The 129541-nt window shown below is 34.2% G+C and overlaps 8 protein-coding genes and 1 non-coding gene across 16 annotated transcripts; 5 read left to right on the top strand and 4 right to left on the bottom strand.

The window, feature by feature from the left end:
* Nucleotides 1–22716: 22716 nt before the first annotated feature.
* Nucleotides 22717–28206, bottom strand: LOC138311039 (uncharacterized). Its single transcript, XM_069252464.1, has 5 exons — nt 28052–28206; nt 26511–26634; nt 25548–25661; nt 24668–24746; nt 22717–22886 (listed from the first exon to the last, which is right to left on the bottom strand). The coding sequence occupies exons 1-5, from the start codon at nt 28147–28149 to the stop codon at nt 22795–22797; spliced, it is 507 nt and encodes a 168-aa protein (XP_069108565.1). The 5' UTR covers nt 28150–28206; the 3' UTR covers nt 22717–22794.
* A 3586-nt stretch (nt 28207–31792) lies between these two features.
* On the bottom strand, nt 31793–35378 carry LOC138310702 (uncharacterized). Its single transcript, XM_069252034.1, has 5 exons — nt 35176–35378; nt 34529–34643; nt 33703–33819; nt 33219–33297; nt 31793–31908 (listed from the first exon to the last, which is right to left on the bottom strand). Exons 1-5 carry the CDS (start codon nt 35274–35276, stop codon nt 31817–31819), a joined length of 504 nt encoding a protein of 167 aa, XP_069108135.1. The 5' UTR covers nt 35277–35378; the 3' UTR covers nt 31793–31816.
* Nucleotides 35267–47619, bottom strand: LOC138310700 (sulfotransferase 1B1-like). Of its 2 annotated transcripts, none has more exons than XM_069252033.1 (6): nt 47500–47619; nt 46118–46347; nt 45102–45425; nt 44513–44616; nt 43175–43349; nt 35267–35395 (listed from the first exon to the last, which is right to left on the bottom strand). In XM_069252033.1, the coding sequence occupies exons 2-6, from the start codon at nt 46287–46289 to the stop codon at nt 35316–35318; spliced, it is 855 nt and encodes a 284-aa protein (XP_069108134.1). In that variant the 5' UTR covers nt 46290–46347; nt 47500–47619; the 3' UTR covers nt 35267–35315. The 2 variants fall into 2 exon arrangements, with proteins under 2 accessions (XP_069108134.1, XP_069108133.1); XM_069252032.1 differs by lacking the exon at nt 35267–35395 and adding an exon at nt 40812–41274.
* Nucleotides 37221–37302, top strand: Trnas-aga (transfer RNA serine (anticodon AGA)). Its single transcript has one exon. It is a non-coding gene; the product is annotated as a tRNA-Ser (tRNA).
* Nucleotides 47620–54381: 6762 nt separating the features above from the next.
* On the top strand, nt 54382–60022 carry LOC138311212 (sulfotransferase 1C4-like). 4 transcript variants are annotated; one of them, XM_069252704.1, is made up of 6 exons: nt 54382–54453; nt 56434–56625; nt 57426–57749; nt 58113–58216; nt 58696–58870; nt 59602–60022. In XM_069252704.1, the coding sequence occupies exons 1-6, from the start codon at nt 54402–54404 to the stop codon at nt 59712–59714; spliced, it is 960 nt and encodes a 319-aa protein (XP_069108805.1). In that variant the 5' UTR covers nt 54382–54401; the 3' UTR covers nt 59715–60022. The 4 variants fall into 4 exon arrangements, with proteins under 4 accessions (XP_069108805.1, XP_069108804.1, XP_069108807.1 ...); XM_069252703.1 differs by having other exon boundaries at nt 56434–56673; XM_069252706.1 differs by lacking the exon at nt 54382–54453 and adding an exon at nt 54809–54966 and having other exon boundaries at nt 56434–56673.
* A 375-nt stretch (nt 60023–60397) lies between these two features.
* On the bottom strand, nt 60398–72893 carry LOC138311210 (tubulin delta chain-like). 4 transcript variants are annotated; one of them, XM_069252700.1, is made up of 13 exons: nt 72811–72893; nt 72464–72566; nt 70393–70488; nt 69632–69684; nt 69010–69082; nt 68443–68501; nt 67620–67761; nt 66974–67129; nt 65750–65845; nt 65158–65230; nt 64738–64879; nt 63938–64098; nt 60398–60798 (listed from the first exon to the last, which is right to left on the bottom strand). In XM_069252700.1, exons 2-13 carry the CDS (start codon nt 72556–72558, stop codon nt 60700–60702), a joined length of 1245 nt encoding a protein of 414 aa, XP_069108801.1. In that variant the 5' UTR covers nt 72559–72566; nt 72811–72893; the 3' UTR covers nt 60398–60699. The 4 variants fall into 4 exon arrangements, with proteins under 4 accessions (XP_069108801.1, XP_069108802.1, XP_069108800.1 ...); XM_069252701.1 differs by lacking the exon at nt 72811–72893 and adding an exon at nt 63396–63503 and having other exon boundaries at nt 72464–72672; XM_069252699.1 differs by lacking the exon at nt 72811–72893 and having other exon boundaries at nt 72464–72673.
* Nucleotides 72894–73005: 112 nt separating this feature from the next.
* LOC138311216 (mitochondrial inner membrane protease ATP23 homolog) lies at nt 73006–77143 on the top strand. Its single transcript, XM_069252708.1, has 6 exons — nt 73006–73339; nt 74568–74613; nt 74930–75005; nt 75441–75572; nt 76240–76326; nt 76878–77143. Exons 1-6 carry the CDS (start codon nt 73162–73164, stop codon nt 77067–77069), a joined length of 711 nt encoding a protein of 236 aa, XP_069108809.1. The 5' UTR covers nt 73006–73161; the 3' UTR covers nt 77070–77143.
* A 4792-nt stretch (nt 77144–81935) lies between these two features.
* On the top strand, nt 81936–90920 carry LOC138310713 (mitochondrial inner membrane protease ATP23 homolog). The gene is made up of 7 exons (XM_069252052.1): nt 81936–82333; nt 83191–83236; nt 83867–83945; nt 84813–84950; nt 86253–86339; nt 88111–88146; nt 90491–90920. The coding sequence occupies exons 1-7, from the start codon at nt 82261–82263 to the stop codon at nt 90650–90652; spliced, it is 621 nt and encodes a 206-aa protein (XP_069108153.1). The 5' UTR covers nt 81936–82260; the 3' UTR covers nt 90653–90920.
* A 20379-nt stretch (nt 90921–111299) lies between these two features.
* LOC138310122 (T-box transcription factor TBX5-A-like) lies at nt 111300–117315 on the top strand. The gene is made up of 3 exons (XM_069251255.1): nt 111300–111869; nt 112680–112941; nt 117118–117315. Exons 1-3 carry the CDS (start codon nt 111511–111513, stop codon nt 117313–117315), a joined length of 819 nt encoding a protein of 272 aa, XP_069107356.1. The 5' UTR covers nt 111300–111510.
* The last annotated feature ends 12226 nt before the right edge of the window (nt 117316–129541 follow it).

The following is a 129541-nucleotide window of genomic DNA, read 5'->3' as shown; positions in this document are numbered from 1 at the left end:
TTCAGAAACCAACAAAGTTTTTAATTGATTTTTTTTATATTAAAAATTTATTCTAAAAAATGTTCTATATAGACTAGTAGATCTAATAGTAATTTGTCTAGTTTGTTTGAGTACCAAACTTTCTCAGTTGTGTGGTCAATTCCGGAACAAACAATATTTTACTAAACTAATAACTTTTGGGAATAGATCTAAAAAATCATATATCTCTCTCATTATACAGTTACATTTTAAAACTTTAAGTCATTTCTGTTAAGGTATTGTACCACTATTTGACACTTTTTTCATCTGTAACGAATACCACTTGGACAGCTACTGTAGTTATTTTGAAAACTAGTTATCTTCATCAATATCAAATATGTTGGCTTTAAATATATTCATACATGTAAAGGCTAAATAATAACAATAATAATGATAAAAAAACCCAAAAGTACATCAAAATAGGTATTTTCTGTTTCTTATGAACCAAGAATTTTGTTAATTGATTTTCATATATCCTATTTCCCAAGCTGTATAAGGGAATCCAAGGATTTACAATAATATCAATTATGTATTTCGAATTGGATGTACATTAGAGTTCCTACAGAAAAAACACTAACCAACAGTCAGCGCTTGGAAATGGTCTTGTAAATGTCATGTCCGAGAGGAGAAAACAAACTTATACAACTTATACAAATCGCTTTGGATGGCATCTGACTTTCAAAGGGTTTGCTTTCAATTAAATACTTCATTTTTTACATGTCACATAAAAAGTTTTCACTGGGATTGAATAAAGGGAGGTAATTTGCCTATTTGTTCATCTTTTAGCATAATGCTAGATACAATTAAAAGAATTTAGCCAAATTATTGGAATGTCTCTAATTGTAACAGATTTCTTGTTTAGCCAGGCCGATATTGTCTATTATTACCATTTTCTTATTTATATTGGAAAAAAAGTTTCTTTTGATAAAATAGGAACAGCGGAAACTTTTACATGAGCTCGAGTATTAGTTTAAAGTCCTATTAACAGCCAGGGTCGTGTCAGGATGTGAGGTTTGTTGGTGGAGGAAAGCTGGAATACTCGGAGAAAAACCAACAACCAGCGGTCAGTACCTGGTTACTGCCGGAAATGGGGTTCAAACTCATGACCCGGAGGTGGAGCTAGGCTTGTAGACATCTTAACCACTTGGCCACTGCGGCCCTGACTTTTACATGATAATTATACCAAGGCATTTCAAAATAGTTGATGTCATGCCATTATTTAAATTAAATATCAGAATCAGTGTTTATTACAGGGTCATTTTGGAGATGTCTAGACTCTAGAGGAAAGCCTGAGTACCCGAAGAAAAACCACTGACTAGCAGTCAGTACCTGGAATCTACGCCACATGGGATTCAAATTTGTAACCAAAAGGTATAGGACTTGTGGTAAATATGTCGAGGCATCTTAACCACTCTGCAACCACAGCCCAAAACAAGTTGCTCCATCTTTTTCACCTTCTAAATAACCAGTGCGTCCTAATGATCAATACTGGTGAAATTTAAGGACAGAAAACAAAATTAATCATAAACTTGAAATTAAAGTGATTATGAAGTCATTTTGCAGGGACAAATATTATGCAAACATTTTGTGTTTGGCTTAAAATTGCAAATAGAAAAAAGGATTTTAACCTGGGATGTGAAAGGGGAGGTAATTAGCTTATTTGCTCACTTTCACGGCTAGAATTCATTTCAAAACTACCTCATAATAACTTGTTGGGTGTCATACAATCCATATTACATTAATTCTGGTTATTTAAAGTCGGGATTTAGATCTCAGACTCCAGTTCTGGCCATTATTTTAGAGTGAAATCCCCCGACCGACCGACCCTATTTTTTTTGGCCAATGTAACCCTAAACAGACACATTTTTTTGGCGTTATTACCAATTTCTTACTTATATGAGATAAAACAATTTCTTTTCGATAAAATGGTTGTAGCGGAGTCTTTTACCTGATTATTCATAAACATGCATATTTCCAGGGCACATGTAAAAATGTGCCTGTGATTAGTTTAAATATATCACGTGGCTAAGAACATTCAGGCGGGGGGTGAAACATCATATTTCACTGAGACGCATGTCCCATTGGTAACCGCTCATCTTTCACAGAGTTATCTCCCCTTATGATTGTACAACAATGATGGACGAAGCGTATATACTTTAACACGGAAATCCTTAACATGCCCCCACCCCCACTGGTACTCATCATGGATTTAAGTAATATTATTAATAAATAGAATAGCAGATTTTCTGTATAATAAACGCTATTGTTATAGTAATTTGAGTAGTTCTGGACATTTCATCACTGATGTGGTTGGGTTCAGGTTCGGCCTACCAATTATAATGCTGGAGAGCAAGCTATTCTTTGTATTACAATGTACATTGTACTACATATGTAGTCCATATCTGTAAGCAGGTCACAGTGATACCAATTACTACTTTACTTTCATATATAAGAACCGTTTTCTTCCAATATAAATTATAACTTTTAATGCATATTGCATATTCAGAATTATCACTTTTGAGTGAAGTCAATAATATGTCCAGATCAAATTGAAATATTATGTAATCATGACATTGGGATTTTTTGCTTCATTTCATTGGAGAAGCTTATTACTATACATTTTCTATTTAAAATCTTTGAACCTATTTTGTTCACCATAAAGGTGTGTTAATGTGTACATTCAGGAGAATTTTTTGGAGAATTACCACGAATTATCATGGTCCTTTTACGTCTCTCATTTTATCCGCAACACCCCTTAAGGTGTTGCCCCACTGGTACCATAAAAGAAAATGGAAGAATAAACATATGTCCGTGTGCTCGTTTTATAGCTTTTGTCACTCAAAGATATCTAGTTAACAAAATATTGGATTTTATGGGAATTTTGCCGCTTTGACCATATAAGATAGAAATTAAAGCCATAATTTCCTAATGAGGTGTTTGATATGTATGAATGCTTGTAGAATTCATTTTCTAGTAGTCTTCTTCAAAAATATACCAGTTTTGATCAATTAGACTGATATTTTTTCTCAGAATAACAATATATGCTACCCCTACTCCTTAATTTTGAGTTACAAAATGCACCATTTTCAGCCATTTTTGCCAAATTTAACCCTTTATAGAAAAAGTTTTGGTATTAAACTTTTCTTAATATTTTGCATATCAATAGGGAAACGGTTGTTCTTTCTAAATCAGGAAGAAAAATTGGAAGGCCGTGTGCTTACTTTTTTGCCCCATTTGAATTTTTGTTATTTTTCAGTATTTTAGAGTAAAAACTAAAAGTGCCCAAATTACCATTAAATGTAAAAATAAAGTCACAAAAGTGTATCGTTTCACATATTAATGCTCAATATTTCAATTACTACGAACCTAGTAACGATTTGCAGCAAAAATGAGCTAAATACAGCTAAAAATGCTGGCGCAGTGATGATTTAAGTAAAACTGTGGCTCTACTTGAAGCGAAAAAAGACACAATTTCAAAATGGCCGCCAAATGGGCCATTTCTTAAAATCCCCGTATTTAAAAATCTACTAAAAATAGAAATGTAATTTTTTGACAAAATTTGCATCTGGCAACTTGCTACAGATATTGATAAATTATATTTGAAAATCTCATAACTTCTTTGATCTATGTTGAAACGAGACTTCAACGGGACTGAAACCTCAGATGAATACAACCTTAAGGCGAAAATGATTTCCACGTTCCATTGGAAGTGACCAACACAAACATGTTATCACGAGGTAAATACTGGCCACACTTAACGAATCTTCAAACTAAAAATTAAAGAAAAAATAAAAAAAAACTGACCATGAAGAAATTTTCTAGTTATATTTCTTTCTCTTAAATAAGGAATAACATGTATTCCATACGAAAAAAGTTTCTTTTCATTAGTGCTATTTTTGGAGGAAATGGAGTGAGTCAGGGTGAACAAGAACAGCAGAAAACGAATGGAATAAATGGATGACTCGGGCATCCAATACAACAATTTGAAGTATCAAAATATAATTCATAATACGAAAAAAAAGTGTATGGAGATCATGTTCACATTAATACTTCCAAAATAGAAAAGTAATAATCAAATACAGAATATGAAGATCTAGAGCGTATTATTACAATATAGTTGTGTAATGTCGATGTAAGAAGATTTCGAGATCAGTTCCTAAATAATCATCAGCAGGGAGAAAATCTCACACATGGTGATTTCGAACAGTTTAATGCTATACAGGGTAGCCTACTTGCCATCCTTAGTATTCCGTCTTTGCATATTATAGAGTTAGCTCTCTTGCGGGTAGGTATCGATTGTTACGTCATTATTTTGTGAGTGCAATTCACGTCTTTTCTCCGAAACGCATGACGTTACGCTCGCAAACTCATGACGTCACAATCAATTCCTACCCGCAAGTGCAGATAACTCTGTAATATGCGAATTCGGTATAATGTTCGCGAGTACACATAAGTGGCCAGAAATTGATTTGACCATGAACAGAGCAAAATTCAAATATCTTAATGAATACGATTTATTAGATTTGTCTGCAGTTCTATTATTTAGTTTAAACATATCTTATTGTCAATACAAAAGACAAAATGATAAGGCAAACGTTATTGCAACTTAAAAGGCCTCCTCCTAATATACAATGATGACACCAAAGACGATAGACACAATCATTATAACTTTTAATACATCAATTGATATGCATATAGCTCACTGCCACACAGTAAAACATTTTAATTTACATCAGCATTCAAGTGTTTTTTAAGATGCTCCACCGCTGCCGAATGGTATTCTAATTTGCTGTTAAAACACACTTATTAGTACCGGAGAAAGGATTGAATGGAGATAGTTTGGTGTTCAATTATTCCTGGTTTTTGGTAGTTTTCTTCTTATGCGTCTCTCAGAAAGTGCCTCTTATACAAACGTAAAACATGTAATGTAGACAAATGAATTCGTCCAAATCTATATAATTTCTCGAATACTATTGTATAAAATGTATCATGCACTAGACGTGAGAAACGAGTAATTCGATAAGGGATAATTTGTTACTATTTTTCATTTCCATTTTTTGACCGGATACTGGCGACAAAACTAGTCAAACTGTGGGATTAAAAGGACACCTATAAGTAAGGGATATCAGCCTTAAATTGTCTATTATGGGAAATATTCGACTGTTTGATGCGCGTCATTGCTGAAGATAGTTCAATATTTCACTTAATACATAGTTTGAGGCTTTTATCCTACTTAAAACACATCCCGCTTTTGTGTAAATATTGGACAGTAACATTGTCCATTCAGTATGTGCAATCGACTATTAAGTCTATTGATGAGACAGAGGAAGGTTTTAAATGTAAGTCACCTTGCATGCTTATTTCGTGTTTGTATGTGCTAGAGATGTGTGAAATCATGGGCGAGGTTATTTTAGTTTCATTTGTCAAAACGTTATCGGAGGGTTAGGATGGATTTCAGAAAAGTGCATAGTAGAAATGTACTATATCCACATCAAAATGGATTAAATTGAGTGTGATTAATATATATGAAATACGAACTTTACTTCTGTAAGTAAATCATAAATCTTAAGTAGTGGATTGTTTGTTTGTTTGTTTGTTTGATAAATTAACGTCCTATTAACAGCGATGGTCATGTAAGTACGTATACAATGATGTGCAATATGCGGGAAGGATTGATATTTTCAATATTTCTGTGATTACACACAAAACGTCTAAGGAATCGCAAAGCTCTTCAAATGCATAAATGATGTCTTTCAAGAAGAAATATGGCCAAAATTATATAGATCTAATATATTTCTTTCTGGAATGTGTTTATCATAGTATAGTGCTTGGATATATCCTTTGAATCTCCCATCATTTTAGGTTTTTACCTGTATGCGGAGAATACGGTCATTGTACTTTACATGTAAATATCCGTTTGTTGCAATGAATTTGTGAAAAAATATGGATTTTGAATTCCTGTATTCATTATCCATTGTTTAATTAGATCACTTGTCTACTAAAAAACCTTCACCTTGTGCTGTCCAAGATGTAATCTTCAGCTGTCCACATTTACCTGTACCTGTACAATAAGTTCAAACTTTTTTGTATTACACAGCTACAGGTAAATAATCGACTTCTTAGACATATTAGACAGCATCAGGTGAGGTATGTGGTTTCCGTTGGATATTGTTTTAGAAAAATAATAGATGACATGACAACTTTGTTTTAATGTAAATGTTTTGACATATTATCACAAGTACCAAGACATTTGTAGCTGGCGGCTAACTATTTCAAATGTATAGGTTGTCCGTCGAATAGACTTGATTAGACACAAATTTGTCGACACAGATCAGTACCAGTTATTTGATATATGTGATAAAAAGTTAGCATAACGTAAACATCCAAGAAAAAATTAGCGAGTGTGGAAACCCATCTTTAAAGTTCTTTAACTGAAATACGAATAGGTAATGTAAAAGGAATATGTATTCAAATCCTTAGAAAAATATAATGAAAATTCAACAAGTTAGAGCTCAGAGTGTCAATATTTATTTGAGCGCGTTTACAATGAATCTGTTTGTATGAAGAGTCATGTGAGGGCACTTCTCTTAATATCGCGTACAGTTAGCAGATGAATACAGAGTACATATATCGTCAGATGTAGTTTCCTTGAATCCACCCACAGTACTCAAGCCAGAACCTGAAACAAACAAAAAGCCAATTTAAAAAATATATATATGTCATGAACTATTGTGTAAAATATCAAATGACAAAAATCGCATTCTCATATTTTTTTCAGATCCATGACTGTTAAACATAAAGCACCAACATCAACTTTCAACAAGGACATAGTCATTCAGATCCCCCGCCAATGGAGATATCAAAGCTGAAGTAAGTTTGATTGTGGAGACTTATGTGTATGAAAAAAAACAGGAAAAAGGAAGTTGAGCTAAAGAAAGATGGAGTATAATTCAAGTAGAGCGGGGCTTCAATTGTTGAATCAGGTATACAGCCTTGACATTTATATTAGACTATATACACAAAGATGGGTGGAGTTTTGCAAAGTAACATTTACCATTTACCATGATATTTTCAGCAATGTTTCCATGGTAACGGAAAAAGTGCAAAAAATGAAAACCTAAAAATAGCAAAAGGTACTACTAGACCATAAAAAGAATGTGTCTATGAAGTTTCGTGGATATATCTATGCTGGTTTTAGAGTTATGACCCGGAAATGGACCTGCTACAAAAATATGATATCAGCAATGTTTCTATGGTTACAGAAAAAAGCACAAAAAGTGAAAACCTAAAAATAACAAAAGGCACTACTAGACCATAAGATCAATGTGTCTATGAAATTTCATGGAAATATCTCTGCTGGTTTTAGAGTTGTGCTCCGGAAACGATTCTTACACACAAATCTGCCATTTCAGCAATGTTTCCATGGTTACAGAAAAAAGTACAAAAAGTGAAAACCTTAAAATAACAAAAGGCACTACTAGACCATAAGACTAATGTGCCTATGGAGTTCCGTGCATATATCTCAACCGGTTTTCCAGTTATGCTGCGGAAACGAACCTGGTACAAAAATATGATATTTTCAGCAATGTTTCCATGGTTACAGAAAAAAGTACAAAAAGTGAAAACCTTAAAATAGCAAAAGGCACTACTAGACAATAAGACCAATGTGTCTATGAAGTTTCATGGAAATATCTCTGCTGGTTTTAGAGTTGTGCTCCGGAAACGATTCTTACACAAAAATCTGCAATTTTCAGCAATGTTTCCATGGTTACAGAAAAAAGTACAAAAAGTGAAAACCTTAAAATAGTAAAAGGCACTACTAGACCATTAAGTTTCGTGGAAATATCTCTTCTGGTTTTAGAGTTATGCTGCGGAAACGAACCTGGTACAAAAATCTGCAATTTTCAGCAATGTTTCCATGGTTACGGAAAATATGCAAAAAATGAAAACCTAAAAATAGCAAAAGGCACTAATAGACCATAAGACCAATGTGTGTATGAAGTTTCGTGGAATATCTCTACTGGTTTTAGAGTTATGCTCCGGAAACCATTCGCACGGACAGACAGACGGACTGACGGACGGACGGACGGAACCTATTTGTATATCCCCCGCCAACTTCGTTGGGCGGGGGATAAAAAATGGACAATGGAGAGGGTGACTAGGATTTTCGTCGCTCGCATTTTCGAGCACTTCCAGATGGTTCACTTAAGTAAACAAAGAGTTACAGTGCCGTCTTTATGGAGTGAACTAGAAACTGGATCCGGGTGGTTACAATTCCGGATGAAATGTACATACATAAGAATAACAATTTAACCCATTTCTAAAGATAACTGGAAACGATTGAAGCGGTTAGCGTACATTGAGTAACATGAATGTCATTTATAATTTCTGGGATGGATCACAGTTAATTAGAGTGTTTATCTCACATCGACAAATGAACAAAATGTCACAAAGCCTTGATGTGTGATGTTTACAGAAAACTTTGAACTAGGACTTTGGTTTTATTTGATTGATTCAGAATCATATAAACAGTTAGGATCATTTAAAGACGCGTCAAGTTTATTTACAGGGCAAAACGACAGGAAAGCAACGAGAACCTGCCATCTGCCCCACATGGAATTCCAACTCGCGACTCAGAGGGGAGGAGGGCTTGTGGTAATATAGAGGGACACTCGACCACAACATTAAGATTTCCAATACCTTTACTGAACGGCTTTTAATTTTTAAAGTGGGGATGTAGAACGATTTTTTGTAGAGTCACAATAGTTACAAGCTATATATTGATACTTCACTTATCATCATCTTGTGAAATTTGTTTAAACTAAATCAAATAACAATTTTCATAACGCCGTTCGTCTTATGTTTCACAGCGCAAGACGGCAAACGACTTATCACAGACAACATAGTTAAAACATGTGTTTTGTGTTGTTACTTCATCTTGATTTAATAACATTGTTACATCAGTTTATGTCTTAAGCAAAAATTGTCTCTGTAAAATATGTTACAAACTTCGTTGGGCGGGGGATAAAAAAATGGACAATGGAGAGGGTGACTAGGATTTTCGTCGCTCGCATTTTCGAGCACTTCCAGATGGTTCACTTAAGTAAACAAAGAGTTACAGTGCCGTCTTTATGGAGTGAACTAGAAACTGGATCCGGGTGGTTACAATTCCGGATGAAATGTACATACATAAGAATAACAATTTAACCCATTTCTAAAGATAACTGGAAACGATTGAAGCGGTTAGCGTACATTGAGTAACATGAATGTCATTTATAATTTCTGGGATGGATCACAGTTAATTAGAGTGTTTATCTCACATCGACAAATGAACAAAATGTCACAAAGCCTTGATGTGTGATGTTTACAGAAAACTTTGAACTAGGACTTTGGTTTTATTTGATTGATTCAGAATCATATAAACAGTTAGGATCATTTAAAGACGCGTCAAGTTTATTTACAGGGCAAAACGACAGGAAAGCAACGAGAACCTGCCATCTGCCCCACATGGAATTCCAACTCGCGACTCAGAGGGGAGGAGGGCTTGTGGTAATATAGAGGGACACTCGACCACAACATTAAGATTTCCACTACCTTTTCTGAACGGCTTTTAATTTTTAAAGTGGGGATGTAGAACGATTTTTTGTAGAGTCACAATAGTTACAAGCTATATATTGATACTTCACTTATCATCATCTTGTGAAATTTGTTTAAACTAAATCAAATAACAATTTTCATAACGCCGTTCGTCTTATGTTTCACAGCGCAAGACGGCAAACGACTTATCACAGACAACATAGTTAAAACATGTGTTTTGTGTTGTTACTTCATCTTGATTTAATAACATTGTTACATCAGTTTATGTCTTAAGCAAAAATTGTCTCTGTAAAATATGTTATAGCTGAAAAAAAAATCATTTTCCAAAATAAATGGTACATGTACTTGACGATAATCAAGATTGTTTGTCTAACGGGAGGGGTAAACTCACGCGTGCACCCGCTCCGCGCACATGTGTGTAATGATCAACCCAGGTTCGAATTGAGTTATGATGTTTAGTACGGTATTGTCTATAAGAAGAACGAACAAAGGCGTTTAAATACTGACATTAACGTTTATTACAGAGACATAAACAAACAAAAGTAAACAATTACCGCAGCGGATCAACTACACATACATGTTGACATGGCACTCTACACATGACGTACACAAATACTCTTTGAGACCGTCCCCCTAACCCTCATACCGCTACATTTCTATAAACCCCCATGCATATACAGCTTTACCAACGACCACCCACCCGAGTTATACCTAAATAAGAGAGGGAAAGAAATGTGACCGTCGGCTCACGAAGTCAATCGTAATAGCAGCGAACATACCTGCAAACACGGCGTGATAAATAAGTTCTAAGTACACAAATCCGAATAACCGTCCAATCATAAGACCGAATCGAACGCACCTCACTAAATAATCTCGGACCCAAAGTACTCTCACTCGTAAACGAGGAAAGCGTGCAAAGTGTCACAAGTCACCAGACAGAACAGGCGGCAAGTGCTAACTTTGGCTATAATTTGTATTACACTAATATTAAAGCCCCATTATGTTTTGGTGTGAAAAAATATCGTCATAAAGTACCAAACTTTGCTGAATAGTAGAGCATATATCCTTATGAAAATATCCGCTAATAAAAAATGCCCAACATTTCCATGTTTTTCAAAAACAATAGAAAACCCCTCTTCGGAGAGGGGGAAATCCGTAGTTCCGCCCCAGAGCCAAAACAATCTAGTACGCATGCGTAGGCACATAAAAAGTGGGATTTCCCTAACAAACTTCAACATCATGCATGGCGAACGCAACTCGCCAAACTTATACGTGTCAGCGAACACACATGCGTCTGTTGGAACGTGGTGAAGAGGGAGACCAATTCTTCAAACAACGACAATTTAGCGGTCAAGTTGCTCGATCGCGATCGACTGCACGTTACGAACCCACGCATTCCACGCGTGGACCTAAAATTCATGTTGTACATGTAACTTATGTATTTACATGTAGTTTCTATATAAAACTAGGCTAAAACTATTTAAAAAGTGTTTGTTCTTGAATGAAAAGCAAGCAATTAACAAAATTATAATTACTATTTTATTTGCTGATCTTATGTATTTTGTATTAACGATTTATAGATGCCTATATAGCCTAATCTGGCTTTATTGAAATGTACATCGAAACCGAACACACGTTTGTGTTACCTGATGAGGCCTCCCATGGGGTGGCTCGACAAAACTCGTAAACAAATGAAAGTAAACACAAACACGCCATGTCGTTACCTGCTATATAGATCTTACACTTTGGTTCTTTGTCTAACAATACAGCGATGTATACATCTGGTAAGCCCACATGTTCTACCCCATCGAAGACCGAACATAAACTTGGCCAGTGTATCGGCATTATCAGATATATCCATGACAAGTGATCATGATCATGAATTACTAACTGAGTACAATCCACATTGTAGCATAAAATTATTAGTATGAACTTTAAAATTACTACATGCAGAAACATAATTATGTTTATGTTACATGTAAAGATACATGTATATGAACCACAGGTGTGTGGCTCTATTTTTTCTACACACATATATATGTGTGATACTGTGTCAGTATATAAAGAGAGAAAAATGTCTATAGAGCCAAACACCTGTGAATGAACCACATGTAGGCCTATGTGATTCATATCATCTCATAATTCACTGCATGCCAGGGACAGGAAAAGGAATGCATGTACAAAATGTAGAATAATTTGGTTTGATTGAATAGTACTAAGAAATGAAGTATAAAAACAGTCAGTTAATGATTTCTAAATATCCGTTTTAATAAGACTGGTAAAGTCCTAGCAGGTATCACGAACCTATTTTTCTTACATATTTTATTTAGCGCATAATCTTTTAGACTTGCTCCATAAATCGAACTTTTTCTATGAAAACAAATAGGCTGAATGCTAATAAACATAATTCACGTTCGGCGTAAAATGGAATGCACACTCGTGAAATTAGAGAAATTTCAGTTTCAATTCCCTTTTCCTTTTTACATGTATACCGTACTAAGAATTACGTACTGACGGAAATTGATAGTCCGCCAGGTAGCATCATGGGTCAAAATAATATATGTTGTGTCTTTTTAATGATGAAATAGTCTGACAATATTTATATCCCCTTAGTTCACTCTAATACTGACGTTTGTACGAATATAAATGCGAGTCTTTGATTACTTTAATTCGTTCCGTGTACATAAAACTGTAGGCATACATGTATATTTAAAAATGCCCATACGATAATTAAGACTCATGCACCTGGTAATCAATACTTGATGTATATACACGCGTACTCTGATGAAATGTATGATGATCCTTTTCTAACCACACGAAACGTAATCGAGAAACATTTAATCAGTTAATTATACAGAAATGAAATCTCGACAGGTATCGGTATATATACATTGTAGCCCCCCGGTTGGAATATATACCAGAAAATTTTTACATGTATAATTGATAAAAAAAAACCATAAAGGAGGTAATTACGGTGGCTGATTTATGCCATTTCGTCTTTTCGTCTTTTCGCCCCGAAAAGACGAAAATTAAATATCTTAATTCTCGTCTTTTCGTCTTTTCACCCCGAAAAGACGAAAATTAACAAATTTAAATTTCGTCTTTTCGTGGCGAAAAGACGAAAAGACGAAAAGTCAAACACGAAAAGACGAAAGTGAAGCACGCTAATTAGCGCCTTTAATTTTCGTCTTTTCGCCTTCAAAAATCTCGTCTTTTCGTCTTTTCGTCTTTTCGCCCCGAAAAGACGAAAATTAACAAACCTAAAATTTCGTCTTTTCGTCTTTTCGGGGCGAAAAGACGAAAATTAACAAACCTTAATTTTCGTCTTTTCGTCTTTTCGCCTTTTCGCCCCGAAAAAATACAAATTACAGATATACTTTGTCATCTATCATATACGACGGAGATTATAATGTAATTTCTAATGTACAATTATGATGAAGACCATGTCATGTATGTAGTCAAAATGTCTTTTCAAATAATACACAGTACATTGTACCTACTGATTGACTGTTATAATTAACTGTATTTGAGCAATTTCTTGGTACAAGTCCTTCCTTTAAACTCAAAGTCTTCACGAGTTGTCTTTCATAAATTATTTTGTTAACAAGTTTATCCGTGGTTCAAATGCTTTCAAATAATACCCGCCGACAACTTTTTTTTCCCAAGTTGTGTAGGGGAGGCAACTCCTGTAAGTGCTATGTTTAGCATCTTAAGTTCATTATGGTCCTTTCATATACACGGCAATGTTTTGATAAGCGTAATTGCTAAAGAGGGCGATTAGAACACAAAAAATAAGATATTAATGAATTTAAAAAAAAATGTATCAATCACGCTAGAGGATTTGCGGAATGATGAATCTGTTAGTGGCACGTGGCATATGCCACGTGTGAGAAATCTACGTAACTGCTGTAAACAAACATGTTGACTTCTGTTTTAAAACTTCTAATCTTAGTTATTGATGAAGATACTTGTAATACTATCAATTTAATAAATCGATTGTTATCATAAACTACTTTGATGCTTCTATATTGAACAATTAAGTCAATATTAAGATAAAAAGATTTCAAAATGACTTCCACACCAGACCGGAAGGCGAAAAGACGAAAATACGAAAATTAAGGTTTGTTAATTTTCGTCTTTTCGGGGCGAAAAGACGAAAAGACGAAATTTAAGGTTTATTAATTTTCGTCTTTTCGTTCGTCTTTTCGGGGCGAAAAGACGAAAAGACGAAAAGACGAAAATTAAGGTTTGTTAATTTTCGTCTTTTCGGGGCGAAAAGACGAAAAGACGAAATTTTAGGTTTGTTAATTTTCGTCTTTTCGGGGCGGAAAGACGAAAAGACGAAAATTAAGGTTTGTAAAATTTCGTCTTTTCGGGGCGAAAAGACGAAAAGACGAAAATTAAGGTTTGTTAATTTTCGTCTTTTCGGGGCGAAAAGACGAAAAGACGAAATTTAAGGTTTGTTAAATTTCGTCTTTTCGGGGCGAAAAGACGAAAAGACGAAAATTAAGGTTTGTTAATTTTCGTCTTTTCGGGGCGAAAAGACGAAAAGACGAAAAGACGAAAATTAAGGTTTGTTAATTTTCGTCTTTTCGGGGCGAAAAGACGAAAAGACGAAATTTAAGGTTTGTTAATTTTCGTCTTTTCGGGGCGAAAAGACGAAAAGACGAAAATTAAGGTTTGTTAAATTTCGTCTTTTCGGGGCGAAAAGACGAAAAGACGAAAAGACGAGAATTTTGAAGGCGAAAAGACGAGAATCAAAGTCGCTAATTAGCGTGTATCACTTTCGTCTTTTCGTGTTTGACTTTTCGTCTTTTCGTCTTTTCGCGGCGAAAAGACGAAATTTAAAGTTGTTAAATTTCGTCTTTTCGGGGCGAAAAGACGAAAAGACGAAAATTAAGGTTTCTTAATTCTCGTCTTTTCGGGGCGAAAAGACGAAAAGACGAAAAGACGAAATGGCACAAATCAGCCACCGTAGGTAATAGCAACGGTATATATGTCAATTAAGTGCTGGGTCCTAACAAACACATACATGTTGGGTACATGAATACTGAGAATAGATATGTATAGATGTAATATACGATATGTATACTATCGTATATATATATGTGCAGTAACCGTGTTGATAACGAGCAAAGTAATATATATATAATACAGACATGTCTCAACATACAGATTGACGCATCTCGACTAGCACCGATTCCAGTAATCTTTCATCTACATGTACTATCACATATTTCATAGACATAAGAATATCGTTGTAAGATACCCAAAGAAGAAATAGAAAGCAGTTATACATGTATATAGTAAGCTATTGGTCCACCTCTTTACATATGTTCTAAGTATTTTAGATATACTGTGCTCTCCTAACTCTCAAATTATGAATAGATTAGTAGTATCATGATATTTACTTATCAATATATAGTTTGGGATAAATACTGTATTTATCTCAAATTATTACACGAGAGGAAAGTTAAAATCAACCGATCATTACCAAAATTGACACGGCCACGTGTTTATATTGGTACGATAAAATACCCCATATGGTGCCCCATGTACGCATTTCACTATTTACATCCACTATTTTTCGATTAATACGTATTCTGTATTAAGCTTTATATAAACTATATGTAACCTTTGACAGGACACATTTATAATTTGTGAAGTCTGATATGTATCATATACTAAAACAATTATAGAACATTGTATTGCTCACCGTTTGCTCAAAACTGCCCTCTCTCTCTCGGCCATGCGTGTTTTTGTTTACTATCCGGGTACCGAACATACGTATACACGAGGTATTTTTAACTATGCAAATCAACCCGTTCTATTTTAAGAATTCTTTACTAATTGATAATTGCGTAATTATCTTCATTGGAAAGAAACCAAATGAAGAACCTTTCATAAGGGATGTTAATATATATTTTAGCAAAGTTTGGTGAAAGCATAATGGGACTTTAAACATCGCAAGACATATGCCTAACAACGATAGGTAAACAAATAGGAAACGAACTGACAGAAATTTAAGGAAATAAAACCAATTCCGTTACAGTTTGTTCTCATTATCTATAGACACGATGATCACTTAAGAATAGTAACAATTATACAACTAGTATTGAACTACTAAACAATTTGTAACTAACACTAGAGAACCTTTGGTCCTCTTTACCACACAGGGAGTATTATGCCCTTTGCACAGTATGGTAACATTTTACTAAATTAAACGATAATGTCTCTTACTGAACTTTGGTTACTTAAACAAGTTATTCATAATGCCTGTTGTCACAAGCTATATCATTTACAAGTCCAGCTTAACAGGAAGACGCGTGTTCTCCCTACGCGGATAGCGTCGAGGTGGTGCCACATCCTGTGCAGATGGTTGTTCTTTAAAGTTACTAAATCATTAGATTTACATAGATTTCTTAGGGGTTTTTACTTCCTACTAACGTTCTTATACCTGAAATTAGAAAGTTTTCAAAATTACAATATCTTATTTGAAATATTGGCAATGTTTATCAACGTTAAAATATCGCCAAACACAACAAGAAACTGTATCTGTCGGCATTGGCTGTTTATAACGGAAAAAACCGAGTGCAGCTTTGAGTTCAAAATCGGGATCGCTGAAAATCTCATCCGGCTAATGGATATAGATGTAATAACACCACTATAAGAGGCCACTTATATTTTATCGGTTATATTGGCCTGATTCAGTGAAACAGTCGATACATACATTGACAAGTAAATCAGCATACGTTCTATGAAGCTTTAGAGTATGTGATGAAAACTTACAAGAAGTGAGAGGTATTTTCACCCATTGATTATGTATATATTATACAGGTGTACATGTACTTTATTACGCAAACATATACATTTTACATAGGTCTACAATGTGTATGTAAGGTATATTTTTGCTCTGAATACATAAAAATACCCATACAATTTAGATATATAGTTCGGTTGATTTTTTAAAGACGCTCCATCGCTGAAAAATGGTATTTTTTCACTATCAAAAACAGGATCAGACGATTTAGTGTTTTTCTTCAGTTACAAAAGTTACTTACTTTACACAATTACCACCATTGAAAAGTTAAAAATATGAAAAATAATTATTTGCATCCAGGAAAAATTCCGTGATTAGATATATGTACACGATTAAACACCAATTATTGTTCAAATGATAAATATCATTTATGATCTGTCGGCGGTGGAGCATCTTAAGTAAATCAGATGGGAAAAGGTTATATAACAAGTGACATGTAGCTATATAGGGGAATGTCCATTACACGGATAGACATTATAACAAAGGATATATATATGGAATGTCCATTAGACGGATAGACATTATAACTAGGTCCATATAGGGAATATCCATTAGACGGCTATATATTATAACTAGGGCTATATAAGGAATGTCCATTAGACGGATATATATTATAACTAGGGCTATATAAGGAATGTCCATTAGACGGATAGAGACTATAACTAGAGATATATAGGAAATGTCCATTAGACGGATATATATTATAACAAGGGCTATATAAAGAATGTCCATTAGACGGATGGAGACTATAACTAGAGATATATACGGAATGTCCATTAGACTGATAGACATTATAACTAAGGATATATAGGGAATGTCAAATATTGATATAATGATAAAAGAAATATACATGTACGTCATTAGCCCGCTAAACATGCCTATATTATTAGTTTTTCCTTATTATAAAGTTTATATATTAGGCCATTTTTAACATAATAATATATTGGCAGGTTTAGCGGACTAGTACCTAATATCATGACAAATGAAAATAAAATAATGGTAGAAGCAAGTATAAAACCATATAATATAATGAAAACTCTTCTTTAAAGCTGCAAAAACATGTACAATATATGAATATTTACACTTAGAAACTCATCAGAAAACTTCTGCATACGTTTCAACGTTTATTAGATTAAACACAGTAATCAGGATCTTGTAGTCGATAAATTGGTGTTTTCAGTCGATAGCAGATATATCCATTAGACAGATGAGATTTCCTTCGGTAAATGTTCCCACATCGCGCATGCACACAGGGATTGTTTACCTCGCCGAAAGATAATAATATGAAATAGTGACTAGGTCGTTTCTATTTATTTTTAGTTTTTTTTTCTTCATTTTGAAAAAATGGTTATACAAACTTTTAAATTTTGTTATTAACACAAAGTACACAACTTTTACCATTATTTTCATTTCTATAATTCGTTTTATCTTTTATTACATGATTTTTTAACGATTTAGTCCTTTTAACAGGTGTTCCATTCAGCTTTGATGACGTCTTAGGTACTGTAGACTTAAGTAACATAGTCTACCCGTCTGTAATTGTAGAAGAAATGGATTTAGCGGGAATCGAAAGTTCAGGTAATTGCGGTGTTTCTTGTGGTACAGGATGAACTTCAGTAGCGCGTAATTGATCAGCATGACGTCGCCATACAGCATACCACCTCCTGGGTTAACAGTGTACGAAAGCGGTCCTGTCTGGTTCTGAATGTGAGCTGGTATTCAGGCTTTATCTTGGCGGCGGTAATCGCGTACCATTACTCGTTGACCTGGTGTGAACTCCCTGACTGTAATACCAGTGTTTTGACAGCTTCATACGTTCGTGACCCTCCAAAACTTTACCAGTCAAGTCAGGTTTGATGAGATCCAATATTGTACGTAAGTTGCGTCAATAAAACAACTTTGACGTTGTTTCGTTGGTAAGCGCGTGTGGTGTAGTTCTATATTTAACAGAAAAACACTCAACTGTTTCTGTAATGAGCGGTTCCGGTTATCTCCCTTTGCATGTTTCATTGCTGCTTTGAAGGTCTGCACGAATCTTTCGGCCAATCCGTTTGTACGTGGATGATAGGGCGTGGATTTAATATGCCGGATCCCGTTATGTTCCATGAACACTTCAAATTCTGTGGAAGTGATTTTTTGTTTGTTTGGTTGATTATTTAAAGTCCTATTAACAGCTATGGTCATGTAAGGACGGCCTCCCATGTATGCGATGTGTTGCGTGTATGTTGTGCGAGGTGCATGTTGTAGGAGACTGTGGTATATTCATGCTGTGTCTTCTTGTATAGTGGAACTGTTGCCCTTTTTATAGGGCTATATCACTGAAGCATGCCGCCGAAGACACCAAGCAACACACCCCACCCGGTCACATTATACTGACAACGGGCGAACCAGTCGTCCCACTCCGTGTATGCTGAGCGCTAAGCAGGAGCAGAAACTACCACTTTTATAGACTTTGGTGTGTCTCGGCCAGGGGACAGAACCAAGAGCCTTCCTCACAGGGGCGAACGCTCAACTCAAGGCCAAAAGTGAGGCAGTGGCAAGGGAGGCATTAGGAAAGATAAAGTCAGTTAGGTAGAAGAGAAAAGATAATATCCTAAATTTAGTCGCCTTTTACGATCATGCAATAGGGGCAGCAGGTACAATTCTAACGCCCTACCTGCAGGGCAACTTTGAAAGTGAACTGTGGTCCATTGTCGCGGAAGACCATACTGACTGAACAGAATGCATAGTTTCTCAATGGTGAGACTTTTAGTCGTGGATTTCATTGGATATATTTCCGGCCACTTGGAATGGGAATCAACAACAATCAGGAACATGTAGTCCATGAAAGGGCCAGCAAAATCCACATGCAATCTATCCCAAGGGGTTGTTGGCCAGTCACATGGGTGTACAGGGGCTGCTTTCGGCATGTTGCTGGTAGTCTGACAACCAATGCACGACTTGCACATTTGCTCGATATCATTGTCAATGTTCGGCCACCACACATATGAGCGTGCTAAGTTCTTCATTCTTATAATGCCAAGGTGTCCATCATATAGCTCCTCTAGCACAATAGTTCGGAGTGTTCCTGGCACAACTACGCGATTTCCCCACATAACGCAGCTTTGATGACAAGTAAGCTCTGTCTCATCGTTACGATAGGGTTTGAATTGGTCATTTTTTGGAAGGTTGCTTGTTCCCCGAAAAACATTGTCAAGAACTTCTGATAGTACCGGGTCACATTGTGTTTCTCTCCGTACTTGTACACTAGAAACAGGTAACTTCCCCAGTTGAGATGTATACAGTACAGATGCTTCATCTATGTAGTCTGTTGTAGCAGAGGACAGCGGTAACCTGCTGAGTTCATCAGCGTTGCAGTGGTTCTGGGTACGGCGATACTCAATGTCATATGTGTGTCCAGCAAGGAAAAGTGCGTATCTTTGTAGTCTAGCGGCAGTCATAGCAGGTATTGACTTCTGTAGGTGAAGTATGCTGACTAATGGCTAATGGTCCATAACCAACGTGAAACGACGGCCATGTAGGTAGGTATGGATTTTTGAATTCCCCAGTACAATCCAAGAGCTTCTTTATCTATTTGTGAATAAGCCTTTTCTGCCTTCGTCAAGGACAGTGACGCGAATGCAATAGGTCGTTCGGAATCATCTGGCATGATGTGAGATAGAACGGCTCCCAAACCGTAAGCTGAAGCATCACAGGTAGCTCAGGGTTGTAATGACAAAAGCACTTGTTCTGATGTTATAAGCTCTTTCACGGTAGTAAAATCCTTGTCACACTCGGTAGTCCATTTCCAGACACTCTCATTTTGTAACAGTTCATTCATTGGTGCGACAATAGCGGAAAGATTTGGCAGGAACCGCCTCTTATAGTTCACGAGACCTAAGAACGAACGAAGTTGTTGTACATCTTCCGGTTTCGGTGCATTCAGCACGGCACTAACCTTTAGACCTTCTGCATTAATAATGTATCCACAGTATGAAATTGTATTCTTAAAGAACTCACATTTATCAAAGTTGGCTTTCAAGTTGTATGAATCGAGTCTGTCAAGAACAGTGTTCAAGTTCTCCAAGTGTTCCTTGTCTGTTCTGCCACTGATTATCATATCGTCAAGTATACAAGATGTAAAAGGTATATTCTGTAGTACCACGTCCATTGCTCGTTGCTATATCGCAGGGGCTGAAGCTACCCCAAACGGAAGTCTATTGTATTGAAAGAGACCCTTGTGTGTGTTGATTGTTAACAGCTCTTTAGAAACATCATCCACCTCGATCTGTAGATAAGCTTGCGTAACGTCAATTTTAGAGAACTTCTCGCCTTCATACAATGATGCAAATATGTCTTCAATACGTGGCAATGGGTATTTCTCCACTTTCATTTCAGGATTGATCGTTACCTTATAATCTCCAGATATACGTACTTGTCCTGACTTCTTCAGTACCGGGACAATTGGTGAAGCCCATTGGCTGTGTTGTACCGAACTGATGATTCCTCTGCTTTCGAGTCTTTCGAGTTCCGTTTCCACCTTACCCCTCAAAGCATAAGGTACTGTCCTCGCCCTGTGGAATTTGGGTTGTGCACTGTCTACCATGTAGATAGTAGCTTTGATCTTCTGTAGTTTCTCCAGTCCTTCAGAAAATACTTAATTGTGTTTGTCCAAAATCATTTTAAGCTTCTGGTCTGTGTTTTTGGTGACTTCAGTACGTCAAGTACTTTGATTTCATGCCAATAGAGCTTAAATTTCTGTAGCCAGTCTCGACCGAATAATGCAGGTCCTTTCTGGGGCACGACAAGCAAATCCACATTCCCTGTCTAGTTGTGAACATGTACAGACACATTCAGTGATCCAAGCGGTGTGATATTCTCACCTGAATAAGTTTTCAAATGATGACAGCGGTCAGTCTTGTGAGAGGGACTCCCACACCGATAACAACTATTCCCTGGATTGGAGTGAGTTTTCTGGGGTTTCTTGGGTTTGTTATACAAATGGCGTCAACTTTACGAACTCTTTTATTGAGAAGGTACAATAGTTACACAGTCTCATAGTCTAATATACGGATCAGTTTCAATCCGGAATTCGTGAGTATATGTGTATATCTGAGGGTTATTTTTAAATTAGGTGTTACAGTTTTGTACGTGCAAAACATCTCACCGCAGAAGCCTTATACATGTAGATGTTTTAGGAAGTAGTTAGCGAGCACTAAATGTCTAACAGATACATTTCTAGTTTTTCCGATGTACAAACGTAAAGCATTTAAATAATGTAATGTAGATAAAGGAATTATGCACTAGATGTGAGAAACGAGTAATTCTGTGTCAAAGTGCATGAACTGAGAGATTAAAAACGAAACCTCTAAGTAAAGGATATAAGTCTTAAACTGTCTATTTTGTGAAATATTGGACTGTCTGAAGAGGAGCGTCATCGTCGAAGACAGTCAAATTATTTATTTAATTGATAGTTTGAGCTTTTATCCTTTTTAAAACACAGTCCCCTTTTGTGTTAATATTGGACAGTAAATAATGTCATTCACGAAGAAATATTACTACAGTTATATAGATCGGATTGATATTTCTTGCTGGAATATGTTTATTATAGTACTTGTATAGACGCTTTGAATCTCTCATTATTTGGATCTTCACCAGCATGCAGAGAATACAGTCTTTGAAATTTACATGTTAATATCGATTTGCAGCAATATGTTTGTAAAAAAGAATTTTGAATTTCAGTTTTCATTATTCATTGTTTATCAAATCACATTTCTACTAAAACCTTCACCTTGTGCTGTCCAAGATGTAATCTTCAGCTGTCCATATTTACCTGTACCTGTCCAATAAGTTCAAACTTCTTTTTATTAGACATAATGAACTACCAAATGTAACAGATTGGACAGCGACAGGTGAGGTCTGTTGTTTCCGCTATTGTTCCAGACGAACAATAGGTGACATCACAAATTCGTTTTAATGTAAATGTTTTGAGAATGTAAAATCATTGTTAATTTTGACATATTATCACAAGCGTCAAGATCTTTGTATCAGGCGACTAACTATTTGAAATATATAGGTTGTCCGCAGAATAGATTTTCTTAGATACAATTTTGTCGACACAGACATGTTATTTGATATATGTGATAAAAGTTAGCATAACATAAACATCTAAGAAAAAACTTAACTTATCGAGCGAGGAAATCCATCTTTAAAGTTCTTAAACTGAAATATGAATAGGTAAAGTAAAAGGAATTTGTATTCAAATCCCTAGAAAAATATAATGAAAATTCAACAAGTTAGAGTTCAAATTGACAATATTTATTAAAGCGCGTTTACAATGAATCTGTTTGTATGTAGAGTCATGTGACCGGGCACTTCTCTTAATAACGCGTACAATTAGCAGATGAATACTGAGTACAGATACTGTCAGATGTAGTTTCCTTGAATCCAGCCACAGTACTCAAACCAGAACCTGAAACAAACAAATAAACAAATGAATATATATTATATAAATACTACCGGGTGACAGTGATATTCCAATGCAGGTAGTATTTATTTTATATATAATACCAAAAATCTAGAAAAAAAACTAGTTTTGAAGTATTTGCAACCTATTGAAACATTTTAAGTGATTTTAGCACTATCATTGCATTATCGTTTTTGAAAATCTCAATGAATTTTGATTTCGTCCCGTCGTCTGTTTACAACATTAGCAACGTCACGAAGACGCTTGAAATCGCATGTTTGTTTGTTTGTTTGTTTGATTAATTAACGTCCTATTAACAGCTATGGTCATGAAATCGCATGTCTTCCGTTCACCTAATCACCGACGGGTTCATAAACACCAACATATAGTGCTTTGACGGTAAGCGAAAAGACGTGAACGGAAGCTCTGTCCTTAATATGATATTTTTTATTGATAAACATAATAATTTGGCTAAACTATTACTAAATAGCTCCAGATAAATTTTGAAGCGTCGTTTCAAAAAACAAAGATGGCGTCGAAAAAAGAAACGAGTGCGCATCTTTTTCGGGCGATTAATATTTTTTTGCACTGTCAAAAATACACCTCGTTGCTAGGGGGTTGCTACGAACGTGTCTGTTGTTTCATATTGTTCTAATGTTACCTGCCGTGTGATAGTGTAAAATACCAAACATATCTCGACCAATCAGAATGCAGGAATCTCACTTGAGGTATAATAAATATATATATCATGAAATATTGGGTAAAATGTCATATGACAAAAATCGTGTTCTCATATTTTTTTCAGACTCATGACAATTAAACATTAAACACCAACATCGACTTTCAAAAATGGACAATGGGGAGGGTGATTAGGATTTTCGTCGCTCGCATTTTCGAATACTTCCAGATTGTTCACTTAGGTAAACAAAGAGTTATATATATATGGTGCCGTCTTTACGGAGTGAACTAGAAACTGGATCCTGGTGTTTACGAATTCCGAATGAAATGTACACACATATAACAATTACAACTTCACCCATTTCTAAAGATAACTTGAAACGATTGAAGCGGTTGGCGTACATTGTATAACATGAACGTCATTTAAAATTTCTGGGATGGATTACAGTTAACTGTGTATCTATCTCACTTCGACAAATGAACAAAATGTCCAAAAATGATGTGTGATCTTTATAGAATATTTTGAACTGGGACTTTGGTTTTGTTTGATTGATTTAGCATTATATTAACAGTTAGGGTCATTTAAAGACGCGTCAAGTTAATTTCCAGGGCAAAACGACAGGAAAGCAGCGAGAACCTGCCATCTGCCCCACATGGGATTCCAACTCGCGACTCAGAGGAGGAGGGCTTGTGGTAATATATCGGGACACTCGACCACAACATTAAAGATTCACTACTTTTTCAAAACGGCTTTTAATTTTTAAAGTGGGGATGCAAAACGAGATTTTGTAGAGTCACAAAAGTTAAAAACTTAATGATGATACTAACCTTATCATCACCTTCCGAACTTTGATTAAACTAAATCATTTTAGTTAAACTAAATCAAATGATAATTTTCATAACGCGGGTCGTCTTATGTTTCACCGCGCTAGACGGCAAAATAGTAAAATGACTCTTCACAGATCACATAGTTAACGCATGTATCTTGTGTTGTAACTTCATCTTAGGCCTTCGCCATATATATTCTTGTGTTATATATGTTTTTGGGATTTTTTTCTTTTGTTTCGGAGAGGTAGTGGTACTTTACGGGTGTTAAACTGCATACATACCTGTAAGAAGGTTGTTCATGTTACAGTAGTTGGTACCGAAGTCCAGGTAGGCGTACCACGTTTCTGATCGGGAGTAACCCTGTTTAACAAACAACCAGTGTGGTATAATTTAGTATTGTTTTAGGCGGCCATTGAGGAGTTTTGCATTGAGGAATACCTGCAAATTGAGCTATTTGGAATATTTATATACATTTATATATATGTTACGTACATTGTACGCTTACCGATGTTTATATTTTGTGAACTTATTCCGACATGCAGGCATATGTCTACTTAAAACAAAGTCTTGAAGATTAGAATTCAGCACACAGATATTTTTTAAATTACCAAATGCCTTACAATATTGATTATTCAATTGGTAACGATGCAGATTTAAGCAATATCAAATCCGAAAAAAAGGGTTTGAAACCATGGATAATGTAGGAACATGAAGTTATTATGAAAATATGTATACATTGCACGCGTGTGTACCTATTCAATGTTGGAAGTAATAAATATTGAAGTATACAAAATACAAAGTCACGTGCAGTACCTGAGCGGTTCGATGGACAGTTATGGTGTGATGTTTTGTGTTATAGTTTAATGTCCTATTAACAGTAATTTAAAGACGTGTGTGATGTGAAACTGATTTCATCAATGTAAGGATGGAGATACTTACCCCTACATTACAGTTACTTGCTAGAGTTGTAAATGTGAAGCTGATGTCATCAATGTATAAATGGAGATACTTATATCTACAGTACAGTTACTACCGGAAGTTGAAAATGTGAAATTGATTACATCAATGTAAGGATGGAGATACCTACCTTTACATTACCGTTACTTCCGGAAGTTGAAAATGTAAAGCTGATGTCATCAATGTATGGATGGAGATAATTACCTCTACATTACAGTTACTTCCGGAAGTTGAAAATGTGAAGCTGATATCATCAATGTATGGATGGAGAGGTGTCTCATGAGTCGCCTTCAGGACGTTACCGTCATTGGAAACCAGCTAGTCGCGAGAAAAATGAATTAAAACCAGTTAGGACACCAAAGAAGTACAGAATATCCATAAAATTAGAAACAAAATAATTATCAGTTTACCAGTCCAGTTAACAAATACCAAATAGTCAGCCAATATGACGATTATTAGAATAAATACCAATGGGTCAATCATGACAGTGGAAAAAAAGAACAACTTACCGTTAGCCAGCCAAGTCTATTCAAATACTATAGATACCCATTAACCAACCAGGTCAATTGAAATATAGATACTCATCAATAACTCAAGTCAATTAAAATATAATACTTCCTGTTAACGAGCCAGATCAATTAAAATTTAAATTTAAACAAGGATTTCGAAAGTGATGCCATCGTATTTTGTATCTTTCAAACCCCATATCTTACGATTTGCAGACAGCTGACAATACCTTATTTTCAACCATAGCAAAATCCCGTGATAGTTAGAGACAATCGGACAAATATAACGTTCTAGAATCTAAATATAAAACCAATAATGCTAAATACAAATTGCACCTAACGGTTCTACTTATCAAAGAAATATAATGCCTTTAGCGTTATCATCAGGTGTCAATAACGTACAATGTATTTTTCATACATTCACAACAATCACAACACTTAATTATTGTTTCCTGCTTGTGAGATTATTCTAGAATCATTGCATACATTGATATGACTCGTAAGCAAAAACAAACTTAGCAATATGGATACAAAGCATCTCTGCAAAACTTTGCATGAAAACCTTTATTTTTTCTTCAATAATAACAAATGTAATATTTCCTCTTCTTTACATAATTTGACACCTTGCGGAATGGGTATTGATTTGATGAGTACCACTTACTGTGTATAAACATTTCTCGTTGAGCTCGGGAGTATTGATTTTACACCCATCACGTCCTTTCCATGCATTGATTTGGTTTACAAGTTTGGTCCTGACTGAATCACATGTTGTTCCGGGAAAGACACTGGATATATAGAATAAATCAATCTGATTAAAATTCAGATCTGATTATTGTTCTGTTTGATAAGAAGATCTGACAACATCCCATTCGAGGTTATGCTCCGGTGACCTTTGAAAATGGCCATATTGCTTCCTTCAGAAATTTGAAAGTGAATTTCAGGAGACGAAATAGATTGAAAAAGCTGTCTTAACTATATTCGTGTACGTAGTCATCTCGCCAAGTGTACAGCATAGCTAAATTGTTTTGTTTACTGGGACGAAATGTCCCTGTAACATTATATAGCAAGATGTAGAATATGGCTGATCTGCGGTAAAGGTGGTATCAAGGTCATCTACACATGACCTCTTATGTGATGATGTCGTATCCTTTTTTGAACGCAGCGCATATAAGGATATATGCTGTGTAAATAATAAAGATGCTCCACCGCCGACAGAGCATAAATGATATTCAGCATTTGAACAATAATTGGTGTTTAATTGTGTATATATATGTCTTATTAACACAAAAAATAATACAAAATAATTTATTTTGCCTTTGGTGCATGAGCAATCAGTACTTAATTCCATAAAGGATATAATGCCACGGAATTTTTTCGGGATGCAATTAATTATTTTTTATATTTTCAACTTGAAGTAAAATGAGAAGCTCAAACTTTTCAATGGCGGTAATGGTGTAAATTAAGTAACTTTTGTAACCGAAGAAAATACTAAATCCTCTGTTCCTGTTTTTGATAGTGAAAGAATACCATTTGTCAGCGGTTGAGCATCTTTAAACATATATACAACTTATTCAGAACGTATCAATAGACATGCGGATTGCTATCAACTTATGTGAATATAAAATAAACACGCTCTCATTAGATAGTAATATACCACAGCCTTCCAACACATATAGACATCCGCATACGTAATATATTGCACACAGAAAGACCATCATTGAATGATCCTGGTTGTTAGTTGAACGTAAAGTTGAGTGAATCAAACAAAATCGCAATTTATATATATCTATGGGCGACATGGAATTTCTATCTAGTCATTGTAAATATACACAAATACTCAAAAAAGCTATGGATTTACGAAAAACTAATTATTAACAAATGGGCTTCGGTGTATTTGCGCTCAAATTTCCCACAAACGTTATATTTGTCCTGTGTCTTGTTATGAACTGAACACAAAATAAAATACATGCGATAAAACAAGAAAATAGAAGCAATTAGACTGTTACCGATATTTAATGCGATACCTCTGTACACGATCTAATTTGACATGTAAAGGGATCTTGATTACAACTATGAATATGAAAACACCTACTAGTATGCTGTAAATATCTTAATACAGCTAGAGAGTTTGTCCAAAGAAGTTAAATTGATACAATTAATCCGCACACGACTTTACTTAATGCAGCTAAACATTTTACTTACAGTTGCGTCTTACAGGATGCATGGAGTGGGTAACCATATAGAACAGCACAGCACGCTGCCAATATGGCGGACAGGAGAGCGACAGAAAGGTGGGACATGGTAGCTCGGCAGCTTGACGACAGAAGGACAATTAGAGGTTCTTTATCTGGTATATATGAGCTGATAAGACTGGACACACACTGGTGTTAACATTTCGTAATACATCTAACACTTACATATATAAAGATAATTTTAGAAATGTTCTAACTGTTACACAAGTGTCCCAAGGTCAGATAAGGTTGATTGGTCGGTTGGATTAACGTGCTAGTTACAGCCAGGGTTATTTCAGGACGGCCTTCATCATACGTTTGATGTCTTGCTCGTGTGTGAAGAAAAATACATTATGAGCAATAAAAATACCTGATTGTTTGTTTGTTTGATTATTTTAACGTCCTGTTAACATACAAAGTCATGTAATGACGGCCTCCCATGTATGCAGTGTGTGAAGTGCGATGTGTGTGTTTTTGGAGACTGTGGTATGTTCGTGTTGTGTCTTCTTGTATAGTGGAACTGTTGCCCTTTTTATAGTGCTATATCACTGAAGCATGCCGCCGAAGACACCGAGTAACACACCCCATCCAGTCACATTATACGGACAAAGGGCGAACCAGTCGTCCCACTCCCGGTATGCTGAGCGCCAAGCAGGAGCAGAAACTACCACTTTTATAGACTTTGGTGTATCTCGGCCAGGGGACAGAACCCAGCGCCTTCCTCACAGGGGCGAACGCTCAACTCATGGCCAGAAGTGACGCGGTGCTAAGGGAGGCATAAGGAAAGATAAAGTCAGTAAGGAAGAATAGAAAAGATAAGATCCCAAATTTAGTCGCCTTTTACGATCATGCAATAAGGCCTGTTTGCACAATTCTAACGCCCTACCTGCAGGGCTGAGAAATACCTGAAATAACACATTCGAAGGGATATTATTTTATCATTTAACTGGCTCGTTTAGCCTTTTCATGAATATCTGACGTGTTATAGGACTATTGTGATATTGATATCAATTTATGACGTCGCTCGACTATTTAGGTAGACAAAAACGCCGAAACCATTCCCAATATCGCAACATTTATATATAGAAACGAAGATAAATGTTTTCTCAATATCTTCATAAATAGATGTCATATTTTAAATAGAATTTTACACTCGCGGCTACGTTATATGAAATGTATTAAATAATTTGGCATGACACTCGCTTACAAGTTTTTGTTTCATATATATCAAATTATTGAACTTATTTACCAATTTTCATATCACATAGCAACTCATGAAAAAACCTCTATCTACGTATGTTAACAACTTCCTTCAGAAGAAACTAATTTACATTTCGTACAGTTAAACCATTTTTTCAGGTAGATGTTGTAGATGTCGCACATCTTAATGTGAAAGAGAACTGAGAACGATAAACATTATCACATGGAAGAACCTTTCTTTAAATCAAGAGTAAACTTTGTTGTTCGGTTTAGTCAACTTACTTATGTAGTGGAGATATGTCACCTTAGCCTGGAATTCATTAATGAGGCATATTCAGTCGATGCAATATACACTGTAAAAAGAAAATAAATATTCTGAGTACTTTAAAAAGAGGATCAATCATTGTTGCTTGTCCGATGCAAATATTTTTGGACACTGTAAAAACAATACAATACTTACATCGAAACCTGTTCTACACATGTTTTTCGTGACAATGGCCGTTTTTTACTAGAGTTCCGTATGACACTGTAAATAGAAAATAAATATTCTTGAGTAGTCGTTATAAAAAAGAGTGATCAAGTCATTCGTCTTGCTTGCATACATGACCAGCGCAGTGTCATATCGATGATAAATCTCTAACCATATTATATGGAGAGAAACATATCTTTCATAAAAAATATATATTGTTTTTATCTAGACCGCGCCAATTAATAGTTAAGTTACTTAAATGTAACAATGTAATCGTCAGATACATGCTTTTTGGGACATAACAGAGGACAACTTCAACCCATGGTGACCACATACTTAGTCTACAATAGTTTTGTTTACCGTCTATCAGTTAAATACAATACAACATACTTAACATACCGTATAACTTGTTATTTTATGTTCGTTATACCGTCTCAAATTTAAATACGAATAAACATACTTTACATACCATATAACCGGTTATGTATGGCAGCTAATGTAATTAATACAGCATTTTAAGAATTGACATATTTTCTATAGATGATTGATTGATGAATAAGGCAGTATCAATTATATTCTATTTAGAATTATCTATAATTTTAAATTTCTTAATCAACTCTTTATTTATTAAAAAAAACTACATCGTCGTTGTATCAGCGATGTTAGGAACGGCATGACTTGCATATATTCATATTTACACTTGTTAGACTTGTTCACTATACGCAAATACTAGCCGATTTTGTTTACCATAACTGCATGGTAACATTGAACTTTGAACTTGCGTATGAAAATGTTCTATGTAACTTAAAGGGGCTAATTTAAAAAAAAAGAAACACATGGCTTTGTTTACATTTTAACGCAACATTACTTGTATATTGTTTTTCATAGAATTTTGGAAAAAAAGTAAACAATACATATATGTTTTATATTTATATTTATAAATGATACCAACATATTTTAAATTAACAACTGTATAAAGAAACCGGGAAAATATCCCGACCGGGGCGACGTGTAGTGCTGTCAAATGTAAACATTATACCTCTGTGTCTGTGTTCGTCCTACGATCGAGTCTTTGGGGTGGACGGGCGTGGACCCTGTGACAGAGGTCAGTTATAAACATATAATCTTTTCTTTGTTCTTTGAGAATTTAATCATGTGTATTAGAAAACATGCACCGCTAGTAATCCACGTGTTGACAATTACGCGTCACCACAAATACATTGTACTCATCGAACACAAGTGAAATTGTTCCGTCTGTAGATGGCGATAGATCTAACTGTAAATTATATAATCACATGGCTCCCAAGGATGTAATATCGTAAAATCAGACGACAATCTCAAACACGTTTTGCTACTTGAACACCGGTGTTTTGACAACTTCGGCAAACTCCAGTATGTAAGCGTGCGTCATCTTCGCCTCGTTGCACATCACACATGTGGCCGGGTACAAAATCTTTGTTATTACGCTATATATCAACTTTTAACAAAAAATGAATATATATTTAAAGTTCTGATCTGATGAAATAAAATTTTCTCTGAAATTTACTTTGTCATATTTATTTTACAATAAAATATTCAACTTTTTTGTCGTCGCTGATGAATAATTCTACCTTAGGTGAAGAGTATTCTTTCGCTGTTCAATTGAGTAAGCTCCTCCCACTTTTGACCGACTTTTATTGAATAATTACGTCACATTCAAATGACGATTTTATTGCATAAAATATAAATAAAAAGTCGTATGAGTATTTTTATAGGGATTGGATTTCGTTTTTATGTTAACCATGCTTGTATGGAGCAATTCCGCTAAGAATATATTCGATATGGGGCGATAACACGCCCCATAGCATATCTGTATAAAAGATTGATCTTGTCTCAATTTCTCGAAACTTAAGTGCAGACTTACTTAAGTTTTTCTCCTTATGTAACTTATATGAAAATTTATGACTTAAGTCAGTTTTTGACTTAAGTTTGTTTCGAGAAATCGGGGCCTGGTTAGATTACCAAGCCACTGATAATGCTTGTTGCGAAATAATAAAACATACATTGTTTAATGTAAATGTGTTTAATTTAATATCTGGTACAGTTGGCAGAGGATCTCTGGGTGCAGGTGTCATCAGAGGCAGTCTCAGTGTACCCCGTAGCTGTGGTCAGGCCCGCTCCTGTTAAAAGATGATACACAGCTGTCATTTATCATTATATATAGATTGTATCAAGCTTGTTTATCTATCCTTTATTCTCTTCAGTTATCATGTAAAGTATGGAGACGTAAAATGAAACTGAATAGACAATATCTTTACGGAAAATGTATGGTAATATTTTCACACAAATGTTATATCGACGTACTTTGGAAAACCGATGTTTTTCATAGGAAACATATTTTGTTCTGACATAATAACTATACTTTAGGAGCCGCAGTGGTCAAGTGGTTAAGGTATCTATACACATTGCCACAGAATCATTTTCGTGTATGTAGTCATCTAGCCAATGCCGATGTAAATGAGAGGAAAATACATTTTTCTCCGCTTACTAAACCTGTAACATCCTTTAATGACCCTCGCTATATGAAATATATGAAAATTCTTTGAAATAATTTATATTCCTTCAACTGGAAACAGAATAATTTGTAAAATAAACAAGATCATAGCCATGCAAATAACTTATCACGTGCCGAATGACGTTCTAGATAAGCCTGATAAGGTTCTGGAAGACATTATACAATACGTGAACATGTAACCGTGTACCACCTGTCGAGATACATCTGGACAATGAACTATGTATGTTAGTTATATTTGTTTCAGTAATCCAGTCCATTTTTCCCGATTTATTTCCTTCCATAAACTTCTTTAATAAATGAAATGACCTACCAACTGCCAGAAGGGGCTACTAAACTTGCCATGTAGCAATAATTTTCAAACCGTCGATGAAAATGTTAAGTATCCCTCGAGTAGAACACATCTGAACTACATTATCAATATTTTCTTAATTTCGTGGCAACGAAGGCCGTCATGGGTTTCCAAACAAATCAGAGGAATGATTTGGCAGCCAATCGGGAAGGACAGACTGGCCTAAAGTTATTAGTGTCTGTTCCTGCCGAGCAATTTACATAAAAGGAGTGGGACGACTGGCTTGCCAGTTATTCGTATAATGTGACTGGATTGGATGTGCTTGGTCGGTGTCTTCAGTGAGAAAGTACCATAAAAAGGATAAAAGTGACAAATTTCCAGCAATACAAAGAGACACCACACGAGCACACTGTAGTTTCTCAAATCACACACCGCCATAACACATCGCCTTCACGAACGACCGTCTTTTAATTGCCCTGGCTGTTAATAGGACGGTAATCAATCATCCAACCAACATGTAGACGGACATTGTGATTAATAAACGGTTACATAAAGAGACATTTGAACTGTTCAGATTTTAATAATGATGACATTTCAGGTGTGAATAAGGGATTGACGATACTTACCTTGCAACAGATTAAACATGTTGCAGTAGTTTGTGCTATAGTCCAGAACAGCATACCAAGTCTCGGCAGTGGAGAATCCCTACAACAAGGAATCTCTGATATTATCACATAATCTACAAACTCTACAACAAGGAATCTCTAATGTTGTCACATAATCTACAAACCCTTCAACTAGGAATCTCTAATTACATAAATCAACAGACATTTTACTATGAATAATTTCGACATTATCTTCGTGAATCCTAAGCACGGTAACATGCAAGTTGAAATAGTGCAGTTATGTTAATCAGCCAATTGCAACATATCTGTATTCGTTAAATTATAAATGAACAAAATAATCTGTCTGAGCTAATAATTAGCTGTCATTAAGATTGCTTTTGTTTTTACTTTTTATTGTATAAATATATATCAACGTTTTTCCCGGTAGAATATTTGAAACAGAAAAGGTTGAAGCGTTACATTATTTTCTATAGAATTATCTTACGTCTATATGGCAGGAAGCGTCGCCTTGTGACGTAAGAGTGAATGTGACGTCATCAATATAGTGTTTTAGTGGTGTCTCGTGTGTCAACTTCATCACGCCACCGCTGTTACTCTTTAGCTAAAAAAAACAGTTCTCGTAAGAAAGAAGCGGATTACCTCGAACATGTAAGGATGGGTCTCCTCGTATTTGTCTCACATTGTATTCTCATCAAACATAGCTCATTATTAGAGTTTATCTTGGGTTGCATGAGAATGTCGAGCAGTTTGGAGCAGGACTTATTAAAAGCTAACTTTATGTCGCATATTTATTCAAAACCATTTAAAAATACAAAACACGTATGGTTAGTTCATTACTTTTGCTGCAATTTACTTTACATGCGATATCAACGTAAAACGCACCATTCTTAAAATTAAGACAAGATATGATATACGGTCGCAAATACCATTTTCAATAATGAGTATTTTTCACTAAGAACTGCAGGTTTGTCCCATTGTAGAATATTATTTACCTTTAATATGTAATTTCATATGATTGGACATGGATATGTTATACGTCACGTATCAGATTAAACCAATCACGTAACGTTTATTTCTGAAGTAAATCTTTCAATTTGTGTATTACGCATTGAAATATCTATTGGGTGTATCATATCCCAAAAACATAGCACAGGTTTTGTACTTATAAGAATCGTAAACGTATCGTTATGTAATATGTATTTATTGAATGTTTCTTTTTTATATTCATAAACAATCATATCAGAAAATACATCAGTAGTATTGTATGATGATAAAGAATGATAACTATAGCTATCGCTATACTACCCTACCACATAGAGACACTTCTCGTTGATAGGGCCAGATTTACAGTTCTCTGGTCCAGACCAAGCTTGTATCTGGTTCAGTAAGGCCGATTCCACTTGGCTGCAAGCCATTCCTATCATCCTGGATAAAATATTTTGAAATATACAAATGTTCACAAATTAAAAATTAATTATTTTTTACCATTGTTTTATACAAAATTCAATAAATTCTTCCTGAACTGCAATTAAAAATTAGAACACACAAAATCTTACATTTCAGTATATATATATATATATATATTATATAACACAAGCTTAGTATACCCAAACTGTGACAGTATCCAGATTGTGACGGCTTTCAATGGTTTGAGATATAAAAAAGTCGATATTTCGGTAACAAACGTCTTTAGATTGTTGTTAAATTTGTTTAAACAAACTGCTACTTGTAATATATACATTGTGTTGTGAATATCTGTTTGAAAATTGCTTAAAGCCTAATTTTGCCCCGGCATTTAACTTGTAGTGCGCCAGTACATCACAAGCATATTTACTCGGCGCGAATGAATATCAAATACAGATTACATATTATAAATGTCTGATAGCCAAAGTATTGCTTAGATTAGAAACAAATTGGAAAAGTGATACATTTTGCTTTAATTTTTAAAATGCATTACCATTGTGCTTTGCATGACGCATGCGCTGGTCCTCCGAACAGAAAGGCCAAGGAACCCCCAGCCAAGCTTAGTAAAAGTGTAGCAGCTATACAACCCTTCATCGTGGAACGTTCGGTCAAGAATGTCCAATGTCTCCCAAGTTATAGCTTAACCCTTCGTCCCAGGGTAAATGTATGGTTATCTTCATATTCACAAGCTGTCTTCACGACTGTCAAATTTTCTTTAAACACAACAAGTTATTGATAGCCAAACAATCTTTTATAATAATACACTTAATATGTTATAATTTAAGCAGGTATTAAATATGTGCATTTGATAATTTGTTTTGCTATTTATCTGTTTGCAATTCTGTGAAGTCTTAAGCTGAAAGCACATGTCCGATAAGAATTATAATTAACCTTATCTACAAACTCAATGTCAGTCGACTGTTCATTCTTCTTAGACGTGATACTAAATTAAGTAAACTCGTGAAGATATTAGGTTAACCTTATTTCTGCTAGTTCAAAGACAGTACAGTCAAGATATTTTGAATAAAAGCAAACTTTAAAATTTGAGCAAAAGGAAACCAAATGTAGGTCAACGTTTCTCGTTTGCTAAATTTTCCTTTTTTCAAATACTCAAATAACCCTGCCCATACTGAACGAAAAACATCTCTTATTTATGCGCATTCAAACATATTACAGCGATGATATTTTGATACTGATTTCTTTCTAAAAAAATCCCAAATAAATCCCAAATAGAAACGGCATATCAAGAATCTTAAATAAGAGCTAATTTTCAAATTGTAACTTAAGTCTTACAGAAAAGCCAAATGTAAGTCCAATAACACCGTTGGATATTTGCTCAATATTCTTATTTAATACTAAAATACTAAAATAATCCTGATGAAAAATATAATACCTAAAAAAGTATCACATCATGTCAATCTTGATCAGATTACGATTTCTTAATCATATGGTCACCAGGTTCTGATGACTGGGATAACTTTTAAATGTGCTGTGGGAAAAGACTGATATCAGTACGAGTTTCAAGTGGCTACTTGGCAGTTTACAGGTTACATCTGTCGTATGCACGATTAAGTATTTGTAGAATTGGTTGCTTGCTACTATACATTTAAACTGACCTAGCATGCATATATATTACATAAATTACGTAATGTGCTCAATGTTAAGTGCAAATTTACTATTTTTTGCATCAATCCTGACCTTTGACCTCTGAACTAAGAACAAATCATACATTAAAATGCAAATTATTATTTTCAATACTAAATAAAGCAAATAAATAAAGTGATATCTCTCCTTTCTGTCCTCCATTCATATAGGCTTTTAATAAAGTGTATAAAATAAGATATAGATAACAAACCTCTACTGACTGACAGTGTGGCATGATAAAGTAGAGAGTAACTTGATAATGTATTCATACGCATATCTGTGTATAATTATACCGGTCAGCATTTCTATCTGTGTTAACATAGCGTAGCAGCAGATTGCTGTGTGTTGTATTGTATGTCGTCTGCTAAGTATAGATCTTGGCAAGCTACACATACTACACAGGCTCAAAGTGACTAAAGCAGTTTTTGACCGACTTTCTTGATATTTTGGTATTTTATTCAGGGAAGAAGTATATACAGTAATGAAATTTAAGGTCAAAGGTCAATATTCATATATCCTTATATTACTTATAAGAATTTTATGAATTGGCTTAATTAGATCATTTGGTCGAAGGACCAGACTATATTTAAATGCCTTTGTATTTTTTGTTTTTGTTTTTTCCAAATGGAATTGCCTCACTAAGAAGCATCAAACAGAGAGAGATCAAGGTGATTTGGGTTAAAGGTCACCACAATAAAATTATGTGAGTTTTTTCGATTTCTTTATCATTTTGACCTAAAATACATATTCATTGAATATAAACTTCTACAACAGCTAAGTAACATGTAATGTGAAAGAAAACCCGTATTGTGTATTATATTCTAATACAGCTTATTCACGTTTACAGTACAGTATGCTGTAACTCGGAGATCAGCTGTAGCCTACAGACTTTAAGTCGTCGTGGCCGAGTGGTTAAGGCGATAGACTAGAAATCTATTGGGGTCTCCCCGCGCAGGTTCGAATCCTGCCGACGACGCTTTTATATTTTTTATCTCTTTTATACACGTATAATTCCTCTTGAAGACGAGTACATCGCTGTCATGAATGTCAAACTCTTATAAAAATGGTTCGATCCGATAAACCTATATATTACTTGTCCCTCTGTTTACAAACGAAATATTAATCAAGATATATGGAAGAACTTTTAAGGCAGAACATTGTTTAGAATATATGCAATGAATGTTTATATCATATTTTATTGCTCATGGCGGTTATTTAAAACATCTTGGACATGGCGGTTATTTAAAACATCTTGGACATCCCTTCTAATTTTATATATTTATCGTGTCGTTTTGTCATACTCTATGTTGGGTGTTGGAATTGAAAATTGAAACAATAAACAAATCCTAATAACAAAACAATAAGCTTTATTGACCAAGGATGCAAACCTGATTTCATTATCCACTTGTATGATAAAACGAATGGAATATTTATTGATAATCTAACCAAAACAAACGGCGTTCCCTCATCAAGAAAAACAATGTATTACTGAGATGTGGATGTATTGTATACAAGTGTTTAACCTTAACACATGTTAACATTGTAACATATGTACATATATGTACATTGTATCTGTTAACATTGTAACATTGTACATATAGTATCTGTATGTATATGTAACATATTACATATATGTATCTGTTAACATTGTAACATATGTAACATTAATATGTACATTGTTCTGTAATTGTAACATATGTACATATATGTATCTGTTAACATTGTAACATATGTACATATATGTATCTGTTAACATTGTAACATATGTACATATATGTATCTGTAAACATTGTAACATATGTACATATATGTATCTGTTAACATTGTAACATATGTACATATATGTATCTGTTAACATTGTAACATATGTACATATATGTATCTGTTAACATTGTAACATATGTACATATATGTATCTGTTAACATTGTAACATATGTACATATATGTATCTGTTAACATTGTAACATATGTACATATATGTATCTGTAACATTGTAACATATGTACATATATGTATCTGTAACATTGTAACATATGTACATATATGTATCTGTTAACATTGTAACATATGTACATATATGTATCTGTTAACATTGTAACATATGTACATATATGTATCTGTAAACATTGTAACATATGTACATATATGTATCTGTTAACATTGTAACATATGTACATATATGTATCTGTTAACATTGTAACATATGTACATATATGTATCTGTTAACATTGTAACATATGTACATATATGTATCTGTTAACATTGTAACATATGTACATATATGTATCTGTTAACATTGTAACATATGTACATATATGTATTGTTAACATTGTAACATATGTACATATATGTATCTGTTAACATTGTAACATATGTACATATATGTATCTGTTAACATTGTAACATATGTACATATATGTATCTGTTAACATTGTAAATATGTACATATATGTATCTGTTAACATTAGTACAATATGTACTATGTTCTGTTAACATTGTAACATATGTACATATATGTATCTGTTAACATTGTAACATATGTACAATATGTGTCTGTTAACATTGTAACATATGTACATATATGTATCTGTTAACATTGTAACATATGTACATATATGTATCTGTTAACATTGTAACATATGTACAAATATGTATCTGTTAACATTGTAACATATGTACATATATGTATCTGTTAACATTGTAACATATGTACATATATTGTATCTGTTAACATTGTAACATATGTACATATATGTATCTGTTAACATTGTAACATATGTACATATATGTATCTGTTAACATTGTAACATATGTACAAATATGTATCTGTTAACATTGTAACATATGTACAAATATGTATCTGTTAACATTGTAACATATGTACATATATGTATCTGTTAACATTGTAACATATGTACATATATGTATCTGTTAACATTGTAACATATGTACAAATATGTATCTGTTAACATTGTAACATATGTACATATATGTATCTGTTAACATTGTAACATATGTACATATATGTATCTGTTAACATTGTAACATATGTACATATATGTATCTGTTAACATTGTAACATATGTACATATATGTATCTGTTAACATTGTAACATATGTACATATATGTATCTGTTAACATTGTAACATATGTACATATATGTATCTGTTAACATTGTAACATATGTACATATATGTATCTGTTAACATTGTAACATATGTACATATATGTATCTGTTAACATTGTAACATATGTACATATATGTATCTGTTAACATTGTAACATATGTACATATATGTATCTGTTAACATTGTAACATATGTACAACTATGTGTCTGTTAACATTGTAACATATGTACATATATGTATCTGTAAACATTGTAACATATGTACAAATATGTATCTGTTAACATTGTAACATATGTACAAATATGTGTCTGTTAACATTGTAACATATGTACATATATGATGTCTGTAACTTGTCATTGTACAATATGTTCTGTTAACATTGTAACATATGTACATATATGTATCTGTTAACATTGTAACATATGTACATATATGTATCTGTTAACATTGTAACATATGTACATATATATCTGTTAACATGTACTGTTTTACATTGTAACATATGTACATATATGTATCTGTTAACATTGTAACATATGTACAATATGTATCTGTTAACATTGTAACATATGTACATATATGTATCTGTTAACATTGTAACATATGTACATATATGTATCTGTTAACATTGTAACATATGTACATATATGTATCTGTTAACATTGTAACATATGTACATATATGTATCTGTTGACATTGTAACATATGTACATATATGTATATGTTAACATTGTAACATATGTATGTACATATATGTATCTGTTGACATTGTAACATATGTACATATATGTATCTGTTAACATTGTAACATATGTACATATATGTATCTGTTAACATTGTAACATATGTACATATATGTATCTGTTAACATTGTAACATATGTACATATATGTATCTGTTGACATTGTACATATGTACATATATGTATCTTTGACATTTAACATATGTACATATATGTATCTGTAACATTGTAACATATGTACATATGTATCTGTTAACATTGTAACATATGTACATATATGTATGTACATCTGTAAATATTGTACAATGACATATGTGTCTGTTAACACTGTAACATATGTACAAATATGTATCTGTTAACATTGTAACATATGTACAATATGTATCTGTTTACACTGTAATATGTACATATATGTATCTGTTAACACTGTAACATATGTACAAATATGTACTGTTAACATTGTAACATATGTACAATATGTATATGTAACATGTAACATAACATATAGTGTTGTTTAACACTGTAATATATTTACAAATATGTGTCTGTTAACACTGTACCATATGTACATATATGTATCTGTTAACATTGTAACATATGTACATATATGTATCTGTTAACATTGTAACATATGTACATATATGTATCTGTTAACATTGTAGCTTATGTACATATATGTATGTGTTAACATTGTAACATATGTACATATATGTATGTGTTAACATTGTAACATATGTACATATATGTATCTGGTGCTAATGAGTCTCATATTTCAAATGAACAAATATTGTTGTTTGTCACCATTAATGAAATTATTTTTTGTTGGCGACATAAAAATTGAAATTCATATCCATAAAAATAATGGCATGTGACACTTGAAGACAATGTTTTAAATGTCCTTCATTTCACTATGCATAACAGAATTGATGCTGTCATCACTTATTCCAAAATCTCATCATTAACTATAATGTATATTTGAAATTCAAATCAATGCCCGCCATTTTGTCTTCTACCACTTTGTCCAACATCTCACTCTGGGCGACAGTAAACATGTTCTTCCAATCTCCTACGACACCTAAAATGGAGGAAACTGCGTAATTCCGAATTTGCATATTACATAATTATCTGCACTTGCGGGTAGGTATTGATTGTGACTCCATGTGTTTCAGAGAAAACGACGTGAATTGCGCTCACAAAATAATGACGTAAAAATCGATACCTACCCGCAAGGGAGCTAACTCTGTAATATGGAAAGACGGAATTGAGCCACACCACCAACACTTCTAAGTACTGTAAACTAAACCTGTAACATTTTTTCATTGTTAGTAATAGCATCTTATTCGATCTTATTCGATGCTATTTACTTACATTATTTCTTGTCGTCTAAAGACTTTCACATTTTTATGCTATTAGCACAAAATGATTCCCATTAAATGATTAGCAAGTATATCTATATACATAAAGCTGTAAAATTATACTAAAATGCGCACGGTTTGTATTTGAAATGACTCGTTCCACATACACTATAACACTAGGAAATTGTTAGAAATAGTACAACCTTTCTGTTATGTGTTAAGTATATGTTTTTGGGTATTCATAGATTGAAATATTTACAAATATTCAGTAGAAATATAGACTATCCATTAAAATCCAAATTTTAGTACAACACAGATATCTCTATCTTTATATATTAATCTGGTATCTTACCTTTCCTATAGAAAGATAATGTCAAATTAAAGCACATCATCAGAAAACATCCCTATCATTACATTATCATGGTATTTGATTTTCCCATATATAAAAGAGAAAGTGTCTACCATCAGTAAACATACCTATCATTACATTATCATGGTATCTTACCTTTCCCATATATAAAAGAGAAAGTGTCAATCATCAGTAAAACATACCTATCATTACATTATCATGGTATCTTACCTTTCCCATATATAAAAGAGAAAGTGTCCATCATCAGTAAACATACCTATCATTACATTATCATGGTATCTTACCTTTCCCAGATATAAAAGAGAAAGTGTCATCATCAGTAAACATACCTATCATTACATTATCATGGTATCTTACCTTTCCCATATATAAAAGAGAAAGTGTCCAATCATCAGTAAACATACCTATCATTACATTATCATGGTATCTTACCTTTCCCATATATAAAAGAGAAAGTGTCCATCATCAGTAAACATACCTATCATTACATTATCATGGTATCTTACCTTTCCCATATATAAAAGAGAAAGTGTCAATCATCAGTAAACATACCTATCATTACATTATCATGGTATCTTACCTTTCCCATATATAAAAGAGAAAGTGTCAATCATCAGTAAACATACCTATCATTACATTATCATGGTATCTTACCTTTCCCATATATAAAAGAGAAAGTGTCAATCATCAGTAAACATACCTATCATTACATTATCATGGTATCTTACCTTTCCCATATCTTACCTTTCCCATATATAAAAGAGAAAGTGTCAATCATCAGTAAACATACCTATCATTACATTATCATGGTATCTTACCTTTCCCATATATAAAAGAGAAAGTGTCAATCATCAGTAAACATACCTATCATTACATTATCATGGTATCTTACCTTTCCCATATATAAAAGAGAAAGTGTCAATCATCAGTAAACATACCTATCATTACATTATCATGGTATCTTACCTTTCCTATATATAAAAGAGAAAGTGTCCATCATTAGTTAAACATACATATCATTACATCTATACCCTGGTATCTTACCTTTTCTATAAAAAGAGAATTTCAAATTGAAGCACATCTGACTTTACATGAATACCCTGGTTTCTTACCTTTCCTATGAAAAGAGAATTTTAATAAAATCATATCAGACGTTACACGGATACCCTGGTTTCTTACCCTTATATGGGAGGGAGATATCATCAGTTAAACATCTAACATATATTTATATTAACACCTTGTTATCTTACCTTTCCTATAGAAAGGATTGCTGCCGTCTTTACTCATGGCCGTTTCTGTTTTATCTGCGGTCTTTGCTTTCGACATGGGGCTAAACTGACACTTGTCTGCCACCTGGTCAAGGAACTCTGGATCTTGTTTACTTCCGAGATGTTCTGCTATTACTTGGACGCAGCTTCGTAGATCCTGAATCATATTCAACTGTATCCATGAAAGATATGATGATGAGAATTTTTAATGATTCGATGAAATGTTTTTGAATACTATGATATGGAAGTTCTTACTTCCGATACCCAATGCACGTTATCATCCCCGAAATACTGTAAACGTGGATATTTTGGTGAGTGCGTCTTTTCGTGATTTGTTAGAGTAGCCATTTCGCGTCGGTGATATTTTCCCGATATATGTAACTTCGGGATGTGGCCAATTATAGTTTATATAAGTCAATTTTACCTGTAACAAGCCTTTTCATTGGCTTGAAAATTTACTTTATAAGCCCATAAAGGGGAAAGTGGCGTCGCTGTTTGTAACATCACTTCTAAATGGCAGAGATAACGGCGTGACTATTTCATAGGAAAAAAACTAAATTTTGAATAGATTATCTTTAGTAAATTGAATTACAAGTATAAGGACTAATTTGAATATAATTTTTATGTTATGGAGATATAACTCAAAACTCTAAGTGTACTCTCATCACAAACCACCGCTTCGCGGTTTATTCAGAGTACACTCCGATTTGTGTGTTATATCTTCATAACACTAACGCTGACAAGTGGTGTTTTTGTCTTTATCAAAAGCAGGAACAGACTGATTCGTGTGTCATTCAGTTACAAAAGTTACTTATTTTACACCATTACCACCATTGAAAAGTTTCTGAGCTTCTGATTTTAGTACAAGATAAAAATATTAGAAATAAAATAAATGCATCCCGAAAAAGTTTCGTGGCACTATGTCCTACATGGAATGAGGTACTGAGTGCGCATGCACCAAAAGCCAAATAGATTATATGATTTTCGTGTTATTTATACATACATATACACGATAAAACACCAATTATTGTTCAAATAATGAGTATCGTGTATACTCTGCCGGCGGTGGAGTTTCTTTAAATAGTTACAAAATTCTAAGCGCGTTTGAAATGATTAGCAAATATTTACTCTCGCTTAAATTTCCACGTTTACTGTAACTTAGCCCTACCACGTGGTGGAACTGCATGTATACTTTATATAATTGTCTGCGTGGAAATGGAAAATAGGTTTGGATACAAAATCTATAATTTTTTCCAAAACACAGAAAGCCACAGCATACGTTAAATGCTGATAGGTAAAGTTTTATAAGTAAACACATACCCTTTTCATGTCTTCATAAGACATGAAGAGAATAGGAAGGTGTGGATTTGTCTTCTTGAATTCCATCCACGACTTGACATGATCGAACCAGGAATTGTAGTAAACTGAAACAAATGTAAAAATCAGTTTATACGTCCCTATTACATCACCAAACCTAACACACAAACTGTTCATGTGATGTCAATACAGCTTGGCAAACCCTTAATGTACAGTATTACTTGGACTATTAACCGGGTCCTCTGAAGTTGAGGTTAAAGTTGTTAATTGACAATGATTATTAGTGGATTGATTAATTATTGTGAAAGGATGGTATATATGATAGATATGCAAACGATAGGAATTTTAGAGAAAACATTATGCAAAAAGAAGCTAAAATAACTTCACGTCGCTCATTAAAAATTACACGATTCGGGCCAGGTGAGCTAAGATTATATTATACATGTATATTTGGAATCACTTTTGTGATCTTGTTATCAAAAGTGATGGAAGAAGCATTGTAATAAAAGAAAATAATTGAAACGCTATGATTTAAAATAGATTTCACCAATCAACACTTATCTTCAAGTTCTGCGAATGTTGAAGATCGTACCGTGTTTCTTTGTGAACAATTCCAGGTATTGTTCCCACTCTCCATCATAACCTAGGAAACCAACCATGTCAAATCGTTGCAGGAATAAATGTGCAGATACTGCAGTATCCTTGGGGTTTCTATAAATGTAAACAATCTTACATTTCTCGTCCACCATGTACTTCGGAATATGTTGAGGATAAAAATGAGTAACCAGAACCCTGGGGCTATCTAAGGCATCAAATTTTTCTGTTGGCTCAAAATCCAAGGCAATGATTTTATCGAAACTGTACTCAGCTTTGCCAGTTTGTAACATGTACAAAACATCGAAAGCCCAGTGCGTTCCTGTGAATTGAAAAAAGAAAGGACAACGAAATTAAAAAAAAACCTTTCAAGTTACTTTTGTTTAGTTACTTTAGTTAAACTTATTAATCAGTAGATCTAGAGGTATCCACAATTTGCATTTTTATGTTTACAGTTTTTAGTTCTTGCATAGCAGGTACTGTGTTATGCATCGTTTGATTATGTTTTAATACAAAAACGTTCTTTTAAACATTAAAACAGCAAAATACTTTAAGGGCAACATTTTTTGGGCATAAGAAAATAAAACGACTTGAAGCGAAAAAATACATACCATGTAAGTTTATAAAGCGTCCATTACGCCATGATTTATAAAGACGGACAAAAATTGTCTCCAAATATCAGTGACATTCATCATCCTCTTCATAGTGAATGATCACGTGATACAATTGCTTGTCAAGGCCTTAGATAGTTTCAGATATCGGAATAGTTTGCATACATTTTACATTATGAGGGATTTTTCTTACTCCATTGAATATATAACAAACAAACCTTTATAATAAGTTGAGGTTATGGTTGCATTGTCTTCTTTGATTATAATACTAGTTGATATCATTCACTTTAAGAACAAGGACCCAGTTTTTGTAGTGTTTTGGTTTCTTTTGATGAAACAGTGCTAAAACTAGTTTTCTTCTATGGAGTGTCTAGCGTGTACCCACTATAGATAATTCACTCACCACTTTTGGGAAACGCGCCGAGAAGTATGTCACATTCCCTATGTTTCAGGTTCTTCACTGCATTCAAATGGTCCTTCACGTCACCAGGTACTAGAGTTGGAAAATGAATCCCGTCATAATATTTGCTAATTATCCCTTTTTCGTCAGTGGACTCTGCCTTTTCATGTTCCATTGAGTAGAATAATCCACTTCAAAACAAAAGATCACGAGGCTCTCTGTCAGAGGAACGTCTAGATAAAAACCAAAATAACTTTCAGTGCAGTTAGTAATAATTCAATACGTAGCAAATTGATATCCGATAGCTATATATACAGAAATCACTTGAAAATAAAAAAAGATAGAAGGTTTTGGAACTCGCTCAAAATACTAGAAAGCAAGGCACAGACAATCGACAATTTCATTTAATGAAATAGTTAACATATATGAAGAATATATGATAAACAAAAAAAAATCTACAAATTATGTGCAAAATATGTGTTTTCTTCTGAACATTTTCTTGAGGTTGGACCCCAATAAATGTGGTTTATCAGAGATCTATCCAATGTTATTTGTTACACAATAAGTGAATGAGTACGATGCACACAATGTCAATGTCTCCAGGCAGAACACAGTAGAGTAAAACGAGTCCTCGAAATAAAAGTCGAAGATCGATGCTCGATATCAATTTCGGCTCTCTTCATTTTGCAATACTCTACTAGAACATTGTGAGTGGGCTGAAATGACCCCCATCTCGCTGTTCTTTGTCAATTACTTGTGCATATACGAGTGTTTTTGTTTATTTCTTGAGAATATATTTCAATATTTTATAAAAATTTAAGCCAACCCAAAGCTTTTATATTTTATGTAAATCATGATTATCAATTATTGAATATATATTTCAATTTTGCTTGTAAGGAGCATTTCAATTAGCTTGAAATTTAGTTATCACTCCATAAAGGAAATAGTGGCGTCGCCAATTCTAGCGTCACTTCTCAATGGCTGAGATAACTGCGTAATGAATTTTATAGAAAAAAAGAGCCCTATTATTATGGAAATTTGACGAGATTCCTTCAGTAAATTGAATTATAGCGATTAATGTGAATATGGATCGAGATATATTACAAAATTCTGAAGGTACTCTCAACAAGCCGCTTAGATTACACTCAGATATTTCCATAACATAAAAAAGCATATTCAAGTTAATCCTTACATTAAAAAACCCCACTATCCTTGTTCAACCTGCCGAGTTTGCTGACATCACCGGATCACCACACATATAGGTCAGGCATTGTCATCTATGTAACAATACATCTACAAACAACAAATACTACAGAGAGAGGACAGTTTTAGAAATACCAAAATATACGTTCATATTTGTACAAAGTATGTACAAATCATCTCACCTTTTTGTCTGTCAGTCTGTACGTATGGTAACGCCTAAATACCCCTGATAATGAATTATACAAACCGAACTATTTCCGAGATCAGTCTTCTATGTCATGGTCTGTTTCTCTTCTTACAATAGCCTCAAGGTCACCCAGGGGCCGTGGTATGCTAAGTGTGTAAAATTGTTAAACAAACAGAGCTTTAAATGGTCTTACAAAACTACAATGTTTTGCAATTGCATTTGTTACCGTTATATCAAAATAATTATAATTGTTTAATTTCAGTTACTTTTGAGAACTTAATATCATTTGACTACATTAAACAAAGGCAATCCAAATTAAATACAAAAGAGGGGAAGATGATATGGACCAATTATTAATAGACCAGGTCATTTAAGGATGACCTCTCCCGCATGCGATGTTTACGTGTGAATGTCTATATGTTTGGGAGGCTGTGGTATATTCGTGTTGTGTATCTTTGCAATAGTGGAAATGTAAGCCATTTTTGCTGTGCTATATGATTAAAGTCACCAAAGACACCACAAAAGCACTTTTGATCGCATCATAATGGAACGAGAAAACCAGTCGTCCTACGCTAAGCAGGAGCAGTAGCAAACATTTTTATAGACTATAGTATATCTCGGCCAGGGGAAAGAACCCAGAGTCTTCCTCACAGAGGCAAGTGTTCTACTCCAGGTCAACACTGAAACGATGTCCTAACAGTAATGAAGACATGCCATATCACAATAATAAGGTACCATCAACCATGAAAATGTTTGTTTTTGTATAATTAAGTTTTTAATTTTTGGTTTGTCATACACCTTTTACGAACGCCATTTATATCAGTTAGAAACAGGACCAGATGAATCAGTATTTTGCTTTAGTAACAAAAGTTTCTTTACACTATTACCATCATTGAAAAGTCTGAGCTTCTTATTTTACTTCAATGTAAAGGTATTTAAAATAATTAAAGATATACATTGTAAGTAATGTATTTCTCAAAATGTTAATAATTTTTTATTTTGAAGAACATATTAAAAGCTTTTCCATATTAGTGAGCATGAAAATATACGGCATATTTTGCTTTTGGTGCATACACAATCTGTACTATAGGGCATTGTGTCAAGGAATGTTTTCGGGACAAAATTAATTATTTCTGTTACTTCTCTTGAGTTAAAATAAGAAGCTCAAATGTTCCAATGATGGTAAAAGTGTAAAGTAGTAACTTTTGTAACTTAAGAAAAGGAAAAAAAATCGTCTGCTCCTATTTCTTATTTGGAAAAAATACTATTTGTCAGCAGTGGAGCATCTTAAACCCTTAGAGTGCCACAGGGCTTCAATCAAGGCTCTTGGCGTATTCCCTTGGGTGCAAAAGGTTTGTTTGTTTGTTTGTTTGTTTGATTCAATTAGCGTCCTATTAACAGCTACGGTTATGTAACGACGGCCTCCCATGTATGTGATGTGTTGCGTGTATGTTGTGCGAGGTGCGTGTTTTGGGAGACTGCGGTATATTCATGTTGTGTCTTCTTGTATAGTGGAACTTTTGCCCTTTTTATAGTGATATATCACTGAAGCATGTCGCCGAGGACACCAAGCAACACACCCCATCCGGTCACATTATACTGACAACGGGCGAACCAGTCGTCCCACTCCCTGTATGCTGAGCGCTACGCAGAGACTACCACTTTTATATTTATAGACTTTGGTGTGTCTCGGCCAGGGGACAGTACCCAGAGCCTTCCTCACATGGTTGAACGCTCAACTCAAGTCCAAAAGTGAGGCGGTGCCATTAGGAAAGATAAAGTCAGTTAGGAAGAAGAGAAAAGATAAGATCCTAAATTAAGTCGCCTTTTACGATCATGCAATAGGGGCAGCAGGTACAATTCTAACGCCCTACCTGCAGGGTAGGGGTGCCAAAGGGCCTCAGAGAGCCTCACCCAGGTTTCAAAGGAAACACTATTTATAAAAGTTACTATTGGATGAATGGGGAGTGGTGGGGTCTCTCCCAGGTGGGCAAAATGAGCATGGGGTATTTGATTCTCATGACAGTGGGTAGTATAAGGTTAATGTCAATGAATGTAAGGGGACTGATCTCTGATAGGATAAAGAGGAGAGATGTGTTTCTTTGGACAAAAAAGAAAAACTGTGATGTTCTTTGTTTACAAGAAACACATTGTGTGGATAATATAGAAAAGCTATGGGAAAGGGAATGGGGATATAAATGCATTTTAACAATTACTCTTCTAGATCAGCAGGGGTAGCCATACTATTAAGAAATTCATTTGAATATGAGATACATGGGAGTAGATTGGATAAAGAAGGGAGATTTATCATTCTTGATATTTCAATTAATCAAAACAGAATGACAATATAATGCATTTATGGACCTAATCAAGATACACCACATTTCTTTGATAACTTTTTGTCCACATTACAGGTATTTAATAATATTTCTGTGATATTATGTGGTGACTGGAATACTGTACAGAACAGAGAAATGGATACACATAATATTCTTCACAATCATAACCCAAAGTCTCAGGAAGCCATTAAAAGAATAATTACTAGATTTGACCTATTAGATCCCTGGAGATGCTTTTATCCTGATTTGAAAAATTTTACACGGAGACAGAAAAACCCTATTAGGCAAAGCAGACTTGATTTCTTTTTGATATCACAAGATATATATGCAAAAACCAAGGACTCTAAAATCATACCTGGTTACAGGACAGATCATTCCTATATTATATTAGATGCAAGTTTTAGTAATGTAGAACGTGGTAGAGGGTATTGGAAACATAATGCTTCTCTCTTAGAAGATCCGGCTTATATTCAACAGGTTAAGGAGTGTATCAAAGAGACTATTGATGAATATATTATTGATGGTGATAGAAATAACATAGATAATATTGTTTTGAGGGTCAATGACCAACTTTTCTTTGAAATTCTTAAAGTTAAAATCCGATCAATATCAATATTTTACTCTATTTCGAATGCCAAGGATAAGAGAAAACATGAAAAGAATTTAGAAATTGAAATAGAGGAACTTGAAAAAGTAATTAATGATAACCCTATTGTAGAGTTTGATACCAAAAAACAGGAATTAGAATCTCTTAAGAAAATGTAAAGTTGAAGGCCTTATTCTACGGTCAAATGCCAATTGGTATGAGAATGGGGAAAAGGCAACAAAATACTTTTGTGATCTATAAAAACGTCACTTTATCAATAAGAATATTACAGAACTAATAACAGATGGTGGAAATATACTAGATAATCAATGGGAGATAATTGAGGCAGAAACTAAATTTTTCAAAAATCTGCATACTTCTAAACAAGATTATTTTTTGCAGTATGAAAATTCCTATTTTTGACCATTATGTTCAACTTAGTAACATAGATAAAAACACTTGTGAAGGGGAACTTACACTATCTGAGTTGGCAAAAGTATTAAAATGTATGGATAATGGGAAGAGTCCGGGCTCTGATGGTTTTAGTGTAGAATTTTATAAGTTTTTCTGGAAACATTTAGGACGTTTTTTACTTAAATCTATAAACTATGCATATCACACTGGGCAACTATCTGATTTTCAATGCCAAGGTATTATTTCATGGATCCCAAAAGATGATAAAGATAGAAGGTATTTGAAAAATTGGCGACCTATATCCCTTCTTAATGAAGACTATAAAATAACATCAACGGCAATAACTAGCAGAGTTAAAAAGGTTCTCCCAAATATCATTAGTGAAACACAGACAGGTTTTATTAAAGGTAGGTTTCATCGGAGATAACACTAGACTTCTTTATGATATCATGACTCTGTTGGAAGAGAAAACTCAGTCAGGATTATTGTTTATTTTAGACTTTGAGAAGGCCTTTGACTCTATTGAATGGAATTTCATACTGAAAGCCTTAAAAACTTTTAATTTAGGAGATTCTCTTTGTAAATGGTTTGAAATATTTTACAATAATTCTAAAAGTTGTGTTATTGATAATGATCATTTGTCATCCTTCTTTAGTTTAAGTAGAGGCTGTCGTCAAGGTGATCCTTTGTCACCTTTATGTTCCATAATTGGTATGAAACATATAACGTAAAACATTGACCAAATTCACGACATTGTTAAGCATTTTAATTAATATCGCTGAAATATCAAATCGTTGATCAATACGATTATGCAGGTACAATATGGACGCTGTAATCATACCCGAGCCAAAGTCACACACGTTAAACAAATGAACTACATAACCACTGAGAAGGTGATAAAATGATTTATTATGTAAGACAATTCACCTAATAAGGTAAACACTACTGTCAGAGCGATTTGAGCAGTTTTAGACAAAAGTTGCATTACTCTACGAGCAAGGGACAGGGTTCGGCATACAAGAAGTTCGACCACAGTGTGTAATGGCGGACAGCGAGCGAGTTTGAACATTTCACACACATGTCACCACCATGGGCTTTTCAGGCATATCACAGTAAAACCGACTGGTCTAATTTCCATTAGAACTGGGTTTGTTCCGATAAATGTACAAATAATTTTAATGTTCTTTAGACTGAATTGTCCCTTTAAGTTAAATAACAGTGTTAGGGGTATAGCTATAAAAGGTAACCAGTTTCTACTTGGGCAATATGCTGATGATGCTTATCTCCTACTTGATGGTAAAAGTCAGTCCCTATACACTGCTGTTCAGATACTTCAAGATTTCGCTGGTGTATCAGGATAAATAAATTTAGAAAAATCCAGTGTCCTGTGGATTGGTAGCAAGAAATACTCCAATGACAGAATAAGTCCTGAATTGAACATAACTGGTCTTCTACAAATTTTAAGTTGCTGGGTATAGTATTTTCATTAAACCTCGAAAACATGGAAAAAATAAATTATGATAACAAACTCTGTCAGATAAACAAACTTCTAAGATACTGGACTTGTCGAGATCTAACTTTAATTGGACGTATCACTATCATAAAAACACTCATATTACCCAAATTTGTACATCTGTTTTCGACACTTCCAAACCCGTCTAAATCCTTTATTACTAAATTAAACAAAATCTTGTTTGGTTTCATATGGAATTTTAAGTCTGAAAAAATTGACACTCTAATTGCATGTAAGGATAATGGAGGTTTAAACATGACTCATGTTTTATCATTTATTAAATATTTTTGAAGATACTAGAAAAACCTGGAAAATCTTGCTAAAGGAAATATTGCCATTTGAAATTGATTTGTTATATGAGCTTGACAGTAGTAAATTGAAAGAAGCAGGAGAACAGATTAAAAACCCTTTTTGGAAAGATCTGATAGCAGCTTTATCAGAAATACATAGTGAACCTGATACCCTTGCAGAATACTTAGGTAAAAGCTTGGTCAATTTTGTTCCGATAAAAAAGATAAAGTTTTGTAACAAATGGAAAGGGCAACACAGTCTTGGTACAGTTGGTGATCTATTTCAAAATGGTGCAGTAAGAGAATTTCATGATATGGATACTATCCCTTATTTAGATTTTATTCAGTACATGTATTATACTATAGTAAATAAAATAGACAGACATTGGAAACAAGTTTATCGTAATTCTGTTGAACATTATGAAACTGTAAGACCATCCAGGAAAAAACATATTATTTCACTTTTATTATGTAAAATTGACTGGAAGTTTATCTACTGGAAATTTGTTGAACATTATGTGAGAAAACCAATAAGTCAAGACAAATGGAAATCTGATTTTGATATTAGTGATGATTTTAATTGGTGTGATGTGTATGCAAATGCATTTAATTGTTCAATGGAAACAAAATTACAAGCATTTCAATATAAAATTAATCAGAGAATTCTTACAACAAATGATGTTTTAGTAAAAATGAAACTATCTAATAACAGACATTGTACATTTTGTAACAGGGAACCAGAAACTTTAAGGCATTTGTTTTCGCAATGTTATTATGTACAAAGATTATTTGAACAGTTTATTGCTTGGTACAACGAACACAACAACACACAGCCTTTCTATAATTTTAACGATCAAGATATCATTCTGGGAAATCCAAAGTTCGGAAAATTATTAAATCATTTTCTTATTTTGTTAAAACAGCATATATACTATTGCCGTATGAAAGATTCCATTCCAAATTTCGGAGCATGTTTGATTTTCTTTGCCAACACAATGACAATAGAAAAAAAAATCGGGGAAAAACAGATCTTTACAACATTTTAAAAACAAATGGGGAGCGTTTGAGCAATCTCTTCACATAAGGTTTTGAATTTCACAATAGTGGAAAGTTATATATTAACTCTACTCACTATTAAGTTCGTCCCCTTTTCATAGGCATAATCATTATCATCTTTTGGGTGTGGGGGGAGGGGGGTGTAAACGCTCTATTGCCCACATGGGAGGGTCCCTCATACTTAAGATTTACAATATAATTTAAATTCATTTCGGTTAATGCAAGGTTTATCACATTAATCAAATATGAAAAATATGAATGAATGAATGAATGAATGAATGTGTACATAAGTAGATTTCATAAGAATACATATTTGAGGTCTGACAGTAGTTAGAAAGGAAGAATAGAATGAAACTAATGTAGTAAATTTAAGTCTAAGGATGTTTTGATTGCGATGAAAGATATGTGTGATATGACGTTTGGAAACATAAGACGACCCGTGTTATGGGAATCGAACTTTAACTAGTTATATATGTATTTTAAACTGTTCAGCTAGGAAGTGTTTATAAGTGTAGTATCAATTAACAGTATTTATCGGTATGCAACGTTTATTTAACGTGCATTTCCATCTGGAGACTGTGATAACACATTCACAAATTGACCTATTGTCCTTGGTATTATCTGGGGTATGATGCACACAATATAAATACAGTAGTAACACATATATGAGTAATGTAACAGCATTTTGTTTTGTGTTGCATGTTCAATCAAGGGCTAATACATGTTTCACGGTGTCAAGGCGATCGACAAGGTAAATCCGCGGCGATTCATGTTCTCGTGTCTTTTAATCGTCCGCTAATTTTCATCGCAAGCGACATAAGTTCCGTTCGCAGTGTGACAAAACACATAAATATAAGCACTTCAATGCATTTTAATTTTATACGACGTTTTTGTACGGGATTTGTGAGCTGCGAGATATTTCCAAGAAATTCAATGTCAAAATTGAAAATATTCAAAGATATCCGCCATTTTGTACCGACGTTGGATAATGTGTATTGACGTCACAAGGACTTTCAGGCAAATGAAAAGTGCTCGAAGTTAACGGGCGGATTATATGATAACAGAGTAAAATAGAATGATAAATGAAACGACACGGACAAGAACATGAGATAGCATAAACGGCACGCCGCCACTACACTAGGGTAGTGTGTTACTACTGATACTCTATCTCTACGTATTCTTCTCTATAAGAAAATGAATAGTCAAACGTAGACTAAGATTCTATCAACGTTGTCTACAGCTACAGGTACTGGGGCCTCTCACAGTAGGTAATTTCTTTGTCAACTTTCTTTTTCATTTTTTACAACTGATGTGATAATTGGTACAGTAATATCAATGATTTCTCTATATCATTAGCACATTATTGCAAAAAGTGTTTTTACCTGTTTTATGTTTTTGTTTTTGAAAACTTCATAAATATAGATATTATTGCGGTAGATCATATTTCCATTTTGTGACAGGATTTCGATGACTTATATACACGTAACCCATAGTGGTTTGGTGTGTAATAAATAGTATACAGTTATTGACTGAGGTTGAGGGCAACAGATGATTAGGGCAACAGATGATTTATTTGACCCTCTCACAAACTGTTGTCTTTGGCCTGTTTTGTTATACCCAACTGTGACGTCACTCTGGTCCAGCAGTACATTGTAGCAGGCGATGATATTAAATGTTCTTTGGAACGCTCCATGGAACAATTCATTTCTTGACATATTTGTCAATAGAGCTTATATAGAAACTTTTTTGTAGTGGTATAACAATGTTATTTGTATATATAAAGATAACCCGTATTACTGTTCGTATCATATTATGTAATTGTGCTCGTTTTTTGTGTCGTGATAAAGGAGCAGATTGCCTCGAAAATTTGACAATTTTTTGTCTACACGGTTGGAATCACTTCATTGTCCCATAAAGATAGAATATAAATAGACTATAAATAGTGTTATTTTGCTATTCTTTTTTCTTATTCGTTTTATTAATTGATTTACACATATTTATTCATACGCTACATTTATATTACTTTTGCCATTAGATAGGTTTGTATAAAACATGAAGTAACTTATTGTTTTTATAAACCTGTTTAAGAACCATTCTTCGTTTTCAAACACCGAAGTGACAATGTCTCCCTTTACACTATTTACAAATTTTTGACTGAAAATGATCTGTACCCAATAATTTAGTCATAACTAACTTTTGGAGGGCAGTATACTAAACGGAGCTTTATGAATGGAATTTTTGAAAATTACATTCAATTTTTGAAAAATTGCATTCAATATTTGAAAATTATATTCAATTCATAAACATGATGATTTTGAAATAAATAAGTGGTATAGGTGTATGTATGTTCTGATCCTGCTTGAGCGCTCGTCCTTGTTAGGTAGGCTCTGAGTTACGTCCCCTGGCTGAGACATACTTTTGCGTTTAACATTAAGTTAATGGGGAGAATAGTTTGCCCGTTGTTAATAATATAATATGACCGAGTGGAATGTGCTTGTTCGATATCTTCTACGGGATAATACAGCGATAACGCACTTTAAAAAAGGTAAGATTCCACTATCAAAACTCGAACATACAGCCGTCTCCCAAATCTCGCCCATGATTCACACACCGCGTGCACGAAAGGTCGTCCTTAAAATACTCCGCCTGTTATTGGGACTTAAGTATAATCAACCAACCAACATACAACAGATTTGATGTGACTGCCGCGACCCGCCCTTCTCTGTTTCAGATCTGACCGATTCTTTTGTCATGGAGATCCGGAAGCTCGAGGATAGAGGAGGGGAGGTGATGGTCAGTAAATACTATGACGGCATCCATTTTCCACCAGATGTTCCTGGGGACATCAAAGACCACTTGGAAGCTGTGATGAACATGGCACACAAGGAAGGCGATATACTTCTGTACAGTTTTCCTAAAACTGGTAAAAATATCGACATATACATCTGTGTACCATGCGTTCCATTTGCGGGTTCGTACCTTTTGATCTGCTGCATCTGTAACGGAACGCGTCGTATAGCTATAACATCATATAGAAAAAAACGCGTTCCATTAAACGACGCAACAGGTATGAATCTGCACAAGGAACGAATAGTCCATCACATACCTGAAAAAATGGAATCTTACATTTAAGAGTTATATGACAGTCAGGGATCGGACAATTCTCTATTCACTTTAAATATCAAATACTGTATATATCATACCATATACAGTTAAATTGGATCAACTTTATTACACAAATTCCTATTTGGATATTGTTTACGCGTAATATACTTATTCTAACTTCAGTCTTCATCCTTTATACAAATCAATTGTTTCTCATCAGATAACATTAACAACTTAAGTTTTTTGTTTTTGTTTTCATGATGGAAAAAATATATATATGATAAAAATATTATAGCTATTTGACCTGCGTAACGGAGTGGTTAAGATGTCGCAACATAAGAGCACAACCCCTTCATTTCTGGGTTGCGAGTTCGCATCCCATGTGAAGCAAATGCCAGGTACTGACCGTTAGTCGGTGCCTTTATCCGCGTACTCCGGCTTTTCTCCACCAACAAACCTGTTACGTCCTTAAATGATCCTGGCTGTTATTGGACGTTAAATTCATAACACCAAACTAATAACCACTGTTTCATCGTGAAAATTAATTAGTGATTAAACTACAAATTATCACGATAGAAAGAAATGACACATCATTGACCTTCCCCATTTTAATTTCAGGTACACACTGGACTTGGGAGGTTTTACATATGCTTCAGTGTGGGAAAGCAGATTATACTCACGGTAAAATTATTGCTTTGGACTTTGACCCAATAGAAAAATTTGAGGCCCTTGAGAGTCCGAGAATTATCTTGTCTCACATGTTTCCCAAACACCTACCTAAATTTGTTAAAGACGAGAAATGCAAGATCTTGTACATCTACCGAAATCCCAAAGATACTGCCGTATCCATGAATTTGTTCTTTAAGAGGCTCCAGGTAAAAGACTTCGAAGGTTATGATGGTAAATGGGAGCACTTCTTCGAAATGTTTGCATACGGAAAACGTAAGTGTTTTCTTCTTAATATACTTGAGAGAGTTTTGTCTTCAAAACAGTTTTAGTGTCCTCTTTATATTGTTTGTTTCAACTTTAATTTGATTTTCTCTCTCTTTTTTCAGGGTAGGGTAAGGTGTGAGGGAATGTGTTGTCCTCGTCTTCAATAAATATCATTTTATATCATTAAACAATGACTATCAAATAATTTCAAAAATCCAAAGTATACTTTATTGATTTTAAAACCCTAGCTTATCATGTGGGCAATTAAAATTGTGCACATATATAACACTTTCGCATGTAATTTTGTGATGTTCACGTATGACCAATTAAGTATACAAAAATGAAAATGTCAAATTTTCTTTTTTCCTTTAGTCTATTACAATGACTGGTTTGAACATGTGGAGTCGTGGCTGGAATTTAAGAGGAAAAATCCAGATATTCCTATATTAATCATGGCATACGAGGACATGAAAAGGGTAATTACGTTTATTTGTTTTTTTTTCAATAAGCATATAGAATATATTACGAGCTTGAGTCAAATTGGAATAGCCTTGGGAACGATAAATATAATCAATGATTCCCTCTGGGGCGAAACAGGAGAATTTTAACCTGTGGGAAAAGTTGGTTTTTTTAAGTTGTCAAACACTCGGCAAGCCTCGTGTTTGACAGCTAAGGATGTTTTTTTCGAGGGTTGGGATCTTCTTTCTCATCCAAGGAGAGTGAATGATTTTTCTCTCTTTTCCTATACACCCTCCAACATCAACGTGTCAGCGATACAAATAATGATAACGTGTCTTGACTGAATTGCCTTCGCCGTTTCCGAGACGTTACACATTTGTTGCAAACTGACAAACTATCGTATGTTCACTGCATCATGTATATTATCCTACACTTTTCTCTTTTTCTAAAGAATTTTCGTTCGATAAAATCAACTATTTCTTAAGGTTTATTACAGGATTTACGAAGCTGTGTTCAGAAGATAGCAGAACATTTTGGAACTAAGCAGGATCCAGAATTCCTGGACCAGGTGGCAGATAAATGTCAGTTTAGCGCCATGTCGAAAGCAAAGACCGCCGATGAAATAGAAACCGCCATGAGTAAAGATGGCAGCAACCCATTTTATAGGAAAGGTAAGCCTTGGTTTTTACTACAATGCTGCATGAACTTCAATGATAATAAAATGATTATAGTAAGTGCCTAGTTCACATGCGATCATAGTTAAATGTATGTTACATAAATACTGTAAACCATAAACCTTTTGACAAAATACAAGTTTCAAGTCGGAACGCAAATACGCGAAAAAATGCATAAATCGTGTACAATTGCCTGCAATGTGAACTTTTGACAGTGAATGTATGCATCCATATTCGCCAATATGTTAAAAATAACGAACGCGCGATTTTGTATATTGAGATGCGTTATTTCCTATCTATGAGAGTAAGAGTTCCGTCAGTTTCCTGACCGAGGCATGCGTAATTTCGGTCCCTAGTTACATGCAGTGCTCTTCACAAAAACAGTGAAGCATCTGGTTTGTCAGTTGACATTTAAATGTTTCCAGGTGGAGCGCTAGCGCTTTGGAGTCTCCCATAGACCATGAATTCTCAACATAAAACATCAGAGCAAGGCGTCATTGAGTACCTTCCTCTGCATAATACTAAAGATTATGATGGGTTCAAATTGGGAAAAGGTTATTCTCCAAAAATTGCAAAAATATTACGGATCATATTTGCAACAGAACTTTTTTGATGAAATTTTACATCACTAAACCTAAAACCTATCATTACGCGGATGCATAACAGCAACAAATACATGGCCTAACATAGGATCTTTGACTATGTAATTCCCATTTTTGTTGTTTAAGGTGAAGTGGGTGACTGGAAGAACTGGTTTACTGTCGCACAGAACGAGATGTTTGATAAGGTGTTGGAGGAAAAGATGGCAGACATTGACCTTAAATTAGAATATACATTGTGATTTCATTTATATCGTACTCTAACCATGAACAGAAAATATAAACAGCACATGTTACATTCCTGTTGGATTGCAGTGAGGCGGTTTCTCAACAGAGTACGATACCCTGACCGAGAACTAGGTAGTCTAGGAATAACTTTTACACTTATTTAATGGTTGGATCCTTTGAAACACAATTCTCAGTGATAATTGGCTTAAATGAAAGGTAGCAGTTTGCGAAAAGATAGCGAAAATTGGTTCTTTCTGCATTGAAATTCTTGCAACTGCACGAAGTCCTTCGTTATTCAGCAAACTTGTTCCACATTGATTTTTATTTCTTAAAGACGAGTCTATATTCATTTTGTAAAATTTCTTGAGAGTTAAATACGCGTTGATGTTGAGTCTATTGCATGGTAATAGAATTCTTTGATTTTATGTGTTGTTCTTCCAATAAGTTATTCTTCATGTTGTTACAATCATGGTCTTTAATCCAAGCAATTTCTCTTCATTTTATTCACACAATGTCCTTCATAGAAAACAGAGTGAGCCAAATGAACGAAAATATTGTTATGCATGACCACATTAAAGGTATTATATAGCCAAATATATTCAACGACTTCATAACCATTTATTTAACCTAAAACTTGCATCTTACGTCACCAATCCCTCTTATGCATGAACAACAAGTTCATCTCAAATGTTCACTCTTAGCCCACATATCTCGAGAACATTTGTTGGTTGATTTAGACTTAAAGCAGAATTAACGACTTGAAGTATAATACTCTGTACAATTCATTTATTTAGTGTACAGTAGAAAGCTATGAATGGAATGCTCACTGCGGACCCAGAAGCAGATTCCTTGGCAGACTTTTTTGTGAATTACAATAATCACGATCTTCAACGTATTTCCGAGTGAGCTCAGCGCGGATAGCACAGTCGATGTCAAGTACATAATTGAAGTCCTTTCTGGGTAAAAGTAAGGCCTTCAGCTGAATGTCCAGGACAAGAGTCACGAAAATCCAGGATAATATTCAACACTCTGAAAGTACAGCATCCCTGGAATAGTGACACTAGAAGGTCTGAGTGAGTATGTTGCCACACAATCAACCTGAAATATGAAATCCGGTTGTTGAAACAATGACATGATGACAAAAGGAAGTTAATTGTATACAACATCTTTTTACAGAAAGAACAAAACCATTATAATACCCTGATATTAGTACTAGTATGTTTATGTTAAGTAATATAAGAGCAAATTGTTGCATTTAGGATCTTTTGGGTAAAACGTTTGTTGAGTGAACCGTAGCAAATTAGTTAAACCCATTTCCGAATCTAATTAAACTTTACTTTAATGACTTCGACACTGTATATACTAAGTTTCCACAAAGTGTTATAAAACATCTACGATAATGTAATTAAAATCATATTTTTCATTGCATTATGTATACGTCAACGTGTACACTACATGTATATGTTTATGAAGACCTGACAAAGACCCGTTAGTGGCCCTAGGTCATATATTCATCAAACAATTAAATAAACGTTGTCTATATATACGTAGTGTAATAATTTCAATCAGATTGCACCTGCAGGAAAACATACCCTAGAGAGAGTTTGTCACAGAAGACATGTCCTACATATCTCAGAGAGAGTTTGTCACAGTAGACATGTACTACATACCCTAGAGAGAGTTTGTCACAGTAGACATGTCCTACATACCCCAGAGAGAGTTTGTCACAGTAGACATGTCCTACATACCCCAGAGAGAGTTTGTCACAGTAGACATGTCCTACATATCCCAGAGAGAGTTTGTCACAGTAGACATGTCCTACATATCCCAGAGAGAGTCTGTCATAGTAGACATGTCCTACATACCCCAGAGAGAGTTTGTCACAGTAGACATGTCCTACATATCCCAGAGAGAGTTTGTCACAGTAGACATGTCCTACATATCCCGGAGAGAGTTTGTCACAGTAGACATGTCCTACATATCCCGGAGAGAGTTTGTCACAGAAGACATGTCCTACATACCCCAAAGAGAGTTTGTCACAGTAGAAATGTTCTACATACCCCAGAGAGAGTTGTCACAGTAGACATGTCCTACATATCCCAGAGAGAGTTTGTCACAGTAGACATGTCCTACATACCCCAGAGAGAGTTTGTCACAGTAGACATGTCCTACATACCCCAAAGAGAGTTTGTCACAGAAGACATGTCCTACATATCCCAGAGAGAGTTTGTCACAGTAGACATGTCCTACATATCCCAGAGAGAGTCTGTCACAGTAGACATGTCCTACATATCCCAGAGAGAGTCTGTCATAGTAGACATGTCCTACATACCCCAGAGAGAGTCTGTCACAGTAGACATGTCCTACATACCCTAGAGAGAGTTTGTCACAGTAGACATGTCCTACATACCCCAAAGAGAGTTTGTCACAGTAGACATGTCCTACATATCCCGGAGAGAGTTTGTCACAGAAGACATGTCCTACATACCACAGAGAGAGTTTGTCACAGTAGACATGTCCTACATACCCCAGAGAGAGTCTGTCACAGTAGACATGTCCTACATATCCCAGAGAGAGTTTGTCACAGTAGACATGTCCTACATATCCCAGAGAGAGTTTGTCACAGTAGACATGTCCTACATATCCCAGAGAGAGTTTGTCACAGTAGACATGTCCTACATACCCCAAAGAGAGTTTGTCACAGAAGACATGTCCTACATATCCCAGAGAGAGTTTGTCACAGTAGACATGTCCTACATACCCCAGAGAGAGTCTGTCACAGTAGACATGTCCTACAAACCCAGAGAGAGTTTGTCACAGTAGACATGTCCTACATACCCCGGAGAGAGTTTGTCACAGTAGACATGTCCTACATATCCCCAGAGAGAGTTTGTCACAGAAGACATGTCCTACATACCCAGAGAGAGTTTGTCACAGTAGACATGTCCTACATACCCCAGAGAGAGTTTGTCACAGTAGACATGTCCTACATACCCCAAAGAGAGTTTGTCACAGAAGACATGTCCTACATATCCCAGAGAGAGTTTGTCACAGTAGACATGTCCTACATACCCCAGAGAGAGTTTGTCACAGTAGACATGTCCTACATACCCCAGAGAGAGTTTGTCACAGTAGACATGTCCTACATACCCCAGAGAGAGTTTGTCACAGTAGACATGTCCTACATACCCCAGAGAGAGTTTGTCACAGTAGACATGTCCTACATACCCCAGAGAGAGTTTGTCACGTAGACATGTCCTACATACCCCAGAGAGAGTTTGTCACAGTAGACATGTCCTACATACCCCAGAGAGAGTTTGTCACAGTAGACATGTCCTACATACCCCAGAGAGAGTTTGTCACAGTAGACATGTCCTACATACCCCAGAGAGAGTTTGTCACAGTAGACATGTCCTACATACCCCAGAGAGAGTTTGTCACAGTAGACATGTCCTACATACCCCAGAGAGAGTTTGTCACAGTAGACATGTCCTACATACCCCAGAGAGAGTTTGTCACAGTAGACATGTCCTACATACCCCAAAGAGAGTTTGTCACAGTAGACATGTCCTACATACCCCAAAGAGAGTTTGTCACAGTAGACATGTCCTACATACCCCAAAGAGAGTTTGTCACAGTAGACATGTCCTACATTCCCTAAAGAGAGTTTGTCACAGTAGACATGTCCTACATACCCTAGAGAGAGTTTGTCACAGTAGATATGTCTTACATCCTCATTTCAGGGCTCCTTTATAGTCCTCAATAACGTCATGCACTGTTTCAAAAGCTTCTTCAAAATCCTCCTGTCAAATATGATTCATTTTTTCATTATATTGAAACGTCTACCTAATGTAAACCACTTTTAAGTTATTTTCACTATTGAATATTTTGCATTTTTGTTAATTTAAACATATTCGCAAATAAATATTTTCAAAATTATGGACTCTTACTGACAATCGTGCTTTCATGTAACTGTTTAAACAATTCATTTGTGAAATATTTTAATTCATTTTTGAGGTCTATCGCAAAGTCTAACCATTATGTACCCATTCCACTACACTGTATACGTAAATATGATGATTTTTAGCAGTACATGTCTTGTCAAAATTCATTTTGAATTCTTATTTGTCTGTGTAGAATTAAAATCTGTGCATTATACTTATTGTAATTTTCAAATGTTGGTACATGTTGCTGGTGATTGACGTATGAAAAACTCACATATAACTTTAACACTTACATATCCTGAGCCGTGACGTTTGTACCAGTGAATGTAAGCTGTTGCATCGTACATGACCTTTGACCTCTGGACCAGAGTTTCCAAATAATCCACCACAGTGCCATGGTTAGACGCTATGGTGATGGAGGACGCCTCTCTTGGTCCAGCGGGGTTAGCAGCAGCTACAAATAGATAAAAGAAAACATAAACTGTATCTGACATGATCAGATGCATATTTGACATCCTACTCAGGGTCATTTAAGGATGTGACAGCTTTGTTGATGGATGAAATTTGGAGAACAACCACTGGCCAGTGGTCCGTACCTGGAAACTTCTCCACATGAAATTAAAACTAGCAACTCTGAGGTGGAAGGCTTGTTGCAATACATCGGGACATCTTAACACATCCTTCCTTCAAACATACTAAACTACAGTTCTCTAATAAAATAGACTGGTATGCCTATGGTATATTTGTTACATATGTTTGTCCTGTCATTGTTTGTTGAGGTAATATAAGCATTTGTTGGCTGGTTACTTTGTTGGATACACGTCCTTTTAAAAACCATCGTCATTTCAGGACGGCATCCTGTGTGTGCATGTCTTGGGTGTTTCGGATGACTGTAGTATGGTTGTGTTGTGATCATAAAACTTTTGCCCTTTTTTGCTTACTCACTGAAGCATGCTGCCAAATGTGAGCAATAGGGTAGGTGAGATAAGGTATCTTGAATGCTTTGTGGTAAGTCCTTTAAGTTTCAAAGTTTAACTAATGCACTCTTCTGGAGATGAACAGTATAATAAATATAAATGAACTAGCTAGTTACCTGTCCACACATCCAATGGGAAAGGGTTCCAGTTGACACAGTTGTATACGGCCTTCACCTTCTTCTCTAATGTCCTCATCGAGTACAGGAAGGTTTTCCCGCTGTCGCCACGGCCAACTACAACACTACTGAGACTTCCCAACTTCTCACAGTTAAGGTCAATAAGGCAATGTAATATCTCATTAACTCATTTATCCCCAAAATTTCATAATGGACTGGTCTAGTCTTTGATTTAGAAGAGTCGAAATTTGTCTTCAGGGGTGAAGGCATACAAGTAATTAAGATATGGACAAGTGTTGCTTTACCTGGTCAGATTTCAATATCTCCATTTTATCTATTTATTTTATTTCGAGCACTTTTTTTATCTATAATTTATATAATTACAACTGCCATCTATTTTATTGTTTAGTTGAAGGATACAGCGCCACCCTGTGTGTTGTATCTGCGAACTCCTAGCAACAGCTGCCCCATCAGGGCTTCCCAGGTCAGCTTACTGGAAAGTATGGAAGCAACTTAATTTAATGAAGAATACAGTGCTACTTTTGTTTTGTAGTAGACAAGTAGTGTAGAGGACAAGGATAACTTGACATTATTTTGAAATTTTGACTGGCCAACATGAGGCCTGTGTAATACGTTGGCCAATCAAAATCTTACACGAGGGTTGAGATACCCCAGTCTACTTGACATACCTATGTTTGATTATTTTTTTCCCATACTTGAAAGAAAAATGACACATTTTTTATGCATGTTAACGCTAAAAATTGAATTGATAAAAAAAAAAACATCATCAACAATGTATGGTGCATGTATTGAAGACATATAAATGTCTAAGCTGTGTGAGACGTCTTACATCCCCTGTGTAGGACAGAGTTGTCTTTTCCCTAGCAACCACAGGATATCTCTGTGAGATATATAAGAGAATAAAATTCCACTGATTAAGAAGTAAAGATAAAATAGACTCAGCATGTGTCTCCTACAGTAACAAGGTATATCTATAGCCAAACATGCTTACCTTCTGGAGACATGGTTAACATGAAGAAACTTGTACCCAGGGACAGGACACGTGGCTCGGATTAACTCCCACGGCTCCATACCAATACTTACACCTCTGAGGATAAACAAACAGTGATGTGAATGTGGTTATTGATACAATGATGTTTTCCCATATAGAAGTTAACTATCAGAGGTATTTAAGCATTCTGAGACAATTAGACATCTGAGGTTTCCCTCTATCTGAGCCACCCTAGTATTTAATTTTATATTTATGGCCTCCCTTGTATGAAATGTGTTGTGTTGTGTGTGTGAATGTATGCGTCATTTGGGAGGCTGTGGTAATTTGTGTTGCCTCCATGTAATAGTGGGAGCTTTGCCCTTTTTCAGTGCTATCTCACCAATGCATTCCGAAAAAGACACCGAACTAGCAAACCTTACTTTGTCATATTAAAGTGACAACAGGCGAACCAGTTGTCCCACAACCATAAGGCTGAGCACTAAGCAGGAGAAGAAGCCACTACTTTTATAGACTAAGTAAAACTTAAGACTTTAGTGTGTCTTGAACAGTATAAAAAATGCTGCATTTTCCAATGGTCTTAGATAAATTATACATCAATGCAATCTGATTAAAACACAGATCCTTATTATCACCAAGTTTGATAAGAGGATCTGAGAAAATAACATAAAGGGCTCTTGTCTAGGTGACCTTTGGAAATGACCAATCAAATTGCTGCTTGCAGAATTTTGACAGTGAATTTCAAGGGACGAAATAGTTTGAAAAAGCTATCAGAATTATGTACATAGTCATCTCGCCCAAAGAACACGACAAAGCTAATTGTATATGTATACGGAGATGAAATGAGGTTTTCAATTGATGAAGCAAGGTGTAGAAAATGCATTTGATCTGAAGTACACGTGGTATAAAGGTCATCTGGATGTGATCCCTTATAGGATATTGTCAGAATGGAGTGTTTACATTTTAAGGATCTGTAATTTAATCAGATTGACATCGATGGTGATCTCAGGATTCTACATGTACTTTCAAATTGACAATAGGGGTTTCTAGATACCATAATGGTGGGTGAAGTATGATTTGTCACAAATTAGTCACACCTTTCAGTTTTGGTTTACAATAAACTTATAACCAGTACTGCTCACCATCAAGAGTCCATAACTCTGCAGAGACAGAAGATGTGTATGCTGTGATAATGTATGTATAGTATAGGTTAGAGAAGTGTTATACCTGGAAGGTGTGAGGGAATCTGTTGGCAGGAACAGACCACACAGGGACGCAGCTATACTGGTGTTCATGTTATCAAACGATACACTTCCCTTCGCCTTCTTCTCCAAGTTTTGTAGTACATCATCATTGTGTGTCAAGATGATACAATCCGAGTTTCTATACAAAGAGAAACAATAGGTTTATACACATTGATAACAACATTAATATGCTTCATAATTTATGTATTGGGTACATTCTGTATACATATGTATGGGTCAAAGAAGTAATATCGGCAGTATATTTTCCAGGTAACTCAGAATCATACAATGTATATCTGTAGGATACAAATTACTTTTTGAAATTGACCTTAATTGAGAAGCAAACATTGACCTTATAAAGAAATATTTAAAATTTACAATGTAATAGCATTTGCCTGTACCTAGGTTTTGTTGCATTATGTATTTCAGAATTTAACCAAGGAACAATGTATGATGACCATGAATATGATTTAAAGTAGCATTCCTACTCAGATTATGTTGCCTTGCTATTTCTGTATTATGACCTTGAGGAGAAATGTTGACTTTTATAGCTAAATTATATCACCTTGATGCATGTAAGAATATTGACCTTGACAAACAATATTGACCTTGAACAGTGTATTACTGACCTTTGTAGTTTAGACAATGTCAGCAGTGAGTTGTAGTGCTGGAGAGGACTTTCTCCTGAGATACATGGAGCGAAGGCACACGACATGAGGTGGGCGAGTGGGTAGTAATCCCTCATCTCCTCACACAGGCGAGATCCCAAACCTGTATTAATCAACATTCAACATTAGCTTTAGCATTGTCACCTATTTATGTATATCAACATTATCTTCAACAATGGGTATCTCCAGTTTTGATAGCTAGCTCTACATCCATAAAAAATTGTACCTTACAATGTATTGCAAATTATCTCTCATGCTACTGGTAAACTATGTCTTTTTTTGAGCAATCGCCTTTCATAATTATCTCCTTCATTTGTAGAGATATCCCATTTTTGCTTACCTCACAATATAATCTGTTTTAGTTTGCATGGATCTCTATTTATTGTAATAGTAACCACTGTTTATATTCAGTTATAATTCATATGTTGTAGGGATCTTTGAAAGAATATTTAATGTTTGTTATCTCCCTTTATAATTAGTTTACTTTCTCATTTTGTAAAGGCCACTTTTATTTCTGGTCATCTATCAATTATCTACATTTTTTGTATCTTTATTTGCAGAGATCTCTTATTAGTTATCTTTCTTACTTTGTAGATATATTTTGTTATTGATTATATAATGTCACATTTTTTACATGCTTTTCGATACCATTATTGTCATCTGCTCAATTAGAATCTTAATCTTAATCATTAATTTTTTTAATAGTATTTATGAACAATTACATGTACTATGAATTACCAATAATAAATCAATCCCCTGCTTTTCTAGACAAAGTATACTTTACCTGAGCCAGTTCCTCCACTCAAACTGTGCATCATGATACATCCACTGTAGGCATCACACCTGTTCACAAAAGCTTTGTGTTAATCCAAAGTTATTTCAGTGGATAGCATCTACAGATCTGTCATATTTAAACCAAATCTTGAATTTAATTATATCAATATTCTTTTATAACATTTTCTTATCTCCCAAAAACTAACAACATATGTTCCAAACCCAGTAACTTTTAATTAGTACACACATACTGTAATATTACAAGAAAAAAACCATGACTATTGTCCTTATTTCAAATTGCTTAATCAATACATCATAAATGATATAATTAACTTCCTTACAAGCTTTATAAATATGTTTAAGACCAGTGTTTTGTAAACACATATTCTTACATTACTTAGAGAAAACTAATATGGCACTGCCTGTTGTTTGATTTTTTTCCATCTTTGAAATGAAAATTAACGAAATAAAATATTCAAACCAGCTCATGGTGTTCAGGAAGCACTTTTTTTTAGATTTGAGTATGTTATCTAACACTTTCTCAAATCAAATTAAATTAAAAATACACTGAACTTACTTTTCAATCTCCTTTCTAACTCGATCAAGGCTATCCTCCAGTAGATGCTCTTCCCTTTGGGTACCATAGTAACCTATGAAATATAACAATATATGTGAGGTTTAAATTGCATCATATTAAAATGTGGTTATTGTTGCTGCCAAAAGCTCATTCCAATTACATATATTACTCCATTTTATATAAAGAGTACCAGCCTCTAGAAAACCCAGCACATCATCTACATATGTACATGGCCATTTAACATGTTTAACTGTTTCTCCTTACAAGTGTACAATGTGATGAAGGTATATATATTTTCAAGATTTCAAAATTTCAACATTCGTTATTCACTCAGTCATAATAACTGTATGAAAAGAGGTCCAATTTATAATTTTGTTTAATTTATAATACAGTTTTAGTGCATGACAGGAACTTGTATATAGATATAAACATACAAAATGTAGTACATGAAATACACATATATACGATATAGAATGTGGTATTTGTTTGCAATTATGTCATGTTTTTATGAGTGTAAAGTCATGTTTAGTATTAGAGACAAAAATTCCCATTCCGTTTGCAATTATCTACAGTTGCACTACTTGTAAGGTTCATTATTTTGATTTAAATCGATGATAATTACCTAAAGCCCAATTTGTTCCACGGCCTCGTTTTCCACAGACAATATTTCCTTCTCTGTGAATGAAACGGATGCATTTGTTGTACACACAATTGTTAATAAGTATAAAAAATGCCAGTCATACATGTACATACTTTAATAAAAATTTGAAACCTTTTAGAAACTCTTGTTACTTAGTGATGTACTCTGTGTATATGCAAAGCCAAAATTTTTTCTGCTCAGTCAGATTCATACATGTACATACTTTAATAAAAATTTGAAACCTTTTAGAAACTCTTGTTACTTAGTGATGTACTCTGTGTATATGCAAAGCCAAAATTTTTCTGCTCAGTCAGATGATATGCATTTTATTATTTGAGATGATATGCATTTTATTATTTGATTTTTATATTATCAACTCATGTACAATAGGATTAATTTTAATTGTCAAACTTGTCTGATTTATCCATCATTTCTCCTAGTACATAATAAGATTGTATGCTACTTATTTGAATATATAATGCAATCTATGCAGTACCTCACTTAAACTATACCCATCATTTGAACAACTATTGGTGTTTAATTGTGTATATAATATTATATATGTCTAATTGATGCAAAATATAATATTACATTATATATTTTGCATTTGGTACACGCGCAATCAGTACTTTATTTCATATGCAACATAGGGCCACAGAATTTTTTTTTAGGATGCATTTAATTAATACAAGAAAAACCCATCATCATATCGGTTTTAATCAAAGTACTAAAGTACTAATAACCTTATTTTCAAGCCTTTGGATATTTTGCTCAGAACTTTGGGCTCACTGTCAACATGAACTGATCTCTGCTTGTCATCTGGGTGTATATAGGAATGGCTGAAACAAACAAAAGTACAAAAGCTAAATAGTATTTATTGCTGTGTTACATTTAGCAAATATATACAAGTAGCCTTATTGTATTGCACATGTTTTGAAATGATGTAAAACATCTTAGAATAATTTAATTTCATATGTTACACTCATTTCTGTTGGTTAGATCTTTGAGTTTATTTTTCCATAGACAAAAAGAATTGTACCTCAAGTATTATGACTTCATAACTCTTATATACGAAACGGTCTCCAAGGGAATTTCAAAAGCGACACAGTCATTGGCCAAACTGAATTATTGGATAAGATATCACTGCACCACAACTCAATTTGTTTTGTTGTAAAAGAAAGTAAAATCATGGAAATCTATGCCTAATTAGTACCTGAGTGAGTTATCTGAATTGAATTATAAGCATTATTCTCAATATCTTTTGGGGTTATGCAGTCATAGACAAATAACGGACTGACATTCTTTTTCATACACACATCGCGTCTATGAAGAATGTCCTTCCGTTTTGTTTTTTTCCGATATTGAGAACAATGCTTAAATGTTTGTTTGAAACAACTTATCTGAAGGCAATCTCTATATTCTAGGGATTACTATCACCGATGTTATATCCACCCCTCATTGAAGACACAGGTAAATTTGATCTTTTGATGTACATCAAAGGAATTGTATAAAGGTATATGGGTCGCTATCTCTGAAACCTTCAAAGGAAGTCTCTGATTCGTCAGTTATTTTCTTTTTTTTCTTCTTCTTTTTCTTGCATGACTCTGTCAAAAATGACGATTACGTCATGTGATCTGTAGGGTTACAAGGGTGTGAAGGGATTAAATTTGTGATTTTTTTTTTTTTTAGTATATAAGGTAAAAGGTGTGTGCAGAACTAGTGCACATGGACTTCAAAGGCTACGTTGGAAATATGTGCCTTGAAGTCCTCGAGTGTAGTGCATTGTTCTGTTGCTACAGGGAGGAGATTCCATTGTCTTATCGTTTGTGGGAAGAATGAATATTTGTAAGTGTCCTTTGTAGCAGATCTAGAGTTTGGATTGGAGTGTCTGGTTCTGTGGTCTGCTGGAATGAGTAAGGTCTGGTATTCGACGGCAACTATATTGTGAATTATCTTGTAGAAAAGATTTAATCTTGTGTGTAAGTTAGCCGTCATGTTGTGTCGTCTCCTGAGCTGCCTCCAGTTTTAGATAGTCCTGATGTGGATATAACGTCAGTGATACTCAATGAGTATCGAATTAATCGATGATGATACTGTACATAACTCAGGCACTTTTTAAAGTTTAAGTCGAAAGTTTCAATCTTGATAAGAGCGCAGCTCTCTGCGCGGCCGAAGGCCGCGTAGAGCGAAGCTCTACTAACCATAACACGTGTGTGAGCATATAGATTCCAATACACTCCAGTACCCCTTGGACTTTGAAATTGTGTCCCGCGGGAAAAGTCTCGCGCCTCCATGTAGGCAGCCATGTTTTAATTCTCGTTATCAGCACGACGAGATTTGAAATTTCTGTACTAGACTAAATGTGTTATCAGTATACGCTTTAACCCTTTGAGTAATTTACACATGTACAAGAACAACGCAATAAATGTAGTTGTCCAATATGTACTGTGTATGTTCTCAAGCGCACGGCACCGTCAGCAGTGACGTCACAAAACCTGACGCCAAAGATGACGGCACAGATTCGCGCGTATTTTTGATAGCATGGCATGTTGCCAAATTTTCTCTGCATCCGATAAAAACAAGATTGAAGTATATTGAACTATTCCATTTGGATTGTTTTGAATTCTTTCTAACTATCGATAGTATTTACATGTCGGTGAAATATTTTATTGTTAATCTCGTAGAAAAATATAGACAATATAGAGTTATAATGTTATAATCTTTTACATGTAGCTGCGCTCTTCTGAGGCTTTGCCTTAAATTCATATTAACCACACAATTAACACACAATAAGAACTGGAACTGTTTACACACCTCTCTTTGACACTGCTGTCTTTGTCAACTTTCTTCCAGAATGCATGGCCAACCTGATTCCCACATTGGCCAACGTGTAGATAGACTGTCGACATTTTCAAGCCTTAAAACAGAAGAATATACCAGCCTTTTAGATAATATGTAGCCTTATCAACGCTACAAACAAAATAAGACACGGACGCTGCCATTTTGTTTTTGTATAATAGCTGATCCGGGCGTTATTAAATATCCGGGTCAATATTATTTCAGCACAGTTATTTTCCAATGCCTTCAAATATTATTATCGATATTTGGCCATCCATGAATTAAATGCTGTTTAAAAATTACATAAAAATGTACACACTCACCAACAACGATTCACAACATTGTGCAACTATTCTACATTTATGATGAAATTACTTCCCTTTAGTGTAACTCTTCAAGCAACTCGCCCAAAAATGAACTACAGGACGAGTCAGCGATGCCGGTCTGTTAGGTGAATATGAACTCGTGTACAGAACATAATATTATTTCATATATATTATTTTCACATTTACTTATAGTCCTTGAAACGATAAAGATATTGCACGATCGATAAGTTTTACCAATTTTCGTGTCTTGACACTTACATTATTGGCCGAGTTTGTGTTTACTGACTGAAGGATTGACCGAGATGTCTCGTGCTGCACATGGTGCCCGGTATAACTTGAAGGTTGATAATGACAGATCAGAAGGAGAGTCCGCCTGTTCAGGAAGATGGACAAGAAAAGACAGATCCAGAATATGGTTATAAATGGTTTCAGGAGAGGGGGAAAGAGCGGAGTTTGTACCAGAAAATTCGATACGGTGCAGCGACGAGGAAATGTGAACAACAGATTTATAAATGCCTTCACACAGGTAACCGTTACATGTACACATATACATTGCTTCAATCATGAAGACTCATCAACTTATGTTGCTACTCTATCTGTTTAATAAGAAAGCATATTTCGTTAATAAAAATAAAAAGATCAGTTGTAGTGAACTTCCATGACTTTTTGTTTTACATTTGATAATCTTATCTCGAATTATGGCCATAGATGGATGATGAAATAATACCCCTTGGAAGTACATACATAATCCTACTTATGTACATGTAATCAAGGACTTGGCCTTGAGTTGAGCGTTCGCCCCTGTGTGGAAGGCTCTGGGTTCTGTCCCCTGGCCGAGACACACCAAAGTCTGTAAAAGTGGTAGTTTCTGCTCCTGCTTAGCGCTCATGCAAAAAGGGAGTGGGACGACTGGTTCGCCCGTTGTCAGTATAATGTGACCGGGTGGGGTGTGTTGCTTGGTGTCTTCGGCGGCATGCTTCAGTGATATAGCACTATAAAAAGGGCAAAAGTTCCACTATACAAGAAGACACAACATGAATATACCGCAGTCTCCCGAAACACGCACCTCGTACAACATACACGCAACACACCGCATACATGGGAGGCCGTCCTTACATGACCATAGCTGTTAATAGGACGTTAATTAATCAAACAAACAAACAAAAAGTAATCAAGGATTTATAAGTGAGAAGGATTTGTCACTGTCTTTTTACACAACTAAACACCACGCGAGACGCCTTTGAACTGGGAATAAAAAACATTTTTCTCAACAAATACGTGTTTTATCAAGTCAAACGAAACCCCAATGTAAAGTTAATTAAATTTCACAACATTTAGTACTTTTGTCTTAAATTGTCGTTAAAAAAGTATGACAGCTCATGAAAGGACAGCATGCTTCAGAAAGTAAGAATTAAAAGGTTACCCTCGCACCCAGAACTACATTAAAGGCTTCGAAGGATTATCAGTCATCACCCAATGTCACGGTCAATGCACAAACCCAAAAGTCGCCCAATGTCACGGTCAATTAATGCACAAACCCAAAACCCAGTGTGACTTATCCTTATCATATATGTCATTGATGTTATAAACTCACTCATTGAGTCAATGACATCTTATTAAGATGAAGAAACACAAGTGATTCTTGTTAATTGTATTAATTTTACAGGATATACTTTTTTTTTCGTGAAAAGAGTTGTAAATTATTACAAGTTGACTTCCAGCAATGTAAATAATATTGTTTATATTTCTTGCAGATATGACGATAACAATGATATTAAATGCTTTAAAAAGTTACGGATGGTGAGTGAAATCAGTTACTTTACTTAAAGTTGAATACTTAGCAGATTAATGTATGTTAATTAGAACCTTATCGTGGAAGAGTTACGACAATTAGTAAAAAAAAAAATAGTTTAATTTGTTTGATTATCTGTAAAGTAAACTTGATTTTGCTTGAAATGGAACTCAGTCTTCCAAACTAGGTACATCCTTTAATGACCCTGGCACCTCAAGTTAAAAGGACTATTGTAACAAACAAACCAAAAATGTTCATGATAGTAAAGATTGTGCATAATAATAATTGTAATTATGAGTAAAATTTTACTTGTTTTCCTTCCAGTAATTTTAAAAGACAGCACTATGCCTGTGAAAACTGTACAGAAGGACAAGCTAACTATGATTTCCGATCAAGACAGGTAAGAAAAATAGACTTATCAGATCTAAAATAAATAATTTATACAGAAGTACTATAGATCTTGTTGTAAAGTCATTCTGATCTATTAGAGTTACTTCCCTTGTTCCACTCCATCAATGAAAGAAGGGGGGCAATATACCTTTAATCTTTTTTTCTGAGATTTCAGAAATTTCATTGAAAGTGCCTTTTTCTAAAGATGGAACATTATAATGCATATTTATCTCCCTTGCGACAATTAAGGTATCATTTGTCTGCATGTTTTTATGAAATATACTTTGTGAGTTATGTCATTTTCTCTTATATGACATTACACTCATAAAAACATGAAGTAACAATCAATACCTTTCCATACCTAAGGGCAGATAACTCTTTGCAAATATGCAAAAATGTAATACTAGCGTTAATAAGTATTTTGTGTAAATGATTAATTTTTCAGGTAGTATTTTGCCAGAATAAAGTGAAGACGAAAGGATACTGCCGTATATTAGCACATGAACTCATTCACGCATTTGATGACTGCAGAGCTAAAGTAGATTACAAGAATATCGACCATGTGGCATGTACAGAGGTTAGCACACTTAACTCGCCAACTTTCCCAAGAGTGTCTAGAAATTTCTGATTTCAGACTTCTCATCCTGTTTCTCGATTGTATTGTTCAAAAAGACATTGATATTGCAATATTGAAAGACCATTTATCAAAACCCAAGAGTATAAAATGTTACGATTTGCTTTAATATAATTTTATATTGAATAGACATGCAGTGCATAACTTGTCTGAATATCTGCTGCTAGTATAGACATATTACTAGATTAAGCAGGTGTAAGTTATTACTGTGAAAAAGCTTAAATGGTGACGGATCTAAAATAGACAAAGATTGGTTTTGATAGGTTACACTGGGTTTTTTTTCTGTTCAAATATTTTCTTGATATATTTTGATTCTGAAGTGAGCGGATAATGTTTTAACTCACTTTAGACTAATGATTTAAAGGTTTAGTTTGGTCCTATCTGTATTTGAGTAATCAGTAAAATGATATACATTATATACAGTCATATTTGCCTTAGTGTCCACCTCTGTATAAAGACCATCTGCTTAATAAGAACACTTTCTGGGGGTTCCAAATGGTATTACAGGGAATCTTTGGTCCCTTGGATAGTGACATCTTCTTAGACAGGTCTGACTGTAACCTGACAATAATTTTTAATAAAATAAAAGTGTGTTGTTTTCATTTTTCAGATTCGTGCAGCCAACCTAACACAGTGTGATTTTTTCCATGGTGTGATGTGTGGTGTCACAAAAGATGGCCTAGATAACAGTCAAAAGGTAAATAGGGCTGTGAAACATCATTAGAAAATCAACATGGAAATTGTGGCACAAACCTCGGAAACTACAGTGTCAAAATCTTAATTACGCTCCATATAATATCAACCCCAATCCAAAGCAAGGCTTAAATATCAAACTCACCCATAATAATAATGACCAAAGGCTAATCAAAATAAATTTGCGCATTAGATATATGGTAATTTTAATAACTTATTTTTAAGAAGTTGAAAATCATCAGTGTTTTCTCTGTTTGTTTTGACAAGATTGTGTACAAATCGTCACTGTTTTTCTCAGTGTTTTACAGGTATATGTACAAATTGTCACTGTTTATCTCGATTTTTTTTTACAAGAATGTGCACAAATTATCACTGTATTTCTCTGTTTTCCACAGGAATGTGTGCAAATTCTCGCACGTTTTTTTTCTGTTTTCCACAGGAATGTGTACAAATTATCCCTGTTTTTCACAAGAATGTGTACAAATTATCACTGTGTTTCTCTGTTTTCTATGGAAATGTGTACAAATTGTCACTGTGTTTTTCATTTTTCCACAGGAATGTGTACGTGGCCATGCAATGTATTCATTAATGATGAGCAGAGATCTATCAAAGGAGAAAGCATTAGAAGCAATCGACAGAGTCTGGGACCGCTGCTATAACGACTTGGAGCCTATTGGACGGAGATTTAGGAAAAACAAAATAGATAGAACTGTAGCTTCAGAGGACAATAGAAAGTTTGATATGTGATAAAGGATTTTATTTAGGGAACAACATTGGTATTTTGATAGAGGTTTTACTGCAAGTAAATTATTTATCTGTGATCCACTTGTGATATTTCTTTGTTTTTGTGGGTTTTTTTTTTGTCTTGTCTTTAAGTTTAAGTGTGAAAGTTGTTCTGAAATAGCAGATTACTATCAAGTGCTGCCCAGACTCTTTGCTAACCAAATAGCAAATGACTGTTTTACAGAAATTATTCAAAACCTTGGTTCATGGAATTCTTTAGCTCATCATCAGTCACCTTTATCATTAAGTGTAGGGTTGGATACCAGTTCAACAAAACATGTTTGTAACAGACACACTTACAATGAACTCATGTTTATAATGAACACGCTTACAATGAATTCATGTTTATAATGAACGCACTTACAATGAATTCATATTTATAATGCAGTACTTTTCATTCCCTGTTGGGTTTTCTATAAAATATTTTCAATAAGTGCTAAGACGTTCGTTATAACCACGTTTTAAGGATGTATTCTTCTGAGGTTTCAGTCCCGTTGAAGTCTCGTTTCGAAATAGATCAAAGAAGTTATGAGATTTTCAAATAAAATTTACCAATATCTGTAGCAAGTTGCCAGTTGCAAATTTTGTCAAAAAATTACATTTCTATTTTTAGTAGATTTTTTTATACGGGGATTTTAAGAAATGGCTCATTTGGCGGCCATTTTGAAATAGTGTCTTTTTTCACTTCAAGTAGAGCCACATGTTTACCATTTTTTACTAAAATTGTTTTTACTTAAATCATCACTGCGCCAGCAATTTTAGCTGTATCGAGCTTATTTTTGCTGTAAATCTTTACTGGGTTCATGGTAATTAAAATATTGAGCATTAATGTGTGAAATGATACACTTTTGTCACTTTATTTTTACATTTAATGGTAATTTGAGCACTTTTATTTTTTACTCTAAAATACTGAAAAATAACAAATATTCAAATGGGGCAAAAAAGTAAGCACACGGACCCCCAATTTTTCTGCCTGATTTAGAAAGAACAACCCTTTCCCTGTTGATATGCAAAATATTAACAAAAGTTTAATACCAGAAGTATTTCTATAAAGGGTTTAATTTGGCAAAAATGGCTGAAAATGGTGCATTTTGTAGCTCAAAATTAAGGGGTAGGGGTAGCATATGTTGTTATTCTGAGAAAAAATATTAGTCTTATTAATCAAAACTGGTATTTTTTTAAAGAAGACTACTAGAAAATAAATTCTACAAACATCCATACATATCAAACACCTAGTTAGGAAATTATGGCTTTAGTGTCTTGTGTATATGGTCAAAACTGCAAAATTCCCATAAAATCCAATATTTTGTCAACTGGGTATCTTTTAGTGACAACATCTCAAAAACGAGCACACAGACATATTTTTTTTCTTCCATTTTCTTTTATGGTATGAACTCTTATTTCCAAAAATCTATATGAGAAAAAAAGTTTAATACAAGAAAATTTTGACTTCTCAGAGGAGTACATCCTTAATGAACCATTATCATTATTTAAAAGAAAAGAAAAATTAACACATGATTTTTCTAAGGAAACCCACACGTAAATTAATAAATAAAGTCATTAGATGAAGAGTACAGGCACTAGCTGCTATATTAGTCCGTTAAACCTGTCTGTTTTATTAGGCTTTTAAAAAAAAATTGCCTTATATTTATTAGGCAAAAAATAATTAATAAAAACCTAATAATATAGACAGGTTTAGCGGACTACCACTATCTGTAGGAATACAATATTTAAAGGTCTTGCAATTCTGTTGTAAAATGAACTAAAACTGTTGTCCTGAAGACAACCTTATACCTCCTAACCCACACACTCCCCTGGTTTTGTAACGAAGGGGCATGCATAACTCCATCCTCGATACTCCAGGGGTTCCGATCACTTACAATCTCTACACCCCTGGACTGTTTCATAGTAAAACTAAAGGCAGCTCAGAGGAAAAAATCTGAACCAATCACAGCCAGCAAAGATTTCCTTTGAGACTACAGAGAGAGTGACGCCTAACTTCAAACCCACGCAACCACAGTGTACCGTTATATGGGCTCTTTTGTCGGACACACAAAGGACTAAATTGCATGTTCTGTTCTGTTGCCTTCAGTTTTACTATGAGATAGTCCAGGAGGTGTAGAGATTGTAGTTGATCGGAACCCCAGGAGTATCAAGGATGGCATAACTCTGGAAAAATAGAGATGTCTTGTTCATTTAGATTGTTTTTATCTATCCATTATCAGGATTATTGTCAACAGGCTTCACTGAATAGTTCAGAAGCAGTAGCCGTTTAACCGTTTTGTAGCAAAGGTGCATTGCCCTGAAAAAGGTAGAGGTATTTTTTTTTCCAATATAGTTGATGTAGCGTAGGAAGATGAAACGTAATGGGGGAGGGGGGGCAAAGTTCCTCAATATTTCGTAACACCCGCCCCCCCCCCTCGCCCGCCCCGCACATTTTCATAAATCATTACTTACAATCCTTTTACACATCTATAGACATTGGCGACGCAAATTAGAGAGTGAGTTTGGAGGGTCTGGGGTATCCACTGGAAAAATATTACTATTTAGAATGGCAGAGATGAGTTTTATGATACATTTTGTTGAATTTGCGAGCGCCGAAGGCGCGAGATTTTGGTGTATGGGGGCCGTGGTCTCGCCCGGGAAAAAAATTACGATTTAGAATTGCTGACATGAGTTTTACGATGTATTTTGATGAATTTGCGAGCACCGAAGGCGCGAGATTTTGTTGTTTGGGAGGTCCTGGGTTCTCCCCCGGGAAAAAAATTACGATTTAGAATGGCTGAGATAAGTCATAGGTATTGATAATTGAAATATACAATGCATTTTGTAGAATTTGCATTTTATGTAGGCGCGAGCTGTCAGTTTTTGTGGGGTCAGAGGATTGTGTAACTCAATATAATAATTAAATGATTAACTTTATAAGACATATAAACAAATTAATCTTTTAAGAAGCATTCTTTGAAATAGTTTAATCCCTTGATGGACATTTATAGTCTAGTTCGTGTGTATTGAATTTTCATCATTAAAGGTTTGAACATTACGTGCTTGCACGTTTAGGAAACTCGTCGCGCAGCGGAAAATTTAATGAAGTACAAAAATGTGCAGGAGGACCTTTTTTCATTCAAATGTGCATTTTTAGAACATTTCACTCGGCGAAAATGGGGGGGAGACATGTTTGCACCCCTGTCTTGGGGAAGGGGGGGCAATCCCCCGCTTCCTACGCCCCTGTTTACCTGTACATGTATAAGATATATAATGATTACAGCTGATTTTTGATGAAATCCCTCAAGTAGTAGTTGTTTAGGAGACAGAGGGACACCATACTGCTGTCTCATCCTTTTAGGGCTTCTTGATGATTTAAGGGATACCAATGCAGCTACATGTAGTTTGACCTAGAACTTTTCAGTGATGTTACAAACATCATACAGCTATTTCACCTCTCTAGGACTCGTCAGTGATCTTGTCATGAGGTACACATATTCCATATTCTTTCAAAGTTTTGCAACATACATGTACAGCTCTAAGACTAAGTCTTGTCACTGTTATTTAAGAGACAACACTGTTGAAATTGGAAGGCAACTATAAAACTGAAACAAAATAAAAGTAAAAGATCATTTTCTTTTTCTAAAACAACTTAGGAATCACAATGAAACAAATGAATCAACTGAACATTACACTCACTGCAGTGTTGACTTACCCATAAGGAATGGATTAGTTTTATACGGGCTAACAGCCACGTGGAATCCTCCTCAAAGACCAATAAAAGAAAAATACGCACTGGGATGTTTATAAATACACATATATAAATTTACTGTATTCTACCAAATATGTATGTGCCTATCGTCGGAAACCAATTATTCTGCTTCTGCCATTTGGGTATCCCCAGTCGACGTTCCGACTGTTTGATACATTATGTACCTTGGGTGAGTGCGCAAATTTAGTGCCGTGAAAATTTAAAATTTTAATGAGAATAATTGAAGAAAAAAAAATGTATTATATAAATAAATGATTATACACAATTAGAATACACTACTTGCAGAAAAAAAAGAAAATAGCCACATAGAAATAAACAGGGTTAAAAACATAGTTGACGTTTACAGTTTAGAAGATGAGAGAGAGAGAGTTATTGAAGTTGTCTAAAGTTTTGGCATGTACATGTACAGTATTAGGTGTGAGGTTGTTCCAGTCTATGATCGTGCGGGAAAGTTTGACATTTTCCAGTACTGACGATTGACTCCACCAGAAAAATAGGCTAGACTGCACTATACTATATCATTCTCATTCTTAGTAAATACTACAGTTCTAGATATGAACACAAAAAGACCGATTCGATGAAAATTAATTTATTCGTGCAAAATGTTAATTTTTTGTCGGCGATCGATGACATTGCATGTTAATTTTCATTTAATTATAACCCAAAAACAAGTTTTATTTCCTCGAATGTTGTATTAAAGTTAAATATGTATACACATTTTATTTATTGACATACACTCTACATGTAGACGAGATATGTACTGAACATTTATTCAGAGATTTAGAAAGCACATAATATACATATATGTCTCTGGTGTTATTTTAAGTCATTTTTTTCAGATTTCTAGAACAAAGTCATTATTTCAAGTATAAATTTTGACGGACCTGCAGTTTTTGATACAGGCCTGTGAGGGCTTTGCCTAGGCTCGTCTGAAAACAATGTAAAAGCCCCAGGTCCGTCTTTAATTAATAAACGAACACTTAGGTCCAACCAGTCAAACCGTATAATCGAAAACGGCCTAGATTTATATAGTGCACGTGCTAAGTGTGCTTGGGTTTAGCTTGGAGTTACGCCCCTTGTCGTACGCTCTTCAGAAAACAAGAATCCTCGTGTACCGGCGTGACAACCTTCAAGTTTGATTTGTTACATAAACGGGATTTATTAACGGACCGAGGTCAACCTACAAATGTTGTCTTACTGTAGGCCTAATCTGAAAGTTTAATGATAGAGTGACATTATTGTATATGTTTTGACAATATTCATACACAAACCGTATATTGTATATCCTTCGTAGACATGTGTTGATCTTCAAAGTGAAAGTAGGTTTTGCTTAAAACTAACCTACATACAGTAAACGTAGTATAAATACAAGTAATTACTTGAGTTGCACATAGAACAATGAAGAGGTCAAGGGAAGATATTGAAAAATACAGGCGATGTGAAGCGTCGGTGAAGGATTGTCTGGAAGAAGGTAATGTTAATGGATTTATGATTTTTTGTATGTGTAGCAGGGCTTGTAAATAGTTTGTGTTTCATGTGAATATATATCGTGTCGTGGTCCTGTGGTAACTGTAAGAGTGCGTGTGTATCTTGTACATGTGTAGCTGTCGTGAATAGTATGTCATTGTATGTGTTGTGTTCCGTCTTGGTCGATCGTGCATGTATTGTTATAGTCGGGTATATATAGAGGTGTTCTGTCCATTTCATTGCAGTGTACTGAAGGATTGAGTTCCTGGACCTAATAGGATTTAAATAGAGGTGGGTAGCCTAATAGGTATAAGATGGTAGGGTTGTAGGTGGGGTATGGAGGGGTTGTCGAGGGATATTTTGTAAATATATGTGTTAGTCATTGTTGGGCCCTACGTCTTGTGTAATACATCGTTTAATATGTAATTTGTCGTTATAAATAACTATTGTTACGTGTTAAAAGTATTTGTCTCGTTTTCCTTCACCGGCAAAAATCAAGCAAAACCCTACGAACCTGGGTTGAAACACACAGGTAGGGAGCCAAGTGTAGTTTGTAATTAATTATTAACAAACTGGGCCCGTCTCGCTCTTGTTACATATGTATTATATACATTGTATCACAGAAAAATGATGATGAAATGTGGTTTAGTTAAGAAAATAAAGTTAACTCAACCAATATGTTAGAAATCTTCCTTCATTCTCCAGAGCTACAAAATTACAGCTAAACTCCAGATCCAACTTGAAAGCATTTTTGGCTCTTCAGTACCCAGCAACTCAGCCTTTGAAAAAAGAAAGGAAAAAGAAATATCTGAAAAAGGCATATTTGATGATTATGTTCAATATTGAACTTGTATATTGCAGATAAAACAATTGCTGTTATCCTTGAAGAGTTGAGAATTAATAAATGGTAAGTACTAGATATGGAACCTGAAACTATCATTGATATCGCAGGGACTTGATATGCTCCTTATGAGTAAGAATAAAAAAATGGCCTTACCATTTGACCATTGTATATGACAGACATATAAACTAGCTATCTAAGGCCAGGTAATTTTATTTCATACTGGGTCATGGCAAGTCCCTGTGATTGTACCTTTCCAAAGAAAGTAGAAAGTAACCTGCTTTAAAACAAATATTCACACATGAACATTTAATCATTTTATATGCTGGTGTGTCCTACATGTACATGTATATATACAAAATATACTTACCTAGAAGAAAAGTGTGTGAATAAAATATTCATTTACATACATGTAGCATTAATTGCCCTTAAAACTTATGTAAGATGTCTAAAATTGATCTATATAATTCTAATCTTGACAAGAAATGATACTTGTTTTAGAGGTCTAGCTAAGCACAGGTAATACATGTCTTCCTCCCATTAATTGGTTACCAATGGCCATGACCTGTCTTGTCCTGTGGCTTGACCACAAATGGGTTAATTGGAATTATACATGATTGAATGCCTCTAAACAAAAACTTTATATTAATTATGTTTCTTTGGTTAATTGATTCTCCATGTTTTCTTATTTTTAAGCCATTTAAGAGAGCCACAGAAAATAATACATGGACGATGTGGCAACCCAATGGATGAAAAGTCACGCCCGTCAGAAACGGTCAGTGTTCTACTGTTGTTTTGGTATACAGATACCAACTACTACAGAATGTTATATAAACCTAGGAGTAGGAGATTAAAAAAACCATAAAGGGTATTATATCCTTTTAGTTTTAGCCATGGTAGTTGTTTGTTATTTAGCATTTATAGTGATGGATTCATTTCCACAATACAAATAAATTGTGACATAAAGTAATATGATGACATACATGTAAGTAGGCAACATTTCAATGTTGACCGGAGATACTTACAATACAAATGAAATTTAAATAAATAATAATTTCTTTCTTCATCAGGGAGTTACCTCCCATTATCTTCATAAAAAAATATCATGTTGATTGGATATGCCAGATTTCTAATCCTATTTACATCTTTTTGTAAATATTTAGAAATCGTAATTGAACTTTGTTATCTTCTTACCAAAACTTAAAGATGCTATACAGCTGAGAAATGGTTCATGTACATTTTCTCTGTCAAAAACAGGAGCAGAGGAATTAGTAAAGTTATTTACTTTACACCATTAGCAACATTAAAATTATGAGCATCTTATTTTTCTTCCAGAAAAAAACCAACAATAATTAATAATTGTGTCCTGAAAAAATCCATTGCATGCATATGCAATATAAATTATTTTATATGTATATTGTGTTAATTACACATTCGTGTATATATATATATATACGATTAAACGTCACTTATTGCTCAAATGGTGAGTACTGTGTATGCTCTATCAGTGGTGGAGCATCTTTAGAGAAATTGAGATTATAATTGACTTTATTTTCTTTTGATAACAGATTGTATATGTACAAAAATTATGTGTATCTTATCATCACTGTCATATTTTATATCAATTTGTTTCTTAAAACAGATTATCATTGGCCATGAAAATGCCCAAGATGAGAAGACAGCATTCTGTGGTTCAATGCGCCATGAACTACTACATGCACTTGATGTATGTAAATCAGGCTACGACGCTCTGAATGATACACATGTGGCTTGTACTTTGGTGAGTTTAACTTATATGTGATGAGCATAAAATACCAGTATATGTAACGATTAAGCTTAAAGTGAACAGTCGGGCAAGGATGGCTAAAGTTGGTGAAATGGTGTGAATGTATCCAGTATTATTTCTTATGAAATAGAAAAATAAAATCTCTCGTCAAAATCTGTCTGCGTACGAAAAAAATAATTCAAAGTATGGGAATTCTAAAACGTCCTCCCGGCTCACTAACGTCTGTGGTTACATTTCCACGCAGCCTCGATTTCAATGCTTTCAACTTTTCTTTACTTTAATGGTCAGAACTGCGAAACTAAGCAGAACTTGACCGTCCTATTAATATGTGAGAACTTTTGGAAGGCCAATTAACGCATTTAGACTGGTTTTCTTTGCCAGACTATTCACTTTAAGAATACATAAAATGATGGTGGGTGTATGTATACTTCTGTCATGCATTGGTATACATTGTATATTATTATGTATGTGGATTTATTTTGTCTCAATAATAACAAAGTTTTTGTGTCGCCTGCAACGCAAGGGCGACACTTAGGTATCGCTACATGTATGTTGGCGTCAGCGTCCGGGAAATGGTCTCCGTGCGATAACTTTAGTATTTTTTGTCTGGTTTCAACCAAATTTGGTATATTGCTTTATATTAATGTGATCTCACATGAGTGAAATAATGGTTAAAATCCATCAATATTTGCAAGAGCTATTGGACTTTAAAATTATCAAAACAGATAAAGCCAATGTTTCCGCTCGATAACTTAAATATTTATTGTCCGATTTCAACCAAATGATATGTTGTTTTATATTTATGAGATCTTGGAGTGGTGTGATACTGGTCAAAGTCTGTCATTATTTGCAAGAGTTAGGGGACTTGATAACTTCACCTTATTATTAACAATATTTTCAACTGTAAATAACTAGTTTTTGTGATGCTGTGCAGGCGACACATCCACTTCCGTGGAATTCTTGTCTTGTTATGAGATGTTAAATAGCTCGAATTAGAGAAGGTGGTATCTTTGTCTTACATACATGTACATATCTTTCTCTTTCTTTCTTTCTTTTGGTATTAATGAACTAGATGATAAAACTGTTTAGATCATGTTTCAATCTTCTTGTAATTGATATGATAATTTACAGTAAAAGATTATGATGATGATAAACAATTCCATATAACAAAAAAAAAAAAAAATATTGATTATTGATCACATTCTTTAGGTATCTTTTCCGATATGTATATGGCTACCTATAGAATATGGAATTTAAATTAATGTTACTATAGAATATGCTGTTTTAAATTTTCAGATTCGTTCTTACAACCTTTTTAGATGTGATCAGGATGAAGTGAAAAGACTTGCACCGGTATTAGATAAAAAAGCTAGTCATAAAGAGGTAAGACAAAACAGTCACAAAGAGGTAAGACAAAATATTCCTAAAGAGATAAGACAAAATACTTGTAAAGAGGTAAGACAAAATACTCATTAAGAGGTAAGACAAAATACTCGTTAAGAGGTAAGACAAAATACTTGTTAAGAGGTAAGACAAAATACTCGTTAAGAGGTAAGACAAAATACTCGTTAAGAGGTAAGACAAAATACCTGTAAAGAGATAAGACAATATACTCGTTAAGAGGTAAGACAAAATACTTGTAAAGAGGTAAGACAAAATACTCGTTAAGAGGTAAGACAAAATACTCGTTTAGAGGTAAGGCAAAATACTCATTAAGTGGTAAGACAAAATACTCGTTAAGAGGTAAGACAAAATACTCGTTAAGAGGTAAGACAAAATACTCGTTAAGAGGTAAGACAAAATACTCGTTAAGAGGTAAGACAAAATACTTGTAAAGAGGTAAGACAAAATACTTGTTAAGAGGTAAGACAAAATACTCCTAAAGAGGTAAGACAATATACTTGTTCAGAGGAAAAACAAAATACTCCTAAAGTGGTAAGACAAAATACTCGTAAAGAGGTAAGACAAAATATTTGTATAGAGGTAAGACAAAATACTCATCAAGAGGTAAGACAAAAAAGAACAAATCTGATAAGTAAATAAGTAATTTTAGTAAAATTAGAAATTACACAAAAAAATTCTCATTAAACAGAGGTGTACATGTAAGAAAATATTGCAGATATTAAATGGCTAATCACAAGTTCAGGACAAAAACTTTATTATCCATCTTCACAAATTAGACTGGCCATCAGATCCTGAGATTTTATCAGCAGAACACTTAACCTGATACTAGATTATCTCCCTCTAGTTTATAGAAATAAAAATTGTCAAGATAAATTCTGGTGATGTTTTATTAATCTAGAGATTGGTGGCCAGTTTTGTCTTTAGTCATTGACTGTTTGGCAAATTTTGTATAGACATTGTTAAGTGAGACAAATCTATGTAAATAAATGTAATTCTTGTCTTGTAGTTTATGTATTCTCCAATTTGTAACCTTACAGATTATAATTATTCTTACTTTGTAACATAAACAGAGTTATTTCTGACAAATGAGACTGACTGTCTCCGGAATATTTACTATCACTGTCTATATACATCCACCCTAAGAGATAAGTACCAAAAACTGAAGACTCTCCATTACAAATGATACAGATAATTTGGTTCTTTGATGTACGTCAAAAGAATCAAATTCCAAGTAACAGTACACTGTGGTTTACTGTGTGGCTTTGAAGGTTGGCATCACACTCTCTGTTATTTTCAAAGGAAGTCTCTGCAGGCCTGTGATTGGTCAGTTTTTTCTCCTAAACTGCCTCCAATTTTATTATGAGATTGCCCAAGGGTGCATAAAACGACAGTGATTGTAATGAGGATCCAGTATACAGTTGTTGACTGGGGGTGAGGGTAATAGATGATTTGTTGAACTCAAAGACAAACTGTTGCCCTGTTTTGTTATACCCCATTGTGGCGTCATTCCGGTCCAACAGCACATTTTTAACAGTTGATTTTAACAGTTCTTTGGACATCTCGACGGAACAGTTTATTTATTGGCATTTTTGTCAATAGAGTTTATATAAAAACTATTTTAAAGGGGTGTAACAAAATTATCAGGGCCAGTAGAAACAACACATGCAGAAAACAAACATCTATACTTAATTGTTGATTTTGTATTTTGTAAGTACACGACAGTTTACTTTATTTTTTTATATGTTTACAGCATGTGCGGGCACAAGACCCTGAACAACTCCATCAGGTAGGAACCATCAATTGCTGAAAGAAAATTAATAACTCTCAAAAGTCTGTTCTGCATGCTAAGTGGGAAATGAAATCAGGCTCCGATTTCTCGAAACAAAGGTTCAGACTTAAGTAAAAACTTAAGTTTTTTACCTAATATAAGTTATATGAATATTTTTGACTTAAGTTTGTTTCGAGAAATCGGGGCCAGATGTTAGATGTTATTGTGTTGATTTTAAGAGTTTTTGTCAAATTAAAGCTGTTTGTTTGTACAGAATTGTGTTTGGGATTCAACGATGACGTCTATGATAAAGTGTTGATCAGTTTGATGGTTTTTTTTAGCCCACCATCATCAAATGGTGGGCTGATGGTGGGCTATTCAAATCGCCTTTCGTAGTTGTGCATATTGCATTTTGGGACCGATCAGTCAACAAGATGGCCGACAGGCGGCCATCTTGGATTTTGATAGTTAAAGTTTGTTACCACTATTTCTCAAAAAGTACTGAACGAATCTTTCTTAAATTTCATATGCAGGTTCCCCTAGGACCCTAGTTGTGCATAATGCAATTTGGGACCGATCGGTCAACAAGATGGCCGACAGGCGGCCATCTTGGATTTTGATAGTTTAAGTTTGTTACCGCTATTTCTCAGAAAGTACTAGAGGGATCTTTCTCAAATTTGATATGTGTGTTCCCCTAGGACCCTAGTTGTGCATTATGCAATTTGGGACCAATCAGTTAACAAGATGGCCGACAGGCGGCCATCATTGATTTTTATAGTTAAAGTTTGTTACCGCTACTCCTTAGAAAGAACTGAAGGGATCTTTCTCAAATTTCATATTTCAGGTTTCCCTTGGACCCTAGTTATGCATATTGCATTTTGGGACCAATCGGTCAACAAGATGGCCGCCTGGCAGCCATCTTGGATTTTGATAGTTAAAGTTTGTTATTGCGATTTCTTAAAAAGTACTAAAGGGATCTCTCTCAAATTTTATATGTAGGTTCCCTTAGGGCCCTAGTGGTGCATATTGCATTTTGTAACTGATAGGTCAACAAGGTGGCTGCACGGCCGCCAGCTTGGATTTCATTGTTGAAGTTTGTTACCACTATTTTTTAGAAAGTACTATAGCGATCTGTCTCAAATTTTATATGTAGTCGTGTTTGAAAAAGTTTGAAAAGCAGGGAAAAGATCCCTCGTTCCATTGTCAGTCATAGATCATTCTTTGGTGGGCGCCAAGATCCCTCTGGGATCTCTTGTTTTGTAAAGAAATGTGTTTAGAATTCAGCTGTGACGTCTAAGCATTGGATATTCACTTATAATACGTTTGGGGTGGGGATACAAAATTCAGTTAATGGTTGGACTTATAATACGTTTGGGGTGGGGATACAAAATTCAATTAATGGTTGGACTTGAATTACCCTTGGGAGCGGGACCAAAGGTGTCAATTTGGCTGTTTTAATATGAACTTCCCTGAAATCAAGCATTGAATAACACTCATAGTCATATTGAATTCATATCATCCATATAGGCATAGATTGAGGGGGTTGGGGACTGAATCGGATCAATTTTGCTATTTCTAATTCTAAAAGTTTTCGGTGATAATAACTGAATAAACCTGGTGAGCGATACAGGCTCATGATGAGGAATTAGATGGATGTTGGCTATTTGTTTGTTTGTTATCTTGAAACTCATTTCGACTTTTTTCTCATATCTAAGATGGATGCCAAAGTCTTCAGAAAACTATTTTCCTATTTCCTATTATTGATTGACGTCAAAATTTTTAGATGACATTTGGGACCCTTTGGCCTCTTTGTCTATGATGAAGAATTGATTATCATAGTGATGTTTGTTGTTTGTATGATGAAGAATTAGATTGATGTTGTTTGTACAGATTGTGTCTGGATTTTGGCAGTGGAGTCTTAAGATGAAGAATTAGATTGATGTTGTTTGTACAGATTGTTTCTGGATGTTGGCAGTGGAATCTTAGGATGAAGAATTAGATTGGTGTTGTTTGTACAGATTGTGTCTGGATGTTGGCAGTGGAATCTTAGGATGAAGAATTAGATTGGTGTTGTTTGTACAGAATTATGTCTGGATTTTGGCAGTGGAGTCTTAAGATGAAGAATTAGATTGATGTTGTTTGTACATATTGTGTCTGGACGTTTTCAGTGGAGTCAATGATGAAAAATTAGATTGATATCGTTTGTACAAAATTGTGTCTGTTCATTAGCAGTTGTGTCTTACGATGAAGAATTAGATTGGTGTCGTATATTGTGTACAGAATTGTGTTTGAAAGTTAGCAGCGGAGTCATGATGAAGAATTACAATATAGAGGATTGATGTTATTTTGTTTGTTTGTACAGAATTGTGTGTGGAAGTTAGCTGTGGAATCTATGATGAAGAACCAGAAGTATGATAAGGAAAGAGCTACAAATGCCACAAGATTGGCCTGGAATCACTGTTACAACGATCTGAAGCCTTTTGGAAAGAGATACATTGACTCAAAAGATGGAGGTCCATCATGAAATCTTTAGAAATATAAATAATGAATAATAAACATTATTATTAGTTCTGCATAAATGAAACATCTACCTCCATCAAAGAATGTAAGTCTCGTATTGGGATGTCTGAAATCTGATTTATACATATTACAGAGTATAGAAGAAATCTATACCATGGGTGGAAGTGATAAGTTAAGAATTCTGATTTTAGGCGATATCTGTATAGAAAATTTCCTAAAGGATGAATTAATATTTTGCTTGGTATGTAAATTAAAGTCGACAGGCTACTGAACAGATAATGTTGTGTTGTGATATGTTGCGGAAGGCAGCTGAAAAATAAACATAACTTAAAATAATTGGAAACCTACAAAAAGTATAGAAAATTGTGCCCGAGTGATTTTCGGAGGCAGTGCTCCACTAGGACACTCGTACGTATACCCGGCCGAAAGGTATTGTTGGGTACGTATATTGGTTCTAGGTAGTCACATGACGTTTTCGCTAACGACATTACGATGTCGGCTAAATTCGGCTTGTTTGGAAATGGGACCCACTTAGCAATGTTCAATATTTAGAAGAAAAAAAAATATCAAAAGTTTAAAGTTTCCTAATAATTTTTGCTTGGTAAGACTTCCTTTTGTACCCCTACTCAAATATGTTAAAATGATGTTTTTTGCATTATTATTGACTTATTCAATCATAAGAATATAAAGGGACAAACTTTCATTAATTCTACACCAACTCCCATTATCTTTCCATTGTGTTGTAATTTGAAATATGGTGTTAAGTGAAAATAAGTGTGTTGTAAGGAACAAAATATAAACGTCATTTAAGAGAAAAAAAATATTTTTATATATTTTTTTTTTAAATTCAATTTTACCTCCAAAAACCTAAGCCCCATTTTTCTTATTGACCCCTTACTACCGTTGAATCCTATCTGTGAACGACGAAAGTACTATACCGCCATGGAGAAGGTTAACGGAATCAGGGTGCGTAGGAGGTGCGTACCTCTGACTTAGGGGCGCTATAAGGCGGCATTTGGGGGAGCTCGAAGCGAGAAAATGGCCGACGGTATTTGTTTACATTTTTTCAATGAGATCATAGACAGACATTGAGAGGAAAATTAAAATCCATTAATCCAACAATTTTTGCATGTAGAGTGATTTCCATTCTACCGATGTGATCTACAGGTATGTGCCTATATATAGTTACAGGTACACTATCTAAATATTTAGGTGCAATTATTACACAACTATATACATGTATTCCCATTTGTTTCTGTATACAATACATTGGGTATAGACATAGTTAAGTAATGGTACGATTCAGAAGTGTATAATATAAATTTACTGGATGAAAATAAAAACATGATAATGATTTATAGCTTAAAATGTTCAGTGGAGCGAGAACTATACATTGGTTGCAGCTTTGCTATATAAAAATGAAGTACAAGAGTAAAAAAAAATGTTTCAATAAATGACAATTTCAAAAATCAACAGACTAGCCTAATGTCCAATTCCAAATCATTCTGAATTTAACATACGCAATGTCTTTCACAAATAGAATGAGCTCCTCGTGGTCATGATATAGGTTCATCTGAGGCCTAGATATCTCCAGGTTACATACAGGTCATGAAGGTCGTACACAGTCTCCTCAAGGTCATATATAGAGGTTACCTACAAGGTATAACCAATGACATAAATAACTACTCTGGACCGTACCCTTCTCTACACATTTATGTCATTACAAGTAGTTTTAGTCTCGACAACATATAAACAAGTATAATTCCATTATTAAGGGCTATTAGACTTGATTATGTCGGTTGTATACGGGTATATGCAGAATACATGAAATGAAACTTTTAACTTCTAATTCCAACTATTAGCACACCATATCTCTAAAATCAAGTAAAGAACACAATGGTGTTGTCAAAAAATGAATATATGCTCCAATTTAATTTTAAACATTAAAATCGAATTCCAGAAATGTACGAAATTCTATGACATCACTATATATTATGGTCTAAAATGTCAATAATTATCCTTTCATAACTTCAATCTATGCGTATTAACTTTTAGAATTTAATGATAACACCATATACTAAAATAACAGACTCTAAGCTTGAGCCGAATATCTGTCAAAATTGGCTTCACGAAGCAGACATGTTGTTTCCATAAGAACAGTTAATATGAGGCCATTTAGGGTAAATTGTATGAAGGAAATATAACAAATAACAATAATCATGTTTGATAAACTAATAACGATGATGGTATTGATATATTTATTGGGTTAATATGTTGCAATACAGAAAATATCGCTCCCTACATTTTCAACACACAATCATAACCTGTGGTACACCCTTGGAAATGTCAACAACTCACCTGTCACATTTCTGTCATTTTGACGAGGAGCTTCACATTTTCTCCTTGTTGTTGGGAAATATGGCATGTGATTGTTTGCTTAATCTATGCACGACACAAAATATACTTAAAAGTCGATTGTCATGTTACGTTATATCTCACCAGTACAATCCGTTAGACCAAAAACACAATTTGTAAAAAATTTAAAACCGAAAGTAAGTTGGGTTGACATTTGAAGCTAAACTAATGTTAAGTAAAAATAAATACAACACGGAAAATAAACATGTTGCAATGATTAGTCGTTTCACTTGATATTTCCCCTTGAAGACTCCGCCGTGGCTTAGTAAACGGCATAATGGCGAGAAGAAAGTGAAAGTAAAAAGCATGCCGACGACAGAAACGTAGTTGTGGATGCCGGCATATGTTGATTGCAAAGTATTTCTTTCATACCTACGAGTGTAATACTGGCTGGTCTAGGGCAATACACTCATGTCGCCTGGGGCTGTATTGCATGGCTATCCATGCAATAAAGCCTCGTGACGTCACGGCGTCAACAAAATTTCTATTTCCTCGGTAAAATTTTAACAATTTTTTTTCACGAACTTGACTGGTTTTACTATAAAAGATGCAAACAACGGCATTGTTGTTGAAAATATCATGTAATTTTTCATGTATGGAAAATTGACTCTCAGTCGTGGATTTCTTCGAATTTATTTCAAAATGGCGGGATATTATAATTGTAAAATTGCAATAAAACGTTGAGGTATGAAAGAAAAATACTCTTTCATAAGTGGATATGAAGGATAGGGATATTCTACCCTCGGGATCACAAAATGTTGCAAAACCCTCGGCAAGCCTCGGGTTTTACTACATTTTATGACCCTCGGGTAGAATATCCCTATCCTTCATATCCACATATGAAAGAGTCTTATATTACGTTATTTGTTATCGGAAAAATGCCATCCTTTGATATTTGTTAGAGGTTAGCATATATTTTTGTTGTATTAGGTTTTGCTTGTGTGTCCGGCAACTGTGTCCGAAAGTCAAATTAGCATGTAGCTTGCACAGATGAAAATGTAAACAAAACTCGGTAAAAACGTGTAATCACAATAACGTTCACTGAACACGTATGGAAGGGTTTTTGTTTACAATTATGCATTATTGTGACGAACGGTTCTTAACACCGACAATAGTTAGATTGTTGCTGTTATATAGTTACTTTTTTCATAAATGGCAAGTTTGAACGTTTATGTATTTTAACGAGGTGAGGAAAATATTAGAGCATTCCGTGCAACTAATAACTTGTTTGATAAATTCCGTTCCATAACCTCCAAAATGGTGATTTGTGTCGTGCAATAGCCGTTAATTCATACATTTCGTTTGACCATCTTACAGTATCCAGGCCATTATGACAGCAACAATAAACATCCATTTTCCCATTTTCAATCCAAATGCTTGATATAATAATAATATTCTTTCTAAATTCTACTGTCGCTGAACCCAACAAAGTTGTAATACTCACATCAACTCCCAAGTTAATTCATCCAGAAAACCCTGAACACAGGTTTTACCACACAGCCACACTTGTTATGGACACCCTGTCCTTGGAAACAAGGCACACAGCCGACTGGACGCAGAGTCTTACCAACACTTTACAAAGGGCACACAGCCCCAGACGTCACAGCTTAGAAATAACATATTTACAGGCACACAGCCATAATTAGTATCCAGTTAATATAATGCCATCCTGGCAAGGACTGCAGTAGGCATTTAGACACACGATCCTCCAAAATAGTCCTATACTTGGCACCCAACCTTTCTGGTCGGAGTCCTGCCTGGTACTCTTACCCTGGATAACTATTCAAGTAAAACCTCATGTTCATGCCCAGCATATGATTTTCAACTTTTCTCAACTTACCTGGGAAGTGTAGTGTTCACAGAGGGGAACCGGATTAGGGTAACTGCAGTTATCCATATCCAACATGGCGACGGTACAAAAATACGAGAAGATTGTACTGTCTGTTCACAGAATAGACGGGTAGTTTTCTTGCATAACCGCCGTAGATTGTGTCATCTAACAATGTTTTTTGTTTTCTGCAGAAATGATGCGGGTGACTTCTATTGATGATCACAAGCATATTGTACAAAATGTTTGATAGATTTGTCCTCAGAACATGAACTATAAAGAAAAAAAATTGATTACATTTTATTTGAAATATTTCTTAAACGGCTACACTTCACCATTTTGAGATACATGTACATTCGTACGATTGTCCGAATTTAAAACATTGCAAAATATTTGCACCAAGTAAGGTGAATGTATATCGCCAATTCACAATCATATGAAGACATAATGATGTGCGATGTTAGTGCTAAGATTATAATTGAAATTTCATCACTGCATATTTTAGCAACATTTGTTACGCTTATTGTATAGCGTGCATAGTGAAGTATAAGTCGGTACTGTCTCGCAATGTGATGGCAGATTAATGCCATCATATAAACACAATGAAATAAACATTAAATTAAAGTTCGAAATATGTCTTTATCATGCTGCAAATGGATGGAATTATTACATAAGACATATGTGACTTATTCTCATATAATTACTTCTTCAAGTTCACATAGAGAATTCTCCGACATCCCATGTTATACCCATATCGAAATTTTTGACCTGATTTGGTATACATAAAGTTATGTGCATATTCTATTTTCTTATAAACACATGCATCTTAATCGCCAATTCAAAGGTAAAAAACATGCATCATTTTTAATTTTTATAATCAGGCAAAAATTGTGCGGATATAAGATATATAGCTAACCTGTAATAAAGCAAAATTACCAGTAAGTGTGTAAAATTTCGTGATTTACTGTCCAGATTCATGCCACCATACATTTATATAATATTTGAAGTATCACATTTGAACTCGAACAATTCTTGAGAAATTATACGGGTCGCCAATTCGACATTGTGACATGAATTCTACACATTTCAAACGAAATTAGGTGTCGGGATTTTTTTCCTCGATTTTGATGTTTCACGAAGAAATTCCACAAAATGCATTACAAGATTTAAATGCTGCATCATTTTCATGGCATTCATGTAGTTCAAATGCCTGGTTATCTGCCCCTCGGTGCTCACTTGTCAGTTTCCATCATCACGTAGTCGCCAGCTATCCTCATGTATTTCAGCCGTAAATCACGACATCCTCCAGGAGGTGGGTCAGTAATTATATGTAGTGGTGACCAATCCATATACTCGACAGATTCTGACTCCCATTCCAAATCGCCCCGATATACAATGTACCAGCAAGATGCTTCCTCAGCAGCTTCACCAATTCTCATCAAGGCTAATGACATTGCCTTCTCCTTATATAATATTACTGGATTCTGTTCGTTGATTGGACTTGGAACCCCCTGCATCCAACGTCGACTACGAATAACCATGCCTTCTATCCTTTTTCTTTGCAGTCTGCTATAAGATCCGTATACTTCAAACTCTTCGCGAAAATAAATTGGTTTCCAGTACTGAACCCAAATTCTCACAAACTGGTAATTTCCCATCGAGAATGGTACAATTCTGTAAACCAACTATTATTCGCGCGCGATTAAATTCATATGATTTCGCGTGTGATAAAAAAATCGTGAAAATAAATCGCCACTAAAGTATCTAAAATATAAGTAAAGAAGTAACTCTGAAGTCTTAATCGCGAAATGAAATATCTGCGAAAAAGTTCTTATTGTTACTAAGCCCGATGATAAGTTAAAATTACGATGAATTTTGTTGTTATGTCCCATGGTGATAAGATAAATAATGAGTAGACATTAATTGTGTGTATTTATATTTTAGTCAATGTTTGAGACGTCGACAATGGCAGTAAGGTAGAGCTCAGTGTGACAGTGTATCATGACATATGTTACGTTTGACAACGGTGTTTGGAGATTTGTATCGATTTGTGAATGTACTGTGCCGCTTGGAGAGGATGTGCGTTTGTATAGATATCATATGTTTTGATGTGTTTGCACGAGATGGAATGATTGTGTGTGTGTGTAAGTGCTAATTATGTAAGTTTATGTCCAGTCTTGGCAAGGAGTCTGTTCTGTGATGGAAGCTGCCATTGTTGTAAGAGTGCGCATGTGCGGTGAGTGACAGGAATTACGTATTTCCGGCAAAGGTGTTTGGGCTCAATCTCTCTCAGGGTTCATTGCGGTCCGCACATTTATTGAAATTTTGGGGACCGCAATGCACTCTGGGAGAGATTGGTTTGCTCTAGCGGGAAAGTATGAAATGTTGTTGTTCGTAAAATAAACACCGATGTTTATTTCCCCTATACGATTGGCTAAAACCCATGGGTAGAAATACGTTCTTTTTATTAGTTGTTGATCACCTTGGGGGTATAAAAAGGACGAGCTTTTCCGTTGTTTATTTAGACTTAAATAGACTTAGACTTCGATGGACTTCACTTTATTAATCATACATCTTTATTACGATTCCCGGCCAGGCACGTAAAAGTAACTTAAGTCTCATAATTTTATTTCCTTTTCACTTTGATATATTTCTTATTGTATTTAGGCTAGTCAGGTTAGATTTACGTTAGCCATTTAGCGTTTGATCGAGTCCTTTTATACCTCATTACTAATGTTTATAATGCTGTACATATCAGCTTGTTTATGTATTTGAATACCATGTCTTCCGTAATAAGATTTAAATGTGCTTCACAGATTTAGTTTGAGATACGTAGGCTAATTTTACCGTGGAACCAGTTGTTGAGGTTAGCGTTACCAGCTACCATAGAAGTCAAGCGCTACCAGCTGACTTTTAGTGTACATGTATAAAGACTAGACAGAACTCTTTTATCCTTGAAGGTGCGTCATACTATGAAATTGGTTGATATTTTTAATAAAATGTTTAGATAGGCTTAAAATCTGTTGAATTTCGTTTTCACAGTAAGTGTGAGACAGGAAAAAAGCACGCGAGACAAACTAACCATAAGGCGTCATAAATTAACTGTTTTCTTGCTACCCAGAAATTTGCCCTTTCACTGAACTTAGTTGTATAAGATATCAAATGCTATTGTTCATTATATTTGACATTTACAAATGAATCTAACATAGAATCTGACCGTCAATTAAGATTAAGAAAGGGTCAATAATTTGTTGATATAATACATACTAATTAAAACACATTGTTGATGCAGTATATTATAGTCCGTGTCCTGTAATGAGGACAGTCTAAACGTGGGTAACGTAGCTTATTTACCACGTAACCTAAAGACAAAATAGAAGTTCTTACAATCAAGGCTTACCCTTGATACTATATACGTAATACATATTTATCATTTAGCAAGTTCTAAAATATTTTGATTGCAATTTTACTACACCTTCTAAGTGTAATCACTGTCTTCCATTTTGGTTATTAGTCATAGTTCAAACAGATCACAATTGTATATGGAATAGTTATGAAACGAGCCAAAGAAGTTTTTATTTTGCGAGCCTTGGCGAGACGGATTTTTTTTTATACAAGAGAGCCATGGACCTTAAACGCCACCTGAGCCTGATACAGAATGACACAATGTCATATAAACTCTTTATATCGGTCCATTGCCCATGTCAGGCTTTTCAAGTCAGTCAGTGATTTTATCAATTGGACCTTTTAATCTATGGAGAGTATTTGACTCCATCAAATCGTCAAGACGTCTTTTGGAAATTTGTTTGGATTCTTTTCGGCCCTACCCCTTTGGCCATAGAGTCAGTCAGGGCTAATATGAATATGATGTTCTTAAAGATGCTCCACCGCCGACAGAGCATAAATGATATTCATCATTTGAACAATAATTGATTAATAAATAATAAATAATTGATTGTGTATATACATGTCTAATTAACCCAAAAAATGATATAAAATAATTTATTTTGCCTTTGGTGCATGCGAAATCAGTACTTCATTCCATATAGGATATAGCGGTACGGAATTTTTTCGGGATGCAATTAATTTTTTTTTTATATTTTTAACTTGAAGTAAAATGAGAAGCTCAAAATTTTTTAATGGTGGTAATGCTGTAAAGTAAGTAACTTTTGTAACCGATGAAAAATACTGAATCGTCTGCTCCTGTTTTTAATAGTGAAAAAAATACCATTTGTCGGCGGTGGAGCATCTTTAAGCAAAAATATTCACAATTGTTGTAGAGAACCTTAAGACCTTTCGATCTGTGAAAAAAAAGGGGGGGGGGGTCATATTCACAGTTTTGATCGACCTAATGCCTTAGAAAGTTTGTACAAAATTTATTTGCTTCAGCAGTTTTGGAGAAGAAGTCGCAAATGTATTTTATTTACCGACACATGACACACGACAATGTACAAAAACCTATTCGAATAGGTCTCTTAAAAATCCCATTGCAATTAACACAATTTTTAAATACTTTTTATCGTGTAACCATAACACTCAACATTATGAAGAATCTTAAGTCAAAATGCATTGCTAAAATCCAGCGGAGGCCACCATTTTGTCCCGATATTCCCGGAACCTGACGTTACGTAGTTTTCCTTGACTTAAAATTTCATAATGCTATATCACTCACGCATGCCTCCGACGATACCAAACAACACATTCCATCCGGTCACCTAATCCTAATAAAAAGACAAACAGTCGTTCCACTCCCTGTATGCTGAGTGCTAAGCATGAGTAGAAACTACCACTTTTATAGACTTCGGTGGGTCTCCGCCAAAACTCAGAACCAAGAGTCTTCCTCAACATCGCGTGCGCTCAACCGAATGCCAAAAGTGAAGTGGTTTCAAGGGAGACGTTAGGAAGAAAATAAAAATAAGTTCCAAAATTTATTCATGTTTCGTTAGCTGTTCACAGTCGTTTGATGATTCTACGGGGGCTTGTTTACGTCTGATGTAACATTGTTAATTTGACCAAATAATTGTTTGCCTTTTACGGAATGGAGGCAATGCTGGCAACAGGTACCATTCTTACACCCTATCTGATATTCTACTAGTTTTTCGCCTTGATGTTTTTCGGTTCAGATTCAGTTGATTCGGCACATGTCATAGATAGTTCAGTCACTGATCACTTAATGTATTTATAGATTTATCACAGGATGTTAGGTGTGTTTGACATGGTTCTCTCGACCAGAAATACACCTGTTCGTGCTCAGTAAGTAGACTATACCAACAATGTGCGTCTAAAATGTTACATTGTAACAGGTTTACACTTGAACAAATTTTATTGACAAGGTGTTGAGTCAAAAGGATCGAATAAAAGGCAAGACCCATATAAATTCTTTCTTTGGGTAGATAAAGTTAATTATATAACATGAAAACATAAGATAGCTAATTACATTAAAGTTGTATGGTCTATAACTTTAGCTCTTTTGGTCATAGTGAAAACTGTTTAAGTGTTATACATATTTTTCTCCGTCTGCCTGAGGTTTAAACTTTCTAATTTTACCACTTTTTATAAAGTTGCAGCACTGGAAGTATCTTTAATTATAAAAGTAAAAAATCTTTTTAACGTGTACACGTGAAAAATAGGCTCGAAAGATGCCGAATCATTCCGAACTCTTCCGAACATCGTCGCGACAATCTCGAAGTAAAACTAGAGTTGTGAAACCAAGAGAAAATATCAACAATTTTTCATTAACAAATATGTGGTCGACCTCATCAGACTCTATCTACAAAGAAAATAATGCTCGCACATTACAATATTTGATACACACAACATTTTACGGTAATGTGTAAATTGGATGTTTCAAATACTCAATCTGTGGACATATACTAGCATGATTTGCTCATATAGGCCAGAAGGAAAACGTAAACAAACACATGTGTGCTTACGCTAGTTACCTGGCTCACCACGTGCAGGTCGTGTCGAACGTCAGTCACGTGATACGATTATGAATCCGACAAAACCCGAAGTCACTGAACATGGCGGTGATTGAAGGCGCTTTATTCAAAACCAGGAATATATGATTCCTAGATTTCGGCTCTCTTATAGGCCGACATATGCTTTTGGGGAGCTAAATCATCAAGTTACATGTCAATGTTTAAATATCAAATGTTTAAGTTATATATCGTTACAGTGAAATTAGCAGCAATACAATTTTAAACAAACATATTACATAAATACACACACACTAAAACACAAACATACATTACAAACTGAATATAGATGTAGTGATTTTAAACTTAGATGTATGGAAAACACATGTAATTTATAACATTTTATGTAAAATAATGAACAATTAGTAGCTATATATATATATATAGTCTATTCACCCTACTGAGAAAAATGGTCTAAATTAAGGTAATTGCAACAGGAACAATGCAAGTGTTTTTGTTACTATTATCAGTGGTTATAGGACTTTTAAATAAATTACAGGTCAAAACTTGTCCGTCAAAAGCGAAAATCAATAAAAATAAATGTGATATAATGTCAACAAATAGGTATTTTGCCGTAAAATGCTTTCAAACACAGCTTTGACAATAATAAAAATCGATGAAATATTTGAAACAAAAAGTATTAAAAACATTTTTTTTAAAGTTATATGTGCCATAAGTGGGCAAAAGTTATGAAATGCATTTTTTTCATCAGTAATTTTAATCTATTGAAAATCACACTTTCTGGTGCATTAATTTGTTGTAAAAATATTCAAATGGACAGACAAACATGTATGATGCCCTATAAACATAAGTTACAACACTGAATTTATGCACTGTAAGGTTTTTTATGCCTTATGTATGTTTAGCAGAAATTACTTTACAATGACTAAACGCTGTAAAAAATGTAAAATGAAGTTCTAGACCACGAAATAACCGTATGTAAACAATTGCTAGCTAGTTTTTTATTTGTTTTGAGTAAACTAGCTAGTGAGTAATTTAATTCGATTGTGGATGTTTTTAAAAAGAATATAGTAAAATTGATTTGTGTTATAAACATGGACCCCATATCTCATATTTCATGAATTTATGTTTAAAAATCATTTTTGTAAAATAATGTTACTCTATAGCGTTGTTACAAGATCTTGGACATTTATTAAACAAGTACAGTATTACATATCGTCCTTTGTATTTGTCTTTATACATGGAGTTATCATTCTTTTTTCCCTATATAATGTTTATGTTTAAATTAACATATTTCAAATCAAAATTTTCAATATTTTCCCTTCGTCAATTTTTGTCGATTTATAATATGTGTTTCGTTGTATTATAGTTGATACTTTTTAACTTAATAAATGGTTTCTTTTGCAATGATTTGGAGGTAAAACTTAGGGTGACTAGATTATAGGTGGATTGATCAAGACATGAAGGTTAAATATATTGGTTTGTTTTATTGGCGTCAAAAAGGTCTAAATGAAAGAGTTTTCAAGACTTGCATGTACATGTTCCCTTAAGTAGCAGCAAGAGGCATGCGCAATGTTTGTCCTCCTTAGAGGACTTAACTTACCTTGTATAACGAAAGTAATAAGTATTCATTATTGTTAGACGTTTGTAAATGATGGAATGTAACAGTAGTTTTTCTATGCACATTTTCGGCAAGGTACTGATAACACATGTATGCAAGTGAGTGTTTTGACAAATCATTACTTCTGAAAGTTTATATCCCCTGTTCTATGGAAAAGTTAAATCCATCCTTCTAAATATTATTGATTTCATCTACTGAGAGCGTTTTACCATGTTTCGCTAGCTGTTAAGAGTCGTTTGATGTTTCCATGGGGGCTTGATGACGTCTGATGTTACGGTTAGCCAGATACGTTGTCAACTTGACCAAATGTTTGTTTTGTTTGTCTTTAGGTCTAATGTAAAATGAATGCGGAGCACTAAGCGTGAGCAGGAGCTACCATGTTTAGTTTAAAAAACAATATTCATATAAACAATGAAGATATAGATACACATACACCAATACATACAGCTACGATAGGAAAACCAACTAAAAGTTTATATCAATTCCTACCATCTTTATATACTATGATGTGTATCTGAGAGGGCCCGGGACAGAACTCAGATCCTTCCTCACAGGGGCGAGTGCTCAAACCAAGGCCAAATGTGAGGTGGTGTCAAGGAAGACGTTAGGATGAAAAAAGTAAGTTAGGAAGAAAGAAAAAATAACATCTTAAATTTACTTCTCCACGTTTCGTTAACTGTTTACAGTCGTTTTATGATTCCACGGGGGTGTATTTACGTCTGATGTAACAGTTCGCCAACTACGTTGTTGATTTGATTAAATGATTGCTTGTTTTCGGGTCTCCTGTGGACATCCTGGTGACGTAAGTGGGTGTGAGGACCGAGTGTCAATTTTACCCCTCAAGAGATTCTCTACCAGTACATCTATACAGTGACGAAGAGGTGGATCGGCAACTAAGGCGTCTTCTCGCATTACGAGACAACTCCTCGCTTGATAATTGAAACACTTGGCTGACAATTATACTAAAACTCGCGGTTTTACATATTTTATTGAATGGGATCAGTTTACATCTTCTGTGTGCCGCTGTCAACGTGTTCCCACATCACAAGTTGTTATTAACATTTGAGTTAATTCACTTGTAAGTTCACATGTATATCAATAAAAACGCCCACCACAAATGTAACAGAAACAAATGTACTTCACATGTAGATATTCCGGACCTTCAACATACCGTCAGTGAGCGCACTGCACACTTTTCTTCAAGAAAGGGTATTGCAGCTAAACTGTTTAAATTCATCTTGCCGCTGACGAACATGTGTTTCTTCGTTTTAACAAAACAATTTGGACTAAATTATTTTCTCCTCTTTTAAAGCGCTTTAAAAATCACAAAAACCCAACAAAAAGCATTAAAACAAAACAAAGAAGGAAGAAAATAGAAAGAAACATCAGTATGTTGTGAAATAAAACCACCTAAAACTATCGGCTAATAGTTAAATGCAGGAATCATGAGTATGGTTGCCAAGCATTCATGTTATTGGAATAAATGTTCACCTTTCAAGATAGGAAAGACGTTTTACTGTTTTCAGTATTATAAGTTTACGCAAGGGCCGATTCAAAATGATTTCAGAGATAAACTTGACAATATCATTTTAAATCTTTTCAGCAAACTTTTGGAATATTTCTGAAAGGTATCCTGGACCTAATACTTGTAATATGATTCATTTCTCCTCTAAGATTATATCTTGAATTATTCTATTTGTTCATATGTATCTTTTTGTTGACAAAAAAGCATGCCGTTGAATTAATATATACTCAATAGACCTATTGGTGTCTTTTTTTTTCTCTGTTGGCGTAAATGGCAAAACTTCGCTGTCGGCGATGTGGACAGAATGTTTTGATCTGATTGTACATTTAAGACAAAATCTCCCGACAAATCATCATCAACGGTCGACTATTTCTGATTGATGTGATATTTGTCAATGCGTTTATCCATTTGGTTATAATAGCCACTTAAACATTGAAATGTTTATCCGCTCCAAACTGAATCGAAGCGGCAACACTGAAATCTGAAGTTAAAAACCCGGATGACGTGATTGCTGATATCAAATCGTGACGTCATTTCTTGATCTCAGCCCGGGTATTGATATGGCATCCCAGTCAGAACAAGTATCATATGAGCTAAATCTTCATTTCCAAAGACAAACTCGTCATTACCAAAGACAAACTCGTCATTACCAAAGACAAACTCGTCATTACCAAAGACAAACTCGTCATTACAAAGACAAACTCGTCATTACCAAAGATAAACTCTTCATTACCAAAGACAAACTCGTCATTACAAAGACGACCTCTTCATTACCAAAGACAAACTCGTCATTACCAAAGACAAACTCTTCATTACCAAAGACAAACTCTTCATTACCAAAGACAAACTCTTCATTACCAAAGACAAACTCGTCATTACAAAGACAAACTCTTCATTACCAAAGACAAACTCTTCATTACCAAAGACAAACTCGTCATTACAAAGACAAACTCTTCATTACCAAAGACAAACTCTTCATTACCAAAGACAAACTCGTCATTACAAAGACAAATTCGTCATTACCAAAGACAAACTCGTCATTACCAAAGATAAACTCTTCATTATCAAAGACAAACTCGTCATTACAAAGACAAACTCTTCATTACCAAAGACAGACTCGTCATTACCAAAGACAAACTCTTCATTACCAAAGACAGACTCTTCATTACCAAAGACAAAATCGTCATTACAAAGACAAACTCGTCATTACAAAAGACAAACTCGTCATTACAAAGACAAACTCGTCATTACCAAAGACAAACTCGTCATTACCAAAGACAAACTCGTCATTACCAAAGACAAACTCGTCATTACAAAGACAAACTCGTCATTACCAAAGACAAACTCATCATTACAAAAGACAAGCTCGTCATTACCAAAGGCAAACTCGTCATTACAAAGACAAACTCGTCATTACCAAAGACAAACTCTTCATTACCAAAGACAAACTCGTCATTACAAAGACAAACTCGTCATTACCAAAGACAAACTCGTCATTACCAAAGACAAACTCGTCATTACCAAAGACAAACTCTCCATTACAAAGACAAACGTGTGCTAATGGTAATAACATATTTGTGTCTATTGCCAATATATTTAAGCCTCGTACGTATTTGTAGACAATTATCACTTTCTTTCGTGCGTGAAACTTCATGACGTGTCAAAACTGTTATATTAGCAGGTATGAATTAATCCCAGTCTTTTGAATTGTGCACACGTCTACAAGAAAAGTTCACACGCCTTTCACTAGCTATGGACCAGGTAAATATCCTTATCTTTTGCACTGATATTTTCAGAATACTCGTCAAGCACGAAAATCAGCTGTGGCTAATTTTGTCGTTTTGGTATGGAATCCAAGGCGCATTTCAAAGCTAATTTCTAGAACCATTTGACTACAAAGTAACCAAGGCCTACCTTCAAGTCATCCGAATTACGTTTATCATGTCGTATAAATTGTATATAGTTATGGTAGATGTATACCAAATGTGTGACACAAAAACGGAATAATATTGTGTCATTATTATTCTTAAAAGTATAATAACGTATGATAAGCACAGTTGATGTTATTTTCGCTTAATTCTATTATTACTAAATCTCTTCATGACAGTAGAATGTTATTTTGTTGTGTTGTGGAATTTGAAGGAGCTTTTAATCTTATAGAGAGAGAAAATGTGGTTTGAATTGTCTGATATTGGATAGGAATAAAATTACTAGTAAATACTAGCTAGTAAATCCTTATATGGCCAAGTGAAATTTTGTGTTACCATAAATGGGAAATGTTCAGATTTTTTGTAAACAATGTGGGCCTCGCTCAATTGGAAATTAAGTCACCGATTAAGTTTTCATTATAGGTGAATAACTTTGAAAACTATTTCAATGAACATGACGTATATGATGGTCAGTTAAGCCTCTTTCTCATGATGTATACTGACGAGACAGCCAGGGAATCACAAAATATAGTGGACAATCTCTATAATTATTCCGAATCTTGGAATTTAATTGTTAATGTAGAAAGTTGGTGTTATTTTTTAGAAAACTTTTATATAGACACCTTGTGAATAAGTTGGAAAAAGAGTTTAATTGGGCGATTTGACAATATTTCTTTTCTTCAGCAATCTATGAAAACCATGCGTTTTAATGTGCTAAGCTGTGAAAAGAATTCAAAGACATGAATGATGCCTTTTAAACATTCTTTACAACACATAATGTCTGTACAGTAAAACATGTAATACTTCAAATGAAAACATATCTGCGGAAGGAATTTACCAACTACTAATAACACTGTAAAAATGTGAAAAGATATTATAGACAACAACTTGGATTCATTCATACCAACTACATCGCTATGTTATATAGCAGTATTTTAAAACAGTTTATCAACTAAGTAAAGGAAAATATCGGTCTGGCATTGTTCTTTTTATTATTAGTAAAAAGCAAAAGGGTGATGATGATGTTTATTTAGTTTAATTTCAAAATTACAATTAATATTGTTTCTACGTAAGCTATAAACAGATATCTATAATGTGTGTGAGTGCAGTATTTTATTGTTTTTTAAGTATATTATGCAATTGTAAGCAATGGATGGGTAGTCGGGTGGTGTAGAGGTTAAGTCACTCGCCTATCACCTAGCCGGCCAGGGTTCGATCCCTGGCACGGACGTGTAGAGGTCTGGGGTCACCTACCTGTCCACGTGGGTTTTCTCTGGGCACTCCGGTTTTCTCCCACTCTAAGACCCCTCGCGCGCTTACATCCGGGCCATCGAAAGTGATTTGTATAAGCTGTATAAATTGTTTCGCAATCGATATAAAATATATAATAAATACATTGGAATCGCCGGTACGTTATTATTGCTAGTCATATTAATTATATATATCTAGCCTCCTTTTACTTCGTTGCAACATCTGTTGTTTTAGCTTCAGAAGATGGATTATGGAAATGGTCATCTACTTATTATTAACTGCAAGTCTTTAAACTATATTCTAAGTCCCGGCACAAAGGTTGTTAGCGATGCCGTTTCCTAGTAACATATATTCTTTCATATCGCGGACACCTTCTTTTTGATCCACGTCCATGTAAATGTGTAATACGTAGGTATTGGAGTGGATAATAAACTGAGAAAAGACCCAATATGTATAAATGTTTTATTATTTCTGAATTATATAATTACTAATTAGATAACGAAGACAAATATTTTTCCAGAAAAATTGATTCCGAGCATGTAAATAGTAGTAATACGTCAATAGTAATACATGATTTATAATATAACCTTTATCAAAAAGTAAACTATAATATACATTCTCAAAATCAACCAAAACTCTTTATTTTCAAATCAACCAAAACTCTTTGTCCCTGCTCTGACTGATGCAAAGTGTAAATTGACCAATTCTAATTTCAATCCTGCGTGTTTGACTATGCCAAAAGCCAAAAGTAAAAAAAAAAAAAAAAACCTTTATATAACTCACTTTAATCTTCTCGGTTTTCCTCAGAAAAGACGTATTTTATATTTTCTCACAACTGTCCATGTGATCTGACACTTGGTTACACCTTTCTCACCTATCAACCAAGGTGAGATATCAATGTCTCACACAACATGTACAAATATACATTGTGAACACAAAAGTTTTAAAACACATTGTAGGAAATGATACTAAGTATATGATAAATATAATATACTAATCATAAGTTAATTATAAATATAATTGAAAAACTCGTTTATAACGAAATATTTATAAGTAGGTCGATGTAGAATTAAATATTAGAAATAAAAGTTATCTTAATATCGTTCTACATTATCGTTATACAAGGGGACATGAAAAACAATTGGAAGCAAGTTTCATTATATATAAAAAGTTACAATTAGGAAAATCAAACAACATAATTGTATTTGATTTTATAATTGAGAGTTGTGAATGTGTTAAATCTTAAGTGGAAACTATTATACTATTTATTTGAAGGTAAATAAGTATCTTTACTAGTACTTTTATAACATATATGATATCGAGCTACATCGAACTTGTAGATTCAATCATTAAATATTGTTGGCGTATAATTATCATTGTGATCATAATCGGTCCCGATTTCTCGAAACAAACTTAAGTCAGTTTGTTAACACAGATCAATTAATTAAAATGACTTCAATTTTGACTTAAGCCCGTGATCTTTATATCGAGAAATTGAGGCCTGTGGATAGTGTTTATATTACTATAAATATATATAGGTTTATATATATCAAATAAAAGGAAGGTAAATTAAAATCTTGGCATTCAAAACAATAGTTTTGACTGAAAGTCACAAGTACCTCTTCCAAAAACAATTGAGTGTGAAAATGATGTTATTTGTACTCTGTCTCTGTACTGTTCTGTATATAAAAGAAAAGCTAATAAAATGGTTTCTAATGACAAAATTGATAGTGCGTTGTGAAGCAGCTTTTCTGATGTAAATGATCGAAAGCCCCGTTCTAGTGTCACATTTTATAATTGATAATGCGACTTGGTTTGCTGAACTTCATAGGATTAATATTTATCACACATTATTTCAATCCATACACATGGAGCTGAAAACATGTGATTGTTTTTGTCACAATATTATTTATGTATTGATTATTAGGAATAAAAGTGCTAACACTCTTCATAACACGTGGGAGACAAACACACTATGGATTACTAGGTGTAAGATTTGTAAGCTGTCAAACAATCCACAAGCCTTGTGTTTGACGCATTGTATAAACGCATGGCTGGTCAAGGATGCGTCAAAAATTTTCAGAATAACAAAACTTTTAATGGATCGCAAAGTACAAATAAAGGTTGAAAATAACTTTTGGTAGTACTCTCAAAAATCATTATGGTTTCATCAACAGTGCAGTCAAATGAATACATACGGTCAAACCATGAAGCCAAATTATGATCTACAATTTCATTTAACATTTTTTCAGTGTTATGAATAATTTTAAAGTAATTTTTGCGGGTATGTTTCCATATGAACAGACATAAGAAAATTACAATAAATATTTTTTGTGTTGTAACTAAGGTTTATAAGGCATCATTTAAGCATTGAACGTCTTTAAGTTGGCATTCATAGCCATTATGAATGCCAACTGAATAGAGGCAAATACCATGAAGCGCACTAGTGCTTCATGTTGTATTTGCCCTGTTCTTTACATTTGATTACAATTTTGTAATGGAATACCAAGGGATTGTGCATCTTGGTTATCGTTATCGTCATGGAAGGAACATCTACTTGAACACCGTTGTTCGTGATCACTGACACGACAATTCTGACGTTACAATGATAATGCGTCATAATAAACGCTTGAAGTTCATTGTCTATATGAATGCAAACTGCACTTGGCAAGGTTACATAGTAGGACTGAAGTGAAAATGTAAATATCTATGTTTGTTTGACCATTTCAATGTTGTTTACATGATGCCATCAATTTACAATGTGCCTTTTAAATGTAATAGAAAGTATGAAAGTGGCTAGTCGAATGGATCCTCTCCTGTGTGAGGGCAACCTATGTATCATTTCCCTCTTAGCAAAAATATTGTTTTCTTTCTCAAAAAGAAATGATGTCTTAGTTACAGTTTGAAGGATGGTATCAAATGCATCTACGTATACGGCATACATTTCTCGGCGTTCAGTATCTTATATCAATTTCAAACCGAAAAGTTTTCATTTTATGCTTGATAAACAGCCCTTGGTATTTTGATCTTCGTATGATTTTTCTGAAAATACTTGCTTGTGTTGTCAAAATAGTATGTTTGATTTGACTTTTAGGAATAGAAGTGTTAACATCGCTCTTCATACCACCCTCGAGACCAACACATCATAAACGCGAGGGGTTGGATTTGTAAGCTGTCAAACAACACATCATACACGCGAGGGGTTAGATTTGTAAGCTGTCAAACAACACATCATACACGCGAGGGGTTAGATTTGTAAGCTGTCAAACAACACATCATACACGCGAGGGGTTGGATTTGTAAGCTGTCAAACAACATATCATACACGCGAGGGGTTAGATTTGTAAGCTGTCAAACAACACATCATACACGCGACGGGTTGGATTTGTAAGCTGTCAAACAATCGGCAAGCTTTGTGTTTTGCATCTTCAAATCTAATCTTGAGAATTGTGATTTAATTTGTTTTGCGCCAAGGGGGTGAATTGTTATTTTTCTCGTAAATTAGGGTAAGATTTGTAAGCTGTCACACAAACGGCATGCCTCGTGTTAAACGAATTGTATATATTGTGAGAGTTTTGATTTAATTTGTCTGACCCCAATTTTCCTCTTAAATTGTTCGCTTTCTGAATTATTTCTGGTAATATTATATAAACGCTTGGCCACTGTACACATACACAATATAATTGAAGGTGGTGTTTTTGGATGCATTAAAAAAATCCAAAAACATCTGAAAACATATGATCAAAATGATTTAATACAAACCTTATAAGTTGGAAAATCACGACAATATGCTGATCACGGTAATAGACATGTACCCGTTTGTAATTAAAAAAATAATGCAATAAAAAAATTTTTAGTTGCTAGTTTCTTTGGACAATCACTCCAACTATATAAAAATGAAGTATTTATTATATATATATATATTTTTTTTTTTTATTTTTTTTTTTCGAAAATCACAATTTTGCTCAAATATAACCACTGAAAGACAGTTTTACCAATCAGAATTTTTTGAACAATTTTTAAACTTCGAGTACCCTAAAATTTTCCAGATCATAATAACTCCAGTATTTGTTTTCCTATGAAATTGTTGTAGCGGTGATTCAATGGATATGCCTAGTATTTTGATCTAATTTTTCTTACCGACATGAAGTTTAACAAAATGACAAGTTATTGAAAGTACTATAATATCGTTTCAAAATATCTGATTATGATATATTATGATCTATGTGCATGTTTTTTTTCAGTTGAATGGCCTTTGCTTCCGAGCCATAAAATTTTAAGAAGAAAATTTATATGATTTTAGTTATCAATTTCCCGCGCAAACAATATCAACTTTTTGATATCGATTGATCTACATGACTTTGTTTCAGCCGCTTGACCTTTGCTTGCGAACCGCCAAGGTGAAGAATAATACAACAAAACAAGACGATGTCAACATTACCAAGAATTCACTAAGTGTTATGGGAACGGCTCAGCACGAGATTGAGGACAATGACCAAATGGTGCAGCGATGGTTACAACATATGCTGATATATAAGATGCCACCATACATTACGAAAAAAGTTACAGCAGTTACAGCCACCGAAGGAAGAGTACCCATCATACCTACAAGTGTTGTCGCCAAGACAAGCATAGCAGTCCACCTTTACAATAAGGCACTATGGCGAAATTTTAGTAGGGAAGGAACAGAAATGATTATAAATAGATCCGGGAGGTAAGTTAAAATGTTAATGAATTATGAATTTACTAATATTTTCATAAATTGAATACGGGGACTAAATTATCGATCGGAATACGATACATGGTGTGTGTAACGGCAGTTGATATGCGCTATGGCACTGCTCATATATTGCGACGTCATAACATTACGTGCGCAAACATGTGGCCACGTTTAACGTTATCATTGTACGCCTACCCGAAAATATGTGAAAGGTAACCAAATATTTTGTTCTATGAACATGAATATTGCAACTCTCAAAACATTTTACGAAAATATCACATATTTATATATGGTAATTTTGATATAAACGATGACAATTCCCTTTTTAAGCCATTGATATCCCTTTTTTCAGTTTCCTCGGTGTACGTCAATCCACTATGCTGATATCCTCGATACTCTTAGGCTTACAATCATTGCCGCTATATTCACTCCCGGACTACCTCGAAGTAAAATTGAAGGCAACATCAGACCCAAGTAATTTTATCTGAATTTGGTCCTTTGGCATATATCAAAGGAATAACACTGTGGTTCACTGAGTGGCTTTGAAGCCGGTTGTCGTCTCTGTAATCTTCTTTAGTATCTGCAGGCCTGTGATTGGTCATTTTTTTCTCCTGAATTACCTCCAGTTTTACTATGAGATAGTTAAGGGATGGATATGACTTCAGTGATAGTAACACCTGACAGAGCATGCTTATTTAGCTCGGTTGGTAGAGACGTAGATACTCAATGTTTATTTGTTTTATCTCCTTTTCCTTTACACCAGGACGCAAATATACATCTATGATGTCTTAATTTTCCTTGCAGACTGATGTACCCGCGCGTTGAGGTAACAGTAGAAGGTATGAACGCCGGCGATATGTACAGTGTAGAGATGGTGGTTATTCCTGTAGATGACAGACGCTACAAATACAAGAACAACATCTGGTCAGCTGTCGGGAAATCAGAGGCCAATCACCCGATCACATCCTGCATGCATCCTTCTTCACCCGCTATAGGGTCGCTGTGGGTAAAAGATCACCTCTCATTTGGACACGCCAAGCTCTCCAATCATTTAGGACCAAATAAGGTAAACATAGTTACCATACTAGGCAAAATCAATTACAATGTAAATTAAAAATTCAATAGCAAATAAGATGAAATATTCTAGCAATAAGGTAAACTAACTACCAAATAAAGTACACTTCACTACCAAATAAGCTAAAATTCGCAACCAAATAAGCTAAAATACTCTATTAACTAAGGTAAAATACACTATCAATTACAGTAAATCATCTGCCCAATGAGTTAAAATTACTACAATATTAAAGATAATAAATTATAATTTTGCTATCAAAAACAGGAGTAGACAAATTAGTATTTTTCTATTGTTACAAAAGTTACTTACTTTACACCATTACCACCATCGAAAAGTTTGAGCTTCTCATTTTATTTCAATATGAAAATATTGAATTAATTAATTGCATCCCGAGAAAAAAAAACCGTGCCACTATGTCCTATATGGAATGAAGTACTGATTGCGCATGCATCAAAAGCAATATAAATTATCTTATATTATCTTTTGTGTTAATTGGACATATAAATTTTCACAATTAAACGCCATCCAATTACTGTTAAACTGGTGAGTATCGTTTATGATCTGTAGGCGGATGAACATATTTAAGTAAAAAAATATAAAATAGGATAACACACATTAATTACATTTGCAAATAAAGTAAAATACACTGGCAAATAAAGTAAAATACACTGGCAAATAAAGTAAAATACACTGGCAAATAAAGTAAAATACACTAACAAATAAAGTAAAATACAATAGCAAATAAAGTAAAATACTAACAAATAAAGTAAAATACACTGGCAAATAAAGTAAAATACACTGGCAAATAAAGTAAAATACACTAACAAATAAAGTAAAATACACTAACAAATAAAGTAAAATACACTGGCAAATAAAGTAAAATACACTAACAAATAAAGTAAAATACACTAACAAATAAAGTAAAATACAAATAAAGTAAAATACACTAGCAAATAAAGTAAAATACAAATAAAGTAAAATACACTAGCAAATAAAGTAAAATACAAATAAAGTAAAATACACTAACAAATAAAGTAAAATACACTAGCAAATAAAGTAAAATACAAATAAAGTAAAATACACTAGCAAATAAAGTAAAATACACCGGCAAATAAAGTAAAATACACTAGCAAATAAAGTTTAATACACAAACAATTAAAGATTAATACACTACCAAATTCACAGACATATATGGTAAAGTTTACTATAAGATGGTATAAAATTCACTACGATATTAAGTTTAAATCCACTACTTAATAATGTAAGATTCAATGCTTTTTGTTAATATATAGTACACTAATAACTAAGGTAAACTTCACTACCAAACAAGGTTAATACACTACCAAATATCGTCAAAGTCACTACAATACAAGATTAAATATGATACCAAAAAATGTAAAATACATTATACTTTACCTAATGTTTATATCGGTCATATATGCTGGATCCATTGACGTCTGGTTTAGATAAGTTGAACTGTAGTTGGATGTGATTACGATATTTCGATTTTATTTTATTTTATTCAGTTTTCCTAAAAGTATCTTTAACAGTTTCCACACCATTACAAAAAATTCAATCATTATTTCTTACCACCAAAAAAAACTTAATATCCAGATAAAGGAGATGTGACAGGTGGAAGTTAGGCGTTTAGGATTATCAATAAGAATTGACTATACATGATTCCTCATAATATTATTTTGTTAACATCTATTACTGTAATTATTGAATAACCAAATTGTTATATCCACGCTTATAAATAATTAAGGTAGCTCCATACTTTCAAACAGGTCTTTCTTTCTTGCATTTTTAGGCAGATTTCAAATCTGTTAAGAAAAATGGGTGTCCAGAAACTACTTTTTAAAAATATTTGAGCTTGAAATATACCATCCATGCAAATTTGCCGACCGAAAATAGAAAAACTCATAACATTATGTTTTCTGTAATATTAGGGTTTAGGTAGTCTCGATCCTGTTGATTTTTGGTGCTAAATTTCTAACGATAGAACAATATACAAAACTATTGTATTTTTTTACAAGTGCTAACTAATTTTCGTTATTTCCAAGGACCGTTTATATACGTAATCATCATGTTTTGCTATATGTTCGCCCTTAAAATTCAATGAATAGGCAAAAAAGGAAACGAAAACCCGTGGTAATGTATTTTTAATATCATATAAAAGCATGGGGTCCTCGATCACATTTTTACCATTTTGTAAGCTTGAACTTTGTAACTCGCAACCCTGTCCCTTTTCATCCAGTGCTAGGATGGGTCATCATAGACTATATTTTCATACCGAAAAAGAATCCACATCAGTTCATATGTTTTCGTGATATTATATCTGGGTTATGCCAGTTTGTTTTGATGATTCTCTCGAAATTTCGTGTTTTAAGGAAATCCGTAGGCGATTTTTTTAGAATTTCGTAATTTCGGTTCGAACGGGTCTCCTCTTATCATTTATTACGAAGGACCTTACTTCCGGTGTTTGAAACCCCATTCCCATTTACGACAGGGACCGCAAAAACCTCAGAGATATCTAATTTTCACTTCATTGTTTTTATTTGATTTGTTTAATTATTTTAATCATTCAATATTATGAATCATTCATGGCATGGGAAGAGCAAAGCTCTGCTTGTTTATTTTATTTTCTATTTCGTGCAGAAGACATAACTTGGAAAAAGGACATACTTTAAACTATAGTAGTATATGGTATGGTAATTGTCTCGCATAAACTCAAAGAAATGAACTCAAATGTTCGGTTCCCATGTGTCCATGCAAGGCCTGGAGTTCCGCGTATGCGACTACTATGATTTCGCGCCATTTGTTGACGTTATGTGACGTCATGATTCCTTGTACTCATCTTCGATTGGTTATTTTGACTGTATTCCATAGGTTTTAATTTTCAAAGTGTTATCATTATTATTTTAAAAAATAATGAAAAAAAAGTTTTATTACTCCTGTTATGCATTTAAATATATTTTTACTGGGGAGAGCAGTACCAGAAAAAACACCATCACAAACTGTCGTAAAACAAACAATGTTTGAATATGGATGGTTATATATGATGGTTCAGATCCATTTAAGCACCAATATACTATTGAGATACTATTTTCACCATCACAAACTCTCATAAAACATACAATGTGTGAATATGGATGCTTACATACGATAGTTCAGATCCATAAAAGCGCAAATATACTATTGACATAGCGGTAAATGTCGCATGAAATATCACACGTTTTGAAAGAATCGCCACAGTCAGTGCCATGTTTCAAACTTTCGGGTAATATCGGAAAACCGAATTGCATTACTTGACCGACATCGGTGATACAGGTATAGATCGGAACCTTCCGAGCCCTATCACGTGGTCAATTTCGGCAATACCCTAACAGATCGGAATAGATCGGACCAGTTCGGATTCTTCTGAGATATTTTAAACGTGTTCACGTTAAAAATCAATATTTCAATCTATTTCTTTAATAATTTTGCGAATAGGAACTTGACAAATCATTCAAGAATATAATTTGGTTCCAACAAAACTGGACGAAACAGAAAATTTCCCCTCCTGTTTAACCCCCCATAACTCACAATGGACTCCATCTTGACCTAACTCTTATGTCATTTCATTATGTCCTTACCCCCGGGTATCTGTAAACAAAAAATATCACTTATCGCTCATAGCCACCAGAGGATCAAAATTCACACTCCTTCTTTACAGTAGTTCGATTAACGGAGAAAACAGAAATATCTGCCCCTGACACTTGTCTAAATCACTTTTATTGCCATCTTCTTGGATCCTTCGGAAACATGATGGGCATTTAATACATTATTGATATGTTACAGAGTTATCTGTCCTGACAGGGGGTTATTAATTGTGACGTCATGTGTTTACGAGTGTAACTTCATTCTTTTCAGAGGAAGTGACGTCGTTTCACTCACAAAATAATGATATTACAACGGATAGCTATCTGCATGGGAGATAACTATGTAGTATTCAAAGACGGAACATGTCTTATACGGATGTGTTCAAACTAAATCATATGTCTAGTGAACTCCTTGCAAAATAGATAAACCTTCGGAATCAATAACACATTCAATATTCCATTGGCGAAATTCTGTTTAAAATGTATGTACAATTAGGATAACGAAAATATTTCTTTATACTTTTAGATATGTCTCCAGTCTATGCACAAGTATATGGTACAGATTAACGTGATCTGCCATAACCAGGAAGATCACCTCTTCAAGTTCATTCTCCCTGGCACTGAATTCATCGCCCTCACGGCCTATTTCAACGAAAAGATCACAGAACTCAAAATATGCAATAACCCATTTGCAAGAGCGTTCAAGAAAAAGCCTATACCATAGTAAGAATATAAATCTACAGGCTCCGTGACCCACCACGTTGACTTGATAGGCTTTATCTTATTGTGTTTATGTCCCCGCTGGCAGAGTGTTATGAAGTTTTCTTTCATACCTACGGATGTAATAATGGCTGGTCTAGGGCAATACACTTATGTCGCCTGAGGCTGTATTGCATGTCTACCCATGCAATAAAGCCACGTGACGTCACTGCGTCAACAAAATTTGTATTTCCTCGGTAAAATTTTAACATTTTTCTCAAACTTGACTGGACTGGTTTTACTATAAAAGATGCAAACAACGGTATTTTTGTCGAAAATATCACGTAATTTCAAATGTATGAAAATTTGACTTTCAGCCGTGGATTTCTCCGAATTTTTTTTCTCGAAATGGCGGGATAGTTTAGTTGTGAAATAGCAATAAAACCTATATATATATTCTACCCTCGGAATCACAAAATGTTGCAAAACCCTTGGCAAGCCTCGGGTTTTACTACATTTTGTGACCCTCGGGTAGAATATCACTATCCTTCATATCCACATATGAAAGAGTCTTATATTATTCACCCGAGGGAAATATTACATCTGAGGGTAAATAAACCTTCATATCACACTGTCACTGGGGACATAATTGTTTTATCATACCAAAAACTCGCGATTCGCTAATGTTTGGGAAAACATTACTAAAATTCGCGATGAGTAAATAATTGTCGTTTTACGCTTCGTCCAGTATTTTTGTACAATCGGAAGGGGAGATAACGCCGTGTGAAAGACGGTCGGTCACCATGGGGGCACGCGCTCTAGGGAAATATGCTGTTTTATTTCCCCTTCATGTGATGGGATTTAAAACATCCCAGACAGTGTTAAAAGCATGAGGTATAGAGCTATTTGTTATCATGTAAATAATATAAAGTTATATTGTTAATTAGTATATTCAAAGTAAGTAAATTATTTGAAAAATAAGTAATGATTAAAAATATCTTATTTTTGAACATATTGTCATGTACAAATTTAACTCAGGACATTAACAATTTTAAGTCTTTTAAATCGAAAATATAAACTCAATTATGACTTGTCAAACACAAATATTGTGTAACTGAAAACATAAACTATAATTCCGAAATATCATTATTATTTTTCCTATGTTTTACAGTGAAATATTGAGAAATATCTTATTACTATAGAAATAAAGCAGTTTTGGATGAATCTCGCATGAATATTAAGCAAAGTATATTAATATTTTCAGTGATAGTCATGTTTAGAAGTAACTTGGAAATCCGCTATACCAGGCATATTTACTTGTAAAATAAATATAGATTGAATGAAAAGCAAATCAAAAAGCTACCATGTCCTTTTAAAATAACAAACGCAACAATCTATTACTAGTAGATTTGATGAAGGCTTTTATGTATAGGAGAAACACCGAAAACTGTAGATTAGTCAAGATAATGACCGAAGGGCCGAGCATTGTTCATTATCTTGACTAATCTACAGTTTGAGGTGTTTCTCTTACTTAAAACATGGCACTCTGATGTACAATGCTAACTATGGCTATTGTGTAACTAATCTACAGCTACAGGTCAGGCCTTCAACCATCTTTGTAATATGTCTACTCTGGTCACGCATGCATTGCATGAAATTTTCATGAAATGCCATACCAATGTTATTACCAGAGAATTTTTTGTGAGTTTGGGTTCTCTAAATTCTGAGGGAAGCAGGACAAGAGGCAACATGGCAGACAGTGCAGATCAGATCTTTACGAAGTCAAACTATCTAAAATGATTATCAAATTTCGAATAACAGAGTTTATTTTGTGATATGTTAATTCAACTGCTCTTTATGTCAGAGGCAGACCATTCACTTGGATATAACTTGTCGGAAATTTACAAGATATGGAGGATTACCATGGAAACGTATTACTTTTGAGTATACCAATCTACGTTATGAAATGAAGAATATGATTGATCCTAAAACATAATATCAAGATTTAGTGGATTCTAAAGGAAACTACATTGAAATTCAGTGAAAACGGCAAAGTGATGAAAAGAAAGCTTAAAATTTCAAATTTGTTCAGTAGGCTTTGTGTGATTCTTGAAAAATGAATTATACCAAAATTAAACGTGGATTTATGTGTTACGTGTATGTATTAAAGAAATGAAGCAATTAACAGTGAAATTATTGGGAAATATACCGAAAGCATTCATTACATTTTCGAAGAAAGAAAGTGCACATATCTATCTAAAATTAAAACATCATTGTAGGAATGCCTGTGCTGTCGAAATACTAAAGAGTCTTGATTTTCAACACAAGGAGTAATTTTATGCGTTGTTGTTGATGTGATTGGATTTATGCCGATGTCCACGAATCAATATATAAAACAGAAAATATGTAATAATATATATTATTGGAGTTTTCTATTACATTTATGATGAATTTTATTACATTTATTAGTTATTTATCTGTCCAATTTTACAATGCTGCATGTAGTGCCACTCTCTACCTTTCATTGTACATTAGTTTACCTGGAACTGTAGATTAGTTGAAACTAATCTACAGCTACAGGTAAACTAATGTACAGTGAAAGGTATACTAATCTACAGACAGAACAAGTACTTGAACAATAGTCTAAATAAAGTACTGGGGACAACAAAAGATGACATCATAGCCATGTTTTAAATTAATTAGAATGGGATGCATATAGTTAATAATCTTTAAGATTTCTTTCAATAGGCATACGAACAGATATGTACGTAAAAACTTATTTTTGCGGGGATCTGATTTCGCGTTTAAAGCCCAACGGTATTTCCATGGCAATTGCATTTCGCAGTTTACATATAAAACACTTTATAGTTTTATTTACATACTACAGAGTTATCTGTCTTTGTGTGTGGGTATCGATTGTGGCGTCATGTGTTTGCGAGCGTAACGTCACACTTTTCGATGAAAACGACGTAAATTGCTCTCACAAAACAATGACGTCACAATGGATACCTACTCGCGAGGGAGGTAACTCTGTAATATAAAAAAAATGGAAATGTTATGATTGTTGATTTCTTTCTTATGGACGAAAATGAATCTCACACGAAATTAACTTAGTTTTTAGAATCCCATTGTTTCTGGGAAGGTTTATAACACATGATTTTGAATTGCAGCGAGAACGACTCCGATAGTGAGCAGGATAAGACAAAGATTCGCCGCTCATGTAAGCATATTTTATTCTTTTCTTCAAAGATGTATATATTTCCGCTGTTGTTTAGATGTCTAGTTTTTTTCCCATTTCCTCTTATACTTGATCGGGTTATCCCGCGAATACTAACGACTTTTTTAAATTTGCGAAAAAAATATATAAGCGAAAATGGCCGAAAATATGTCTTTGGCAAATATTATTACAGTTCATCTTCGATACTCCAGGGGTTATTATCACTGACGGCTTATCCACTCACTTATCTCATACTTACACTACTGGCAACAGAAGACACATGCAGTTAATCCGTTGGTGTACACGTTTTTGCCAGGAGTCCAGGAGTGGATATCACTTCAGTGATAGTTATCTTTCTAGTATCGAGTTTATAACTTACTGCTATTGTGTTATATCTGACCGCGTTTGTTTGTATTTTCCCATTATTAATGTTGTATATCTTTTTTTTAAATCATCTAACCCCGAAGGCCAGGATGACCTATAGATATAGTGTTCCGTCGTTCACTACTCTTTTCACATTTTCAATTTTTCTTCATGATTACCTCTGGGATTGAACTGACATATGATTGAAATGTGATGTTTGAAATAATCAACAGGGGTTCTCGACCAAGTTTTAGTACAAGATGACCGCCATGGCCACCACCTTGAAGACACATTTCTCCTTTTCATCCCTCGCGATTTAGCTAAAACTTACTTGAAGTCATCCGGACAAAGTCTTGACAATCGGTTATTATTTTGGGCATATCTGAAATCTAAAATGACTGCAATGACCACCATCTAGAAGATATCTTCTAGATCGAGTTATACCAGTTGCAATTTAGCTGATCCTGACATTGTCCAAAAATTTCAAGATAGTCCTTAATAGTCTACACTGGGATTTAGTTTAAAATTTTAAACAACATAGCCATAGATCAGTCCAAACGAAAAAATGAACGGCATATCACCATCATGAAAATGCCTTATTTATTTTCTCCAGTTCATCGGTGTTAAGGTTATCAGTTGACTGTTAAGGCCTCCTATACTCTTGTATTACATCCTACAATGGTGTTGTGTATGTTTCTGTTGTAGTTTTACAGATTTATAGAAACAATATTTAACAATGTTTTCCAAATGTTTTCAGGACTTCACTCCAGGCGACTTGTTTATTAACATGGTTACATGATTACATCATAGAAATTATCAGTATGGTTACATGATGACGTCATAGAAATTATCAACATGGTTACATTATGACGTCATATAAATTATAAACATGATTACATGATAACGTCATAGAAATTATCAACATGGTAACATGATGACGTCATAGAAATTATCATCATGGTTACATGATGACGTCATAGAAATTATCATAGGGTTGCTTACATACATGTATTATATACGCTTTGTCATTGTGTACATATATTTCTGACCTTTTTGTTTCTTTATATAACTTTTGAATACTTCGATGGGGAGATCGATTGCCATACCATAACATTTATATGTGTTGTCAGCTTTGAAGACAAATACTTTGGCCGAAATGTTAATCGTATTCGAACAGCACGTTTTTGAACTTTCGGTAACAGTTTGAACTTAAGTGTATGAACTGATTTTGTTTACTAAAATTCCGTGCAATGCTTACTAATTCATTAACTAATAATATTATCAATTTTCGAAGACGTTATCATTGTTTATCACTCTGTTCTAAATGTCATTTTAGCAAGCAGTTCATATGACTTACACAATGCCAAGTATCCTCAAAAGACTCTCGGTCATGCCAGTCCTGGGGCCAGATTAAAATCTTGTGGTGATGGAAATAGAAATAAAATGTGTGCATCGACCGATCTTGAAGGTAAAATGTTTGAAAAGCAATTCTACATGATTTTATCAAAAATATAATTCTAAACAAATGAATGACGTTTAAAATTATTATTATATAGTTAAACCTTTTATTGCATTTATCAAATTTAAATACATACCTTAACTGCTTGCTGAGTTTCTAAAATGAAAAATAAAAAGTTTATCAATGAACTGTTAACGTCAAAAATCTGTATAGATGAAACAAGTTACAACACCAATTAAACGCAAATATCATAAAATCAAGGCTCATTTTGTGTGACCCAGATATAATCAACTATAATGTAGTAACAATTACCACGCCGGGAAAGATTAGATGATCCGGGTTGTAGGAATCAAAATTTAATTTATTAGGTCATCTGACCCGATTGTCATCATTCACTGTCCGTCGCCGTGCGCCGTTTGCCGTGCGCCGTGCGTAAACTTTTCATTCAAACGACTTCTTCCCAATAATCGAAAGGCCCAGGGCACTGATATTTGGCCTGTAGCATGCTGGGATGAAGCTGCCAAATAAATGACCTTTACCTTCGTTCAAGGTCACAGGGGCCAAATAGGCGTAAATCTATAAACGACTTCTTGTGAATAACTAAGAGACCTAGAGACCTGATATTGGGCCTGTGGCATGCTGGAATGAAAGGCTACCAAGTTCGTTCAAATAAAGGACCTTGACCTTCATTTAAGGTCACAGGGGTCAAATAGGCTAAAATCTTCTCGATAACCGATGGTCCATGGTACTCATATTAGATATGCGACATGATTGGAATGTATTTTTTATGTTATGGAGATATTACACAGTGTCTACTGTTATAAAACACTTTTGTGTTATCATTCCAATGACATTAGATGTCCACTACTATTTCGAAATGAATTTTTTTTTAAATGGGAATGTGAAATGAGATTTATAATGTTGTTAAATCACAAAAGTTATTACCTTAACCGTTAAACTACACTTATCATCACCTCTGAACAATTAGTATAAAATGAGATATATGTTAATTTTCATAGCGCGCGTCGTATTATGTTTCCCGCCGTCGTCCTCAATAGCGTGCGTTAGTTGTCTATCACTACGTCAGACGACAATACAGCGGAATGAATCTTCACTGTTAATATAGATAAGATAAGAAATATTACTTTTGTTTGGAGCTGTAACCTCATCTTAAGCCATCGATATACATTTGTTATTATTTTTTAAAGAACATTTTAATTTTTGTTTCGGAAAGATAGTAGGCCTTTAAATAAGTATATTCTTGTTAATTCTTATAATTCAATCTAGTCAGTTAATCTATTTTTATTCTTTCACTTCAGACACTGCAAACAATGAGGTGGTTGAAAAACCAAATGATGACTCGCCAGCCTGAAAAGTCCAGATATACAGTCTGAATTAAAAAGATCCATAAGTCATAAACAATTTATACCAGTTATTTCTTCCGCCGTCACACTCTGAATACAAAGAAATCAATATAAAAACTATATAACTTTAAATTGAAAATCATGTTATAATAACGTCTCTTTTGATTGGATGATTTTCTAATTTTCTAATCCCTGTATGATTCATTGAAGTGTATATCGTTGTCATAGCAACTTTAGTACCATTGAATTGTTATACGGTTTACATATTGCCATATGCCTGTCGAGATGTAGTCTTTGTGGATTCTCACGTCGATTTTACACCACGCATAAGACCGTAACGTATTTTGACAAAAGGACCACCACCACTCCACTATCAAATCATAGAATGACGTCAATCGATTATTGAAGACGTTGACAAATGATGACATGCAAATTAAACAAATAGTTTAGTTCGCTAAATGTTCGGCGAGAAAGCCAATCAGAATGCATACAGAATTTATACCAGGTGTGGTATAAACAAATTATTAATTCTATGAATAAAATTATTGAACTATAAAATTATTGAATTAGCTCGTGCTAATTATACATATGCATGTAAAGGATTTAAGCCCTTAATTAGTAACTTCATGACAACGGAAGATGTTTTGCTGAGTATGACGTAAATACTATGTGTCAATTTATATGTTATATGGATTCAAAGTGCCGGATAAAAAGTTTCAATGGGTGAAATTGTATGAATGCTATTTCTAGATTAATTATTTATTTTATTTTGTAAGACGTCCATTGAAAAAATTAAAAATTACAAGAAAATATGACTATTCCATCCGTTTTCAGGTTTTCCAAAAAAAAACTCTTTAAATTTTTCATCTTAATTTCGAAAACTCTTGATCATAACAGTCTGATTAATTCCATGTTTTTAATCAAATATCAAGTACCCTATCATTTACACATGTATGTCCCTACTTTTTTTTTACTTCACATGGGTGTGAAAAATATTGTTGGCAAAATGTATGAATCCGCGTTTGTAAACAATATGTATTTCATAACCCGATAACAAAAAAAAATAGTAACATCAATGCTTATTATCAGTTTTAAATTAAATTCAGTTCAATGTATAATTCAATTGATTTTTCAAATAATTGTTTTTCTAATCAATATGCAACATCAACTGCGCATGCACCATTACCTTTTTTGCGGCATTTTAGGGGTTTTTTTATGGTTGGATAATGGTTTAAAAGAGGGGTATCACTTTGGGCCGTTTTACGGCCACTCAGTTACATGGATAAGCAAAATATTTTCCATGAAGATACCTTAGGGTCAGCTGATTATTGTATGCTATTCAGAATATCCGATGTTTTCTGCGCTCATAGTAATTTTAGAGGTCAAAGGTCAATGATTAAAAATTCACATTTTAGTCATAATTAAATAAGATTAGAAAAGAGATAGCATTTTTTTTTTGCAGAGTTTGCCTGTAAATATTGGGTTTATGAAGTTCAGTTCAGAAAACTAATGAAAAATTCATAAAGTAGGTCACAGTGATCTAGTTAAGCATTTATTCTATTTTAGCATCAAAAACTAAGTTTTTGCATCGATTTCACTATCATGCAATGGACAGTAGGCATAATTCTAACTTCCTATCTCACTGAAGGCGTTGTTTGAAATTAAGCTCATAACACAAGTCTAAATATTATAAAATCTTCATTTAAACATGGGAAAACAGCATATGCTTAGTGGACAGATGATACTATTCATTGAATATGACCTAATTTATGTAAGTGACCTAACCAATATGACCATAGGATGTAGTCATCTTAAGCAGATCATTTCAAGATCTTTATGCAGTACTAAACATTTCATTTCAACAAATTTTATTGACAAAGATGTTACAGGTCAAATGGATTAAATAACAGGCAAAGCCTATATAAATTCTCTCCAATGGTGGCAAAAGTAATAGTTAAACTTACATCAATTATAGATTTTATATTTAACATGGATAAGCAAAATATTTTCCATGAAGATACCTTAGGGTCAGCTGATTATTGTATGCTATTCAGAATATCCGATGTTTTCTGCGCTCATAGTAATTTTAGAGGTCAAAGGTCAATGATTAAAAATTCACATTTTAGTCATAATTAAATAAGATTAGAAAAGAGATAGCATTTTTTTTTTGCAGAGTTTGCCTGTAAATATTGGGTTTATGAAGTTCAGTTCAGAAAACTAATGAAAAATTCAAAAAGTAGGTCACAGTGATCTAGTTAAGCATTTATTCTATTTTAGCATCAAAAACAAAGTTTTTGCATCGATTTCACTATCATGCAATGGACAGTAGGCATAATTCTAACTTCCTATCTCACTGAAGGCGTTGTTTGAAATTAAGCTCATAACACAAGTCTAAATATTATAAAATCTTCATTTAAACATGGGAAAACAGCATATGCTTAGTGGACAGATGATACTATTCATTGAATATGACCTAATTTATGTAAGTGACCTAACCAATATGACCATAGGATGTAGTCATCTTAAGCAGATCATTTCAAGATCTTTATGCAGTACTAAACATTTCATTTCAACAAATTTTATTGACAAAGATGTTACAGGTCAAATGGATTAAATAACAGGCAAAGCCTATATAAATTCTCTCCAATGGTGGCAAAAGTAATAGTTAAACTTACATCAATTATAGATTTTATATTTAACATGGATAAGCAAAATATTTTCCATGAAGATACCTTAGGGTCAGCTGATTATTGTATGCTATTCAGAATATCCGATGTTTTCTGCGCTCATAGTAATTTTAGAGGTCAAAGGTCAATGATTAAAAATTCACATTTTAGTCATAATTAAATAAGATTAGAAAAGAGATAGCATTTTTTTGCAGAGTTTGCCTGTAAATATTGGGTTTATGAAGTTCAGTTCAGAAAACTAATGAAAAATTCATAAAGTAGGTCACAGTGATCTAGTTAAGCATTTATTCTATTTTAGCATCAAAAACTAAGTTTTTGCATCGATTTCACTATCATGCAATGGACAGTAGGCATAATTCTAACTTCCTATCTCACTGAAGGCGTTGTTTGAAATTAAGCTCATAACACAAGTCTAAATATTATAAAATCTTCATTTAAACATGGGAAAACAGCATATGCTTAGTGGACAGATGATACTATTCATTGAATATGACCTAATTTATGTAAGTGACCTAACCAATATGACCATAGGATGTAGTCATCTTAAGCAGATCATTTCAAGATCTTTATGCAGTACTAAACATCAATTTCAAGCTATCAAATCGATGAAAAAACCTAGTTTTCAGCAAACATATTAATGTTTTTAATGCTTAACTAGGTCACTGTAACCTAATTTTTCATCAGTTGTCTTAACTGAACTTCACAAACCCAATATTTTCAGGTAAAATCTGAAAAAAAATGTTATCTCTATTCCAATATTTAATTAATTAAGACTTACACAAGGAAAATGTGAATTTTCACCCTTCGACATTTGACCTCTGAAATTACCATGAGCGCAGAAAAAATCGGATATTCTGAATAGCATACAGTATGCAGCTGACCCTAATGTATTTTCATGCAAAATATTTTGCTAATCACTGAGTTGCCGTAAAATGGCCCAAAGTGATACCCCTTCTTTTTTCTTAATTTTTGTTTTTTTTACAAAATCATAGAAAAGGCCTGATTTTGCTTCCATTGGTTTATATCCCGGTGCGGGAAATACGCAGAAAATCACGGTACGTAGTTTAGATTCTGATCGATTATTAATACTTTACCTCATTTCACTCCGCCAGTACGGAGTGACAGGAAGGGGGGTAACTCTGAAAAATTTAACTGTTAGTTTAGATTGTTACTGTTGTTTTAAAAACAACGCTTTGTCATATTACGAGTACATTGTATAACAAAATTGATACAAATGCAATCTAACTTGATGTCATGTATATATGTTTATTTTGTATTTATTATTTCATAAATTAATGTGAAATTGTATGTAATAAACAGTGTAAATCTGAAACTTATTTTAGTTTTTCCTACCCTCAACTTTCATTTTCCTGCATGAAGGATAGACAAGTGTTTGCATGATGTGTATTTTGAAAACGAAGACGTATATATAGTAAAGCTGATGATAAAGTTTCGGATAATGCTTTTTCAGGGAATATGTACGTGATCTATTTGTATTTGCACTCCTATATATTGGGCCGAATTGAGTCGGGTGACTGTATAGACGTAAACTTATGGAATTACTCCAACATTAGCACCGTAACATGGCTTGAACGCATATCTGAGTATTCTTTTTTATGTCAAATACATATTCAAGATACTATTTGAAATCCTTCTGCTAATGACTTTCTTTACATTTCATTCTAAAAAACATCCTGTTCCTTTCTTTCTATACTGACAAAAATATATTTCATGTGCCGCCTAAAAATAAGTCAATAGATCTCTATAAGACCTAAGACATCTTGTAGAATAATATGAAATCAAAACAAAATTGTCGAAATGTTAAATGCAAACGAAGTTAGTTAGTTTAGATTATCATATGAAGTAGCATTTAATAGAAGCGTTAACTAAAATTTTACTGGAAGTCCCTAACTGGATTTGTATCCATACATCATTGCGATAATATGTTATTTTGAACGCAAATCCATTTTCCTTGACCATACAGGGACATGTGTAAATATACTTGATGGTTACACCTTTGTATTGATAAAGCTGTTTGCCACAAGTTTTCAGTGTAATTTTTTTTAATCGCTCCTCAATTAGCAAATAGCTAACTATGACGTCACGACGGAGGGGAGAACGATACGATAACACCTGTAGGAACAACCAGCAAGATGAAAAATAGACCTCCGAAATGGTCCCAGTGTGTACAGAAGATTCAGCCCAGGATAGAATTATGACCCAGCCTTTGATTGGTTGGTTAATTGATGAAATTCAAAAGTAAAAAAATTTTGCTGGCAGGTAATTATTTCTGGGTAACATTAAATATGAATTTGGATTTTCAAATTGACATTCAGGAACAATATATTAATTTTGATAATAAATACAAAAAAGAAAAAAAACCCATTAACTTGTAGAATTTCCCAGTGCAAAAAAAAGCCTTTAACCTATAGAATACAGTAGTTATCTAATAATCAGCTGTTTTAATAATACATTACAAAACTTGATACCTTACGTGTTCATTGCTTTCATTGCTCATTGCCAAAATAAGAAATTCGTCTTCATTTGCCACATGTTTTCCTCGTGTGCCTCATCCTCGATACTCCAGCCATTCCTTGAATATGTCATAGCAAAACTGAAACAAGAGGCCTATCTGGCCTGTATCACCCACCTGTTTCAGGCTAAGAACACAAGCTACGAACTTGAAGGCTTAAGATTTGAACTCTATTTATTTCCTAACCAGGATTTTAAATGATTTGCTTTATTTCCCCTATAGTGCCCCGCCCATCTGGCTCTTAGGAACCAGCACTACCGTTTATGAAAAAATGATTCTCCCTTCACCCTGGCATCAATCCCTCTATTCCTACAGAAAACGAAGGACTTTAAAGAATTTGCTGTATATTCCCAAATTGGGCTCATGACGGACAAGACCCACTATTTATACAAAATTGGTCCATTCACCCAAGGAAGCTTCATACCAAATTAGAACAAAATCCCTTCATTCCTACATAAGAACAAGGATTTTAAAGACTTTGCTATATTTCCCCTATTGGGCCCCGCCACTCAGGCCCCTGAGGGCGGGCCTCACCGTTTATACAACATTGGTTTCCCATTACCCAAGGAAGCTTCAGACCAAATTTGGTCAAAATCCATTCAGCCGTTTATGACTAGTAGGGATTTTT

The sequence above is a fragment of the Argopecten irradians genome, chromosome 16 (genome assembly GCF_041381155.1).
Source record: "Argopecten irradians isolate NY chromosome 16, Ai_NY, whole genome shotgun sequence".
Taxonomy (NCBI): domain Eukaryota; kingdom Metazoa; phylum Mollusca; class Bivalvia; order Pectinida; family Pectinidae; genus Argopecten; species Argopecten irradians.
This window is presented reverse-complemented; position numbering and strand designations above follow the sequence as displayed.

Excerpts from the sequence above, each read along its gene's own strand:
- LOC138311039 (XM_069252464.1), bottom strand. The coding sequence starts at position 28,149 with ATGTCCCACCTTTCTGTCGCTCTCCTGTCCGCCATATTGGCAGCGTGC. Across the intron at positions 26,635-28,051 it reads GCATCCTGTAAGACGCAACT|TGTCTTTCCCGGAACAACAT; the intron begins GTAAGTAAAATG and ends CTATATATCCAG. Across the intron at positions 25,662-26,510 it reads ACGAGAAATGTTTATACACA|CTGGTTTCCAATGACGGTAA; the intron begins GTAAGTGGTACT and ends TCTCGCGACTAG.
- LOC138310702 (XM_069252034.1), bottom strand. The coding sequence starts at position 35,276 with ATGAAGGGTTGTATAGCTGCTACACTTTTACTAAGCTTGGCTGGGGGT. Across the intron at positions 33,820-34,528 it reads ACGAGAAGTGTCTCTATGTG|CTAAAGAGTAACAGCGGTGG; the intron begins GTAGGGTAGTAT and ends TGTTTTTTTTAG. Across the intron at positions 31,909-33,218 it reads CATGTTTAATCTGTTGCAAG|GAGCGGGCCTGACCACAGCT; the intron begins GTAAGTATCGTC and ends ATCTTTTAACAG.
- LOC138310700 (XM_069252032.1), bottom strand. The coding sequence starts at position 46,289 with ATGGAACATGAAAAGGCAGAGTCCACTGACGAAAAAGGGATAATTAGC. Across the intron at positions 43,350-44,512 it reads CTTATGAAGACATGAAAAGG|GATCTACGAAGCTGCGTCCA; the intron begins GTATGTGTTTAC and ends AATATGATTCAG. Across the intron at positions 41,275-43,174 it reads CAATCCTTTCTATAGGAAAG|GTGTCGTAGGAGATTGGAAG; the intron begins GTAAGATAACAA and ends CCTCCATTTTAG.
- LOC138311212 (XM_069252703.1), top strand. The coding sequence starts at position 54,402 with ATGTTCAATCAAGGGCTAATACATGTTTCACGGTGTCAAGGCGATCGA. Across the intron at positions 54,454-56,433 it reads GTGTCAAGGCGATCGACAAG|ATCTGACCGATTCTTTTGTC; the intron begins GTAAATCCGCGG and ends TCTCTGTTTCAG. Across the intron at positions 56,674-57,425 it reads ACCATGCGTTCCATTTGCGG|GTACACACTGGACTTGGGAG; the intron begins GTTCGTACCTTT and ends TTTTAATTTCAG.
- LOC138311210 (XM_069252700.1), bottom strand. The coding sequence starts at position 72,558 with ATGTCGACAGTCTATCTACACGTTGGCCAATGTGGGAATCAGGTTGGC. Across the intron at positions 69,685-70,392 it reads TCCAAAGGCTTGAAAATAAG|AGAAGGAAATATTGTCTGTG; the intron begins GTTATTAGTACT and ends TTTCATTCACAG. Across the intron at positions 65,846-66,973 it reads GATTCCCTCACACCTTCCAG|AGGTGTAAGTATTGGTATGG; the intron begins GTATAACACTTC and ends GTTTATCCTCAG.
- LOC138311216 (XM_069252708.1), top strand. The coding sequence starts at position 73,162 with ATGACAGATCAGAAGGAGAGTCCGCCTGTTCAGGAAGATGGACAAGAA. Across the intron at positions 74,614-74,929 it reads GCTTTAAAAAGTTACGGATG|TAATTTTAAAAGACAGCACT; the intron begins GTGAGTGAAATC and ends TTTTCCTTCCAG. Across the intron at positions 75,006-75,440 it reads ATGATTTCCGATCAAGACAG|GTAGTATTTTGCCAGAATAA; the intron begins GTAAGAAAAATA and ends TTAATTTTTCAG.
- LOC138310713 (XM_069252052.1), top strand. The coding sequence starts at position 82,261 with ATGAAGAGGTCAAGGGAAGATATTGAAAAATACAGGCGATGTGAAGCG. Across the intron at positions 83,237-83,866 it reads GAGTTGAGAATTAATAAATG|CCATTTAAGAGAGCCACAGA; the intron begins GTAAGTACTAGA and ends CTTATTTTTAAG. Across the intron at positions 88,147-90,490 it reads ACCCTGAACAACTCCATCAG|AATTGTGTGTGGAAGTTAGC; the intron begins GTAGGAACCATC and ends TTGTTTGTACAG.
- LOC138310122 (XM_069251255.1), top strand. The coding sequence starts at position 111,511 with ATGACTTTGTTTCAGCCGCTTGACCTTTGCTTGCGAACCGCCAAGGTG. Across the intron at positions 111,870-112,679 it reads ATTATAAATAGATCCGGGAG|ACTGATGTACCCGCGCGTTG; the intron begins GTAAGTTAAAAT and ends TTTTCCTTGCAG. Across the intron at positions 112,942-117,117 it reads ATCATTTAGGACCAAATAAG|ATATGTCTCCAGTCTATGCA; the intron begins GTAAACATAGTT and ends TTATACTTTTAG.